We start from the raw sequence: 125,170 nt of genomic DNA on the forward strand, positions 1-125,170 counted from the left end.
GCCTTGTATATGTTGTCATTTTAATGGTAGTCCTTTACAAAAGGGGCTGGCCCAGACAGAATGAGAATCAAGAATTGTACTATAAAAGTCCAAACCTATCATATCCACTCAGCTGTAGAGCGATATAATTACATCAACACATACACACACACACACCGAGTGTCACAGAGTGTAACACATGCACACATATCAACACAGCAGGCGCATTGATACACCAGCACGGAAAGCTGTGCGTTCTATCATTTGACTCGCAACGCCGCACTTTTATTCGCTTGCATCCCATCAGGCACTGCGCAGTGTTAACTTTCGAGTCTGAGGTCATGCTTCCTGTGTCTTATCCCTGCGCAATGTAATATGTCATGAGCAGTTTTTTTTTCCTAAACTGCTTGTACAGCAGCGGTTCTCAACCTTTTAAGCTCGGCGACCCCTTTTTACAATCCATCACTCTGCCGCGACCCCCACCCACCCTCACACATACAACAATAGAAGAGTAGACAATAACTTTCCACCATTTTGATGGTCTTAGGCGACCCTTGGCAAATCGTCAATCGATCCCCAAGGGGGTCGCGACCCACAAGTTGAGAATCCCTGTTGTACAGTGTGTTGTAGATCAGTGCTTCTAAGCATTTTCCCCCCTAATTCCTCTTCAGCAATACAGACACCCATATGACTAGTGAGATGGCACTTCAGACTACACTTTGAGAAACCCCGATGATCTAGGCCTACTTTCAGATTTTGTGTGACCTTTCTGTACTTAATTTGTCACTCATAACGTCTCATCTTTACGCCGTTTCATAAGAGGATGTCATTCAAAATGTCATTGTATGTGTCATGAAAAAAAACATTTATCTCCTATTACTGGGCTAAATTTATAATTTCAAATCAACAATAAAAAAAAGTGTGTGTGTGTGTGTGCGTAGGGGTGTGTGTTCTTGATTTTATTTCAAGCTCACCTCTAGAGGCACCCGTTTGGGCTATCGATCACTCCCGTGGTATTAGTTGGGGTTGGCCCAGCTGGGGGCCCTTATGGAATTCGAAGTCTTAGTTATCAGAGTAATGCCTTCTAAAAGTCCAGCATTTGACTCTGCTAAGAATGGTTTCTAATGTCTATCCTGTAGCAGCGCCTGTAAACTACAAGAAAACCTGATTTCATAATTGGATTATTCAGCATCTTAGATCCCTCAGTAGCATTTGTCAGCCTACGAAATAGTGAGATGAATAACAGTTGATCCAATTATAGGTCTATAGCTCTGAATCATCAAATCGTACTTTTGACAGCTAATAGCGGCAAGTTTGCGAATGGGCCGGCCAATGTTTAATATAAACTGCTAGTTTTCAGTAATCTACTTTGAGCTTTGGCTATGTGTTGGACAGAAGCTTTAAAATATCAGAACTGTTTATTGAAAACTGCAAAGATACACAATGAAATGTTAAGGCCCCATAGTAACAGTAGCAAGGCAGTCTGAATCACGTGATCTGCATTCTAAGCTTTAAGTTAGCTCCCCCCCCCCTTTTTTTTTCACCTCAAGTTTTCTTGATGTTTTTATTTTGTTTTGTGGGAAAAAAAAGGGGGGGGGGCGCCAAGATATAATTAAGTCTAATGCTAGTAAAAATATATCGACAAGGTTAAATCCAAGTTTCCAGACATTCAGCCCACACCAGTCAAACACATCCACGGATTAAGCCAAACGCATCCACTGATCAAGTCAAACGCATCCACTGATTAAGCCAAACGCATCCACTGATTAAGTCAAACACATCGACTGATAAAGTCAAACGCATCCACTGATAAAGTCAAACGCATCCACTGATTAAGTCAAACACATCCACTGATATGATAAAGTTAAACACATCCACTGATATGATAAAGTCAAACACATCCACTGATTAAGTCAAACACATCCACTGATTAAGTCAAACGCATCCACTGATTAAGTCAAACGCATCCACTGATCAAGTCAAACACATCCACGGATTAAGTCAAACACATCCACTGATTAAGTCAAACACATCCACGGATTAAGTCAAACACATCCACTGATCAAGTCAAACACATCCACGGATTAAGTCAAACGCATCCACTGATTAAGTCAAACGCATCCACTGATCAAGTCAAACACATCCACTGATTAAGTCAAACGCATCCACTGATCAAGTCAAACACATCCACTGATTAAGTCAAACGCATCCACTGATCAAGTCAAACACATCCACTGATCAAGTCAAACACATCCACGGATTAAGTCAAACGCATCCACTGATTAAGTCCATCCACTGATTAAGTCAAACACATCCACTGATTAAGTCAAACACATCCATTATCTACTCTTACAAAACATCTTTTATTTAGTCATGACATATTGATCAGACAAAAAAACTAAAACATTGACGCTGTCAAAGACACGCTATGGGGGCGTGTTGTTTTACATGACAGCCATAAACTGAACACTGTAATGTGTACATACAGATAGAATAACAATAATATCAATCACACTTGCAGTACTAAATTATTGTAATGATTGGTGCTTTCGGTAAGGAAAAAAATAAAATATATCGACCTCGATGTTTGGCAGATCTAAGGGACTCATTCTTTATACAAGCAAATGACGTCATTACGACGTGTACTCTCTGACACCTGAAAAAAATAGAAATGAACCCTGACACTGCATATTTTACATGTCTATAAATAGAATGAATATTAGTTCTTGGTCAGAATCTTACTCTCCAAAACAGTTTGTCCAACAAACGAACACCTTATAACAAACGAACGTTTTAAGATAAAAGAACATGACCACAATGCTAAGTGTTTTGTTTGGTTTTCCCAAGACATGCATGGGGTACGATGGGCAAGGAAATAATGGCTCCTAGTTTGTAGTACGTGATAGGCACCTCGGATAAAGTCCGTGAAAGGGTTGGTGCCAACGCCAAGCCTTGTGAAATCCTAAAGTGGTCTCCCAGTGGTCAGGACTGAGGCCAAGAGTAATCGAGACTTAACACACTAAACAAAACAGAACAAAAAAAAAATACGCCGGTTTTGCTAGAGTAGCGAAAACAACATGGCGATACATATGAATGAACAAACTCTGTTACGTCATAGTTGGTTTAGAAAAAAAAAAAGAGAGAATGAATCAAGAACGGTCACTCCTGCTCTGTGCTCAAAAAAAAACACAATTCATTGTAATAGCTGTGTACATGGAACAAACACCGAGTTTTTCAGATTTCATATTAGCCAACAAAACATTTAAACTTAGGTTTAGACATCAGTTAGGGACATCGATCAATAATACATATGTGTCTAGGAATACAACAAGACAAAAAAAAAGTGAACATTCATTTCATTCAATGAAAGTCTACAAAATGCAAGTAACTTATCACAAGTGGCAGCTCTAGGGACTATTCCCTTAGTCTCGTGAAACATCTGAGCCTCTGAAGTAATGCCTCGTTTTCAGCTAGAGCAGCGGTTCTCAACCTTTTAAGCTCAGCGACCCCTTTTACAATCCCCCACTCTGCCGCGACCCCCCCCCCCCCCCGGACACACAAATACAGCAACAGAAGAGTAGACAATAGCAATCCATATTTTCGATGGTCTTAAGCGACCCCTGGCAAATAGTTAATCGACCCCCCCCAAGGGGGTCGCGACCCACAAGTTGAGAACCCCTGATCTAGAGGTTTATGATTTATGTGACATACAAACCAATGTGTATTGAAACTATAAGATACCCACACACACATAAAACATCATAAGATCTTGAAAAAAAAACGTTTCATTTAAACCTAATCCTGAATGAAAAGGCAGACATTTGGAATCATATGAGAACTCAGTCCAAGTAAAGAATCAGACAGATATTACTTCTATGCATGTGATAACACAAAGTAAAAATTCATACATTAGGCCCTTTTATCAATGTGATAATACAGTCCAAGTAAAGAAACAGACCCATGTGATAACTCAAAGTAAAGAAACAGACATTACTTCTACCCATGCGATAATTCAAAGTAAAGAAACAGACATTACTTCTACCCATGCGATAATTCAAAGTAAAGAAACAGACATTACTTCTACCCATGTGATAACTCAAAGTAAAGAATCAGACTTAGCTTCTACCCATGTGATAACAATTCAGGAAGATGTTAGTTTTTGCAATGGACTTTTGGGTATAAACATCATTAGAAATAGAAAGTCTAGCGCTAAATCAATTTTGCATGTATGTCAATCCTAACAGTATAAACGAAACAAGAAATTATTGTCAATATAAGGAAACACATCGTATAGAACCAACAGAATCAATACAAGTAAGAACACCACACAGGCAAAGAACTAGCTAAAAGGTAAATCATTTTTTAACATACAGAATTTTGGGGGGCTAAACCTGCAACTTTTACTATCACGTGACTAAACCAGTCTTCTGGTCAAATGACATAGATGGCCCTCCTATACTATTGGGCGACACAGCATACGGACATTGCCAGATGTCTCAGTTTGTAGCCCACCGATAAACTTATTAGCATAACGCCTACAATTTATTCATTTTTTGGTAGAGGTGTGTGAAGGTTACAATGCCCCCACGTATGATCACACCCTGAACCCTATGTCAGCTTCGACATTGTTAAAATCATAATGAAATGTAGCCAGTCTGAAAATCAGAAGCTTCTTGGAGAAATAGACAGCCTAGTTATTGGAGAAATGTCTGACGGCTGTGGAAATATAAAACAATGCCCCAGTCAGTGTGCGAGTCAAATCTCCAAAGTAATTTAAAACGAGTTTTTTTTAGAAAACACTGGATAAACAGATTTCTGAGTTCAGGAGCTGCCTTAGGGGCACCACCCCAGTCCGCGCACCTTGAAGAGATGCGCGATAAAGAGAATCTTTTGTCTCAATCAGCGCATCCTACAAATTTATCCGTGGCACTGCTAAGGTTGCCCTACCGAGTTATGGACTCTATCACAGGGTCTGAGCAAAGTCCTATTTACTGTACAGCCCTCGACATAGTCATTCAAATAAATTTGACGAAATGAAATAACAATCACATTAAATTTAAAGAAAAACTCAAACAAACAACAGAAAACAAAACAAACAAAAAACATCAACAGCAAAGAAATACAAACTTAAATTGGGCTTCATTCCTATAAACCTTCATACCATCTACCCTAAGGAAGATTTTGAAGAAAACAAAATTTGGTCACATTTGCAACAAAATAATTTTGACTGTTTTATAAAGAAGAAGATATAACACCTAAGGTCATGAAATAAAGTCAATAAAATGGTTCAATCTACATGATGCACATTAAAGGTCACAAAGTCAGAAGATTCATTGATTTCGTTCAAAGTTGGCATACAATATTTTAAGTTTATGACACTCATGGATGAAAATTAAGTATGCCACTTTTAACTGAGTCTCATGTTGTATCGACATATTTACAGTATCCCAACAACAAGATTTGCCCCAGAAGAAATGGGTTCTAAGAATTAACATAGAAACAATAGAACCGGGTGCCCCCCCCCCCCCTTCCTTCCAAAAAAACAACAACAAACAATAATAGGTAGGTTGTTTGAAACAAAAATCAAGCCATACTTTATACTGTAGCCTTTTTTTTTTCTTTCAATGGCACATTAGGCCTGTTGAGTTTATGTGTAAGTTTTGTGCTATTAATTGTACCGCCTTCTTCCATTAGGACACCTCAAATCAACCAATAGAATTACACGAGCAGAGTTTCATTCAGTGACATCAACCAATAGAATTACAGGAGCAGAGTTTCATTCGGTGACAGTTTGATAACACAAATGTGATGACAATAGAATTGATTTGCATTGTTTAGAACACAATGTCTTCACAATCTTAGACACAATCTTAGACACAATCCCAATCCTTGTGCAGCCTTACAACTTGTACAAATCACAACATTTGCAAATGTGGGGGGCCAGCTCTGGCCCAATGCAAGGTTCATTATGGCCTGATATACATTTTATAACGATAATTAAAAACATAACTATGTGATAATTCAAATTTTGAATGCAAATTAATCTTTTCTGTCATATGAACAAATGAAATGCTTAGATAACAAGGTAAACCTCATTTATGGATGACATCTGGGGTCAAAAAGTTTTTAAAAAACTTGATTTCTTAGCCAGTTTAGCTCAAAAAGATTTGTTTCATTTCATGGGATTAAATTCTAAGTTTTTGTTCAAGAAAGCAAGAAAAATGTTTCCCTATCTTTGGCCAATGGTTAACGAGCAGGGTGTCATGTGGCCAGCAAAATGACCAACCGCCTTTAGAGTTGGTGGGCTCTGAAAATCCCAAAATTCAAAATCCAAGTCTTCACCGAGATTCGAACCCAGGTTCGGAAGCCAAGCGCTTAACCACTCGGCCGCCATGCCCACCTCAAGAAAGCAACCTTAGAAATTATAAAAATAATTTCAGGAAACAGTATGACATGTTTAAAACAAGTTTTCAAAAAGCTTTAGAAGATTTGAACAAACAAAGATTTAGATATTTTCAGTAGGACATTTTAATGTGAACTCTGAAGTACTGAAAGTACACCAGTGGATTGAACTGCATTCTAATAATCTCTACAAAAAAAATTATTTCCAAGGGTTTTCCTCATGCTCATGCTTTACGCAAAGTTTTCATCTTCATAGATTTGTAAGCAGTGTTGCAAAAAATTTAACATTAAAAAAAAAAACAAAGAAAATAAAAGCTGTATCAGAAATCGACTGACGTATCAGTACATTTTTAATAATAACTATGTCCCAATTAGGACCAAATTTATAATAAACTATTACAAAAAAAAAAATCACTTGCCGTCAAAAAGATAAAAAAGAAAACTTAATAGACCTACAGCAGACAACAGCTTTGCCAAAATAAGCAGTGGGTCGCAACTTGGTTTCTGTAATCACTGTTCTCATCCTTAATCTCCGGAAATGAAAATATTGCCATTATTATTATCAAAACATTTATACCTTCAAAAAAATTTTTTTTTTTTTTTAATTTAAATATTTTAAAAATATCATTCTCACTGTATATTTAAACAAAAATCTCTGGCCTATCAAAATAGTTCCTTTTAGTTTTCTGCCTGCGTTAAAAATGTTTTGTCTATCATTGCCTTGACATAATAGACACATACAAAAACATGGCGAGGACATTGAAATTATGAATATGAAAAATATGAATAAATTTGTGAATGCAAGTTAAGACAGTTGTTTAGGCAGATACTTTTAAATTCGCTAAAAGCACAGAATTTAAATATATGTTAAATTTTAATTTACAATTTAAATCTTTTAATTCCCCTTAGCAGCATTGGTATACCTATCAGTGTTAAAAACAAAATACCTACAGGCCTAGCACCAACAATGATCTAAACATAATAACCTTAAAAAAAAAAAATACTTAACATTTCTTTTTACAGTTGTACTTGTTAATGCATTAAGGAAAAAAAAATTACATACATGGGTTTCAGTTTATAAATTATAAGACAAATAATTATTAAATAAATACTATGCATGTCATTATTACATAAAAGTGCTCCGTTTGAAAACATCTTGAGGTCAGTAACTATAATTTAACAACTCTATAGTCTCGACATGAAGTGAACATTACAGCAAACTATGTACTTGAAAATAAATTATTATAAATAGTTTTATGATGGAGGGGCATCCAAGTTTGACTCGACTCTGGACTTCTTAGATGCTGTCTCTGCATAGTTTTCTGATTCTAGCATCTTATGTTTGGGTGGTGAGTTAGACTGGAATTGGCTATCTCCTTGTTCACAGTCCATTGTCACACTATGACTAGGGCTGCCATGTGTAGTCTCCAATCTAACTCCAGACTCTGTCAAAGAGCCGCTGATGGTGGTATCACAGGTATCTATTGTATCAGGAACGTTTAGATCAGCAACAGGTTCCGAACCCAAACCTGTCTGCTGACCACTGACTGTACTTTCTGCAGCACCCTGAACTGATTCAGAAAGACATGGTAATGGTGTTTCTGGAGAGGTCACTGAGAGCTGCGTGCTTTCATTCTGAGCAAGCGCCTCAACCAGATTCGGCTGCTTAACATCACCCTCTGTTTTCGATGAACATCTTGACGATCTCCTGCGAGACGAATTTTTCTTGTTTACATCCTTCTCCGACAAATACTTAATATTCAAGACGGATGGATCCAGCTGAGGGTGAGCTACTAGGACATGCGTTTTGCAAGTCATACTGCTGTTAAATATCTTATTACAGAATTTACACGGTATTTCACGCAGGATCTTCTCATCCTCATAATAATCATCATCCTCATCGGAATCATCAGAATCATCTTGTTTTAGACACACCTCGATGATACAATCCACAACACTCTTCATCCCTTCTGAAGCCCCATCCCCAACAGTGGAGCTGTTATCTTTTTGGGAAGCCTTTTTGATGATATGGTCAGCAACCTCGTTCATAATTTTCTGCGATGGCATGTTGGGGTCCCTGAGAACTTTGGCTAGCTCGTGTATATCTATCGGCGGAAGTCCTGTAGGCATATTCTCAAAGCCAGGGGGCCGTTTTTCTTCTGTCAAACTTTCTTGCCCTTTTGTTAGCTCGACTGTTTCATTGTCAGTATTTTCAACGTCCCCTGAAGTGTCATGTTGCTGATTGTCTTCCATGTTGGTTTGTTTACAAAAAAAACAACAACAGCTAGTGATGCTTTTTAAATGCACTTTTTGTCCATGCCAGGTTTTAGAAACTATAAATGTCAAAGTGTACTTCTGTGAACAGGAAATCTAGAGAGAAAAACAAACAAAAAAAATTCATATTAGAAAAATATAAAAAAAGTATTCCAACTTATTTTCAATTTTCATATTTCTAACATTAAATACATTTTCATTGGAATGATTGTTTTACGTTCAAAATGGATTTTTTTTTTCTTTTATACCCACTTAGTTATAAGCCTCTAAATGTATTCTATTTAATACACATATCTTTTTTCATTCTCATTGGAAATTAAAAGTGTATTTTTACTTCCAGCGTGTTTTAAAATTATTGCAACACAGAATTCACACATTTAACATTTTGAATCCTTTTTTGGAGGGAAGGGGCTTACAAACCCACATGCACCCAGAATGCTGATTCTATTTTATATGTCATTAGTGTTTACAGCCAAAAGTCTTGCCAGGTAATATGATCCTCATTATGACCGTAACATTCTTCGTATTCAATCTTCAATCCCTCCTCCACTGATCTCATCTGTCCCTTGATTTTCATCGTAGGGGTGCTGTGACATTCAGCGCAACCAAATCATTCCATTTTTCCCGGTCAGCAGCTGTTCTTAGCAGGATATCAAGAGAAAGGCCAGTCCATTCTTTTATGTTATCCAACCAGCTTTTCTTTGGATGACCCTTCGTTTGTGCTCCCTAAACTGTACCTTGAAGAATGACTTTTGATAGTTACAATATGACCAAACCAGCTCAGCTTTTGTCTCTTCACAGGTAATGATTAAAACTTTTTTTCTTTTCACCTAATTGTTTTAGTAGCAAAATATAAGACTTGATTAGAACCTTGAATGTTACAGAAATACAAATATTATTTGATAAATCAAAGTTAAGTAAAGTAAAGTTCCCCTTTCAGCCCTTGTGATCTATAGGGCAGATGACGTAAAGGTAACCTGCTTCTGTGGCCTACAGTTAACGAGGGTGCTATGTGGCCAGCACAATGAACAATCACCTTGACTAATGCCAGGTACCCATTAGCGCTGGGTGGACTAAGAGGCGCCCAAAGACACGAAATTTAAAATACCAGTCTTCACCAGGTTTCGAACCCGCAATCCTGGTTTAAAAGCCCAGCTCTTTACTGATGAGCCACCGCATGGGGCTGCTATGGAATGCTTTCATTAATTCAAGCTAAAAATAATCATCTACAAAAACGTTTTCTGAAGAGTTAAAATGTACATAAAAATGTATTAATATGTAATACAAATTTTTGTTATCTTATAAATTACAGACGTTACTTGAAAAGAAGATAATTATGTCATACACATTTCATCTAGTCAATCTAGTCAAGCACGTTTATCAATGACATTAACTCTACTTAATCATTGGTTTTCCTGGCAACCGTTTCCATGTTCTTACAGCACTAAGGAAGAAGGAACACTTGTATGAATTAGTCCTAGCATATGGAATAAGAAATGTGTCTTTATCTTTGTGTCATTCTCAGCATTTTATTAGATTTTTCTTTTGTATTTGTAAAATGCAAATGTGTTAAATTCAATAAATTTTTTTATGAATAAAAACAAATATCCCTGATTGCAGGACATTGCAGGTTATCTTAAGTTTGCTTATAAACTGCAATAGGTAGACCATGTTTAACCACTAATAATTTAAACTACACTACTATATAAAAACAAGTACTATTTCAAACCTATAACAAGATCTATATAAACTGTCTGGCTCATTTACTACAATAATCATTTGGTTCACAATTTTTTATGCATAATATGTATTTTTTTTTAAAAATATTTCATTTCAAACTTACAAGTTGAGTCTATCTTTTAAAAGTAAGCTGGTACCTTAATATCTCTAAAGCCAAAGTGCCCAAAGTTATTGCAAAACAATGCAATATAAGGCAACTTTTTATTTTGTTTACTGTGAAGTAAAGATCTAGTGATTCATTATAATTAAATTATTAGCCTACTGGCATTGCTATAAGTACCTAAATGATAGATCTAGGAAGGTACATTGTAAATTTAGATTTGATCTGAATTTTCAAAAGACAAAATCATACTCATTCATTTCATCAGAATTGAAACATGATTATGAATATGATCTACGACTCATTGCGCCTTTAATAAATAAAAGTCTGGATTAAAAAAAAATGATGTAGATTCTTCTTTATAGATCTATTATAACTTTTAAATATCAAAGAATAAGATTAAAAAATAAATGAATAGTAATTTTAAATCTAGATCTAATGCCTCACTTTTTTTTTACAAATGTGATGGGGGAAAAAAAAAAGCCTAACCCAGGGAAATTCACGGCCTTGACCAAAGAAGGTTACGAAAATACGGTCATATCACAACGCGTAGCGGACTATTTGGTGATCCAAAATATTGTCGGATTGTCATTATTGTAGCTTTAAGTAAAACATATAATTATGCTTTATAGGACTAAGATTTTAGATATAATTAATAAAAAAGAAAATACTAACAACCAGTAACTGAAAATAAATTTTAAAGTTTTGTGAAAATTCGGTCACAGTTTTAGGTCAAAACTGTGCGACCGACTTTTTAAAATGTTAACTTTTTTTTTCCCCTTTTTGTCAAAAACATCTTCTCAATGCGTTAGTCGTTGTGAAATGAAAACCAAATTAAAAATAATATAATTTTAATGTCAATGGTACTAGATTCTAATAGTATTAAATTTAGATCTAGATCTAGTTTAGTTATTGAGATCAACTCATCAACATGTTGACGACGTTCACCTCCGTGTCAAATGGCGTCACTATTATGTTTACCATTGATTTTAGAAGTTTAGAACTACAGATCGACATAAAGAACTCGATCTAAGTTGCACATAAATGTAGAGAGCTAGAAATTTAAGATTAGAACTTAACACTGTATATCTGATCTCGGTCTATCAATAACTTACCAATTTTCCACTACTGCCGATTAGTGCACAGCATCAACAAGAGTAAGTCTTGACTTCACTTTGTTTATACAATGTAGGCCTACCGGCCGTTAGACGAAGCCAGCCAATGAGACAGTCTGACCGAGAAACCCAGTTCGCTCTTATTGGTCATCTTTGATGGTTGGGCGGATCTAACCTTTGAACCCTTTTTTTTTTAGGAACTTATTATAGTTTACAAAAACTTATCGGATCTAGTATATATATAATATCTATATAAATCTAGATATATATTATAGTTTTTATTTTGAGTTCATTTAAGAAATGTCAAAAAAATCATTAAAGTCTATATAAACAACAAATTTGATTCAAAAACGTAGATCTAGAATCTATAGTCCCTTTTAAAAAAAATCTCTTATTTTGAAGATCGTCTAATCGTCTGTTATAGTAAGCATATGCGAAAAGGCCTGAAACCGACTATATCAACATCCTGTCCATTCATTCAGTTTGTAAATCATAAAACGCTACAGTGTACAGCAAAAATTATGTCATGTAAGTAGGCTAAACTACTTTTGCAGCCTGCGAACTTATAATTGACTATTTATTTTATCTTATCTTATATAATATAGACGTTACTTCAAAAAAGAAGATGATTACGTCCTATGCGTCATGCATCAAGCCCTGCATGTTAACCAATGACTTAAATTCTGCCAAGTCACTGGTTTTCCTGTTAGGCTTAGACAACCCATTCCATGCTCTAATAGCACTTGGGAAGAAAGAGCATTTGCACAAATTTGTCTTAGCATATGGGATGAGGAATCTTTGTGTCTTTTTAAATGTATTGATTTTTACTGAAGGTGTTCTCTAGTCAAATGTGAATATTCCTTTGTTATGAATCTCACTGCTCTGTTTTGTGTCTGTTCCAGTTTCTTAATGTTTTCTTGAGTTGAGGGGTCCCAAACAGAGGATGCATATTCTATTATTGGCCTAACCAATGTTAAATAACATTTTAGTTTTATATATTCCTAATTGATCTTTAGAAATTTCTTTTAATAAACCACAGTAATGCTTTGTTTGATTTTTCGATAGTTTCATCAATATACATAAACACTCGATTCCACTGCCATAAACATTTTTTTTTTTACACAGGAAACACGTGCTGGGGTAGTCTAGATCAACACGAGAACCAGTATGACGTAGATATTTACCCGTGAGCTGGGGGTTTAACTCTTTCTCTCCGTAATTATTTAACCCACATTCTGATGGAATCAACGTTGGTATCGTCAGTTAGGAGAGAATTAAGAATGTGATAGAATAAAGAAATCGAGTCTTCGTGTAGCCTTATACTTATTAGTGCATTCAGAAATAGACATTTCATTTTTTTAAAGAAGGCCTACTGCTATCACCTTTGACAGGTAGGCTACTATAATGTCATTAGACTCGTTCCACTAAATTCAGTACCAACTTAATTTGTTAAAGTCATAGTGACCTATTGCGGCACTCAACACGCGTGTTTGTTTTCCTAAAAGTGACCAACAATTCTCTTAACTCTTTCTCTCCGTAATTATTTACCAGATTCTGGTGGAATCAGTGCTGGTATCGTCAGTTAGGAGAGAAAGAGTTAAAATGGCTTCTATGTGGCCCTTTTTACTCTTGGGCCCGGGAGCATTGAACTACTTCACACGCCATGTTGCACGGTACGCCAATGCACAGAACATGACATCTAGGGTTACCTGACACCTACACGCCAAGAGGAAGGCAAAAAGGAGGACAAACTTTAAAAAAAAAAAAAAAAAGCTGGGGAAAAATAAAGACAAAGTGAACTTTAAAAATTAGGATTACACTTTATTTGATGAAACGTGTGAGTTAAATCATAGACCCTAAAACCAATTAATTAACTAATATTTCTCATAGAAAGCGACTTTTCACATTATTTTTCTTTGTGGCATACAATGAAAAAGTATGGAGCGGTATGAGTACTTTCTTCACATTTTAGGCCCCTGCTTTGTCAAAGTCGAGTCTCACTTTTGTACAACGAAGGTAGATTAGCGAAAACGCATTTTCAACGTTAAGATTTCACCCATATGACAGCAACATAAAAAATAATCAAATCTTCAGCAGCTCTTTGTAACAGACCTGATACAGATGTCCTGAAGGTCCGAGAACGTCCAGCTCCCCATTAAAGGACCTCTTGACCAAGGAAAGGCCTTTATCCATGGCCAGGATGAGGCATCGGCTCTTCACCAATACCTCTGTCCGAAATCCCGCCTTATCCGAAACGATCATATATTCACGTCCGGTATGTCGCTGGACACGACCCCCTTGAGCCCCGCACGAGTTTCCCCCTCTCGTACGAGGCCGAAGGCCGAGCCGCGTGGGGGCCTTTCGTATGCCCATAATGTCCCACCGAACCCGTGCGAGGGTCCATCACAGCGCGTATGGCCCCCGTTAGGGAACGAATCGATGGTGGGGTTGGAAGGGTTAGCGAGCCTTTGTTACATCCCTACCACGTGCAGTGTACAGTCTCTCGACCGTACTGAGAGCCATGTGTGCTACCGTACTTGGCCTATCCGTTTCCCCTGGCGGACGTTTCCACGGAGGCGCCACGCCGAGGCGACGGTAGCTGGAATTTCCTCCGTTGTAACAGACCAGAACATACGAACAATTCTTTTTGACGGAAAATGCAAAAAAAAAACAAAAACCAAAGCTAATATTGATTGAAATTGTATAAATTTTGGAATCCATCGTGTAGTTAATTTCACATAGCACTTAGGCTAACAATACATTTAGAAGTATTTTTATTACTGTTTTTGTTAAGGGCATGCTTTTAGCTTGCTCAGTGAGCTATGGTTCAATCACCTTAGCGGACCCTTTTTTTTTTTTGGGGGGGGGGGGGGGCGGAAAAAAAAGGGGGGGGGGGTTCCGTGCTGCTTTTTCAAAAGGCAATTGAAAAAAAAAGTTCTCGAGCATGAATTTGAATCGGCGGTCTCGAGATTCCGTGATGAAAAGTCAATTAGCTACTGAGCTCTAGTCGTTTTTAGATATAAAAAAATAGGCTTTAGGCCTAAAGTTATCTTTTGTTAGTTTCGAATTTGTAGCCAATGACCTAATTGTCTACACAAAGTTTCTCTCTCCTTAGCTAGTACTGTCTCTATACAAAAACAAAATTAATTTATTACAACTAATTGATAAAATAATTGGCTAATTTTTCGATGGATTCATCTTTTGTCATCGACAATGAATAATTGTGCAAAGTTACAACTTGATCCGAGAATGGGAATTGGGAGAAATCACGTATTCAACTTTCCATCCAGACATACACAGTGAGTTGATAGAAGTTTCGTAAAAAATAAAACCAACAACTAATATGCCACTTCTATGTATCAGTCATGTGCTTCAACCAGAAGTTATGGAGGACATTTTCATAATGTAGGCCAATGCAGGAGGACACGACAGCAAAATGGAGAATATGTCCTCCTTAATCCATATCTCTATTAGTAAAGTAAATTAGTTCCCCTTTCAGACCTTGCGATCACTAGGGCAGATAATGTTAAGGTCAACTGTTTCTTTGGTCAGCGGTTAATAAGCAGAGTGTCATGTGGCCAGCACAACGACCAACCGCCTTTACTTTCCCCAACTAATGTCAGGTTAGAGTTGGGTTTCAGAGTTGTTTTTTCTTCTAAAAAAAACAACAACAAAAAAAAACATGATAGTTCTATGCTATGCAGCTATGCCCCCACCAATCGGAGGCCCTAGGTGGCTGCTTAGTTTACCTATGCCTAAAAGCCTAAGGCCGGCCCTGACGAGACCAGCTCTATGAGTAATTTGTCTATCAACAAACGAAAAAGTGTGGAATGACGCAGTCACTGTTAAGAAGCAAAGCACTTAAAAGAGAACCGGAAGTTTCAAATGCTGGCACTTCCCAGAAATAGCTACTGATGTCACAGAAACAGAGGGGGGAAAAAACTTAGAAATAGCAGAAGTGAGCGTGAAACTGAAAGTAAAGGTACATATTCGAAACAAGATGGATGCCCCGCTGGACCCCACTAAACACTGCGTTGTGTGCTTGATTGTCTGTATTATTATTCAGGTGGCTGTGAATGATTGTGTAGAAAAACAAGCCTGGTATGTCCGAATACCGCTTCATTTCTTGGCCTTCCTATTTTCATACGCTGGCACTTTCTGTTTCATGGAGGTATTTAGTTTGAAATACATCTAAGAGACTGAGACTCTATAGATCTATTCTAGATATCATTTAGATCTAAACTCAATGGCATGATGATAAATTCTGTAAACTTAAATTACTCAGCATTATTAATTAAATGTAAAAAAAAATAAATTGTCAATTTGTTTGGATGTAACAAGCTAATAAGGGAAAGTTCGGATATTACGTAACTGCTTAAGGGGGGTATACAAATGTGTTACAAGGGGGGGGGGGTCTGAAGATTTGTTACTATAAAAAAGTATTCAAATGAAACTTTTAAAAATGTAGATCATTTTGTCCTTTAAAATGGCTGGCTGCCTGGTCGTGCGGTTTGCACGCTGGATTGTCTTTCAGATTTATCGATGGTCCCGGGTTCAAACCCTGCCCGCTCCCATGCCCCGTCGTCCTGCGGGAGGTTTGGACTAGGAAGTAATTATCTTCAACTCTGAAGGAACATCCGAAACATGTCAAACATTTTACAAAATCTCGTGTTTATGTTGGTTAGCCTAATATGTTTGTTAACGCGCTTTACAAATTTTAATGATTATTATTAGCAGAGACAGTGGTCACTTGACTTTAGCGGGTCCGACTTTCACTTACCACGGTGCTGGGATAGAATTTCGGTGTGTGTGTTTATGTTTATCGTGTAACCTGAGAGTCAGCCGTTACGCCCCTGTTCTGTACCCGTCCAGGGGTGGACTTGGCCTAGAAGGGGTAACGTCAGGAATGCAGAGCCGCGTAGTTGAACGCCTAGGGCGCTGTGTCGGTGTGTCGGTAGTGAGATAGAAACTTAGCAGTGAACAAAGTGCCGCAGATTGATATTAACTCTTTCTCTCCTAACTGACGATACCAGCGTCGATTCCACCAGAATGTGGTCAATAATTACGGAGAGAAAGAGTTAAATAGAGTCAGACGAGTTTAATTAGGACCTACTTTGATTAGATTTTTTTTTTTTTTATATCAATTAGAAAGCCGTCACACACACGGGCGTTCAAAAAATATTAATGGCAAAAATACATCCGGGTTCTCATTCAAACCAAAAGTTTTCCGACGGATTATAAGGCGCCCGCCCTATGTATAGGCCTATGCCTATGTACAGTATGAGGGGGGTGGGGGACCGGGGCGCCGATAGAAGTCGACATTTTCCCCATTATTTCTTTAGATACCAGGATGAACAATTGAAACGGGAAAAGTGATAATAAAAGAAACAAGTCTTTGTAAAATTCAATTTTTTTTTTACGATTACTCTACCGGGGGGTGGGGAGTTTTGTTATGATCTGTTCTAAAAAAAAGGGGGGTATTTACAAAAAAAAAAACACGTGATTTCCGGTGTTACGTAATATCTGAACGTTCTCGCAGAAATACTGGTACAGACTGACGGACAAAAATATTCTTTGCAGATCACCGGTATCATGGGCAAATAATCCTTAGCCCTAAGGAGACCTTTAATTAGGATGTAACCACGCTAAAGGAAGGCAGACACGCAAGCGGTGCTATCTACACAAGAGATGCAATGTTTAAATTCTAAATGATATTTTTTTGTACACTGAATCTCAATGTTAAATACATCCTCTAGATTCCATCATTTGTCTAAAAAAAAGTTTGTTTTAAAAAAAAGGGAGAGAAGCTAATTGCATATGTTGTGTATATCTCTTGATTGTGTATTTACGTATAGTGGATGTAACATTTTGTTTTTAAAAGGGTTGATAACATGAATTAAGTGATTTCTTGGTTATCCCCCATGATAGTATTCTCTGGTCAAAAAGCATAGTACCTATAAATATATACATGCACTATGTCAATTAGAGGAGAAAAAAATGTATAGGCCCTACCTCTAATCATTTTTGCCTTGCATTTCAACAATAGCTTCTATTACTTCTCTATTTTACTTTGAAATGTGAAATCTGTATAGCTTCTATTACTTCTTTATTTTACTTCGAAATATCTGTCACACATGAATGTTGTACATCTGTTTTCTAGGCAAATAAAATTTGTTGGGATTGAAACAAAAAAAGAGTACTAGGTTTTCATTCTTTAATACAAATGTTGTTATTGGGTGATGTGTTGAATGTTGTACATCTGTTTTCTAGGCAAATAAAATTTGTTGGGATTGAAACAAAAAAAGAGTACTAGGTTTTCATTCTTTAATACAAATGATGTTATTGGGTGATGTGTTGAATGTTGTACATCTGTTTTCTACCCAAAATAAAATTTGCTGGGATTGAAACACACAAAAAGAGAACTAGGTTCTATAATACAAATGTTGTTACTGGGTGATGTGTTGAATGTTGTACATCTGTTTTCTACCCAAAATAAAATTTGCTGGGATTGAAATACACAAAAAGAGTACTAGGTTCTATAATACAAATGTTGTTATTGGGTGATGTGTTGAATGTTATGCTCAAGTGTTTCTTCTCTTTGACTTTCTATTTCTGCAGGTGGATGTGTTCTGGAAATAGCAAAACAAATCATCTGCTACTTTATTATAGAACTAAGACATTAAAATTTAAGTATTTCAAACAAGCTTGCATAAATAAGAGCATTTATTACTCTTTTTATTTTTATTGAATTTTTTGTATGAATGACATCACAAAGCTGTGGCAATGAAGTAATATTCATAATTTGTTAGAAGGAACCAGAATTACTCATCTTTCCTAAGTATACAATATACAGGTTGTTTTTCTGTGCCATTATCCAATGTAATTGCAGTTTTATTTGTTCTTTGAAAAAGCCAAAGAAATATTGTAAATTTCTTTGAGACACTAGTTGAGAGGACCAGTGGGGTTGATACCATACTGGAAACAAAACAACTCAAGACAGTTGGTGTATTTAAGAAACAGTTGTATTTCACCAAATCAAACATTATATTGACATGATCACACACACACACATCCCAGTCTTCTCTCTCTCGTAACACACCATCTCTGAACACAAAAACACTTTGGGTTGTGATCATGTACACAATCACACAGCTCAGCCTTCCCTGATGTACAAAGTACACATCTAATCATTAGAGTCACAAGGAATGACACTGTTCACAATATTTTGTTGATAAAAGAATTTCTTGTATTCGATTGTTGCTTTCTATTGTTATAAAAAAAAACTGCTTTAAAATACTAGATCAGTTACCTGTTGAAAGATTAATCAATTTGCAGTAAATAGATATTAAGGGAAGCTTAAAAACAGAAAGTTTGAAAATGTAATTCTGCTGGATAAAAAAAACAAAAAAAAACCTCAAATTGTAGTCTGCAAGTTCCACATGATAAGTAATATAAAAAAAAAAAAAAAAATATTTATCACTATAATAAAAAATTGTGGCCAAAATTAATTTTAAATAAAAAAAAAAAATTGCCAAAATTAATTTTTAAATTAAAGAATAAAGTGAATTCATGTCCTCAAACCAAAATAGTTCCTCCATGTTCGAGAGTCTGGTACAAATCATGCAAATGTCATAACAGTGCCAACACATTATAAACACTAGCCAGAACAATGAGGGAAGCTTCCACAAGTATTACCAGGGAGTACATAGGAAACTCTGGTGCCAGTCATACAGAGCTGGTGAATTAAAGCTGACCTACTTCTGTCACAACTTCTGTCAAAAGCATCACTATTTAACTCTAACTTTATTCAGACAATAATTTATTATAATTAACGTTGTAACCTAAGCTTACAGATTTTATTTTTTGACCAAATAATCTGCTACTTTATCAAAGAGCTAAACAGTAAATTAAATAATGCAAACAAGTTTGCATAAATAAGAGCATTCTTTACTCTTGAAATTTTTTTTATTATTTTTGTGTTTCATAAATTTTTTGTTTTTATTTTTAGATGAAAGCCATCTCCTTGAAACTGTGTATAACTATTTTGGACATAAAGTAACATTCATTGTCTGATACTACTGGTGTCTAAATTTCTTAGGAGAAAACAGAATTACACTTCTTTCATAAGTATACAATATAAGGGTTGTTTTTCTGTGGCATTATCCATTTTGTCCTAAGTTTAAGCAATCTTCAATATAAGTTCAGTGGCACTATCATGGGAATACAATTTTCTTTTGAAAGCATACACCCAATACAGTGATGTCCGACCTTGTTTGGCCAGGGGGGTCATTGTCAGTACATCTTCTTCCCCTTTTCTATTTCCCACACAGTGGGCATAAGTGGCCTGATAACACTGCATCACAATGGCAGATAAGGCCAGCATACCATAAGCTGAGCTTCATAGAACACAATCTAAGAGAAAGTATCTAAGGCTGAATTGACCAAAAAGAAAAAGCGGAAACTATTCTGAAAGACATCCAGTTCCTGCCAGGAATTCTCGAGAGTTCAAACAGAAGTCACAAAGTAAGATGTGAATACCATCAAACAAATACTACTGTCTCAATAAGCCATCGATTAGAAGAATGAAGTATACATAGTGATGCTGTCACTCATGCCAAATATTCATTTGTAAAGCAAATCATCAATAACTGTATTTCACTATCCAAGAAACTCTAATTGAAAGCATTGAGTTGACTAGTGTTAGCACAGAACTGAAATCTTGAGCCAGTGATACAATAGTGTCATGATGTCTTTTAAAAAAAATGCAATGATTTTAAGCAATAAAACAAAATTCCAAGTACTTTACACGAAACAATCTTAATAAAAAAGTTTCAAGTGAAACAAGTTGAATGAAACTGAAGCCGTAACCAAGGTAACTAGGCTAAGTGAGTTTCTAGCGACACACACACACCATCAAATAAATTAAAATGTCAATGTAGAATAGTCAAAAGACATCGACCTTGTGTTGACTGGCGGAATTAAACACAATCAATGTGATCATTTGTCTGTTCATTTGATTCAGACTTGAATATATCAGTAAAATTTAAGGAGCATTCTTTTCATACAGGAACGCCAACTTCTCAGAGGATCGTACAGAAAACATACTTGAACATAAAACTGTGGCCTAAGAGCTTTGTGGTAGTAGCATAAGTTCTCACGCCCACTACATTTTCAGTTGATAACGATGTGAGAAGTTGGAAAGCCTGCATGAACGCTAAGCTCAATTATGTTTGATGACTAATAATGCATTTTCAAAGAGAAAAAAAATAAAAAATTACTTGACTTGTTAACATCTTGGTTTCCAAAGAATGCATAAAATAAATAATGTATTCACATATCAAGGCAACGAAGAAAGAACATCCCAACAAGACCAATAGTTATAGTAGGCCTCAACAATGATCATGTCGCAACCTGTGGGTAGTGTAAACCAATGGCTCGTTGCCACATCATAGGTCTGTACATCAGACCTGTGACATGGCAAAAAGCTACTGGTCTCCTCTGACCATAGGTTACCACATTACGGGTTCCTGTTCAAGTCTACTATGACGGTAGGTCTTGATTCCAATCACCATCTACATTCATTCAATGAAGAGTAAAGAAATATTTACACCAAACATGGCTTAAGTAACAATGAACAATTGAGTCGTGTGCAGGACGTCAAATCAAGACTTGAATGCCTCCAGAGAGACATTCAGTAGCACAGTCATCATTTGATGGAGCCAGGACACAGTTCAACAACATACTGAGAGGTCACACCCCATTCATTATCACAATCACACAAAAACTTGTATATATTGCCACAAGACTATTTTCTGGGAACAGTCTATTCTTCAACAATTCATTTGGCTAATGTGTTGGCTGAATAAAATACCTAGAAAAACCAAGATGACCTAGACTAAAGAAACATTAAACCTGGCTCTGTTGCTGTCTTGGTGCGGGCCCTCGAGGTGAGGGTCTGTCTGGTGGAAATGGAGGATTTCGAGCATATGGTGGGGGATATCTGCCATCTGTTAAGAAACAAAAACTTAATTTATCAAGATGTTACTGCCTACAAGGCTACTATAAAGTTATTCTCAATGCTTCTATAATGTAATGAAAACACAAACTAATGCTTCTATAATTTATGCACATCAGACGTTTTAAGTTTTTCAAATTCAAAGCTTCTTAGTTTGTGAAATGTATTTATTTCTCTGCTTGAGCTGGCAATGTCCAGAATCTCTTGATTATTTTGTCAAAAGTTATTAAAGCCAAGGAACATTTTCAAACTAAACTGTCTGAGATGAATTATAAAAAAAACAAACAGTATGTTTCAATGACCTACTGAATGACATTAATTTATGTCAATGAAGGTGTGTTAAGTTATATTTTCTTGAATAGGTGTCAATTCCTTAAATAATGTTGAAAACTAATGAGATATATAATTATGCAATTTTATGGTAAAGTCTCGCCAGTATTTCTGAGAAATATAGGAACAGAGACAAAACCTGGTTACAGACCTAACTGGCAAGAAAAAACACTTTAATAAACAGTTTTCCAATACAGGAGGCTCACTGGTGAGCGGTAAAGTGCTCAGCTTCTCAATTGGGGGTCCCTGGTTCGAATCCTGGTAAAGACTGGGATTTTTAATTTTGGGATCTTTGGACGCCTTCAAGTGTACCTGACATTAGCTGGGTAAAAGCAAAGGTTGCTGTGCTGACCACATTAACCGTGGAAACAGAAAGAGATGACCTTTACATCATCTGCCCTATAAATCACAAGGTCTGAAAGGGGAACTTGACTTTACTATTTTTCCAATATGACATCAAAGTTAATCTACATTAGAATTAATGGAAAAACAAAAAGCCAAACAAATTAAATCCTTTGAACACTATTTCCACTTAGAAATGAAAACATTACTATTGTCTGTAGCCTTTAGTGGGCCAGCATCACAGATAAAATAAAGTATAGGTCTAAAAAAACGAACAAAAACTGTCTCTCTTGGGAAATAATTAAATCACTTTGCAAGACCAAAAGTGCTGTATAATAAATGTATCAATTGACGTCAATATTGTTTAAGTTATTTTTGGTTATAACAGATCACTTGTGGTGCCCAACGGCCTAACAAACTAAGGGATAGGTGAAAGTTCAGACTTAATATCTATCTTCCAACCTGTTCTGTCTGAATGCGGTGAATCACAATGTTTTAATATGATGTATTTCTGATACTGGTCCACTAAAGGCTAAGGATATTATTAATGCTGTTTTATACATGGTGGAAGCAGATCTGCAACAGCTTGCAATGAAGATGTGGGCGTGGAGACGAAAGGCCCAGGAGAGATCTGAATGGAAGGATGTGTTGAAGCAGGCCAGAGCCCTCCATGGGCTGTAGTGCCACTGGGATGGATGGGTGCTGTTTTATACATGGGGTATTAGAACAACTTACCTGCTCTGTCTAAATGTGGTGAATCAGCTCCTGAAGAGGGGGAGCCGCCACGAGGGAAATGGGGAGGAGGGAGGGGCCCGCCTCTCATCGGATGGGGAAGCATGTCTGGGGGCGGCATACGAAAGGGTGGACTACGCCTGTCCAACATGTGTGGAGGCGGTGGTCGACGATCGTATGGCGGTGGTGACCGTCCGTCCAACATGCCAGGAGGGGGCATTCGAGGCGGAGGGGAACGAGCATCCTTGAATGGAGGCAGGGGAGGTGATCTGGCTTCAGGATGAGGAGGCCTTATGCCAGGTGGAGGACCTCGCCGTAGAAACTCTTCATCTCTAAAAGGATAAAACAATGAAAGCAAAACATTTAAAACAAAGACGCCATTCAAAAAAATGAGGAGTTGTAATTTTAAAAAAATTAATTTGTACTTTTAGCCCATTTCACAGAGTCTTTTCAGTCAGAATGGCCACTCCCGTTTTCAAGGCTCTGAATTTCTAATTTGTTTTGTTTTCTTTCTCTCCTAAACATTTTTAGTTGCTTAAAACTTATTCTTGAATAGTCTCCCTTTGTTGAGCATTTTTCTTTCAACATGTTACTACAGCGTTCGATGTGTTTAAAGTAGACTGCTAAAATTTTCTTCATTTTTTTAAGTTTTTCTCAAGTTGGTGATGTGGGATAATAAGCTCTAGAAATCCATTTTTACATTTTTTACATAAATTATTTATTTAGGTTTTGAATACTAATGGATAAATATCATACAAGATATTAGTATCTAATTTGGATCATAAAATATTTCCTAACAGGCGTGTACCTAGGAATTTTGCATCTTTGGCGGCCCCTGCATTTTGTGTATTTAATATTTTAATGTAAAAAACACTCATTAGGGGCCCCTTTCAAGTGAGGGCCAGGGGGGGGGATTTTCAAATTCTCCTCCCTCCTCCCCCCAGCCTAGCTATGCCACTGGTTTCTAGATCTAAAAATCTCATATTCCATACATTTTTAGTGTTTACCTTTTATAATACTGTATTAAATTTAATTCGTTGCTGAAAATAATCCCAGAGAGAAAGGGTTAAGAAGCATGATAATAACATTGATTGTAAGAATATTTGTCAATGAATGATACAGTTTAATGTAGTTTGAAAAAATCCTATTAGCAGCTTTGCTCTGATCCTTAAAGTTTTCACTCTAGCTACAGAGATCACAACACAGTGCAAGTGACTGAGTCACCAAATGTCTCTCTTCACTGAAATATATATATTTCATATGTCAAATTAGATGACCACCAGAGGGGGCTGGGGGCTTTGTGCTGCATATTAGTGACACCCCATGCAGCTGGTGAGGCCTGAGCCAGAAATGAGCATCAATACTGGGCACGCCTAGTGAAGCGCAAATAAAATTTCTAAAACATAAAATCAAACTGACCTTAAATGAGGTGGCAGCGGTGGTAAAGAACTTCTGGACGGTGACCTGTCCATTCCAGGAGGTGGGGGAGGACCATTCAGCATTCCTAAAAAGTAGTCAACAATGCACAAATCAGCACTAAAACTATATCTAGTCATTTTTAACTAGCATAAGCTCAATTTTTAAAACTGAACATTGACAGTGTACCTGGTGGTGGCAGTCCCCTAGTTGGCAATGGTCGTATTAATCCACCGGGTCCCATAACCTGCCGTCTTTCAAGATCCGTTAGTCTGAAAATAAGTTTTAACAAGTTTTTTTGATATCCTGAGAATCTACTTCCTGTCATTAAGCAGCAGACGCAAGTAATGAAGATGTGGTAAGTAATGAAGATGTGGCGAGTAATGAAGATGTGGTAAGTAATGGAGATGTGGTAAGTAATGAAGACGTGGCAAGTAATGAAGACGTGGTAAGTAATGGAGATGTGGCAAGTAATGAAGATGTGGCAAGTAATGAAGATGTGGTAAGTATGAAGATGTGGCAAGAAATGAAGATGTGACCTCTAATTGAGTGTTAATGGAGACAAATATTCAAATATTATTCTTTTTTACACATGACATCACCATCAGAAGAGTCTACTAGGAAAAAAATGTGCTTCAACAGACTAAATATGAAACCCTTAAATATGTTATTGTTATGAAGCTACTTATGCTTTGGAATTGCTTGCTTTAGTATAAGTTTAGAATTTGCTTTAGTTTTTTTTAACTTAGTTCTTGCAACAAATACACTCTAAGTGTATTGATTCACTGAACATGAAGAGAATTGTGTGCTTATTTACATCATACAGTCTGTACGAATAGATTGAAGATTGAGTTGATTCACTGCCTTCATTCAATGGTTTTAGTTTGAACCTCCATTGCCATGTCTTTGACATTTTCTTTTTATTAGAACTAGGTTTATTTTTAAAATTTCTTCTTAGATCTATCTATAAAACTTTGTAATACTAGAGGGCAGTTTTACTAGGATTCTATACTATAAAAAGAAATGAATTAAAAAAAAAAAAAATCTAATTAACTATTTATGTAATGTATTTTTAGACACAATTGTAGCCTTTCATTGATATTTATGAATCTAGTGTATAACATATGAGAAAGCACAGCTTTTTATGTTCATAAAAAATGTTTTTTAAAAAAAAAAAAAACAACATTCATCTACGTTTGTACAGGATAATCAATTTTTTATATAGCTGAAAAACCTAAATGTTTATATGTCTGAAGATGGATGGAGCTGCAAAACTTATTTAAAAAGAAGGTACACTAGTGCTTCACTAATTGATATTAAATAATAATAATAATAATAATTTCATTTCTAAAGTGGTGTAAACAAACATACTATAGGCTCAAGGCGCTCTAATAACATAACAGACCTAAACACAAGAGTTAAAATGACCCAAACTATCTAAAAATGTTTTAAACAGATAGGTCTTAATGTTCTTCTTGAATGTAGTGAAGCATGCTGTCTGTCTGAGATCAGTGGAGAGTGAGTTCCAAACCTTTGGACCATGCACAGAAAAAGCCCGCAAGCCATAACTTTTGAGGGAGAAATGTGGCACAACCAGAAGAGGTGAGTCCATGTAGAGTGGGACTCTGAGGGACGTATGCAGTGATCAGCTCACTAAGGTACAAAGGTATTTCTTTGTTGTAGATGCACTGATGACAAATTGTGGCTACTTGTTGATTCTAGCATTCACAGGATGCAAGAGAGAAGTAGCAGAATCATGTTTTTCATAGAACTCTTCATGCAGCATTGTTCTGAGTTCTTTGCAGCTAAGCTATTTTGTCAATGGGTATACCTGCTAGAATGGCATCAGTTAAAAGACTTACTTCTGTCTCATCACCCCAGCTTCATGTCTGGATTCTTTCAGTTCTCTTTCAGCTGCCCTGGCTGCCAACTGGATAAAACAAAGAAATCAGTCACCCTAACAGTCAACACAGCTACTGATACATTGGTTGTTTTTTTTTAAACTTTAGGAGTTATTAATAAGTTATTAATATTAAGTTATTAGTTCTCAAATTCTAAAATTGATGGGCACCAGTTAGAAAGACGTTGAAGTTGCTTTTGACAAATCTCTATGAAGAAAGCCTGCCACCCAAGGCGCTAAATGGCGGAGGACCTAAGTCTAAGTTGTCTAGAAAAGTTATATCAATATGGGGAGAAAAAAAAAGTGGGGTTTTAAAGGATAAAAACTTAATTTATTTTTGGATAGTTTCTGGGATATTTTTTTATCTAGTTTCCTATCAGTCTGAGGATTGTATGATGGGACTGTCAATGTTCACTTACCCAGTTTTCATGAGCTTTTTTCTCATTGGCTGCAATCTGAAGTTAAAACAAATAATTAACATTTGAATCGATAAGTGAAATTAATAGAAACCTAATGAAAGGCTTTATCCAAACTAGAAAGACATATGAACTGACGAAAGATATTATGTCATGTTACAAACACATTCTCACGACATTCCAAAAACATAAAAAGCATCCACCATTTCATCACAACAAATTGAATAATTTATAGTTAATCAACAGGTGGCGCTACTATAATTGTAATTTCAAGACAAGATCATTGATCTACCTGTGAGCGGAAGTCTCTCTCCGATGAAGCCAGTTCTCTCTTCAAGCTCTCCACTTGGGTTCTGACAAATGAAAGAATTGAGCCAATCAACATGGCGTCATACCAAAATAGGGCATTTACATTGAGAGCTTGTAACATACATGTTTTCATAAATACACAATACAATTGTTTATTTTAATAATATTAAATTTTATTGCGACTTAATTATGGGAAGGGGAGGCACGGTGGCTGAGTATTAAAGTGCTTGGCTTCCAAACAGGGGTCCTGGGTTCCATTCCTGATGAAGAATTAGCATTTTAATTTTGGGATCATTAAAGCATCTCTGAGTCCACCCAACTCTAATGGATACCTGACATTAGTTGGATAAAAGCAAAGGTGGTTGGTCATTGTGCTGGCTACATGACACCCTCGTTAACTGTGATACACACAAACAGGTCTACCATACAGATTGCAAGGTCTGAAAGGTAAACTCTGGGAAGAACAGTGACTTCATTGATGCTACTAATATCAGACTTCCAATAAGAAGAAAGAGATATTTCCTTAGAAGGATATTTCCTAGCGAATAGAACATTCAATAGAATTGAACAGGAAAACAATTTTGTTTACATTATGTATATTAATGTATTATATATATTAATGTATTATATATATATATTAATGTATTATATATATATATATATTAATGTATTATATATATTAATGTATTATATATATTAATGTATTATATATATATATTAATGTATTATCTATATATATATATATATAAATGTATTATATATATTAATGTATTATGTATATTAATGTATTATATATATTAATGTATTATATATGTATATAAATGTATTATGTATATTAAAGTATTATGTATATTAAAGTATTATATATGTATATTAATGTATTATGTATATTAATATATATTATCATTGGAGAAAATTCCTTTAGTGATAGAGCTAGCATGTGAATGTTTTGCTTCATTTATTCACTATTGCAGCTTACAGTTTTGTTATTGTTGTAGTTTTATTCTATATTACAACTAACAGTTCTATAAGTAAACTAATTCAATCCACTGTTAATTCACTGTTAATTCACTTTTTGACTGCACTTCACTTTGTGATTGCACTCATCAAATAAAGTCACACTTGCACTTATTTCGTCTTCACTGATCTATACAAAGTTTCATCATGCAATGCCATTTCAAAACTTGCCTCAAGATTTCTACTTCCTGTTGCATGGAGCGTGTGGTCTCGTCAGCAGAAACTAATTTGTTCAAGTTTTGTTTTTTTAAAGCTTCGTGTTCCCCCAGCTCTCTGTTATAGAAAAAACATAAGCAACATTTAAAATTGATATTAAGTATATGGGAGATAATGGAAGTGTTGAAAAAAAAATAATTTCATGTTGACGTTGTGATGTTCAAAGATTGAAAAATATAAAGACTTACTGCAGGGGTAAACAATCGTGTAGAAAATACAATAATCATACATGTAGGAAACTCTTCAAGTAAAAACAAAAGATATTTGGACCAGGAGAAAAAAATGAAAAAGACTAATCTGTCCTATGTTGTTCTATTTCTATTTTCCGCTTTGATAGACAACAACAGGGGAGGATAAGCTGGATTTCGGGTTGTCTTGTTCTATTGTTTGTGACCGATGAAAGCATCATTGCCCATACGTCCTTTGTTTTTAGTCCAGCTGGGTTTCTTATATATATGTTTATTGTACTTTAAATTTTGAGATGAAAAAAAAATATTTAAATTTCTAATCACTAAAAGAGACTAAAATATTTCCAAAAGTGAACTTTGACCTTTGCAGCTGCATCTCTTTCTCCTTGAAGTACGATGACAAGACATTCAGTTTCGTTTGGGCTTCTTGGCACTGCCTCTCAGCTTTCATTTTATCTGCCATGCTGGATTCAACACTACGCCGGGAGTTCTCTAACTGCTCTAAAGTTAGTACAGGACAAAGTGACAAAAAAAAAGACTTTATTGTATTCCAGTTTAAAAGACAAGAATAAACAAATACATTTAGTTCTTAAGGAGACTGCACATAGCACTCTACCAGCTGCCTGGCCATGTGATATGTGCTCCAGAATGGTGGCAAGATTGTCTCTAGTTCTTTTTTAAACCAATGGTTTATCCCATGTATTTTTATACTGCCTTCCTACAAGAGGGACATAATAATCTTCATCTTCAAGGAATGTTTCAAAGGCTTAAAAGAAATATTACAGCTTCAACTTCATAATTGGATTAAGTTTTTCAATGCAGATTTGCCAGCACATAGAGATTCACCAGCACATAGAGATTCACCCTGACATTTTAGCACTTTTTTTCACACTGAAGCACTCAGACAGCGTTACTCATAAATTTATATCGCCAGACTTGACTTATTCCTGTGAACCCCCTCTCCACTGAAATCAGTTCACAGCAGCTGTCTTCATCTGCTCCCATGACATTCCAGTATCCTCAGCTTCACTGATGACTGACCTCTTCCAGGTTTGCTTGGACCTGCCCACTTTCCTCTTGCAGATTCCAATGAAATGCAACACTGGTACTTGGTTTTCACAGGGTGTGTTATATCCAGCTCCACATTCACTTTTACAATCTTGGGCTATTTTTTTCTTGGTTCCATCCCACAAGTTGACATTAGATATTTTTTGGGTCCAGAATATAATCAATTTCATCAATATTTCTTGTCTCTCATGATAATCAAGGGTCTCAAGGACTAGTTGAAGAAATCTTCCTTGATAATCAAGGGTCTCAAGGACTAGTTGAAGAAATCTTCCTTGATAATCAAGGGTCTCAAGGACTAGTTGAAGAAATCTTTCTTGATAATCAAGGGTCTCAAGGACTAGTTGAAGAAATCTTTCTTGATAATCAAGGGTCTCAAGGACTAGTTGAAGAAATCTTTCTTGATAATCAAGGGTCTCAAGGACAAGTTGAAGAAATCTTTCTTGATAATCAAGGGTCTCAAGGACTAGTTGAAGAAATCTTTCTTGATAATCAAGGGTCTCAAGGACTAGTTGAAGAAATCTTTCTTGATAATCAAGGGTCTCAAGGACTAGTTGAAGAAATCTTTCTTGATAATCAAGGGTATCAAAAGACTAGTTGAAGAAATCTTTCTTGATAATCAAGGGTCTCAAGGACTAGCTGAAGAAATCTTTCTTGATAATCAAGGGTCTCAAGGACTAGTTGAAGAAATCTTTCTTGATAATCAAGGGTCTCAAAAGACTAGTTGAAGAAATCTTTCTTGATAATCAAGGGCCTCAAGGACTTTCCCAATCATAAATAATCATGTTTTCTGACTTTAGGACAGTCTTGTAATGTCTAAGTTACAGATGTGTGACTGACAGATGTGTGAGTGACAGATGTGTGAGTGACAGTACCTTCCAATTCTTTCCTAGCTTCACTTTCAATCTGCAGTCTGTTGGCCAACATGTTTCTCTCCTCATCTATGGCTCTCAAGGAGGCATTGACTTTGGATACATCCATCATGGCACTCAGCTTCTCTTGGACTCGTTCACTTGAAACATCTATGGATTTGGGACAGAGGTCAATCATTAAAAAATTCACAAAACCTAATCTAAAACAATTAGAAAATTTACCCCCCCAAAAAAATGTTTTTTAAAATAGAAACTGTAAGTCAGAAACATAAAATCTTTCTACCTCCATCTTCAGAGTCAATGTCCCCTTCTTCAAAAGACTTGAGTTGTAAGAAGCAATCCTTTAAAACCTGGAAAAACATAAAGTCAAAAGCAATCTTTTAAAACCTAGAAAAACGTAAAGTAAAGAGTAATCCTTTAAAACCTAGAAAAACATAAAGTCAAACAAGTTACGGTAAATCAAGTTATTGAGAATTTTTTTTTTTTACAATGATTACTGGCTTGTGCTTCAACAGAATTCTAGATAACAAAATAGGATCCAGTTATTGAGAATTTTTTTTTTTTACAATGATTACTGGCTTGTGCTTCAACAGAATTCTATATAACAAAAAAGGATCCAATTTCCATACCTGTAAAACTATTAGTAGTACATTTATTTTCTAAGGACTCCATTTTGAATGTAAGACACTGATGCTGTCATAATAAAGTCAAATATAAATAGTACATTTGTTTTCTCCTTTTTAATATTAATTTTTGTTGCTATTCAAGTCCATACTTCATTGTGTCAAGTCCATACTTCATTGTGTCAAGTCCATACTTCATTGTGTCAAGTCCATACTTCATTGTGTCAAGTCCATACTTCATTCTGTTATGTTGTTTAGTTGATCAGTAAGAGCTTTCTATCCATTCCAGATACTTTACTGGGTAATAATAAAGTAGTTCTAGGTTCATGCACGGACGCATGCATACACATACACACCCATCCACATACATAAATAAGCTACTCAAATCACAAGAACATTAAAGGTAATTAATTACGCATGGTGATTTAGAGTTGTAAAATATTCAGATCCACATGAGATTTCTAGCATCTACCACATGTCGGACAAAGCTTAGTACTTAATATTTCAAATTTAATAGAGTTGTGTCATAAACAATGTTTAAATTTCATAGCAAAGTATAATGAAAAATGTCTGGTTTAAAATGCAAACTAAAATGCTAATAACTTATGATTGTAAAATTCTTTCCTTGACGATAATTTGGACAGAAAGCAAGACTTTTTGAGCAGACAGAATTTTCCCATTAAACATAATTGCAAGGGGAAGTGGGTTAGGAAAAAAAGCTGAAATGAATCCAAAGCCAATCTTGTTCTTACCTCTAGTTCATTATCTTTAAACATGATGTTTTCTTGCATCTGCTTGAACTCTTCCTCCCTCTGTTCTAGTCTTTCCTTCAAGTCTGTGACTCTAATAACAAAATCAAACGACAAATACTTGTAGGCTAATTAGAGGACAAGTATAACTGCTATGGAGTATTTTGAGAAACATTTATAGGCAAGTGTGGGTGCTTGGTTTGAATGAAAGTAACTCCTGAGATTTTAGGCAGCATACAGTGGATGTGTATGAGGTAAGTCTAGTTTGAATATTCTGTTTGACTTAGTCTAAAGAGAGAAAGTTGTTGGCAACTAGCTCTAGAGAAATAATAAACACTGTGACATAATTCAATAGACTTACAAATAATTGTAGTCATTTGTCTGGTGCTACACTTATGAATTAATGGAAACTCAAAATTAGTTTGTTTTTTTTCTTAATGAATAATTATCTCTAGATAAATATGTATAGAATATCAGTTATAATAGCAAAAATAGTTAAGACTGGAAAATTTATCAAGAAAAAACAAGCCTTTTTTTCATTTAAATATCAGCAAAAAAGCATTAAGAATTATTATCAACGGAAAAAAACAGCAATTAAAATAACAATTATAAACACAGAAATTACAAACTTTTCTTTCCAATCTTCTGCTTCTGACAAGAGCTGAAAACAAAGAAATAGGATCTGATTAGAATGAAGTAAGGTCAAGGATTCTTTCAATTTATTCACCAACAGAGATTGATAAAAAAAACTCTGTCGGTCTAAACCAATGTACTAGGATGGTAATAAGAAACTATATGCTCTGCCAATAAAAAAAAAGCCTAAATTAGTCGATGACTTGGATCAGTTGGACCATAAAGAAAAGAAAGTACCTGATCTTTGCTGGTTTGGAGATGCCCAATCTGGTCAGCCAAACTGCTGACTTTTGATTGAAGCGATGCTGTTTCATCTTCCTTGTGACGTAGTTCTGTCATCAGCTGTGAGGTAAACAGGTCTTGATGTTATTTAAAATTGTACGAAATATAAAAAGTATTTTGTAAAATGTGATTATTGATTTCTTTTGACTGTTGGAATGGCCAGATTTTTTCACATCTTACCTTTTGTTTCTCTTGATCCAAATTTCTTTCTCTTTCTTCTAACTTCTTGATTAGTTTTTCCATTTCTTTAGTCTGAGAAATTTAGAGAAGTATGCATGTTATAACAACAGCCAACAGTGGAAGATGTAACAAGTACTGGGCAGAAGAACATCAAGTACAGGGCAGAAGATGTATCAAGTGCTGAGCAGTAGATGTATCAAGTACTTGGCAGTAAAAGATATATCAAGTACTGGGCAGTAGTGGTCATCTTTAAATTATCACCTTAACAAAATAAATCCCACACACCTACCCCTTAGTAGACATCCTTATGAAACCGTCAACAACATCCTCTTTGAATGCCCCTTCCTAATCCACCTTAGGCAGACCCTACTACCACTCCAGCCCAACATAACCAACACCCTGTACAGCAGTGCTGAACAACTGAAGAAAACAGCACACTATTTTTCCTTGGCACAATCTGCAAAAGAGCTTTCAGCTCCGCAGCAAAAAAAGCTGGCTAGAAGAAGAAGAAGAAGAAGAAAAGCAGAAGAAAAGAAGAAGTGACTCTACCTTCTTATTAGTCTGTTTCACTTCCCCTTGTTTGGTGCTGGCAGTCTGCCGTAGTTCTTCCATCTCTGCCTCTAGTGCATGGACTTGTTTCTTTAAGGTTTCATTATGGAGCTGAACGATATATAGCATTACACTCTTGACTAGTATGAAATGTGTGTTTACTTTCTATAGTGTCATAACTATACATAGTCAAATCTTATAATTAACAAAAATTATTTCAAAAAAAAGATTACAATATCTTATGCATATCCAAATAGTAATAAAAGCTATTAATGTTAATTGGTAATGAACATTGAATTAAGTCTTCGGTCTGTGAGTTAGTAACAGACAATTCACTCATTCTATACTGAAGAAAAGCTTTTAAATAACATTTTGTAGTATATGAACAAATGTATGATTTTCCTTGTGTTCTTTTAAAATCTTTATTGAACATTCAACAGCTTTACAAAAAGTGAATAAATAAAAATAATCTAACAGTTGAGATTTTCAAAAGCTATTCTATTTAAACACTGTTTGACATGGCTACAAAAGAGGCAACAAAAGACAGAAAAAAAAATCCTACCTAATATTAAAAATGCTTTTAAAAAGAGCATCCCAAAACAGAGGAGACAGTCTAAGGGAGAGAAAGAGCTCACATATTTCTATGTTTAGAGATAAATACAAACTTTATTTCCTCTCCCTTCAGACCTAGCAATCTATATGGGCAGATGATGTTAAGGCCATCTGTTTCTTTACCGAGCAGGGTGTCATGTGGCCAACACAGCAACCAGCTGCCTCTACTTTCCGCAACTAAAGTCAGGTACCCATCAGAGTTGGGTGGACTCGGGTGAAGCTTTATTTGTTACCATTTTAACCTTCAGGTCAAGAATCTTCCTCTCCACCAAGACCAACAGCTAACATCAGAATATCAGTGGAATATCATAATGAAGATAACTGAAACAATAAGTGATGAAAAATTGCAAAGTCCCACACGCTAGTTTATTTACCTGCACTGTGTGTATTTCTGTTTGATTTTTTCCTGAGTCTCGTTTCTGTTTTGTCATTTCCTCTTTCAATTTGATGTTCTATACAAGAGACAAAAAAATAGTCACATAACTAACGAGACAAAAAAATAGTCACATAACTAACTAGACAAAAATATAGTCACATAACTAACTAGACAAAAATATAGTCACATAACTAACTAGACAAAAATACACCTTCTCAACACAATCGTCATCCCAACAGCAACATATGCATGTGAGACGTGGAAGTCATCTGTCAAAATTGAGAAAAGACTAAATGTGGCTCAACAGAGATGGCTGAGACGGACTTTGGGAGTCAGTTACAAAGATCGGGTCTCAAACAAGGAAATCATATGCCGAACTGGGAGTCGAACACTTAGTGAGGTTGTGACAGAGCATCGCATGAGGTTTGCGGGACATGTTCTACGACAAAATGAATTACGCACACCAAGAGTTGTGATAACATGGAAGCCAATACGAGGAAAGCACAAACAGGGACGTCCTCGTATTACTTGGCGACACACCTTCATGGAGGACCTCAGACAATACCAAGTCACTAAAGAATAATTAATTAACAAATCACAACATAAAACATATTGAACATATGAATGGTTTTAATATCAGGACAAACAGAAGGAATCATTTCTTTTAACTTGTGCTTGATGTTTTAGGAATAAAAATGCCATATTGGTGAAAAGTAACTTCTGCTACACAACTGCAAAACTTTTGAGCATACCTCTGTCTTGAAATCCTTGATGGAATCTTCAATGTTCTCTTTCTCTTTGACGGCCAACTGAAGTTTGGCTTCTAATTCATTGATCACATCTAAGACATGAAAGTGGTGAAAAGCAGCATGTTTAAAAATGAGTCATAGAGCCACATATGTATTTTAAAAACAAGTAACTAACAGCATATGAAAGATGAACAAGTATTTACCGAGAGTGGCTCGAATGTTGCTTTTTTTTCCTCCCTGCAACACATCAAGATAAACACAGTGTTAAATTAAGATATATACTCTACAATGGTCTAGACGTCTCCTAAATGAAAAATATATATATATATAAAAATGGTTTCACTTACTGAAGAGCAAAGAGAGGATAAGCAAGCAGTGAGTAAAACACTGATGCTAAACAGCGCCACCATGACAGTGAGTGTCGGAGAGAGGCCCAGGGGCTCCTGTTCTAAAAGAGACTGCACCGAGGGAGGAAGCTGCAAGTAGAAGACCAATGTTCAATGCTTTTGAGTTACAACCAGGCCTCCATCTGCTAGGCCGACTCTGGCTATCCAACTAATATCTGTCTAATTTATGATAATGAAGTCATTTTTTATCTTCAATTAATGGTTTTAACCAATGTAATTTTATACTGAGATTAAGCAGAAAAAAAAATTGCTTAAATTTTACTCTTAGTCAAATATAAGATTTTAAAATAAGTCAAATATTATACAAAAAAACATCCCAAAACGGAAAACAAAGTTTAAAGGGAAGAAGGAGCGCAAATACTTCTACGTTTAGAGATAAATATAAGCTTCATTTCCTCGCCTTTCTGACCTTGCAATCTATAGGCTAGAGGGCAGATGATGTTAAGGTTACCTGTTTCTTTGGTCAAGGGTTAACGAGTAGGTATTAAGATTTTAAAATAAGTTAAATATTATAAGATTTTAAAATAAGTCAAATATTATAAGATTTTAAAATAAGTCAAACATTATCAAACATTATAAGATTTTAAAATAAGTCAAATATTATAAGATTTTAAAATAAGTCAAATATTATAAGATTTTAAAATAAGTCAAACGTTATAAAATTTTAAAATAAGTCAAATATTATAAGATTTTAAAATAAGTCAAATATAAGATTACCCTTTCTATCACAAATTTGGCAGGAAGTTCGAGGAATAAAAACATAGTTTTGAGAAATCCTTCGGAGGGTTGCGGCTTTGGCTCTTCTTCAGGCAGCTCATCAATACTCATCTTTCTGCTGTGGTAAGTACTTCCAGAGTCAAAGTCTTGAGGCATTGAGTCCTCTCCACTGTCAGACGTTGGAGGTTGAGGTATCTCATATTCTTGTGACGGCTGGGTGGAGGACTCAACCTGGATAGTAAGACAGAATCAGGGTAAGACTATTAGTAGGACTATATATTTCTCATCTTTAGTCGCATGAAAGGTTCAAAAGTTACGTAAAATGCCACAGACAAACTAGAATGTATTAAAATCAAATAGTTCCTACATACCTTGTTCTGCAAACTTTCATCAACATTGATTTCTTTACTGCTAACAAGATTCTGAGACTCAGTGCCACTACCAGCCTCTTCTTTCAATGGCTCTTCCTTGACAGCAGAACTTTCAGCATTTGCAATTTGGGTTTTGGTCAGCTCAGGGGTTAACGTTGGTTCAACCACAGGAGAAGTTTCTGCAGCTTCTTGCTTTAGGGGATGATCGTGATGGCTATGATCATGGATGTCATGGTCATGGTCATGATGGCCGTGGTCATGATTGTGATCGTGAGGGCCATGATCATGGTCTGTGTGGTCATGGTCCTTGTGTTCATGAGGGTGTTCTGTGTAGTGCTGCGGTGGCTGGTGGTTTACCGACAGCACTTTTCTGCTGCTGAAATCGCTGCTTCTATAGATATGGCTAGTGTCTGTATCCAGTAGATGGTGATCAGTGTTTACCACAACAGTGCTGTTGACCTCTGTGTACACTGAACTATGTAGCAGAACATCATCTCGAGTCTCTGCCGCAGCCTTGGCATCTGACATGCTGGAAGACTCTGTGGTTTCCACAACAGCTGTGGGTGTGACAGCAGGTTTATTTACGGAGGATGAGACCTCAACAACTGAGCTGACAGTGTCAGCCGGCAGAATGGCAGTTACCATGTTCCCATCAGCGTCTAAAATGAGAGTGGAGCCGGCCTCGATGATGGTTTCAAAAATGTTTGCTGCTGGAACATCTGGCTTAATTTCCTGGGCAGTTTCCAGTTTGTCTTCCAATGTTTTTGTTGATTTGATTTCTTCTACTGGAGGCGTAGCAAGGCTTTCCACAACAACAGAGTCTAGTCCAGGTGTGGAGCTGGGTTCATCTAAGGAATGAGTTTCACTGATACTGGGTTGAAGGAATCCCTCAAAACCTCCTGGCAACACATTGGCTTCGTCTCTCTGAAAAAGCTCAAGGTCAACTGGGTTGAGCTTCTGGTCTGTCTCATCCGTCTCCTTTTTGTCATTTTTTTTTAGTGCAGTTGGCTCTAACGTCCCGTGGTTGGATTCTTTTGAGCCGTTGGTCGATAAAGGGTCATCAACTTGACCTTGCTCAGGTGTCACTCCTGATGGTGTGTCTGGCCTTACTTCGGAGGATGTTTCGCTTTCCATTTCGTTGGGTGTTGTCCCCAAAATATTTTCGCTGCTGCTCTGGTCGTTTTTAAATTCAGTTTCGACTTTGGGCATAGCTAAATTCTCATTGGTTGATATCTTATCACTCTTATCGGACGCCTGCTTCTCTTCAGCTTCAAGAGCAGCGTTAGATCCCAGAACTTGTTTAGCATCAGCAGTTATATCTTCATCATCACTGTGATTCTTACTGACATCTTCAGCTGCAATTGTTGGTGTCAACCGTTCCACCTCTCCAGCTATAATGTTCTTTTCTTCCGATTCTGTTGCAGGGTCTTCTTCTTCTTTCACTGTTGTAGGGTCTTCTTCTTCTTCCACTGTTGTAGGGTCTTCTTCTTCTTCCACTGCTGTAGGGTCGTCTTCTTCTTCCACTGCTGTAGGGTCTTCTTCTTCTTTCACTTGCTGGTCAAGTTGTGCATCAGCATCCTTATCTTCCGAGTCCTCACTTTGGTCAGTGTATTCGGCAGTGGGTACCTCTACGGTCTGAGGCTCATTTCGGGTCGTTTTCTGTTCTTTTTGACCAGCGTCTTTAGAAACGGATGAAGCGCTGTACACTGGAATGTCAGTACCTATGTCCCCATCTTCTTCCTCCTCATCGATAGGAAATATATTGTCATCTCTACGATCAACAAATTTGCCCTTTTCATCCGTGGATGTTGCTTTCCCACTCTCCCCTACCTTACTTCCGTGCTCATTTCTCTTCATGACGTGGTCAACTTCAACATCTTGTGTGCTGATTTCCTCAACTTGATCTTCTTCTTGATCTTCATTTGTCTGTGTTTGGGCATTACTGTCCACGTGTTCATCTGTATTCACTTCATTGACATTAGGAGGAAGATCACTGATAGAGTCGCCATCAACCAAGTCACTAGACGCTTTGGGCAAAATAATGGAACCTTTGTTCAATGGTGTGGTACTTGATTTATCACTCTCTTCTTTCAAGCTAGTTTTAGAATTATCTGGCAAATCAACAGATTTATCTGGTAAGTCAACAGAGGGGTTGTCACTAGACCTTTCGACAGTTTTCTCTTTTGATAAATCCATAGCTGGTTCTTTTATTGCTGATTCTGATTCAGACGCATTGGAAGGATTATTTATTTCATTAGTAGCTTCTATAGAAAGGTCTTTATTGGGCAATTCAACAGAGGGTTTTTCTGGAGTCGATTCAATAGAAGGTTGTTCATTTGTTGCCTCCCCAAGAGGTTGTTCATTTGCTTGTTTAACTTTGACATCAGGATCCACTTGAGTTTTTTTAGATGCAGTATCTTCAACAGCGTCTGCAGGGCTTGGAAGGAACGCTGCATCAGCATCATCTTTGTTACCTTAAGATTTAGAGAAATTCAAAGTACATTACATTTTGACAAAAACATGACATCTTGACATATTACACCTTGGTATAAAAATTTCATCTTGACATAAACCTTACATCTTGACAAAATCATTTCATCTTGACATAATCATTACTCCTTGACATAAACATTTCAACTTGACATTCTTCTTCTTCTTCTTCTAGCCAGCTTTATTGCTGCTGAGCTGAGAGCTCTTTTGCAGACTGTGCCAAGGAAATTCAACTTGACATAAACATTTCATCTTGACTTAAACGTTACATCTTGACAAAAACTAACATTACACCTTCACATTAACAGTTCATCTTGTCAAAAGCATACAGACACTCTCTCGATACACATCGATGTATTAAAAGAATATTCTGTGTGTGTGTAAAGTGTAAGCACAAATTACCTTCTGGAGCCTTCTCACTTTCAACTGACAACTTCTGTTTCACAAACTGGTTCAGTGCTATAGAAGACAATGGTAAGTAATACATATATATATGACATTCTTTTTTCTATGCTTTATTTTAATAATTGTTTGACAATATTTTGTCCCATACTTTTATTGTTTTATTTAATAAAAATGTTGGAAAACATAACACTAGAGATTTAGAATTTTGTTAGAGAGTAATTGAAACATTTCATTCCTTTTCATTACCAACGTCTATGATAGACTCCATTCCACATAGTAGATGTAGAATGGTTAGCTGTTGCAATAACTGCTGCCCCACCCTTTTCATAATTCCCCTACTGTTATATGGCATTGCTTTTTCCAAACACAGATACGTGTGACATTTGCAATGAGAGTGGGGTGTGGCCAGCATAACTACCTTAGGCACAACTAGGTATTTTTAAAAAATATGGTACTACAGTCTGGAAGACTAGAATGTAGATGTTTACAGACATAAGATAGCCAGCCACGTCACCCAAGGGAGATAAACATATATTAAATAAAGCAAAAAAACAAACTGTGCCAAGCTACTGGCAAGACTAGAATTTGATATCAATAAAACATAAGTCGTCGTAAGTACATTATCAGTATGAGCTAGGAAAAAGGTTATAAACAATTTGGACAGAGGGCATGCACAAGCAGTCAGCAGATGATCAAATGCAAAGCCAGGGCTTATCCAGAGTCAGCAAAACAAAACTCGTAACAGCACATTGGTTTTACATTGGTTTTAAAGTGGTGAATGGGACTTTTAGATCAACATGCCTGTTAACACTTAGACACATTGGTTTTACAATTGTTTTATAGGGACATGCCTATTGACACTTAGACACATTGCAGACAGCAATAATCATGCATTTAGTTTAAGAGTGAAACAAAAGAACGTCAAACAGCATCAATCAAATATCTTGAGAAACATGGCGCAAAGCTTGGGGCATGTCAACATTCATTCACAAGAGAGAAGATTCGGCTTTATTGTTAACATTTATCATCTGATGAAATAGAAAGTTATACTAAACTTCAATAACCTTCTAAAACTATAACAGTTTAATACTGACATAAAAAAAAAAAATTTCCTAAACCACAGAGACACCTGCAATCAAATCACAAGCAGGGAAAATTTCATCTTTAACTGTATGAGAATGATAAAATAAAGGTCACCTCGCAGGAAGATAAATCTAAAATTTGCCTAGCACCGTGAATTTTGCTATATAAATATAATTATAATATATGATTGTTTGCAGCTCATTTCAATACTTCAATTAGAATTATAAAGACTAAAATGTGGACACTATATAGGTCAGGGGCAGAATGGCTATATGGGTATTCGGGCAAAAGCCATGGTGGGTCGTAAGGCCAGGCCCCATAGATACCACTACAGCACTTATTAAATTGTTAGGGGTTTAGAATATTCTCTTACAAAAGAGGCCATCTTTTACAGCCTCTAACACATTTTCCAAAATAATCTCATAGCCTAAAACCATAGACAGTGCTACGAGTAGGCTTCATCCTTTTAGGGCGAAGTCACACTTAGCAATTAAAAAGCAAAATAATTTTAAGGCCTATATTTTTTTCAAAATACAGAGTTCATGATACGTTATAAACCTTTAAGCGGTTAACCTAATGACTTTGAGCACAGGCAGACCTATACATGGATGTCCATCAAATGATATACAAGTTATGGGCCAGATCGTATAAAATTGCCTGGGCTGATTTTGACACCCAGTTTGCCCCTGGCATAAGTAGAAAGTCGTGAACATTACTACTTTAAGTCCAGGCACTGTTCTACACATAAAGTCAGAATGAAAACAATAGAGTTATTAACTCTTTCACTCCTAACTGATGATACCAACGTTGATTTGAACCCATAAAATTAAATATTTTTGGTTTTATAAACTTTAATTTGTGTTATATAAAAAGAGCATGCATTCTCCAATAATTATATACCTAATATAACATTTCCTAATTACATACAAAAAATATATATAAGCTTAATCATAACAGGGTAGTGAAACACAAATAAGCAAAATGAATGATTCTATCAGAACGTGGACAATAATTACGGAGAGAAAGAGTTAAGAATGAGAGCTTAATGTGGTGCACACCAATCAACAAGAAGACATTCCAAGCAGTGCAAAGTTGAAGATGCAGTCAGAAGGAACAGGAGTGAGAGTAAGCTCAGACTTGTTTCAACCAAATGTATTTTCAATGACTGAATCTCATGAACACATTAACTCTTATTGAGAAAGAATGTAGTGTTTGTGACCAGCACCAATTGCGGTACAATGCAAGAGGAAGGTAGCAGTTTTTTAAACATCTATAAAAAAGAGTTCATCAAAACACTAAGCTATATATCTTTTATTTTTACTTTTTAAAAAATAAACGTGTAGAGCTCTTTTCTTTAATTCTAAACAGTTTTTGAAATTGATTTATTGATTTCACTGGGTAAAAGACTAAGAGTTTTATGTGTTGTTTTTGTATTATAATAACCTTTTGAATAATTTCTTTTTTTTTTAGAATAATCTTTTTATTTTAAAAGAGTTAAACAACATTTTTAAAACAGAAATAGGAGTGAATGGGTTAATTCAAACAATTTTAATATTATCTCTCCCCTCCAATTCTCTTAAGAAGAATGAATATTTTCCATTTTAAAAGTAAGTCAATGAATCAGAGAATGCGCCTGGTTGCATTTGAAAAAGTTTGAAATGGCTAAAAAAGAATATACCCACCTCTAAAGGAGTCTATTATTCTAGTCACAAAACCTTTTCAGAAATAAAGCAAGGAAAGCAATATACTTTTTTGAAAAACAGTTTACACTGAAACATTTCCTTTGATCTGTGTGACATGCATGGGGAGCCCATTTCACTTGTAAACATGTTTAGAGATAGTAAGGGAAAGGTAATTGATTACTAGAATATTCAAACAGGCAATAGTCTAGTGTCATGTGAGCTGAAATATTTGCCTATGTCATGCAATGCAAGTCTTGGGCTAGTATTAATCTCAGATTAATGGTGGTTTTGTATAGTCAGGCAGTTTTAGTTCATATATATCTATATCTGTAAGATCAGTTTCAAGTATCAGTCTTGATTGTGATATTTTGACGTTGTGATGCGTGATGACAGCCCATAGAAAAACTCTGAAGTAGGGAATGATTCTGTTTAGTAGTGATTTTCATTAAAATTTTTATTTATCCATTTCAGTTATTTTTAAATGGTAAAAAAAAAAAATATAGAACCAAATATTTAGTAAAGGTTTACACCATCTACAAAAGCTTTGACCTTAATCTGTTTACTTTATAATCAGTTTATTTTAGACTATTTTGCCGACGGCTGTAGGCCATCATCCCTGATGATATACACATGACAATTTTTAAATTTTAAAACAAATTTAACAGAAGATTTTAAAAAAAGAAACTTCATTTGTTAGCAGTTGAAAGTTAAACACAATCATAACTGATACAATTTTTAGCATTGCCAATCAAGATCACAAAATTTCAAAAGTTTTAGGCAACCTGATGTGTCAAAGCGATCTCTATCAACTTCAAAGTAATCATTATCTAAAGTGTCCCAGGGCTCATCATCAGATTGATTCTCTTCTTCTGTTTGTTCAGAAATAATTAAACAGAATAAGAAAAACATATATGCACTTGTAAAGCAACACAGACTCTTACATCATATAAAAACACAAAAGGATTTCTGTATAACATTTTTTCACTACTTGACAACAAGCTAAACTTTTAAATATAAATAAAGGTTGACAATGACATACAAAAACCTGGCAGTTATTTCCTTTTGCAAGTTATAAGCTTTTAAAACGTATTCAAAACTGAATCAACATTCCCTGACTGTAAGGAACTAAAAAAAAAAAAACTCACACCTTCCCATCTATTAGTAAAACTAATTTTAGCTTTCGATACCTTTTTTTTCCAAATTTTCCTCTTGATTGATTTCTGTGTTTGATTCAGAATCTTTGGGGTCCTTCTGTTCTTCCGCTGGATCGTCTCGACTATCTGTAGCTGCTTCAAGCTCATCGGAAATCTGGTGATCAAGTCCATTGGAAAGAGATGAAAAGGACGTGAGTTCAAAAACTGAAACATTCAACTTAATGGAACTATTTGCTAATTAAAAAATTGTTTCTTTTGATTAAAAATTCAAAGTAAAAAAAACAAAAAAAAAAAAAAACTGATCAATTTAATTAGTAATTCAATTTAATGCAGTCAATTACTTACTTGTAGACCCAAATTTATCAATTTTTTTTGTAGACTTAACCTATATTTCTTATGAAATAAAATACAAATCTTAAAAGATGTGTTACAGGATTATAAGAAGTAATTTTAAAATGGAAAGATACAGAAGTCGACTAACTAACCTTAGATTCCTCTTTAACATCTTCTGAAATGAAAAAAAGATACAGTGGTTAAAAATTTAAAAGAATAAGCTTGAACAGATTTGGAGAAAGATCTGTATTTCTTAAGATAAGATAAGACAATCAATGACTAGGTGACACAGGTTGAGAATAGCTGGAGACTGAAGTTTGAATTACAATCAATGACTAGGTGACACAGGTTGAGAATAGCTGGAGACTTCAATCATTGAGATCAATTCAGTTGTAGATTGAGGACGTGTTAAACCAGAAATCATATTAACAAAATTTAATTGTGTGAAATGAAATCAAAGCTATTTCATTTAAGTCTCATTTAAGAATGTCTACACTGGCATAAATAGAAAATATTTCTAGAAACCTACTAAGGATTTTTTCGTCCTTTACAAAATGGTCTCTTCTGTTGGCCTTCTCTGATGGGGGCGGAAGTTTTCTTCTTTCACCAAACTGTTTGACCTGCAATAAAATCCATTCATTACAGAGAGAAATGAACAGTAATATAACTTCTAGAAGTCTTTCTATTCTAATTGTAATTTTCTAGTAATTAATTTTAGAATTATGAGATATTTATGAAAGAAACACATGAAGTCTTTGCTTTTTAATATCCAATAAGAATCAATCACCTGATTAGACCTAAGAGTTAAAAGGTAAATAATGATTTTATTTTTTCAACACACCTTTCCCTAGGTTCTAACTACCTAACATAAACAAATGAAATCCTAGAGATTGCTTAGTTCATGAACTGCACCACTTTTTACAACATGAGTGGCACCCTAGCATAGTTTTAAAAGTGTTTATTACGGTACATGTTCTATCCTTAAGTATTATGAAACTTTAGCAATCCATGAAGGAATTCCATTTTTTTAAATTTACTTTCGATAGCCCCCATGCTAAAAGCTCATACTCTGAGCCCTATCTCTTTTGTGGACAGGTGGTGGAAGAGGTATCTGTGGGAAGGTTTCCACTCTGCCACACACCCTGACTATCAAATCATTAAGGACTTAGTTATCCTTAAGTATTATGAAACTTTAGCAATTCATGAAGGAATTCCTTTTTTTTTTTAAATTACTTTTGATAGCCCCCCATGCTAAAAGCTCATACTCTGGCCCTATCTCTATTGTGGACAGGTGGCAAAAGAGGTATCTGGGGGAAGGTTTCCACTCTGCCACACATCCTGACTATCAAATCATTAAGGACTTAGTTATTAAGGATCAAGATATGTTACAATCAAGGTACTTATTATTTGTCTAAGCCTAAATTTCTATACATGCTATCAAGTTATAGAGGATAAAATTATGTTACAATAAGATGACATTTTTGTATTGGTCTAAGCATAAAGATCTATGTAACACTAAGTATTGCATTGTTACCTCAGTATTGACCAGAAACTGTGGATTATGCACAAACACTTGTAATTCTCGTACAAAATTTCTGTCAAAGTAACCATGCTGTCCATTACACTTGGTTTCAAGAAATAAAATCAAAAAGACAAATTAAAATTCATCAAAACAGGTTTTAACAAAATATTTTTTTTAAATACCAGATCTAGTTTATTCAACCCAGCATTTCTCAGATTGAGATTTAAGGAAACGTTATATAAAAATAAAAGAAAAATGAAAGTAAAAGTTTCCTTTTTAAAGAGTCCATAGAACTGATGATATAGGTTGCCCCTTAGAGCGAGCAGTGAAAAACAGTCCAGACATGAACATTGAACTATGAATCGATCGAAAGATCAGTTAATTCAACAACTCGCTCGTATCCATGAAAGTGGAGTGAGGCTATAATACAAAAAAAAACAGAAATGGAAAAGTGATTTGAGTGCTGGGACAACTCCCAAAAAGCCTGTGGAGTCTGGGAGCACATGAGGCGCCCTGACCGCACTTCCCTGTGGTGGAGGCTGTCCAGGCCTGAGCAAGCTATTATAGCACAGTGCAGGACAGGCCACTGTCCTGTTGGCTCATATTTCTCGCGGCTATGGCCAAATTTTGATTCACTGTGCCCCCGCTGCGGGGAAGAAGAGGAAACCGTGCCTCATATTCTGTTTGACTGCCCCAGACTTGCTGATCTCCGTCTAGACAGATCTGAGAAACCCAAAATTCTCGACCTGTATGGCGACATTTATGCACTACCCAAGACAGCATTGTTTCTGTCAAGGGCTTTAGCAAGAGAGGATTTGAGCCTCTCAAGCCCTCACTCTAATGGAGTTTGATGAATATGATGATATTAGGCTCAACAGTTCTATGGCTGGCACTTAGTGAAGGTATTGTGTAGCCATCACAATGTCCGCCTTAACTTGCCTTAACTAATCTAAGATAACAGGTACCCATAAGAGTTGGGTGGAAGAAGAGGCATTGTGAAAATCCCAAAGTTCAAAATCTCAGTCTTTTCAGGACTTCCAATTCTGGACTCTTCAATTCAGAGGCCAAGATATTAACCACTCTGCTACCACACTCCCTATCTGTATAGAAGTCTTAACAAAAAGGGCAGAGAAATGTACTTCCCGGAAATAAATGAAAAGTTTTTTAATTCCTTGAGCAAAGTGCTTCGCAAAATTGAGAAGCCTTAAGCCAAAATTGGTGGAATAAACATAATACAATACTAAAAATAATCAATAAGGTCTGGTTTTAATATTTATTAAATTATATATATATATATATATATATGTTATATAAAGTATAAAGTATGCACAAAGCTGGCAAAACAGTATTTTGGTGAAAAAACCTATATATACAAAAAAAAAATTCTGTCAAAATTAGAATGATTCATAGACATGGCTCCTCTTTTACCTTAGCCATCAGGTAAATAGTTTTAAAAGACACTGTCAAATTCATCATCAGTGTAAAAGGGCATAGAGTGATAAAGAATGATGGCTGCCTGGTCGTGCGGTTTGCGCGCTGGACTGTCGTACAGATTTATCATTGGTCGAGGGTTCAAACCCTGCTCGCTCCCATCCCCCGTCGTCCTGCGGGAGGTTTGGACTAGGAAGTAAACTATCTTCAACTCTGAAGGAACATTCGAAACATGTAAAACTAACAAAACATTTTACAAACAATGATAAGGCTCTCCAACTAAAATGATCTAAAAGTACAGCATTTCCAGAGTTGTAATACCATGATATTTAAATGTACCTTAAATTGTTAAAAGTCTTTTTATATTTCTGAACTTCTGACCAACGTTTTAGTGTAAAATTTATGCCACTCTATTTTCACCATTCAGACTTCAAAGAAAATTTCATTATACATTTAAAGCATTCAGTAGAGTAAAATGCGATCACTTACCACTCCTCCCCACAGCCTGGGATTGTCCCCTGCAGATTTGCTCTTAATTTCAATGATATCATCCTTTCTAAATTGTAACAGTGATGGATGATTATGCAAATGTGAAGCTAGGGCTTTGCCCTTAGAAATAATTACTGGAGAAAAAAAAATACAATTTTACATTAGCAAATTTTAGTTCAATTAAACAATAAATAAAATGTTTGACCATCTAAGGATGAAAATCATAATAATATCAACAATACACATGTACCAATTTCTTTAGCCATGACCATTGATAAGAGATCTTTAATGTAGCATAATGGAGAAATCAGTCAAAAAATGTATTTTTACTATTATAACTATCTGAAAAGCAAGAAAATTATTTATTTTTTTTTTTTTGGGGGGGGGGGGGGGGGATTCTTTTTAAAATGGTTACTAGTTTGTAAATTTTCATTTTCAGCTCCTTTTGTGAGCCAGCAATGCTGAAAAAAGGTTTTAGAATATTAAACTGGCATCATAAATTTACTAATTAAAATTGTTAAATAAATTGTTTTTTGCCAGATCTTACTTGTCTATTACCTACAAGTCCAAACTGTAAATAATAATGGTAGGTTGGGGGTTCACTTGACCTCAGTTATTGAGAGGTTGACCATGGCTTTCACTAGGACAGGGGTTCTCAAACTTTTTTGACCCCGGGACGCCTTTATATCTAGTCAAAACTTACCCACAGAACCCTAACTGAAAAAGGAGTGTTTATTGATATTTCTTTCAAATGAAATTTTTTTTTTTTAAATTCCTTGGATGAGGAGAGATTTTATGAGTGTATTTATGCCCGGCTCAAAGAGCACAAATTTCGAGTCGGTTACTTTTAATTTTCGATGAGGTTCATTTCGGCAATGAATCCATGTTGTACCAAACAAGAAGATGGGAACTTCTTTACAATGAGACCCATAATGCAGAATTTGTGGTATCCTTGATTAAACATTGGTTTAAGTTCCTCGCCTGTCGATATTTCAAGTGAGTATGTTCACGCGCAAAAGGGTTTAACACCCAGTCAGATACATTCAAGAGGCGCGGTGGCTGAGCGGTAAAGTGCTTGGCTTCCGAACTGGGGACCGGTGTTCGAATCCTAGTGAAGACTGGGATTTTTAATTTCGGGATCTTCGGGCGCCTCTGAGTCCACCCAGCTACCTGACATTAGTTAGGGAAAAGTAAAGGTGGTTGGTCGTTGTGCTGGCCACATGACACCCTTGTTAACCGTAGGCCACAGAAACAGATGACCTTTACATCATCTGCCCTATAGACCCCAAGATCTGAAAGGGGAACTTACTTTACTTACAGATAGTTTCAAGCGAAGAATGTCTTCAGATCTTCAACTTATAGGTCATCATAGTTTAGTACGTAATGGACATATTAAACAGTAGTGATGGCCAAGTTGATTATTATTCAAGCTATCCGATCGGTTTAACTGTCTTTTAATTTTAGTTGTGCATACAATTTTCCACCCCAGTTTGTCAAAAGACTGCACTAGGGGGTGAGGTCCTGATCAGCCAGTGCATGTGAATGGTAGTATTGGGAGATGAGGTGTGCAAAAGTGTTTGAGTTAGTCGGAGTTAAAGAAAGGATTTAGAGTAAGCTGGAGGAGGAAGAGCATGAATTTATTTAGATAGAAGGTCAGGGGTCAACTTGTTGTGTTAGAGAGGAGTTTTTCCTGAGATGGGAAGCATGACCTTTGCGGTCAAGGAATATCTAATTAGCATACTCGAATTTAATGTACGTTATGGTCAGGAGTTTAATACACTGAATAACTATCTGACTGGTATGGTACGATTATATAGATCTAGTCTGGTAGATCTACATTCAAGTCCATTTTTAGTCAATATATACTCATTACCGACTATGCTACAGTTAAAGTGTCTACAGTTGAGTATAGTCACATAGACATAGTAGACTCATAGTAACAGTCATGGTACTGATACAAATACAAGTGTCACTGTGTACCTACTATTACCTAGTACTGTCTGTTTAGTTTATATGTCAACTATTTGATCATGTCATAATATTCAACATTAACATCAAGATCATCTAAATACTAAAGATAATATTTTATTACTATTACTATAGACAGTATAGTAGTACAATATATAATAAATGCAATCTAGTACAGACCTAGTCATCTAGCTAGATCTAGGTCTAAATAAATCTAGCATTTTATAGAAGTTTGGAGTAGACTCTAGTACTCTAGTCTAAAGTATAGATCTAACTAGAATTTTTAGTTGTAGATCGAAAACAAAGATCTCTAGATTCTACATCTAGATCTAGAACATATAGTCTATGATATGTAGTCTAATATTTTCAAAGTTGACTAGGTTTAGACGATCTAAATCTAGAATAAATCTAGATCTTTATTCTTTATTCTATATATAGTCATTTCTGACTAACGAACACCCTATGTTTTCTGATATTAGCAAAACCCCACAATCTTTGTTAAAATGAGCCTTTATTTCGATAGTTATGACGAAAGTAGTCTATTAGATTGTTTTTGTTTATACTCCATTTCTTTACAGTTCAGACACATTTAGTTTTGTTTACTATGAAAAACAAGGGTTTGACACATATTTTAGATCAGGTACAAAATTAGGGCAGGCCATAGTCAATGAGCACAGTGAGCGGGCTAGACAAGCGGCGTCGCACAGTTTTCTTTTTATTTGGGTCAACCAGACCTATGTATGCTACAGTACACAGTATAGGTAAAACTTGTGTCCAATGGCCTTGTTGTGGTGTCCGTTATAATCAAAGAAGGAAGCAAGTGAGAGTGGAAAAAGTAACACTGACCTGTCAGTCTTTAGTTTTAATGTAAAAAGAAATTGATATTTAATAAAAATAAGATAATTAAAGATAATAAAACAATTTGTAAATACAATAACTATGAGGTGTTCGTTAGCACACAGAGATTGGTCTCTTAAGTTACAAAGTGGAGAATGGTGTTCATTAATGTTAGCTCTGGGACGCATTGACCTGATCCTCTTTGACATTAATATTTTATTGTAACTATGGGTAGCGTGAAAAAACAACATATTAACATATCTATTTTTATATTATAGACCAATGGATGACGAGTTTATTGATTTTTTGCAGTTTTTTTCTTCGACTAACCTTTACAGAGCTATAAAAATTCAAACGTAAAAATTGCAGCGGCAGGGCTTAACACATTTATTAGACGGAAATGACTATCAGAATAGAATTTATATATAAAGTATAGATACTAGACTACATCTAGACCTAGATTCTAGATCGATATTAATAATATTAATATTATATATATGTAATATATATACTTAGTCTTAGATCTATATTGACTATATATAGATTTAATTTTAAATAGATCTAGATTATAATAATTATATAAATATATATTATAAAAATATTAGTTAGGAACTTAGCCCTACTTAGAGACTTAGGACTTATAAAAAAATAATATATATTTGGAATATAGATCTAGAATCTAGTTACACTAGACTTAAACTTAAGACTAGTATATAGTATCATCTAGTGACAATCTAGTCTTACTTAGTGAAATTAGTCTAGTATAAAAGTATACTAGACCTATTAACTATTAGATCTAGATAAAAAAAAAAGTAGATTTAGATTATTTTTAGATCTATAAATATTAATTGGTCAACTGTAGTCAACAGTGACAACAGCAACAGTCATTGACTCATTGAGTCAACAGGACTACAGTTACAGGAATAGGAGTCAGACTTGAGACTAGTCACTAGTCTAGTCACTAACTACTAACTTGACTAAGAAGACGACTAAGACTAAGTCAGAGTGACACTCAGGTCTCAGTGACAGAGACTCATTAGTCATTAGATCAGACTAGAACTAAGATTACTAAGAATAAGAACTTTTAAGAAGTAGATACTGTAGATGTAGAAGTTCTCAGTCTCTAGTCTAGGACTAGACATAATCCATGACCATAACTAGATATATTCTGATATATAATCTAAAATTAAAAGAAAAAAATAAGCACCATTGCATTCTTTATCCGCACATAGTCTTTTGTTTGAGATCGGTTCAATTTTTGCCACACACTTAACGTATGATAATAAAAATAATAACAAAACCATAAAGTTGGAGAAAACATTGTAAGCTGCCATGTTTTGACTCCGCAGCAATTACACGTCACTCTATTTGAAATCAATAAACACTCCCCAATAAAAAAAAAAATAAAACATCCATATGAAAAGAGTGTACAGCCAAAAGTGTTTAAATTTCTTATTTATTGGCAAGAGTCTAGATCTACAATGATCAAGATCTATTTAAATCTATTCTAGTATTATTATTTTTCATCAGATTTTACCATATATAAACTTTATAAAGAGATTTTGCTTTGAACTGTCGATCGAAAAAAAAAAAAAAAGATAGGACCGAATTCAGATCTAGTCCATCAAAATCTGATACTGAAGCTCGCTATTTGATGTTAAAAAATACAATTCAAAATCTTGGGTTAGCTGCGACGCCAGTGGTATAGTTACATAATCATTTGTTAATTTGAATATTGGACTGTGAATGTTTGCCCATATTCCATTCTTCCTGTCCTTCTCGTGATATAATTCAAATGCGCCTCAAACAGCAGTTAACAACAGTGGTGATTTCTGTTGTCTTTGCAAACTATTTGGTAATACACAAACTCGGATGATAGGCCAACGGGCTGGGTGCTCTACTTCATCCCGGGACATTTCATTTCTGCTCTCTTCATCCCGGGCCATTTCATTTCTGCTCTCTTCATCCCGGGTCATTTCATTTCTGCATCTCTTCATCCACGCACATTTCGACCCCATTCATTTTTTTTCTCAGCCATTGTGTAATTGCGCTTTTACGACATCTAATATATAAATATGTTTATTTATAAATTCATTATGATTATCTGTCTTTTGACTTTCGTCATAGGGGTGCTGTGACAGTTTGCGTAACCAAATTCCTCCATTTTCCAGATCATCTGTTGTTCTTCTCCGGATATCAAGAGAGAGAGATGGGGGGGGGGGGGGGGGAGGGCCGATCCTACAGATTGCGGGGCCCTATGCAAAACTGATTGCGCGGGGCCTAATTTTGGTTGTGATAAGGATAATAAGTGAAAATTAAGACTTTGTATTAGAAAATAAATTCGTCTTTGCATTTTATTTATACTTTACTAAGTACAAAATCACTGTCAAATTAACTTTACGAGCCATATACAGTAGATAGTAGTTTTCCAACAAAAAGCAGATAAACATTCAGATCTGCCTTTTAGATTCACTATCGACTAGCAAAATATCGCTTTTGATGGGTTTTTTTTAAGAGGTCGAGATAGATTTAGATCTATATTTGTATGCCAGTGACTATTAAAGTAAATTAAGTATTTGAAATTCTTGTTTTGGATAAAATTCGGCTTACTATTACATTTTTATTAAATGAAAGCTTACAATGCCGTTTTTTTTTAATCGCGAGTAGGATTGGCGACACCCCGAAATGACAATTTTGTCTGTTTTAAGTAGATTTGCATCAGTTTTCAGAAGATTTTAATAATTTCAGGAGATTTTCATGACTTTTTCTTATATTTTATAATTTCAGGATAATTCCAGGAACCCTTTAATAATAAGTTAAAATGGTTTAATTTAATAATTTACACTTAGAATTCGCATCGCGCGGGGCCTATGAAAGTGCGGGGCCCACTGCGGCCGCATAGGTTGCTGTGGCCTAAGACCGGCCCTGGGGGGGGTCCAATTTTTAATAATAAAACCTATTATTATAGTACTTGTCAGAGGCTATTTGAGACGCATGCCACTGGAAGCATTTTATGGGTAGGCTAATGGTCATAGTCTATGCCAGCGGTTCTCAACCTTTTTTGCTCGGCGATCCCTTTTTACAATTCCTCACATAAATGAGCTTACATCTTACTATTTCTAATTCATATTATTCACATTACATAAACATGTGACGTTTTTCTGTATTTAGACATGATAATGAACAGGCTGTTATGCAAATAATGTATTATTGCAAATTGAAGAAGAAGGTGCAACACAGACAAATTGGGACATGACTGTAAACACTTGATCCAGATGTCTGTAATAGAGAAATTTTTCGCTGCATCTTTATTAATGAGTTCAATAAACTATTTCTGTTTCCTAAACATTTTCACTTTTGAATTTCATTGGATTTCTGGCAGGTGCAAACGGGATGTTAAGTAATTTGGGAAGTTTGATGAAATCTTGTCCGCAAAGCATTAGCAAATGGCATCACTGATAATTCGACATAAATAACTTCGCTACTATTGACATACAAACTGATGGGGCAGGCAGAGGAAACATTGGTGAATGTCTTACGAGAGTGTCCAAATGCTGCGAGGAGACAACTGAAGGGTCACTTGAACTCCATGGAGGCTATGAGACACTACGTTCAACAACAGAGTTTCTTACCAGAGCACGAGAGGCCCACAACAGAGTTTCTTACCAGAGCACTACGAGAGGCCCACAACAGAGTTTCTTACCAGAGCACTACCAGAGGCCCACAACAGAGTTTCTTACCAGCACTATGGGAGACCCACAACAGAGTTTCTTACCAGAGCACTACGAGAGGCCCAAGCTTTTCTGCCCTACTACCATTAGAAGTTCATCCAAGGTTCATGTTGTCCAATACGTTATGCATTTCTATACAAAGTTTACGTATTACAATTCAAATTTATGGATGCGCTGTTCAACCTTTTTCAAAACGTACACATTTTGGTTCACATATTACAGATTTAACACCTTAGTATTTTAAATATAACGATCTATATGAACTTTATAAGTGGCGAACCTTAAACTTCACTTATATCTTATTATTATTGACGATTAATAATGACTCATGACCTTACGTACGACATACCAGAGCTTTACAACACGACCAGGCTTATGTATTAATCGCATTTACTTAAACTGTTGAAATTTGTTCTGCTGCGACAATTAAAATGTTTGAAATGAATTCTGATTCTGCTGTCTTCTACATCTATCTTCGAATAACAATAAAAATAGTAATTTCCGTTGTTAAAAAAAACAGTTTTACATTTTAGATTAGGCCATATTTTCGATGGTCTTAAACGACCCCTGACAAATTGTCAATCGACCCCCAAGGGGGTCGCGACCAACAGGTTGAGAACCCCTGGTCTATGCTAATGGTGGGCTTAGAACCATTACCACTTCCGGCGTTAACAACCTTGTGGAACCGAAGGATCTTGAAAATAACATGGAAAGAAAAAGTGGGCAATACTGAGATCCTCGCGAGAACGGGCCTTCCCAGCATCTTTACAGCCCTCATGCAACGCCGCCTGCTCTGGCTTGGGCATGTTCGCCGGATGGAGGACAATCTCATCCCGAAAATCATTCTGTACGGGCAACTCGCGTCAGGCTCAAGAAAAACTGGTCGACCCCACCTCCGTTACGTGGATGTGATAAAAAGGGATTTAAAATCAGTGACCATTGATACTGACCATTGGGAAGACATAGCCTTAGACCGCACTAGTTGGAGAGAGACGGTGACCAAGAAAGCTATGGACAGCGAGAAAACGTGGACCTAAGCTCTTGAAGAAAAGCGAGCCACACGGAAAATTGCCGGCTCCTCTATCCCCAAAGCGAAAGCCATCTTGACCTGCAATATATGTGGACGGGAATGTCTCTCCAAAATAGGGCTCCACAGCCACATGGAAAAGTGTTCGAGATGACCCATAGTCATTCTACGACTGAACGAGGCCAATAGATATAGTACTTATGGTGCTACGCCTCATTCTTGTGGAGAAATCTAATAACATACTGTTATAACTCTACCCTGCGCACCGCCATCTAAGCTAGAAGGTGCGCACTGTGATAAACTAGACTGAAAAGGATGTCAACATTAGGAAGAGAGGAAAACGACTTCCGCCCAAGTAGAGAGCCAATATGAAGAGACTGTGCTAAGAGAAGATGTTGTTTTGTGTACCTGTGACGTCGTGTAAATAAATATATATGTGCCTCGTTGAGTTGCCTTCCTTAAGTTATTACAATATGTAAATCAGTAGTAAAATGCTAGATAGGCCTATAATGTAAAACTGGACATCTTTTAAGTTATATTTCTTCTATTTTATTTAGCGGATGTCAATATTATCATGCACTTACCGCATAATATTATCATCAAAGGCCAAGATATGGTGGAAGTTGTGGATATCTTTTGATTAGTGTTTTTTTACATTAAAAATTAAATATTACGCAAAATGCAGGGGCTCCCAAAGAGGTCAAGCCCCCCGGGCCCCCAGTCGATGTAAAATTCCTAGCTAGGCCCCTGAGAGAACCGAATAAACCGTGGATATGCAATAAACCGAGAAAACGAAAGGCTAATTCGCGAATCTTAAATTGTGGCTTTTATATAGCGCTACTTTCATGCTTGTATCATGCTCAGAGCGCTTTGGTCCAATCTCATCTGTGGACCAGTGGGGGCGTGAGGGGGAAGGGGGTATCTGGGAAAAGGTTTCCGTGCTGCCTTTAGGTGCTCAGTAACCACAACTCTGCCCGAGTCGGTGTCAAACTTTCAGCCCCCTTCATATGTAGCCAAGCCAGGCCACAAACGCACGTAGCCTCTTGACCACGCTTCCCAGTAATACAATAGTAAGTTTTTATCTCATGACGAGAGCAAAAAAAAAAAAAGAAAACTAAACAAATACTCAGAAAGACATAAAGATTCTTCGTTCCATATGCCAGGTCAAATTTGTACAAAAGCTCCTTCTTCTCTAGTGCTATTAGAGCATGGAATGGGTTGCCTGAGCTAGCCAGGAAAACCAGTGACTTGGCATGACTAGATGCATGAAGCGTAGTACGTAATCATCTTTTTTTTTTTTTTTTGAAGTAACGTCTGTATTTTAAAAGCTAAGATAATTCGCCCAAATAGTTAATAGTCTTTCGACTTTTGGTAGCGTTACCTCTAAGTAGGCCTACAGCTACCGCTGAAAGGAACTTATGAAAACTGAGACAACAAAAAAAAAAGTATTTGAGAAATATAATAATATAATAATATATACCTACATTGAGCTAGAAAACATTTTCAGCTTTGGTAGTTTTATCTAATCAAGAACATTGACTTAAATGGACCTTGTACAGAAAGGCCGTGGGTAGTTTCTCACGTCGCCTACGCGTTGCGCCGCCACTGCACCTGCGAAATATTTCTTCAAGTCACAGATTTCTAGGATTTAATTCAAAATGTGTATATGTGATATGCTCACAAAATGTCAGTATGGACGCTTCTACTATTTAATAGGGCGAGGTTAATTAAAAAAAAACAAAAAACTCCAACTGCCTTGTTCGTAAGCTGCCTGCATCTATGTTTCTCTCTTCTATGTAAGTTCAAGCAAGATGGCGCCTAAGCTGGGATTTGAACGTATTCGGGAGTCACCTTTGCTACGCCTATCAACTTTCAGCTTGCCAAAGTAATTACTCTTGCACAAGGTCGTTCCTAATGCAATATATATGCTCTGCCTAGCGTAACTGTCGAGCTCTACGCATCTTTCTACGCTGCTGACTAGGAAAGAATGCATTTTAGCTACACTTCTATAGATATATCTTCTATATGTCTATTTTTTAAAAGGTTAAACTTAGATGAAGCTAATCGTTGGCAAGTGTAAATAATTCCTTTTCTCATTAATCAAAAATGTTACAATACATATGGAGAGGACAAATTTAACTACGAATCGCCTTTCAACTGTTTTTTTTTTTAATATACCTTTTATAGATTTAGTGTTTGTTTTGTAATCCAATATTTTTTTCCCTGTCCAAGTGAACTAAATACTGAAAAATAGTGTACATTCGATCTTTACATTACCTGAGAGCAAAAGAAACGAAGCGGCCTTAGTCAAGAGAAAGAAAAAGAAAGCTGTCTTATCAGATAGCCCTAAAACAAATGCATACACATGCACGAACTGTGGCAATATTTGCCGCTCCCGAATTGGCTTAGCCCACCAGACTCTACCCCGTCTCAAGATGTAACCAAAACCAGCGCTTCTGGGCGCATCCATTGTCTTCCGAGACAGAAGGAGCCATATATATAAATAACTAGCAGAGCAGACGACAATTTTTACTATAGAAATTCTTCCTTCGTGAGCCTACTTATTAGAGTTGAGATGACCAATATAATCACCGAAAGAACTCACTGTCTTCGTGAGATTCCATCCCAAAGTCCACAGAAGAAAAAAGTTAAGAAAAAAAAAAGCAAATCAGCTGTTACACAATCCAAGACTATATATGTTAGTGAACAAAATTATTCCAATTTTGATGGTTTGCGCATGTACGGAAGTAAAAAAGTGAATGAAAGCAGAAACAGAAAAGTGAGAACTAGAAATCTAAATATCAGCAATGGTTTGACTAAACAAAATCATTTGTTAAATAAATTATTCCGTCCTTTGTGACGATCTGTACAGCAATTAAAAAATGTCTGCAGACATTTTGCGAAGAAATCCACAGGATGATTTTGAACTGATTCAGCGTGTGGGGAGTGGCACTTATGGCGATGTATACAAGGTTCGTAACAAAAAATTTTTGATAAAATTTATGAATGTCTGAGTCTCAGTTGTCTGTTATTGCTTGCTACAACTTGACATTTTGTTCATAATAAGAAAGATCTAATTAGATCTAGAACTCTAGATTAGATCTGTATATTAGTACTAGATCTATTAGTAGTATAGTATAGTTATAGTATAATAATAATTAAGTATATTAAAATATATTTTGTCCAAACGACACAACTTCACAAGCAACTGACAACAATCTTACCTTAAAAATGCTTAAAATAAAAAGAAGTTTAAAGCCTTTCTTCAAAAAAGAAGATCATCAAGCACTTTGCATTTCATCATATGTCTATCTAGTGATGCATGTTAATCAATGACTTTAACTCTGCTAAGTCGTGGGTTTTCCTGGCTGATTCAGGCTACCCATTCCATTCTCTGATGGCGCTATGAAGACGGAGCACTTCTTGTATATGAATTTGTTCTCCAGTTCTACTGTATAATTAGCATATTATATGGAATAAGAAAAATGTTCATTTATCTTCTTTACTTTCAGTATTTCATTAGCTTTTGTTTTTCTTTCTCTGTAAATTATGGTTCAGTGTTTTTTTATATAAATATATTAAATATTATAGATCTAGCTACTTTACTTTTATTCTTCAGGATCTATTTGCCTAACCAAAGTTATAGCATTTCAGTTTTATGTTCTTGTTTGATTTTTGTAAAAATTTCTTTTAATAATCCCTAATGTTTTGCTTGATTTTTAAATAATATTATCAATAATGGGAATTCCATGATAACTTTTCATTTATTATTACACCTAGATATTTTGAGTTTTTAGTCTGTATTATAGGTTGACATCTAGTCTAGATCTATTTTGAATATTTGTATTTAGACTTAGACTTCCAGAGACTCTAGTTTAGATTTAAATGTCATAAATATGTATAAATATTATAGATCTAGATGTAGAATCTTTATAAATCTAGATATCATAGATTTTGATTCTAGATAGAATCTGCAATGATCTTATCTTATAAAATACAGACATTACTTTAAAAAAAAACTTTATTAAATGCTAAATTATGTCTTAGTTAAGACTTACTAAGAACCTAACTTTTCAGACTTATTAAGACTAATAAATTAATATTGAATATTATTTATAAAAATACAAGTAGATCTTTATTGAAGATAACTTATAATCTAGATAATTTTATATAGAATATTTTAGTCTGTATACGATCTCTACTTTATGTCTTTAGTTAGATATAAAAATTATATAGAATCGGATAGAATTTCAGATAAGGACAGGCCTGTCCATTCTGTTATCTTGTCTTCCCATTGTCTGCCTCGTCTTCTTTTTCCTGGTACTGTTCCCTGAAGGAAGGCCTTTGCAAGCCCTGAGCACATTATGATGTGGCCATCTCTCTATCCCAGTATCTAGAGCTAGATCTAGTTTTCCAAATTATGTTATTTGGATTTTAGACTTTAAGACCTAAAAATTTCTGAGGGTGATGATCCAGATCTTGTGTTCGGGTCTGCTTTTCATGGGTATTTAGTGATTGTCTATCCATATGTTGATATGGTTACAACTAGTACTCTAATAACTAGGTAGTAGTTCTGTCAGCAGTATAGAGATCTTTATGAAATAAATTATTGGAATATGGATTCAGGATTTCCTGATTGGGAGAGAACAAACTGTATTAACAAATGGCTTTAAATTAACACAGACAACAGTAAATTCAGGTGTACTTCAAGGAACAGTCTTGAGCTTCTTACTCTTTCTGATAAACATTAAATGACTTGTATTGACTTAAATGTATAACAAGATATGTTGAGGAACAAAAACTAGATTATCTGCAGATATAAAACAATAAAAACAACACAAGATACTGAAATGTTACAAAGGGAAGAAGAATTACAGAAATGGAAATCATATTGGAGCATTTCTTTCCACCCAAAAAAAAAAAGCCAATTATTAAAAGTAACATAAAAAAAAAAACAGCTAAAGCAAATAAAAACTTCTTTATATTATTCATGGTAAACCAGTTGCCCAGACTAAAAACTTTAAATATCTCGAGATGTTTTAATCAAAGAAAATTTATCATTGATAAAATTATTATAAATGAAATAAAGCATTAAGTTTTATTTTTAAAAATGTTTACAAATCATACATGAAGATATAGCTAAATTGCTATTTAACCTTGGTTATGCTAATATTAAAATATGCCTCCACTTTTTGGGACCCCTCAACTCAAGAAAACATAAAGAATATAATAGAACAGATGCAAAATAGAGCGAGCCATAAGATAAAAAAGAATATTCACATTTGATTAGAGATACAACGTTGGTAAAATCACTCAATTTAGAGATATTTCAGGACAGGAGACTAAAATGTAAAGTAACAACAATACATAAAACACTAAATCATAATTTACAAATACAAAAGCAAAACCTAATAAAATACTTGGAAAGACTCAAAGATAGAGACATATTTCTTATTCTATGCTGGGACAAATTTGTACAATTGCTCCTAGTGTTGTTAGAGCATGGAATGGGTTGCCTGAATCAGCCAGAAGAACTTGCCAGAATTTAAATCTCTGGTCTCCGACTAACATGCTGCTTATTATACCGTTTACAACTTATTTAAAATTCAGGTCAACTTTTGTTTGGGCCAATAACATTGAGTGAACTGTAGGTCTCATATATCTTCTTGTATGTTATAAAGTACAGGTGTTACTTTCAAAAAGTAGATGGTTACACACATAAACTCTTTGATTACCTTTCAAGGAGTCCAAATACCACTTTGATTACCTTTCAAGGAGTCCAAATACCACTTTGATTACTTTTCAAGGAGTCCAAATACCACTTTGATTACCTTTCAAGGAGTCCAAATACCACTTTGATTACCTTTCAAGGAGTCCAAATACCACTTTGATTACCTTTCAAGGAGTCCAAATACCACTTTGATTACCTTTCAAGGAGTCCAAATACCACTTTGATTACCTTTCAAGGAGTCCAAATACCACTTTGATTACCTTTCAAGGAGTCCAAATACCACTTTGATTACCTTTCAAGGAGTCCAAATACCACTTTGATTACCTTTCAAGGAGTCCAAATACCACTTTGATTACCTTTCAAGAGTCCAAATACCACTTTGATTACCTTTCAAGGAGTCCAAATACCACTTTGATTACCTTTCAAGGAGTCCAAATACCACTTTGATTACCTTTCAAGGAGTCCAAATACCACTTTGATTACCTTTCAAGGAGTCCAAATACCACTTTGATTTGAATTGTTTGTTGATTGCCTAGAGGCAGCATTAAATGCTCCACATGTCAACAAAAGAGTTAGACCAGAGCGTACTGATCATTCCATAACATCAATAATACATGTGCAATACAAAAGCAATTAACAAATAAAATATATATAATTTTAAATTTCTTTCTGCATTTAAGTTATTGATTGTTAAGACTGAATGGAATGGTGATTCTCTAAATGTACATTTCTTCTTTCACACTCCTATCACTTTTATCAGTAATTTTTTACTTAAACTTACTTTAGCATAATTTCAAAAAAAAATTAAGTTTTTTTTTAAAAAGTGAACCTTTCTAATTCCGGATACTTAGCCAAAGCATGAATAATAATTATGATAACAAATATTATTGATTTTTATCAACTTGTAAATTTTGTTGTTTAAATTGGTGTTTTCGTTTAAATTGCAGGCAAGAGATTTGAATAATGGGGAGCTGGCTGCCATCAAAGTTATAAAGCTAGAACCAGGTAATCCAATGATTTTCATTTTTTTTTTTTTTGTGTTTTCAAAAGCTTTGCTTGAAGGATAGATGTACATAAATGGAGTACATCCCTCGATATTTGATTCGTCAAAATAAACGTCATCAACTTTCAACATGCAGGTTTCTTTGAAAGATTGTACCAAACATTTGTAAATGTAAATTACAGTAAAAACGTGTGTTCACAGGAGATGATTTTGCTGTTATCCAACAAGAAATCATTATGATGAAAGACTGCAAGCATCCAAATATAGTTGCCTACTTTGGTAGTTATTTGCGGTACGTAGCTAGCTTCAGTAGTTTCTTTCCAAAATAATCAAAATATTATATATTTCACTCACTACTTTTTTTTTTTTTTTTTTTTAAGGCGTGAAAAACTTTGGATTGCCATGGAGTATTGCGGTGGTGGATCTATGCAAGACATTTATCATGGTACGATTTAATTGTAGATTACAAAAAATAGTCAAGCCAGTTGAGTTTATTCTAAAAAAAAATATTAATAAAACAATTATTATCATAATTAAAATTGTTTCAGTTTTAACATTTGGTTTAGTAATTACTTAGGTATTTTGCTTAACGAGTATTTTGCTCTACTTCTCAACAGAAGATCTTACGTATGAATTCTGACAAAATGTCATAATTTTAATTCTGGATTTATTCCAAGTTTTATTGGGCTCATGAACTTTCTTAGATTATTGATATAACTTCTTTAGACGCCCTTGTTAATTTTCAATCACCTTTTTTTCTCATAGTATGCATACTTTTGTTTTTGATATTAAAAAGATGTATAATTTCAACTTAACATACACTGAGCTGCATTTTAAAAAGCAACTATTTAATAATTAATGTTTTTTCATCATTTCATATTAAATCCTATTAAATAAATGATTGCATTGAGTATATAATGTAAAATGAGTTCAATAAAATATGTTTAAAAGCAAACATGGCAAAGCCCATAATTGCACCATGATACAATAGCCTTTCTAAAGAGATGATCTTGGATTAAAGATGTTCTTTAAATTTGCCTTTATAATTAACCGAATGTGACCGATCCCTTAAATCTATTTGTATTGTTGATGTGTCTATGATGATTAGACCAGGGCTATGCTGTCAGAAAACTTGCAACACATGGCTTACGGCTTGAAATGAAGTGTTAAACCCCTAATTTTAAAAAAATATGTAACTATATAACTCTCATGAGACCATGTCAGTCAGGAAATTGGTATAAACCAACAAAAGATATCATTTACATCTCATTAAAGTTTTCTACTGAAATATTATCTGTTATCAGTTGCTATTGTAAGTTCAGTGTCCGTGACAATTTTGTTGCAAGCCCAGTGGCCATGGCTGTTTTTTTTTTCACTACTATTTTCACTCTGCTTTGTGCAATCTCTATAGAATATTGCTTAGCAGACAAATTGTGTTATCTGGCTTTGACAGCCTGGTAAATAAGAGGTGCATTCTAGTCATTGAGAGTTTTATGTGTTCAACATTGATGCTTTTAACAACTTATAATAAATCTACTTGTGCACTCTACACAGTTACTGGACCACTGAGTGAACCGACTATAGCCTTCGTTTGTAAGGAGACATTAAAAGGATTAAGTTACTTGCACAGACGAGGAAAGATGCACCGAGACATTAAGGTACATATAAGAAATTTCACTCTAATATCTTTAAAAGTAAAAAAAGTAAAGTTCCCCTTTCAGATCTTGCGATCTACATATCTAATATCTTTAGGACGTATAATTTCAGTTCACAGAACAGAAACAAGTTGCAGATTGAATCAGAAAAATGTATTTAGTTCTATGTATTATAATTAAGTTATCTCTAAGAATATGTATGTTATTTAACATATAAAAGTTATAAACTTCAAAATATCGTGATATTGGCTATTTATAGCAGTATGAATGTCAGCAAAGCTGTTTTCTACCAGTATAGACATGAAATGTTTTGTCTTTTTATTGACTTATCAGTTAGAACGTTTTAACTTATATCTATGACATTTTCTTACTGTTGTCTTTTGGTAGAAGTTCCATGTTTTGATGTCGACAGTTAATGGAGAACCCTAGCCAGATAGTTCTAATTATGAAACAGAAACACAAAATAATTTAAATTATGGATAGTACCATCAAATGCTCCTTCTTCCCTAGTGCTATTAGAGCATGGAATGGGCTGCCTGAGCAAGCAATAAAACCAATGACTTGTCAGAATTCTAAGTCATTGGTTAACATGCACGACTAGATTGACCTAGGAACACACATAGGATCTTATCTTATATAATACAGACATTACTTCAAAAAAGAAGATGATTACGTCCTTCGCGTCATGCATTTAGTCATGCAAATTAACCAACGACTTAAATTCTGCCAAGTCACTGGTTTTCCTGGCTAGCTCAGGCAACCCATTCCATGCTCTAATAGCACTAGGGAAGAAGGAGTATTTGTACAAATTTGTCCTAGCATATGGGACGAGGAATGTGCCTTTATCTTTGTGTCTTTCAGAGTATTTTATTAAATTTTCTTTCTGTATTTGAAGATTATGGTTCAGTGTTTTATGTATAATTGCTACTTTACTTTTGAGTCTTCTGTCCTGAAGGCTTTCTAAATTTAGTGATTTTACTAAGGGTATTACTCTAGTCAAATGTGTTTATTCATTTGTTATGAATCTCACTGCTCAATTTTGTGTATGTTCCAGTTTCTTAATGTTTTCTTGAGTTGAAGGGTCCACAAATGTAATCATTTTCTTTTTTTTTTTTTTGGAGTAATGTCTGTATTTGATTAAGATGAACTTTTATTTGTTCTCGTACAGGGTGCTAACATTTTGGTTACTGATGAGGGAGACATTAAACTTGGTATGTAAAGCTTTGAAAAGATCATTTACTTAGCATTCAATTAGCATTTACTTAGCATTCAATTACCATTTACTTAGCATTCAATTATTAGCATTCAATTATCATTTTCTTAGCATTCAATTAGCATTTACTTAGCATTCAATTAGCATTTACTTAGCATTCAATTAGCATTTACTTAGCATTCAATTAGCATTTACTTAGCATTTACTTAGCATTCAATTAGCATTTTCTTAGCATTCAATTAGCATTTACTTAGCATTCAATTAGCATTTACTTAGCATTCAATTAGCATTTTCTTAGCATTCAATTAGCATTTACTTAGCATTCAATTAGCATTTTCTTAGCATTCAATTAGCATTTTCTTAGCATTCAATTAGCATTTACTTAGCATTCAATTAGCATTTACTTAGCATTCAATTAGCATTTACTTAGCATTCAATTAGCATTTACTTAGCATTCAATTAGCATTTACTTAGCATTCAATTAGAATTTACTTAGCATTCAATTAGCATTTACTTAGCATTCAATTAGCATTTACTTAGCATTCAATTAGCATTTTCTTAGCATTCAATTAGCATTTACTTAGCATTCAATTAGCATTTACTTAGCATTCAATTAGCATTTTCTTAGCATTCAATTATCATTTTCTTAGCATTCAATTAGCATTTACTTAGCATTCAATTAGCATTTACTTAGCATTCAATTAGCATTTACTTAGCATTCAATTAGCATTTACTTAGCATTTACTTAGCATTCAATTAGCATTTTCTTAGCATTCAATTAGCATTTACTTAGCATTCAATTAGCATTCAATTAGCATTTTCTTAGCATTCAATTAGCATTTTCTTAGCATTCAATTAGCATTTACTTAGCATTCAATTAGCATTTACTTAGCATTCAATTAGCATTTACTTAGCATTCAATTAGCATTTACTTAGCATTCAATTAGAATTTACTTAGCATTCAATTAGCATTTACTTAGCATTCAATTAGCATTTACTTAGCATTCAATTAGCATTTTCTTAGCATTCAATTAGCATTTACTTAGCATTCAATTAGCATTTACTTAGCATTCAATTAGCATTTACTTAGCATTTTCTTAGCATTTAGCTATATCATTTATATCTTCAGTACTTGATAACAAAAGCTTAATTTATTAAATTGTTGTCATGCATGTCTTTAGTAAAAGATTAAAGATGTATTATTATACTTTTTTTTTTCAAAAGTATCAAAGTAATATAATGCACGTCTTTCAAAACTGGTCACTTTCTGAGAAAAGATGTTTACAGATTTAATCAAATACTTTTTTTTAAAATATATATTTCTAGCAGTTTAATTTATCTTATTCTTCAGCTGACTTTGGAGTATCTGCTCAAATCACCGCCACAATGTGCAAACGCAAGTCTTTCATTGGCACTCCTTACTGGTAATGTCTGAGATTGAATCCTTTGTGTAGTCAAAATCAAACAATGTTTTAAAGCACCTCCTCAGTCTTTGCATTGAGAAATATACTATATATAGTCTGATTTAGAAAAGACATTAGTTCATATGAATTATCTTCTCATTTCTTTCTAAGGGATGAGATATAGACTGCATCAGTGCACCCTGGGCACTGGTTGACGTGTGTGTGTGTGGGAGTTCCACCCCATTCAGAATACCATAAAATGCTTTGATTAAAGTTGTTCACTTTTTTTTTGTTTTTAGAAAATGTTATTATTTGGTATAGAATTGAAGGAAAATGCATGTCCTTTTTAAATTAAATTTTATAAGACAACAAAATTATTTTTATATTAATGTATGCAAATTAAAATCGAAAAATCACAGACTGCGAAAAAGTCTCCAGGATTTAGATCAGACCAGATCTAGGAAAAAGTTTGTATGATCGGAATTGAAAACAAAAATTATTATTTTATCCATATTGTCACAAAACTTTATATATATATATAACACTTTAAAACACAAGGAATGAACATTTTGAGCTAATTATCCATGTCACTACCATTACAAAAATGAAAACTGACCAACTGACAAAATGAACGAAATATATTTTACATTACAGAGTTTTAATTTTAAGAAATTTTAAAAAAAGTGTGTTTTCATTGAATAAGTTGACACGTTAAATATCAACACCATTCAACAATGTTCAGTCACTTTGTTCAATCAAATTAGTACTTTTATTGTATCAAAACATTAAGACCAAAGTGTAGCATACTGACTTGTTGTTTGATCATTTCTTTGTTGAACAGGATGGCACCCGAAGTTGCGGCTGTCGAGAGGAAGGGAGGCTACAATCAACAATGTGATATATGGGCTGTTGGTATAACTGCTATAGAGTTTGCTGAGCTGCAGCCACCAATGTTTGATTTACACCCCATGAGGTTTGAACACGAGCTACTTCATAGCAATTAGATTACAAAACCCACTAGGCATCTCCGCCACATCCTTTACTCTATATAATTATTCAAACAAGTTTCATAAAAGTAATTATACTATGTTCTTTACAATTACGTTGGATATGTCAACACAATTGTATTTACTAAAATTTCTAAATGTATAAGTGTCGAGAATGGGCTGTGTTGTGATGTAGGACCAGACAGCTAGTCCAATGTCACAGCTTTCCTATTCTATTTATAATTATAACTCGATAGAATCTACCTTAGGTCTCGATATGTCTAGGTGTCCCTGGTTCAGTTCTAGTTAACGAAATAAAACAATGAAACCACTAGATCGAACACATAAACTTTAATCAGCTTTACTGCATATCACACACGCTGGTCTCTGTCTGACAACAAAACACACTACCGGTCATTCGCTCAGATTGTAAAAATAGATTATACATACATACACACATTCATCCGTGACATCCAACTTACCCTTTCATGGGTAGAAATTAGCCCGATTCAGAAACTTGAATATAATCTTTCTTTTTTTCTATACAATACACTTGATTATTATCTCTGTGTGAAGCATACAAAAATCACCTATAACTCACATGATGTTAAAGGATTAAAAAAAAAATGTATCTCAACTCACTGAAAATCTACTGTTCTTGCTTAACAATATTTCCAGGTATAACTATCTGCTGCTCTCCACTAGTATACACTCACATGCCTTCAGCCTATATACACATGCCCATGCACACAGACACAATTACTCCATCCATAGCTACAAACTTTTGTTCATCCTCAAACTTGGAACTTTCATTTTTGAGTGTTGATCTTTTTCTTTATGTATTTAAATATTTTTTTAATCTCTCTATCTGCTGCTGTTTTTTTTTTTCTTTGTTATTTCAAATTTGGCTTGCTACTTCTATGTCTTCGTGTTTCACATGAATCCTTTTGTTCTCCCCAGGGCGCTGTTCTTAATGTCAAAAAGTGGATTCAAGCCTCCTCAGTTAAAAGATAGAAATAAGTGGTTTGTACTCTTTGTTGGCGGCTAGAGTAGTTAACATCTTCTCAGGAATTTTGTTTTTCTAGCCAAATTGGTCAATACACAAAGAGATCTTTCTGGGGGATTGTGATCTTACTATTCTTCCAGTAGCTTGTGTGTTGAAACTTAATCAATTTTATTTATAAAGCGGCTGTTAACAAACAAAATGTAGGCTCAAGGTGCTGTGATAACATTACAAACACGACAGCTAAAATGACAGTTAATCTAAAAAGGTTTTAAACAGATAGGTCTTAATGTTCTTCTTTAAAGTGGTGTAGCATGTTGTCTGTCTGAGATCAATGGGGAGTGAGTTCCAAACCTTTGGTCCGTGCACTGAAAAAAGCCCGCAGACCGTAGCTTTTGAGGGAGAACTTGAAATGTGTTTTAAAATATGTTCTTTGAAGTTAAAAAAAACAAACTTGTCTTCTTACTCATGCAGAACTGAACTGACTGTTTGAACCATTTATCTAATTTCCATCCTTCCTCATAGCTTTTCATCTTTTTCTGTATACGTTTTGTTTAAGGCTAGTAAAATGAAGTACCTCTTTCAGACCTTGCCCTTCATAGGGCATATAAGGCCGACGGTTAAAGAGGGTGTCATGTGGTCAGCACAACTGTCTTTACTTTCCCCAACTAATGTCAGGTACCAATTAGAGTTGGCTGGACTTGGGAGTGTCCTAAAATTCCAGAAAGTCAATACCCAGTCTCACCGAAATTCAAAACTGAAACCACTTGGTTTGGAAGCCAAATGCTTTACCACTCAGCCACCATACTCCCTACAGACGCAAAGACATCTTTCTGATTGATTGATTTTCCAGTAGCTTGAAACATTAGATTATTTTAAACTTTAGGGTTTATATATTTATATATTTTATTTTTATATGTTTATATATACGTATATTATACATATATATATACATTTATATATACAAATATATATTATATTTGACAAAATAGTCGATCACGCAAGTGTTACACATTCTGGTGCCAAAATACAAATTTTGACCATCAGTGTTACACTTTTGGACTTTTTTAGGTTGGCAGGTCTGCCCTTGTAAAAATAAACTGCTTTGACCTCTTGAAAACAATGGCTACCCTGCCACCTAGCTTCTTTTTTTTTTGTTCTCACTTGTTTGTTGTAGCACTGCCTTCTTTCAAATGTTTGTCACCTTGTCATCTCCTTTCCAACAGGTCCAGTGTATTTCAACATTTCATTAAAGTGGCCTTAACCAAAAATCCTAAAAAACGACCATCGGCTGATAAATTGATAGAGGTAAAGTCAAAAGTCGTTAAAAATCAATTTATTTAATCTATAGAACCTATTATTTATATATATTTTTTAAGGTTAATGCTAAGAATAAAAGCAATCATAAATTTGCATGTTTTGTTGAAGTTTATATTTAGAATCAAGTCAAAAAGAGTATTTTTTTAGCATATAGATGCTAAGAATAAAAATAATTATAAATGTTTATGTTGGTTAAAGTTTGTATATAAAGTCAAGTCAAAGCAATAAGAACTTTAGTACAGTGATACCCAACCTACAGTCTACAAGGCATATTATGCCCATGAATTGGTGCTATATAATTTTTTTTTTTTTTGTGGGGATGTGGTAAGTGAAAGGGGTGTGAAAATTTGATATAGGTCGTGTAGCACTGAGATGAACCAATGAGTTCTAGTGCCTGAGTATTGATTCATTTTGTTGCTTGGTGGAACTATTGGAGAAGACACTTTAAAATATCTTACTCTTCCCTACAGCATCCATTTTTACAAGGAGATTTGAGTCGAAAACTAACCAAAGAACTATTAGAGAAGTCGAGAAACCCAACGCACACATTTGATTTGACAGAGGATGAAGATGGGGTAGGTACAGTAGACTTAATGAGCAGCAGACTCAGTAACAGTAGGCTCAAATGAACAGTAGACTCAAATAACAGTATTGTAAAGAGACTAATGTAAATTTTGTTTGCATTTTATTTTAATAACGTGCCTTCATTTTTATCACAGCTTCTGTCCAATGTGCCTAAGAGAATACCATCCAATAAAACATCCCGCCAACTTGCCGCCACAAATAGTATTGAGCTCAAAGGTAGGTGGTCCTCGGGTCTTTGACCACTGCCAACATTTTGTCTTTAACATATGCATACATATAACAGTGGCCAGTGACCACACCTTGACATATGATATGCATACAGATAATAGTGGTCAGTGACTACACCTTGACATATGCATACATAGAACAGTAGCCAGTGACCACACCTTGACATGCATACATAGAACAGTGACCACACCTTGACATGCAAACATAGAACAGTGGCCAGTGACCACACCTTGACATATGCATAAATAGAAGTGGCCAGTGACCACACCTTGACATATACATAAATAGAACAGTGACCACACCTTGATATATGCAAACATAGAATAGTGACCACACCTAAGGCTTGCATACATAAAATAGTGACCACACCTAAGCCATGCATACATGGTATAGTGATCACACCTAAGCCATGCATACATGGTATAGTGACCACACCTAAGACTTGCATACATGGTATAGTGACCACACCTAAGCCATGCATACATAAAATAGTGACCACAAATACATTCCTAACACATGCATACATAGGATAGTGACCACGCCTAGCACATGTATAGAATAGTGTAGTAGCCATTGATAAGTGGTACATTGAAGCCCTAATAATCTGTTTATTTCTCTTTCACAGTCAACATCAACATGGATCAAAGTGAGGTAAAACTATTTCAAACACTTTCATGAGACAATTAGAAGGACAACTCCTTTCACAAAAACATTATTATAGCTTTTATACAGCGCTACTTTCAGGCTTATAGCATGCTCAGAGCGCTTTTGGTCCAATCTCATTTGTGGACCGGAGGGGGTATCTAGGAGTTGGTTTTCCGTGCTGCCTTTAGGCGCTCAGTAAACACAACTCTGCCCAAGTCGGGTGTCGAACCTCGAGCCCCCTTCTAGGTAGCCAAGCCAAGTTCAAGCGCACTTGGCCTCTCGACCACGCTTCCCACAGTGAACATAAGAATTTGTCAGCTGTATTGTTTTAGCCTTGTCAGTTTTTCATTGTAAAGTTTCATTTATTCTCTTGGAAGATAGACTGCACACATTTATTTTTTCATTTGACTTGATTCCGTTGGAAATGATATAGTAGGAAGTGTAAAGATTATTTCCTCATTATAAGATTTTTTTCCTAAAATTAAATCTTAAATCTGCTTGTGCTTAGAAGACATTCTCTTTAAAAGTGTTACATTTGACTTGGATTACAGGATGAGAAATTCAACACAGCCAAACCCTGGTTAGAGGATGAACAGTCCCACAAGTAAGTGTTTAACATTTATGTCTTTAAAACAAATTTGCTGCTTCATCAGCCGTTAGGATGACACGCTTATATCAGCACAGCCTTATTTAATGTTATCTGGGAGTACACTGAATCGGCAACACAAATTTTGACACTATGCTTTACCTGTGATTTTTAACTTTTAATGCAGACTTAGTCAACACACCATAATTGTTTTGGTTTTTGGAAAATTGATACTAAATAGTTGTAGCATTATATACACTCAATATTGTACAGAACTTTTACAGGTTTTATCATTTGTAAATATTAGTTTAGAAGGTTTCTTTTGCTAATTTGATAGGATCATAAACCAATTTTCTTTATTGCTACTTTGAATCATAAGCTTTATTTCATCTTTATTTTTTAATCTAATGATTTAGATTTGCCAGCATAGTTTCTTTTTTCCTCTAAAATTGTAGAACTGATTAGTAATACTAACATGTCACTAATAATCTAGTTAAACAAGTTATATATATTTTAAAACTATTTTATAGGTAATGAATTCTAGAATCACTCTTTTTTTCTGATTTTATAAGGGAAAGGCGCAAACATATTTTATATTAATATAATTTCAGGCAGAATTCACTCCCCCCCCCCCTTTTTTTTTTCTTCTCCAATTCTTGATTTTTAAAGCAATTTTGCGCTAGGAATACAAAACTTCAGAAACATAATTTTTTCTGTTTGTATTTTTGTGTCCTCTCTCGTCTCTCACTCAGGAGCTTGCTTGAGTGCGTTGAGGAGGAGCTGTCTCAAAGGTAAACAGCTGACCTTGTTCAGATAAGAGTTCAAGTTTCGCATTCTTGACCATGTGTTGACCATTGACATTTCAGCACACTGTTCAGCCATCATACATGGGCCGCACACACCTCATTGTTCACACACTAGTCAGAAGCATGTCATGTGTATCCAGGCTGCAAAGCACATGTGTGTTGTAAACTTCAACCTAGTCATTCATGCATTGAATTCATCCTAAATATCAGTGCAGACTGTCATTGAATCTCTGCATTCAGCACTGCTCACAAAAGTCAGGGGCTAGTCAGAAAGTTGGAATACAAACCAATAAAAACACTTGGATTTAATATAACAAAAGTCACAGTGAACAGATCAATTCACATTTACAGCTGAATATAATGTTTCTTCATTGTGGAATGTTTAATAACATCACAATCATTTGGTGTAGGATAGCCTATAAATTCTATTGTATAATTGTCTTCCTTTACAGAATATGTTTCTTCATTGTAGAATGTTTTTTAAGATTACAATCATGTGGTGTAGGCTAGCCCATAAGTTCTACTGTATAATTCAGTCTGGTTGAGGAACTTTTGGGTGGTTTGTGGTTTGCTGTCACTCATTTCACCAGTGAAATGTATGTTTAAATGTTTAGACTTGAGATGTTCTGCATACCAAATAAACTTTTGACAGTTATCGCTTATGCTAATGGGCACCAGTTTATTTCAATTCTGATTAGGCTGTATAAATAGATTGATGCTCTCTTCATGTGTAAGATGTGATGTATACATGTGATTACCTCCATCTTCCCATCAGCAACGTGCTGCCAACGAAATCTTTCTTCATTGTTGTCGGTTGTGAGGTACTCTTCTGCTACATTTACTCTTCTGACATAGTAATATGAGACCAAGAGTTTCTCTATTCTAGTCACCAACCTGCTGGACTTGCCTTCATTCCAACAGTTTCTATATTCTAGTCACCAATCTGCTGGACTTGCCTTCATTCCAACAGTTTCTTTATTCTAGTCACCAATCTGCTGGACTTGCCTTCATTCCAATAGTTTCTTTAGTCTAGTCACCAACCTGCTGGACTGGCCTTCATTCCAACAGTTTCTATATTCTAGTCACCAATCTGCTGGACTTGCCTTCATTCCAATAGTTTCTATATTCTAGTCACCAACCTGCTGGACTGGCCTTCATTCCAACAGTTTCTATATTCTAGTCACCAATCTGCTGGACTTGCCTTCATTCTAATAGTTTCTCTATTCTAGTCACCAACCTGCTGGACTGGCCTTCATTCCAACAGTTTCTATATTCTAGTCACCAATCTGCTGGACTTGCCTTCATTCCAATAGTTTCTTTATTCTAGTCACCAACCTGCTGGACTGGCCTTCATTCCAATAGTTTCTCTATTCTAGTCACCAACCTGCTGAACTTGCCTTCATTCCAATAGTTTCTCTATTCTAGTCACCAACCTGCTGGATTTGCCTTCATTCCAATAGTTTCTCTATTCTAGTCACCAACCTGCTGGATTTGCCTTCATTCCAATAGTTTCTCTATTCTAGTCACCAACCTGCTGGATTTGCCTTCATTCCAATAGTTTCTCTATTCTAGTCACCAACCTGCTGGACTAGCCTTCATTCCAATAGTTTCTCTATTCTAGTCACCAACCTGCTGAACTTGCCTTCATTCCAATAGTTTCTCTATTCTAGTCACCAACCTGCTGGACTAGCCTTCTTTCCAATAGTTTCTCTATTCTAGTAACCAACCTGCTGGATTTGCCTTCATTCCAATAGTTTCTCTATTCTAGTCACCAACCTGCTGGATTTGCCTTCATTCCAATAGTTTCTCTATTCTAGTCACCAACCTGCTGGATTTGCCTTCATTCCAATAGTTTCTCTATTCTAGTCACCAACCTGCTGGATTGGCCTTCATTCCAATAGTTTCTCTATTCTAGTCACCAACCTGCTGGATTTGCCTTCATTCCAATAGTTTCTCTATTCTAGTCACCAACCTGCTGGATTTGCCTTCATTCCAATAGTTTCTCTATTCTAGTCACCAACCTGCTGAACTTGCCTTCATTCCAATAGTTTCTCTATTCTAGTCACCAACCTGCTGGATTTGCCTTCATTCCAATAGTTTCTCTATTCTAGTCACCAACCTGCTGGATTTGCCTTCATTCCAATAGTTTCTCTATTCTAGTCACCAACCTGCTGGACTTCATTCCTTATATGTGAGAGTTCAGTAGCATCAAAATCAAGCTTGTTTATGAAGCAAGCCTGTGAATAATTTGTAAGCACATCTCTAGTGTCTCATCACTCATGTAGTTATAATCTAGTGCTGGGAGAGGCTTAACTCTTTCTCTGCTAAATTAACGATACCATTGTTGATTTGATCACATCCTTTCAGTCAAATCAATATTACAGTCGCTGCTTCTGTAGTGACATGGGTTAATGAGCTCAAGACAATCATTTTATAAGTTTTAGATATGCTATGTATAAAGTTTTGTCAAAATATGGATAAATATCATTACATTTTTTTCTATTAATTTTGGATTATATTTCCTAGAGCTAGTTGACTTGTCTACAGTCAGTTTTCATTTTTCTGATAGTAGTGATATAGATGATTAGGTCAAAGTTTCTGTTTTATGTTTTAAATGTTTTCTATAAAGTTTTGTGACAATATGAATAACTCATAAAAAAAATACTTTTATTTCAATTTGAATCACACAATTTTTTTCAACTAGATTTAGTCTAGAACTAGGTCTAACGAGACTTATCCACAGTCCGTAAGTTTTCATTTTTAAATTTCATAATCAAAAATTAAATTAATTTTTGTTTTATACACATTAATTTTTATTTTTTTTTATCTAAAAAAGAACATCTATTCCCTTTCATTCTATTCCAAATAAAAACAAAAAATAAAAAGTTCTTAAAGTTTAATCATAATAGGTAGTGAACACTAAATAAGCAAAATGAATAATTCCATTTTTTTCAGAGAAATAGTTGAAGCTGTTTTCTGGGTCTTTGCGATGTAGCCATTTCTGTAACTGATCAGAACCTTTTTGCCAATGGCTATTGACTGAGCAGAAAATGTCAATTCTTGTGGCATATATCTTATATCATATCTTATATTCGTCTATTGTGCTGATTCACTCTTCATCTTAAAATTGAAGGACCTAATCATCTTCTTTTTTGAAGTAATGTCTGTATCATATAAGATAAGAAAATAGATATTATTACTCTAAAATTACTTACATTGAAGTGGTCTTTATTGAAACACAACGGATACTTAGATTAGAATTGAACAACTCTGGTAGCCTTCAACTTTAAGTGGGCAGTGCATTCATCTTAGAACTTAAACAGAATACTTTTCGTTCCAACTAACTTATCATCCCTAGCGGTGAATGAATTTAAATGTGAGCTCTACCTTATTTCAGAGGTCATCGAAGTAGTTTATGTTTAGAGGATGACATTCCCTCGGTTCATGAAAAGTAAGATTACAAGCCCATAGATGCATGATGAAATAGTCTATCTACCAGCTACTCCTGTCATGTTGTCTATTTATTTTTTTTATTTTAATCATGATTTGATAATACCATACATGTCAGATATATTTCATTCCGTTTCATTTTCTGCTATCCTGTTACTATTTCGCAAAGCTTTTTTTTTGTGGCTATTTAGATAATATGCTTTGGAGTCTGCTGCTATTTGTTGCTATGACAACTTGAGTAAACGTACAATAAATATGTGTACATTGAAAACAATACTATATATAAAATACATTCATTCACTTAATGTGCCTGTCTCATTGCTGTACAGTAACAAGGCCTATTTCAACAATACTATATATAAAATACATTCATTCACTTAATGTGCCTGTCTCATTGCTGTACAGTAACAAGGCCTATTTCAACAATACTATATATAAAATACATTCATTCACTTAATGTGCCTGTCTCATTGCTGTACAGTAACAAGGCCTATTTCAACAATACTATATATAAAATACATTCATTCACTTAATGTGCCTGTCTCATTGCTGTACAGTAACAAGGCCTATTTCAACAATACTATATATAAAATACATTCATTCACTTAATGTGCCTGTCTCATTGCTGTACAGTAACAAGGCCTATTTCAACAATACTATATATAAAATACATTCATTCACTTAATGTGCCTGTCTCATTGCTGTACAGTAACAAGGCCTATTTCAACAATACTATATATAAAATACATTCATTCACTTAATGTGCCTGTCTCATTGCTGTACAGTAACAAGGCCTATTTCAACAATACTATATATAAAATACATTCATTCACTTAATGTGCCTGTCTCATTGCTGTACAGTAACAAGGCCTATTTCAACAATACTATATATAAAATACATTCATTCACTTAATGTGCTTGTCTCATTGCTGTACAGTAACAAGGCCTATTTCAACAATACTATATATAAAATACATTCATTCACTTAAAGGGAAACTCCGATGGTTTTGACAATTTTTGATATAATATGTGTTTTGATTTACAGATAATGAATATATTCTTTTTTTTTTTTTATTTGCAATAATAACTTAGTAATTGATGTTTTTCCGACATAATTTTCCTGCGCATCCAAAACAGTCAGACTTTCACCAGGTTTTTATGTGACGTCACAAAGGTGTTTTAATCTACAGACTTATTGTATAACAGGAGACCATACAGCAAAGTTTACATTCTCGTAAAAGAAATATATCTTTGTCTATGCAGTTAGATCTAGGATCTTGTAAGCAAAGAAAAAATGCGTATTAAAAGTAGATTTACATGCTTGACTAATCACGGCAGTGTGTATTTTCTCGCCAGACCACTCAACACACAACAAACACTATCGCTTGGTTGTCTTGTCATGACCGACTACACGTAGTCTCGAATCATTCAGACACACGATCTATTTACTTCTTGGGATAGGGAGAGGCTTAGATGAAAATGTTACTTTTTTTTCTCGAGTTGGTTGCTTTTGGATCTATCTATACATGTTTATATATATAACTGTATCATAGCTCTGGACTAGGCCGTCACTAAGCCTAACAGCTACTGTAGGAATGAAGCGATACCATTGGTTAAATCAAGTTTCTCTTTCAGTATTGTTTAGGGAAGTGACGCATGAAATAACTTAAAACAAAATCTCGCAGAACCCCGTTTTTTTGGGGGCGTGAAGAATTTTCTAATTTATTAAATATAAAATTTTCTGAGCATTTGAATAAAAAATAATATAATGTTTACTATTACAACTTTTTACGCAGAATTTAAATAAGTCAATAACTAAAATTTGAAAAACTATAGGAGTTTCCCTTTAATATGCCTGTCTCATTGCTGTACAGTAACAAGGCCTATTTCAGACCTGCAGATATTAATGTGTATAACCTTCTAAGCTACTCAGTTCTATATGTAGACACATCCTACATTGTGTACTAGTTCACTACTGATGTCACTTTTGGTCACTATGTTTAACTCTTTCTCTCCTAACTGACGATAACCACGTTGATTCCACCAGAATGTGGTAAATAATTTACGGAGAGAAAGAGTTAAAGCATTTTAATCATTCAGTTCATATACTCAATTATTTTGTGTTGAATTAATAATTTATTAAACTAATACATTGTTTGATAGAGTAATTCATTATTACTGACATTATTTCAAATTATTTCAATGACCCAAAGACTGTTCTTCACCATTTTATTTTTTTACCACGTCTTAGCTAATACAGTTCATTTCATCCCTCATTTTTTAAAAAACTTTGTTCCTTGGTTTATTTGCTTCACAATCTCAGTTTTTTTCCCCCATTAAAGCTGTCTCCCATTATCCCCCTTTCTCTAGCTTTGAAGTCAGGCTAAATGTAGCAATGTCTCAGTGCCAAGTTTTGCTTGAGAACACTTTGTTCTAAAGAACATTTATTTGCAGTTGTTTGCCTGGAGATTTGGGGGGCATCCCAGTAATACCATGACTAGGAAATAATGTCTTGCTTTGAAAGCATTAGATTCTATGTCTTCACCTTCATCTGGCTGTTGAAGAGTAGAATTATTACCTGGACACATGTTGTTGTTTTTTGTGTTGAATCCTTGCATTAGTTTAGTTGAATTGTGTAATGACATCTAATTAATTAATGTAAAAGAGAATTTTATTTTTAATAAAAAATGTAATGTTTGATTAAAAGGAAAATGAGCAAGCTCTTAAATTTTTCAATTACAGTCTTACAATAATTGTTTAATCTTAAAAATGAATCACTATTTTTACCAGAAAATTATTGAAATAAACAATAATACAAAAATAATTTTACGGTGGAGTTATTCACTTTTATGTAATACAAAAAAAAAAGTTGATCAGTTTACTTCCATATTTCAATTTTGTTTCACATCTGTGTGTTTCAGGCCAACATTGCAACTAACACCATCTTCAGCTCAACCTGCTAAGGTCAGTATTTGAAAACTGATTCCTGTATATTAATAAAGAATTAATTTTATATTACTCAGAAGTTTCTAATTTTTTTAGTTTTCAACCTGTTCTGTTAACTAAACTTTGACAATCATTTTTTATTTACCTCAAAAACAAAACAAAAACAAAACATGTAGCCGGCCAGAATATTAGATCAGCCGTTGCCACATAAAGGCAGGAGAGAGAGACACGGAGGCAAGTTTGCTGATGCAGCAGCCAGTGACGATTCAGAGCTGCTGGAGGATGAAGGACCTGACATGGAGTCTTTGATTGACAGAATGTTAACTTTAACACCACAGGCTTCTCACCCCTCTTCTCTCCCTGGACTTGAGGTTACATGTAAGCAGGCTTTTTAGAATTGTAGATAATTGGATGGAAAGAACGATTAAAAAAAAAGATTTTTAGATTTTACTTGATTGAAAGAAAAAAAAATCTATAAAAGTTTAAGACACATCTGCAAGGGAAAATCCAGCATTTCTTTCTGTTATCGTTACAGTAGTTATACTCAGGTGGTCAGTTGTAGTCAAACTAAATTTACATTTGTTTGGACAAATAAAAAATATCAAAAAAAATTTCATGGCAACCATATTAAACAATTAAACAAGCAATATGTTACATACTTTTTTATTGTCTATTATGTTTTATAAACATGTGTTGTTTTTGTTCAGGTATTTGGAACCATACTCAATTCTGCTATTTTCTTAAATCTTCATGTCGCGAAAACAAAGTCGTATTATTATTTTTGTATCTTTTGTTGCACAAGTAAACTAAACCAAATGCTTACTTTCAGCTCGGAAGAAACGGGACGAAAGCATTGAGGATCCAGAGAGTCCTCCAATCTTGCCTCCCAAGAAGTCCCCTCCCTCACCTTACTCTAATGGAGACGTGTTACACCCCCACAATGGAGACTCGCCTGGTGGAGAGGAGAGCGATCAACCTCCAGCCATACCTCCAAGACGGAAATTAAAAAAAGAAGATAATGTAAGCAGTTCACTTTTAGGGTTTAGTGTAGCTACTAAGACATGTAAGCAGTTCACTTTTATGGTTTAATGTAGCTACTAAGACATGTAAGCAGTTCACTTTATAATGTAGCTACTAAGACATGTAAGCAGTTCACTTTTAGGGTTTAGTGTAGCTACTAAGACATGTAAGCAGTTCACTTTTAGGGTTTAGTGTAGCTACTAAGACATGTAAGCAGTTCACTTTTAGGGTTTAATGTAGCTACTAAGACATGTAAGCAATTCACTTTTATGGTTTAGTGTAGCTACTAAGACAATAACACTATGATATACTATGTTGTCCTTCTGTCATGAAACAACTATGGATAAAGTCATAGAAATGAGATGAAAGCCTGGGCGTTAGCTATGTCTCCCATACAGCACTTTCCCCTTCTCCACGCAGCCCATGGATGCTGATTCAGCTTGGGATCAGCAGCATCTCTGGTTCTGCCAGGGTGTATCACTTTGTACTGCTAGCTGCCTAAGGATTGCCAGCTACTAATTTTTCCGCACTATGATATAGGTGATACTTGAAATTAGTCAAGACAGATTTTCCCTTAAATGTTTACATCTTATAAAAATAATGGTTGACAATGTCAAAAGCCATTTTTGGAAACAATAAAAATGATACAAAAGAAACTCCACATGGTACAGAGAAGGGAATCACATCTTAAACAAACATTTCTCGTGCTTGGCACATGACTGCTAAAGAGCTTACAAAAAAAAAAAAAATCTGGCTAGTTGGAGAAGAAGAAAAAGACATTGATTGCACTATGAGTAAAGAAGAACCTTGTGTTAATATGTATCAACTGTTATATTTCAGGTACAAACTAGTCAGCAACGTCCTCTCAGCAATGGTCTTCCACCTACCCCTCAAGTACATGTAAGTTTCTCTACTCTTCTTCCTAACAGCATTAAATTATTAGATGTTGGTTTGAACGCTCTCTTCAAATTGCATTTTATTTTTCTATTAACTTTAGATGGGTGCTTGTTTTTCTAAAGTCTTCAATGGCTGTCCATTACATATAAACTGCACGGCCAGTTGGGTTCACCCAGAGACTCGAGGTAACTAGTCGACATGCTTTATCACTCTTATCATAGTTAGTTTAGTTGACTTATTAAACTCAGTTCACAGCAGCGCTGGCAAAACTCAAAACGATATGGAAAGACAAAGACATAGCCGTCGACACCAAATTCAGACTGATGCGCTCCCTGGTCATGGTCCTCGTCTTATATACTTGCAATTCTTGGATGCTGACTGCAGAGCTAGAGAGGAGGATTCTAGCAGTGTAATTGAGATGCTACAGAAGGATACTAGGTATCACATTCAAAGACCGCATCACAAACCAAGAGATTAGAGACAGGGTTACTAGAGCGATTGGACCCCACGATGACCTGCTAGCTATTGTAAAAAAAATACAGAAATTAAAACTATGGCTTTATTACAAGGTCTGTGGGCCTTGCAAAGACTTTCCTTCAGGGGAACAGTACCAGGAAAAGAAAAAGAGGCAGACAGAGAAAGCGATGGGAAGACAACATAAAAGAATGGACGGACCTGCCATTGAAAGAGGTTCTATCTGTCTGGTGAGACAAAAAACAGAGGAATGGAGAAAGACGGTTGACAAATCTTGTGTGGTGCCCCAATGGTCCAACAGACTAAGGGATAGGTAAAGGTGAAGGTATTAAACTCATCATTTAGATCTGTTAAGAAAGACTACCTACACATTCCTGCAACAATACATGTTTGTGTGTGTGTTGTTTATTTATGTTTATGCTTCTCAAAACAATTTCGGGTTCAGAATCTAAGATATAAAACAAGGTGTCTAGTTGTCACTTAGTAATATCATTTGTTAGCGCCATGTTTTATGTAGTATAATGCTAATTCTATTAAATGCCATCTTAACTTAATTCTATTTTTAGACCAGTATGTCTTTATTGTTAACTTTGTTTTGTTCTTAGACCAGTATATCTTAGTGTTCTTTTTTTAACCCGTTGTATCTTTATTGTAAACTATAATCTATTTTTAGACCAGTATATCTTTATTCTTCTATTTTTAGACCAGTATATCTTTATTCTTCTATTTTTAGACCAGTACATCTTTATTGGCGCCAATGAAGGTCTCTACACACTCAATTTAAATGAAATACACGAGGCTTCCATGGAACTTGTAAGTCACTTTACACTTAGCTTGGGAACGTTTTTGTTGACCAAGAGGGATGAAGAGTTTCAATTTGGAAAATGTTAAAAAGAAAATGCTAGAATTAGTTACATTTTCTTGAGATTGTATATAAATGAACAAGTCAGTTACTGAGACCAAAAACTAGATTCAGTGCTTTTAAAAAATATCCTTTATATCATTTCATTACTAAAGCTTAATACATATAAGTATTTATATTGTTACAAATGACAGTGATAGGTAGAGGTCAACGTATGACCCCGGCGAGATAACACAGCAGTTGGTGTTTTCTGGAATGTACATGTATCAACAAAGACAGAATGTGACGTGTACTTATGTGTTATTCCAGAAGGTACTAGCAATGCCCAGTGACAGATAGAGGTCACAACTTGTGACCCCGGCAAGATGACACTGCAGCCGATGTTTTCTGGAAAACACGTTTCCTCACGTGTTATTCCAGAGGATACTAGCCGTGTTTGTGCAACTTTGGACAAGCGATTAGGGACTCTATATAAGCCAGAGAGTTAATGTGAAAGTCAGTCGTGAGTGAGTCGTCGGTACTGTTGTCTACTGTGCGAGACAGTAGAAGAGAGATGTGTTCGACTCGATGCAAGTTAACTAGGGTAGAGTTAACTGGAGTGGACTACTGTCGTTAAAGTCTATACAGCGAACTACAGTGGACTTGAGCCGTTACAGTCGATACAGTCGATGTAAGGCGTGTGCGGCTCTGATTCGGTAGACTTGAGTACGACTTGGTTCAGCTTTAGGAGACCTGGAGCGACACTGGGAAGTGTGTCGTTGGTCTGTTCTGCGGAATACGGCTCAGTGCAAGTTGAGAAGAGATGAATTGCAACGAAGTATAGCTAACTGTAAACTGACAGATATTGTACAGTCTTCTACGCTACATGTTACAGTAACGAATTGTTAGAGTTAATAGTCATTAAAGTTATATGAAACTGAAAGTTTAGTCGTCAAGTTCTTTGCTGTGTTTTTATTTGTGTGCCAACTAATACATCTAGCCAGAAGATTCAGAAATACGTAACAATATTATGGTATTGCCCTAATTAAAAATAATGATAATATTGCCCTAATTATTTATATCATTATTTTGCCCTAATTATTAAATTATTATATTGCCCTAATTATTTATATTATTATGTTCTAATAAATTATATTATATTGCCCTAATTATTGATATTATTATATTGCCCTAATTAGTTATATTATTATATTGCCCTAATTAGTTATATTATTCTCTTGCCAAGCTACTCGTGCTTTAGATTTAATCATAATTTGACTAATTCTATTTCATCTATCCATCCAATTTTTTTGGATAGGTTCACCCAAGGCGATGTATTTGGCTTTATGCTATCAAAGATATACTCATGTCTTTATCAGGTAATGAAACTTCATTGGCTTGTAGAGCCATACTACTGACTGAGTTTAGTAATCTGATAGTGTTACTTCTTGCCTTCTATCCTGTTGATAGAGTCAAAAGTAGTTGGTACTTGCAGTTTTGTAAAATTACTTGATTATTACTTGGATCTCTGTGTGTGACTGTTGAACCTGTTGGTTGAGTCAAGTTACTGGACTGTTTTAAATCTTGTTTTCAGGTAAAACCCCGACTTTGTACAGACATGATTTGATGATGCTTCACACCAGACAGACGAGTCGCTTCTCTCTACCCATGAATAAAATTCCAGAAAAACTAGTTCCAAGGTAATGATACCAGCTTCATTTTTGTTTGTCTTATTATAAGCTTTAGTAAAAGTAACGTTTCTCTTTCGAGACCTTGTGGCCTTTAGGGCAGATGATGTAGAGGTCATTTGTTTCTGCGGCCTACGGTTAACGAGGGTGTCATGTGGCCAGCACAACGACCAACCGCCATTACTTTCCCCAATTACTGTCAGGTGCCCATTAGAGCTGGGTGGACTCAGAGGCGCCCAAAGATCCCAAAGCCAAGCACCTCCATAAGCTTTAGAATTATTTACCAAATGAAGAAAATTGCATCCTAGACTAAACCTCATGTGGGGCGTGGTAGCTGAGTGGTTAAGGGCTTGGCTTCTGAACCTGGGGTCCTGGGTTCAAATCTTGGTGAAGACTGGGATTTTGAATTTCAGTATTATTAGGACACCCCTTAATCCACCCAACTCTAATGGGTACCTGACTTTAGTTGGGGAAAGTAAAGGTGCTAAGTAATTGTGCTGTCCACATGGCACCCTGCTCATTAACCATTGGCCAAAGAAACAAATGACCTTAACATCATCTTCCCTATAGATTGCAAGGTCTGAAAGGGGAACTTTTTTACTTTACAATCTCGTGCAGTTCAAGGGGAATAAAAAAAAAACACTTTAGAGCTGGACCAAGTAGATTTGTATTTTACTTTTATCTCCCTTTTTGTTATCACTCTCATCTTGAGAAAAGTTCACTACAAATTTTTAGGTGTTGACCTCGTGTAATATTGAATGTTATTTGATTGAAGGCGCCTGCAGCCCACAGTGAAAGTGCCAGATACCAGAGGCTGTTTACGCTGTTGTGTTGGGCGTAATCCGTATAATGGCTACCGTTACCTTTGTGGTGCATTGATTAATGGTGTGATACTCATGCAGTGGTACGAGCCTCTGAACAAGTTCATGTTGCTTAAGGTCAGAATACCAGCAAATATTTTAAATCCGATCTGTGTTTCATTGTAGAGATAATTTTTTTTTTTTTAAATTGTGCGGCTAGTGTAGTGATGACAATTCTTAAAGTTAGTATATTTTAGAGAGAAGTATTTTAAATCTTGTCTGGTGGTAGATGGATATTGGTAGTCAAAAGATGTTGCTCTAAGCTTGTGCTCTATGTCTGTACCTCTTCAGACCTTTGAGACAGAACAAATGCCATCCCAGCTCCAAGTTTTTGAAATGTTCATTAGTCCAGAGCTGGAGTACCCCATGGTTTGCTTTGGAGTCAGGAAAGGGTAAGTCTTTTGTTCAAGCCAGGATTAACAGTTTTAAATTGAAGACGTCAAGTCTTTGTTCACTGTCAATTTTCAAGAAACTAGCGATAATGAATGTTTTCATGTTCTAATTATTATCAAGTTAAGTGATGTGAAATATTTGCACTATGCAAAACAGCAGGGTTTCTGTCCAGGGCTTTTGCAAGAGAGGATTTGAACCTCTCAAGCCCTCACTCAAATGTAGTGTGATGATAAGGATGATGTTAAATATCATCATCTTGTATTTATTCTCCACAGGGTGGATAGAAATCATGTGAAATTTGATGTGATCAACTTGAATAGTATGTCTAGCTGGTTCACTGACATAGACTCAGGTAGGTTCTGGACACATTGAGGGCCATTCTGCATAGGAACACATTCGGTTTCAATAAAAACTCAGGAAAAACTTCTAGTTGACCATTGTATCAGGCTAATTATAATACGCTCTGTAATGAGACTTATCTTTAGTGATGATACATTTGAGGACCTAACACCAGTCTTCTTCTCTTCCAGCTGTGGATTTACTGCCTGTTGTCAATGTCACACAGTTAGAAAAAGATACAGTCTTGATATGCTACGACAGTAAGTAGAAATGACACGATAAAATTCTATAAGACCTGACCTGTGAAAAAACAAAAGTCAACTTTTTATTAAAGACATTCCCTATCATAATAGAAAAATAGTACATACATATATTAAGACACTAATTGACCACATTTTTTATTACAGAAAATGGTAATAATTTTTTTTCTCAATTTTTGTAGAATATGTGAAAGTTGTAAGTTTGAGCGGGAAACTAAAGTCGAGCAGACGTCAGCAGGCAGAACTTCACTTTGACTGTACAGTAGATTCCTTAGGTATACCAACTTACAATACTTCCAATAGTGTATATAAGTAAATAATTGTAAACCACAAAAGCTTGTTAAATAATGACTAAACGCAAAAGCTTGTGAAATAATGACTAAACTGCAAAAGCTTGGTAAATAATGATTGTAAACTGCAATAACTTGGTAAATAATGATTGTAAGCTGAAATGGCTTGGTAAATGATTCTAGAACTGCTAGAGCTAATGATAATGTAATCAATATGTGAACTCACTTGAACTGAATAAAACACTGAAAGATGTATTTTGCTGTTTTCCCAGTGACTCTCCAAGACAGTGTGCTGGCTTTTCACAGGCATGGCATGCAAGGGAGGAGTTTCAAAGGCAATGAGGTTTGTACAGCCTAACTATGGTGTCCGTGTCGTGTGTTTTCAAGTCACATCAAGTGCTCAGGAAATAAACTTTTAATCTTTGTTGTTTTTTTTTGGTGTGTGTCCAGGTAACTCAGGAAATCATTGACAAGTCCAGGATATTCAGGTTGCTGGGCTCAGACAGGTCAGTCTTGTGCACACTTTATCTTTATTGTGAGGTGGAAAATGATTTATTCACCAAGTCTTCCACTCTTAACCTTCTTAGTATTTCATTTACTCTTGTATCAAAGGTTCAAATGTACAACCTATAATTATCTCCCATAGTGAAAAGTAACCCAACCTTAACTTTGTAATATTTAAACAAGAGTATTTGAAGTCATTGAATAAAACTATTAAGCAGTTAACTCCCAAAAGAAAACTGGCCAACCCTTGAAATGAGCAAATCTTTCCTAAGAAATCCAAGTCAGAACTCTGGAGCTCACCCATCCCCTGCCACTTCAGCATGTTTCCATGTGTTGCGCAAGTATTAAACGAAAAAATGCCTTACAAACTATCCTTAGATGCCGGAAAGTGGTCTCCCCTTTTTTTAATTTCATTTTTAATAAGACAATCATAAAAAGTTAAAAAAAAAAACATATTTATGAAATTTAAAAAATCCCCATCCCTAAGCTTACTTCCCAATTAAAAATTCATTAGTTCTTTGTTTTTGCACTCCAGAAATAGACAACCATCACCTGTTTAGGGTTTAGAAAGAGAAATGTCCTTGTCTTGAGTGGCCTCCATTCATGTATTGGCAAAGTGTTCTGTTGTATATATCAAACTTCTTTAGCCCAGCCCCCCCCCCCCCCCCCCCCGACCTAATCCCATTTTTAAAAAAAAAAAGATATTTTATAAATGGTAAAGTTTTTTTTTCTCTGTTTTAGTGAGGCAGTAAAATATTTTACTTGCAAATCAAACGTTCAAAAGAAAATGTATTGACATAGCATACATTGTTTTGATATAATTTTGTTGTTATTGATATTGAAACTGAATCTTCATTTTAAAAAACTACCTTGTGAAAGACTTATAATTAACAGCAAATCATCAATAAAAAGCATTATTATCTTCAAGGAATGTCAGTTTTATATGACATATGAAATTTAGAGAGACTTATGGACACAAGACTAAAAAGTAAAATAGCAAAAAGACATAAAATACTAACAGAACTTGCTCTCAAACACAAAAGCATTACCTGATTACTTACCTACTTAGACTTAGATCCTCCCGTGGTGTTCGACTTTACGCATAAAGCGGCAATCTGTCTTCGCAAAGATCTGATAAAAGACTCGTAAAGACACAAAGATAAAGGCACAGTTCTTATTCCGTATGCTAGGACAAATTTGTACAAGTGCTCCTTCTTCCTAATCGCATTAAAGCTTGGAACAGATTGCCTAAATCATCCAGGAAAACCAATGACTAAGCAGAGCTTCCCTGTAATGAACTTGCATGACTAGATGCCTGGTCGTGCGGTTTGCGCGCTGGACCGTCATTCAGATTTATCGATGGTCCAGGGTTCAAACCCTGCCCACTCCCATCCCCCGTCATCCTGCGGGAGGTTTGGACTAGGAAGTAATTATCTTCAACTCTGAAGGAACATCCGAAACATGTAAAACATTTTACAAAAACATTTTTTTACCTATATGTGTAGGACACAGTTATCCTCAAGTTTTGTTGTATAAAAACTGAAAGGGAACTTTACTAAACAAGGTGTTTATGAGTTTATTAATATCGAGGATATCTGAATGCAGTTTGGGTTTGAAGGGACATGACAACATTGCTAGTTAGTTATAACTGTTGGTCTCTACTCTTTGGAAACCTGTCTGAATGTTCTCATAGAAAACTCGCATTCTCACTTGTTTGCTTTCTTAATCATGCTAGTCTTATTCAGAAAGTGGGCAAATGTGGCAGCACCCTCCCACACACACATACACATACACGCTGTTCTGCTGTTGCCTTTCATTTTAAAAAAATCACTGCTTTTTTTTTTTTTTAAACAAAGCTTATATCAGCTCTGTCTGTCTGGGAAAAAGTTTGCGCACCTTATTTCTCTGACATCCAATCTCAGGTCAAGCTGAAATTATTTCTTTTACCTGACAACACAAAAATCAGTATAAAAAAAAATTTACCAACCAATTAGTTAATGAACTACTGGTAGTTAATTATTTTGTTTGAACAAGTGGAAAAAAAAATGTATTAGACTGAAGTGGTGATACCAAAAAGCTGAATTAGTCCCCCTTTATAGGTCGCCACCTTAAAGTAAGTTTGAAACAAACAATACAATCTTCTTTAGTCATATGCGCCTCACTAGCAGAGTGGTTAGTATATCGGCCCGAAGAGGCATAAGCCTTGAGTTCGAATTCAGGTCATCCCCCCCCCCCTTTTTTTTTTTTTTTTTTTTTTTTAAATGCTTATAAAAACCAATTACATAAAATCCAACCAGATATCCCCTCCCACACCAATTTTTCTTAACTGGTTCAGATAAGTGAGAGGATCATAGTGGATTGAGAAAGCTAAAAGGTTTCAATAGTGCAATAGCCCTAAACAAAAACAAGTGTTAAATATATTATTAATCACTCAGATTTATTGTTGTTGGTCTAGGTCTATTACCTATTTAATTGCACCACTGATCCAAACTACTTGATATAATTACACCTCATATAATTTAATAATAATAATTTAATTAATATAATTTTTAATTGCCCCATCTCAGTAAATGTTTTCACATTTGACCTTGATTTCATCATTTGTGTACATGTTTCTGTATGATTTGAATAGCTGTGTATATGTATTTCTATATGATTTGAATAGCTGTGTATATGTGTTTCTTTATGATTTGAGTAGCTGTGTATATGTGTTTCTTTATGATTTGAATAGCTGTGTATATGTGTTACTTTATGATTTGAATAGCTGTGTATATGTGTTTCTTTATGATTTGAATAGCTGTGTATATGTGTTTCTTTATGATTTGAATAGCTGTGTATATGTGTTTCTTTATGATTTGAATAGCTGTGTATATGTGTTTCTTTATGATTTGTATAGCTGTGTATATGTGTTTCTTTATGATTTGTATAGCTGTGTGTATGTGTTTCTTTATGATTTGTATAGCTGTGTGTATGTGTTTCTTTATGATTTGTATAGCTGTGTGTATGTGTTTTTTAATGATTTGAATAGCTGTGTATATGTGTTTCTTTATGATTTGAATAGCTGTGTATATGTGTTACTTTATGATTTGAATAGCTGTGTATATGTGTTTCTGTATGATTTGAATAGCTGTTTATATGTGTTTCTGTATGATTTGAATAGCTGTGTATATGTGTTTCTTTATGATTTGTATAGCTGTGTATATGTGTTTCTTTATGATTTGAGTAGCTGTGTATATGTGTTTCTGTATGATTTGAGTAGCTGTGTATATGTGTTTCTGTATGATTTGAATAGCTGTGTATATGTGTTTCTGTATGATTTGAATAGCTGTGTATATGTGTTTCTGTATGATTTGAGTAGCTGTGTATATGTGTTTCTTTATGATTTGAATAGCTGTGTATATGTGTTTCTGTATGATTTGAATAGCTGTGTATATGTGTTTCTTTATGATTTGAATAGCTGTGTATATGTGTTACTTTATGATTTGAATAGCTGTGTATATGTGTTTCTGTATGATTTGAATAGCTGTTTATATGTGTTTCTGTATGATTTGAATAGCTGTGTATATGTGTTTTTTAATGATTTGAATAGCTGTGTATATGTGTTTCTTTATGATTTGTATAGCTGTGTATATGTGTTTCTTTATGATTTGTATAGCTGTGTGTATGTGTTTCTGTATGATTTGTATAGCTGTGTATATGTGTTTCTGTATGATTTGAGTAGCTGTGTATATGTGTTTCTGTATGATTTGAATAGCTGTGTATATGTGTTTCTTTATGATTTGAATAGCTGTGTATATGTGTTTCTTTATGATTTGTATAGCTGTGTATATGTGTTTCTTTATGATTTGTATAGCTGTGTGTATGTGTTTCTTTATGATTTGAATAGCTGTGTATAGCTGTGTATATGTGTTACTTTATGATTTGAATAGCTGTGTATAGCTGTGTATATGTGTTACTTTATGATTTGAATAGCTGTGTGTATGTGTTTTTTAATGATTTGAATAGCTGTGTATATGTGTTTCTTTATGATTTGAGTAGCTGTGTATATGTGTTTCTGTATGATTTGAATAGCTGTGTATATGTGTTTCTGTATGATTTGAATAGCTGTGTATATGTGTTTCTGTATGATTTGAGTAGCTGTGTATATGTGTTTCTTTATGATTTGAATAGCTGTGTATATGTGTTTCTGTATGATTTGAATAGCTGTGTATATGTGTTTCTTTATGATTTGAATAGCTGTGTATATGTGTTACTTTATGATTTGAATAGCTGTGTATATGTGTTTCTGTATGATTTGAATAGCTGTTTATATGTGTTTCTGTATGATTTGTATAGCTGTGTATATGTGTTTCTTTATGATTTGAGTAGCTGTGTATATGTGTTTCTGTATGATTTGAATAGCTGTGTATATGTGTTTCTTTATGATTTGTATAGCTGTGTATATGTGTTTCTTTATGATTTGAGTAGCTGTGTATATGTGTTTCTGTATGATTTGAGTAGCTGTGTATATGTGTTTCTGTATGATTTGAATAGCTGTGTATATGTGTTTCTGTATGATTTGAATAGCTGTGTATATGTGTTTCTGTATGATTTGAGTAGCTGTGTATATGTGTTTCTTTATGATTTGAATAGCTGTGTATATGTGTTTCTGTATGATTTGAATAGCTGTGTATATGTGTTTCTTTATGATTTGAATAGCTGTGTATATGTGTTACTTTATGATTTGAATAGCTGTGTATATGTGTTTCTGTATGATTTGAATAGCTGTTTATATGTGTTTCTGTATGATTTGAATAGCTGTGTATATGTGTTTCTTTATGATTTGTATAGCTGTGTGTATGTGTTTTTTAATGATTTGAATAGCTGTGTATATGTGTTTCTTTATGATTTGTATAGCTGTGTATATGTGTTTCTTTATGATTTGTATAGCTGTGTGTATGTGTTTCTGTATGATTTGTATAGCTGTGTATATGTGTTTCTGTATGATTTGAGTAGCTGTGTATATGTGTTTCTGTATGATTTGAATAGCTGTGTATATGTGTTTCTTTATGATTTGAATAGCTGTGTATATGTGTTTCTTTATGATTTGTATAGCTGTGTATATGTGTTTCTTTATGATTTGTATAGCTGTGTGTATGTGTTTCTTTATGATTTGAATAGCTGTGTATAGCTGTGTATATGTGTTACTTTATGATTTGAATAGCTGTGTATAGCTGTGTATATGTGTTACTTTATGATTTGAATAGCTGTGTGTATGTGTTTTTTAATGATTTGAATAGCTGTGTATATGTGTTTCTTTATGATTTGAGTAGCTGTGTATATGTGTTTCTGTATGATTTGAATAGCTGTGTATATGTGTTTCTGTATGATTTGAATAGCTGTGTATATGTGTTTCTGTATGATTTGAGTAGCTGTGTATATGTGTTTCTTTATGATTTGAATAGCTGTGTATATGTGTTTCTGTATGATTTGAATAGCTGTGTATATGTGTTTCTTTATGATTTGAATAGCTGTGTATATGTGTTACTTTATGATTTGAATAGCTGTGTATATGTGTTTCTGTATGATTTGAATAGCTGTTTATATGTGTTTCTGTATGATTTGAATAGCTGTGTATATGTGTTTCTTTATGATTTGTATAGCTGTGTGTATGTGTTTTTTAATGATTTGAATAGCTGTGTATATGTGTTTCTTTATGATTTGTATAGCTGTGTATATGTGTTTCTTTATGATTTGTATAGCTGTGTGTATGTGTTTCTGTATGATTTGTATAGCTGTGTATATGTGTTTCTGTATGATTTGAGTAGCTGTGTATATGTGTTTCTGTATGATTTGAATAGCTGTGTATATGTGTTTCTTTATGATTTGAATAGCTGTGTGTATGTGTTTCTTTATGATTTGAATAGCTGTGTATAGCTGTGTATATGTGTTACTTTATGATTTGAATAGCTGTGTATAGCTGTGTATATGTGTTACTTTATGATTTGAATAGCTGTGTGTATGTGTTTTTTAATGATTTGAATAGCTGTGTATATGTGTTTCTGTATGATTTGAATAGCTGTGTATATGTGTTTCTTTATGATTTGAATAGCTGTGTATATGTGTTTCTTTATGATTTGAATAGCTGTGTATATGTGTTTCTTTATGATTTGAGTAGCTGTGTATATGTGTTTCTTTATGATTTGAATAGCTGTGTATATGTGTTACTTTATGATTTGAATAGCTGTGTATATGTGTTTCTTTATGATTTGTATAGCTGTGTGTATGTGTTTTTTAATGATTTGAATAGCTGTGTGTATGTGTTTTTTAATGATTTGTATAGCTGTGTGTATGTGTTTTTTAATGATTTGAATAGCTGTGTGTATGTGTTTTTTAATGATTTGAATAGCTGTGTATATGTGTTTCTTTATGATTTGTATAGCTGTGTATATGTGTTTCTTTATGATTTGAGTAGCTGTGTATATGTGTTTCTGTATGATTTGAGTAGCTGTGTATATGTGTTTCTTTATGATTTGAGTAGCTGTGTATATGTGTTTCTGTATGATTTGAATAGCTGTGTATATGTGTTTCTGTATGATTTGAATAGCTGTGTATATGTGTTTCTTTATGATTTGAATAGCTGTGTATATGTGTTTCTGTATGATTTGAATAGCTGTGTATATGTGTTTCTTTATGATTTGAATAGCTGTGTATATGTGTTTCTTTATGATTTGAATAGCTGTGTATATGTGTTTCTGTATGATTTGAATAGCTGTGTATATGTGTTTCTGTATGATTTGAGTAGCTGTGTATATGTGTTTCTGTATGATTTGAATAGCTGTGTATATGTGTTTCTTTATGATTTGAATAGCTGTGTATATGTGTTTCTTTATGATTTGAATAGCTGTGTATATGTGTTTCTTTATGATTTGTATAGCTGTGTGTATGTGTTTTTTAATGATTTGAATAGCTGTGTATATGTGTTTCTGTATGATTTGAGTAGCTGTGTATATGTGTTTCTTTATGATTTGAGTAGCTGTGTATATGTGTTTCTGTATGATTTGAATAGCTGTGTATATGTGTTTCTGTATGATTTGAATAGCTGTGTATATGTGTTTCTTTATGATTTGAATAGCTGTGTATATGTGTTTCTTTATGATTTGAGTAGCTGTGTATATGTGTTTCTTTATGATTTGTATAGCTGTGTGTATGTGTTTTTTAATGATTTGAATAGCTGTGTATATGTGTTTCTTTATGATTTGAATAGCTGTGTATAGCTGTGTATATGTGTTACTTTATGATTTGAATAGCTGTGTATAGCTGTGTATATGTGTTACTTTATGATTTGAATAGCTGTGTGTATGTGTTTTTTTAATGATTTGAATAGCTGTGTATATGTGTTTCTGTATGATTTGAATAGCTGTGTATATGTGTTTCTTTATGATTTGAATAGCTGTGTATATGTGTTTCTTTATGATTTGAATAGCTGTGTATACGTGTTTCTTTATGATTTGAGTAGCTGTGTATATGTGTTTCTTTATGATTTGAATAGCTGTGTATATGTGTTACTTTATGATTTGAATAGCTGTGTATATGTGTTTCTTTATGATTTGTATAGCTGTGTGTATGTGTTTTTTAATGATTTGAATAGCTGTGTGTATGTGTTTTTTAATGATTTGAATAGCTGTGTATATGTGTTTCTTTATGATTTGTATAGCTGTGTATATGTGTTTCTTTATGATTTGAGTAGCTGTGTATATGTGTTTCTGTATGATTTGAGTAGCTGCGTATATGTGTTTCTTTATGATTTGAGTAGCTGTGTATATGTGTTTCTGTATGATTTGAATAGCTGTGTATATGTGTTTCTGTATGATTTGAATAGCTGTGTATATGTGTTTCTGTATGATTTGAGTAGCTGTGTATATGTGTTTCTTTATGATTTGAATAGCTGTGTATATGTGTTTCTGTATGATTTGAATAGCTGTGTATATGTGTTTCTTTATGATTTGAATAGCTGTGTATATGTGTTTCTGTATGATTTGAATAGCTGTGTATATGTGTTTCTGTATGATTTGAGTAGCTGTGTATATGTGTTTCTGTATGATTTGAATAGCTGTGTATATGTGTTTCTTTATGATTTGAATAGCTGTGTATATGTGTTTCTTTATGATTTGAATAGCTGTGTATATGTGTTTCTTTATGATTTGTATAGCTGTGTATATGTGTTTCTTTATGATTTGTATAGCTGTGTGTATGTGTTTCTTTATGATTTGTATAGCTGTGTGTATGTGTTTTTTAATGATTTGAATAGCTGTGTATATGTGTTTCTTTATGATTTGAATAGCTGTGTATATGTGTTACTTTATGATTTGAATAGCTGTGTATATGTGTTTCTGTATGATTTGAATAGCTGTTTATATGTGTTTCTGTATGATTTGAATAGCTGTGTATATGTGTTTCTTTATGATTTGTATGTGTGTATGTGTTTTTTAATGATTTGAATAGCTGTGTATATGTGTTTCTGTATGATTTGAGTAGCTGTGTATATGTGTTTCTTTATGATTTGAGTAGCTGTGTATATGTGTTTCTGTATGATTTGAATAGCTCTGTATATGTGTTTCTGTATGATTTGAATAGCTGTGTATATGTGTTTCTTTATGATTTGAATAGCTGTGTATATGTGTTTCTTTATGATTTGAGTAGCTGTGTATATGTGTTTCTTTATGATTTGTATAGCTGTGTGTATGTGTTTTTTAATGATTTGAATAGCTGTGTATATGTGTTTCTTTATGATTTGAATAGCTGTGTATAGCTGTGTATATGTGTTACTTTATGATTTGAATAGCTGTGTATAGCTGTGTATATGTGTTACTTTATGATTTGAATAGCTGTGTGTATGTGTTTTTTAATGATTTGAATAGCTGTGTATATGTGTTTCTTTATGATTTGAATAGCTGTGTATATGTGTTTCTTTATGATTTGAGTAGCTGTGTATATGTGTTTCTTTATGATTTGAATAGCTGTGTATATGTGTTACTTTATGATTTGAATAGCTGTGTATATGTGTTTCTTTATGATTTGTATAGCTGTGTGTATGTGTTTATTAATGATTTGAACAGCTGTGTGTATGTGTTTTTTTATGATTTGTATAGCTGTGTGTATGTGTTTTTTAATGATTTGAATAGCTGTGTGTATGTGTTTTTTAATGATTTGAATAGCTGTGTATATGTGTTTCTTTATGATTTGAATAGCTGTGTATAGCTGTGTATATGTGTTTCTTTATGATTTGAATAGCTGTGTATATGTGTTACTTTATGATATGAATAGCTGTGTATATGTGTTACTTTATGATTTGAATAGCTGTGTATATGTTTTTCTGTATGATTTGAATAGCTGTGTATATGTGTTTCTTTATGATTTGAATAGCTGTGTATATGTGTTTCTGTATGATTTGAATAGCTGTGTATATGTGTTTCTTTATGATTTGAATAGCTGTGTATATGTTTCTTTATGATTTGAGTAGCTTTGTATATGTGTTTCTGTATGATTTGAATAGCTGTGTATAGCTGTGTATATGTGTTACTTTATGATTTGAATAGCTGTGTATATGTGTTTCTGTATGATTTGAATAGCTGTGTATATGTGTTTCTTTATGATTTGAATAGCTGTGTATATGTGTTACTTTATGATATGAATAGCTGTGTATATGTGTTTCTTTATGATTTGAATAGCTGTGTATATGTGTTTCTGTATGATTTGAGTAGCTGTGTATATGTGTTTCTTTATGATTTGAATAGCTGTGTATATGTGTTTCTGTATGATTTGAATAGCTGTGTATATGTGTTTCTTTATGATTTGAATAGCTGTGTATATGTGTTTCTTTATGATTTGAGTAGCTGTGTATATGTGTTTCTTTATGATTTGAGTAGCTGTGTATATGTGTTTCTTTATGATTTGTATAGCTGTGTGTATGTGTTTCTTTATGATTTGAATAGCTGTGTATATGTGTTTCTTTATGATTTGAATAGCTGTGTGTATGTGTTTCTTTATGATTTGAATAGCTGTGTGTATATGTTTCTTTTTGATTTGAGTAGCTGTGTATATGTGTTTCTTTATGATTTGAATAGCTGTGTATATGTGTTTCTGTATGATTTGAATAGCTGTGTATATGTGTTTCTTTATGATTTGAGTAGCTGTGTATATGTGTTTCTTTATGATTTGAGTAGCTGTGTATATGTGTTTCTTTATGATTTGTATAGCTGTGTGTATGTGTTTTTTAATGATTTGAATAGCTGTGTATATGTGTTTCTTTATGATTTGAATAGCTGTGTGACCATTTTTACAAAGCCTGTAACAACCCACTCTCTATGTCTGTCTGTAGTGTAAAAAGTTTGCAACTATTTCTCCCACAACCAAATTCGGATTAAGCTGAAATTTTGCACACTTATTTCTTTTACCTGACAACACAAGAATCAATAATATAAATCAAACAAACCAAAAAAACAATTAGTTAATTAACTATTGGTAATTAATTATTTTGTTTGGCATCTTGAACAAGGGAAAGAAATCGTACTTGACAGATGTGGTGGTATAAGTTGAATAAGTCCCCTTGAGGACCATTGAGCCATGGGTGAACTTTTTTTTTTTTAATGCATTTAAACAAAACGATCAAAAATTGACCAAGATACCCCCCCCCCCTTCTTCCCCCCTTCACAGCTGGTGTAAACAAGGGATAGGGTCAATGTTCATTCAGAAAGCTAAGCAAAAAACAATTGGTCAAAATATTTATGTCTAGGTTAATCATACATATAATGACATGGGCTGATCCAAACTGATTCATACAATTACAATTAATATAAGCTTTGCGGGTGTTGTTTTTTTAAAGTATTTTTTAATGTTTTTTCTTGTTGGTCTCTTGATTGCTATTGATTAGAAACTTAATAAAAAATGAATTCAATGAAATCAGAAGTAGGGCCCAGATGAAAGTGTTGTCCAGTTTAAAAGTACATTTCATTGTTGGCTGGTCATCTGATCAAAAACAAAAAATGGAAGTTTTCTCATTGTTGCGAGGAGCTCCTTATAGCAGTGTTGACATTTCTTAGTTACACGCTTGGATTACAGGCTGCTCCTGTTGCTATGGCGACGTGTTTAGCGTCTTGTTTACGTTGCCCCCGTCGCTGTGGAAACCATTTAAAAATACACATGACATCCGCCGTTTGGTTCGTTGCCGTGGCAACTGATCACTGCTAGCTTCATTTGTCCAACTCAAAAAAAAGTAGGGCAAGTTAATTAACAGGACAACTAAACCATCAACTAAATATTGGTGTAGGCCTCTCTCGACTTGTCCATCTTCTCTGTCTTTCTCTCTTCTCTCGCTCCATTCCGTTTTTCTCTTTTCTTAATCCCCCCCCTCTCTCTCTCTCTTTTTTCTCCCCCTCTTTTCTCTTTTCTCTCTTGTAGATATTTACTAAACAATTTTCCTTATTCTAATTGTTGACATTCAATTGAAAGCTTGGGGGGGGGGGGGGGTTAGAGGGCGGGGAAGAAGGGGACGCTACCCACCAGTAGTCAGCTAAAGAAATGCAGTCGCAGTAGTCACTTTGGATGATGTTGACTGTACATAGTGACTATGGTCAATAGTGACACTCCCGTTCAAAGACCGTTGGCTACTTATCGATGATAACTCTGGATGATATTGATATTTTGGGCCAGTGGTATTGATAGCCTCCCCCCCCCCCTTACCCGGGACAATGGCTCCAGTTTGAAGCAAAGTCTTTTTATTGACTCTGTGTCAACATTCAGACGAGAAGAGCGCGCGGACAATACAATTCCAACTTGTTGGTACTTGCTTCATTGAAACTTCGGTTCAAAGGAACGCTTGTGAGAAACAGCCGACCATTAGCACATGTTGGAGGAGAACGCATGAAAGAAATTATTTCTATTAGAGATAAACTCTAGCTTTAAAAAAAAAAATATTTAGATTTACGATTCATGGTTAGGTCCCCACTTAACACAAAACATTTTTTTTTTAATTAAATGAAGATTTTTGTTCCGCCCACGGCCATTTTATATATGCAGCTAACATTTCACCGTTTCCGCCTCGTTGTCCCCGCGGGGGGGGGGGGGGGGGGTAGAGAGCTGTAGATATCGCCATGGAAACGGCAAGGCCGATAACCAGTGCCTGACATTTTATTTGAATCCCAAACGTGCGAGATCTCCCGCCACAATTTTTTTTTTGCTTCGTTTCCCCCTAGCGCCAATACTTCGATCACGCTCCCGTTCTGCTGGACAATAGGAGAAATCAGATGCAAATTGTTTTGGGGCCACCACATCCTCCCGACACCTGCCCCCCCCCTTCCTCCTTTTTTTTTTTATAGCCTAGGTTTGAAACAGGTTGTATAAAACCTGAAGGTTTATGCCGCAGTATTGGCCGTCGTGCACAGGATTATATCTTGGAAATAAAAGTGAACAAGGCAGTACTAACACACGCGCGCACACACAAAACCATTACAAACAAACAAACGCAGGGCAATACAAACAAACAAACGGACGGGAAAAAGATGTTCTGTCCTTCTTGCTAGTTTGACACCTAGAGCTGACTGGGTTGAATGTGGGACACGGGTTGAAAGAATGAAGGCTATGGTCACTCTGACCTATTAGACACTGCCGAGCTTATTTGTAATTGATTAATTATTCGTGGATGAATTATTTGTAGTTGCTTGGTAACAGTTGAATACTATTATTATTGGTAATTTAGTATCTTTTCAAAGTCTAATGATGGGAAAGAATCTTCTAAACCTATTAATAACTTCACAAAACAAAGATCTTGGAGCGGTAAAAACAAATCTTATGTTTGTGCTGTCTGTACGTTCAGAGTTTGGTACAATATTGAAAGTCACAATTGTAAACCAAGGTTTCTAGACTTCAATCTAGACAAATGAACTGTTTTTTTCACGTGTGTATACTTCAAGTGTTAATGGACCTCATTCAAAAATCGTAAACAAACAACATTTAGCCACGTGATTCTCTATATCGTCTATACAAATTATGTAATCCATAGTGGCTGTCACGTTATACGTATTTTTCATTGTTTTATCAATATTATCACATGGCTAAACGTTGTTTGTTTACTATTGGTGAATGACGTCCATTGAACAATACAAAAGGGTTACTCTTTCATAGAACTTCTTGCACGAACTCGGTTGGACGTAAGTTCCAGTACAAAACTTTCCAACACTTAGATTTTACTCATTCTGTCTCAGCGTTTGAGATCTAGACGTGACATACGGACAGACAGCACAGACACTCCCTCCTTTTTGCTTACGTTGGTCGCTGAACTATTTGATGTCAACTCTACACTTTCTGTATCAAAAGTGAGTGAAACAAGTTGGCAAGTGTTATTCAAACATTACTCGGGAACATTGGTTCAAGTTTCCAATGTCTTCTAAGTATTACTCTCCAAGTGACACCGTGATAGCCTGAACATGGAACACTTTGACCAGATCAGTTGAAAGATGGTTTGGCCGTGCAATAGAAAACTACACTCATTGCTAGTGGTGCAAAGCTTGTTAAAATGTGCACAAGACAAAAGCATTGATGAGATGGTCCAGATGACATGCACAACATTGTGTGTCGACTTGGTCCAGATGACATGCACAACATTGTCTGTCGACTTGGTCCAGATGACATGCACAACATTGTCTGTCGACTTGGTCCAGATGACATGCACAACATTGTCTGTCGACTTGGTCCAGATGACATGCACAACATTGTGTGTCGACTTGGTCAAGATGACATGCACAACATTGTGTGTCGACTTGGTCCAGATGACATGCACATTGTGTGTCGATTTGGTCCAGATGACATGCACAACACTGTGTATCGACTTGGTCAAGATGACATGCACAACATTGTGTGTCGACTTGGTCCAGATGACATGCACAACACTGTGTATCGACTTGGTCCAGATGACATGCACATTGTGTGTCGATTTGGTCCAGATGACATGCACATTGTGTGTCGACTTGGTCAAGATGACATGCACAACATTGTGCATCGACTTGGTACAGATGACATGCACATTGTGTATCGACTTGGTCCAGATGACATGCACAACACTGTGTATCGACTTGGTCAAGATGACATGCACAACATTGTGTGTCGACTTGGTCCAGATGACATGCACAACATTGTGTGTCGATTTGGTCCAGATGACATGCACAACATTGTGTGTCGACTTGGTCCAGATGACATGCACAACATTGTGTGTCGACTTGGTCCAGATGACATGCACATTGTGTGTCGATTTGGTCCAGATGACATGCACAACACTGTGTATCGACTTGGTCAAGATGACATGCACAACATTGTGTGTCGACTTGGTCCAGATGACATGCACAACACTGTGTATCGACTTGGTCCAGATGACATGCACATTGTGTGTCGATTTGGTCCAGATGACATGCACATTGTGTGTCGACTTGGTCAAGATGACATGCACAACATTGTGCATCGACTTGGTACAGATGACATGCACATTGTGTATCGACTTGGTCCAGATGACATGCACAACACTGTGTATCGACTTGGTCAAGATGACATGCACAACATTGTGTGTCGACTTGGTCCAGATGACATGCACAACATTGTGTGTCGATTTGGTCCAGATGACATGCACAACATTGTGTGTCGACTTGGTCCAGATGACATGCACAACATTGTGTGTCGACTTGGTCCAGATGACATGCACAACATTGTGTGTCGACTTGGTCCAGATGACATGCACATTGTGTGTCGATTTGGTCCAGATGACATGCACATTGTGTGTCGACTTGGTCAAGATGACATGCACAACATTGTGCATCGACTTGGTACAGATGACATGCACATTGTGTATCGACTTGGTCCAGATGACATGCACAACACTGTGTATCGACTTGGTCCAGATGACATGCACAACACTGTGTGTCGACTTGGTCCAGATGACATGCACAACACTGTGTGTCGACTTGGTCCAGATGACATGGACAACATTGTGCGTCGACTTGGTCTCTCACCTCCACAATACATGACGAGATACCCAGTTTAACGATCGGAATCGAATACTCGCTGAAAATATCTGAATTGAAATTTAGTTCAAACTTTTGTTGGTTAAAACAGATCGATAGCATCGCGATACTCATTAGTTTTGGAACCGCGTTTCGCCGATACGCAGTATTAGCGATGCATGTTATGCCTGACTAGTTGTGTAATATCTGATGAGCTATGTGATGCCCATATGATGTCTGGTGAGCTATGTGATGCCCATATGATGTCTGGTGAGCTATGTGATGCCCATGTGATGTCTGGTGAGCTATATGATGCCCATATGATGTCTGGTGAGCTATATGATGCCCATATGATGTCTGGTGAGCTATGTGATGCCCATATGATGTCTGTTGAACTATATGATGCCCATATGATGTCTGGTGAGCTATATATGCCCATATGATGTCTGTTGAGCTATGTGATGCCCATATGATGTCTGGTGAGCTATGTGATGCCCATATGATGTCTGGTGAGCTATGTGATGCCCATATGATGTCTGGTGAGCTATACGATGCCCATATGATGTCTGGTGAGCTATGTGATGCCCATATGTCTGGTGAGCTATATGATGCCCATATGATGTCTGTTGAGCTATGTGATGCCCATATGATGTCTGGTGAGCTATGTGATGCCCATATGATGTCTGGTGAGCTATATGATGCCCATATGATGTCTGTTGAGCTATGTGATGCCCATATGTCTGGTGAGCTATATGATGCCCATATGATGTCTGGTGAGCTATGTGATGCCCATATGATGTCTGTTGAACTATATGATGCCCATATGATGTCTGGTGAGCTATATATGCCCATATGATGTCTGTTGAGCTATGTGATGCCCATATGATGTCTGGTGAGCTATGTGATGCCCATATGATGTCTGGTGAGCTATGTGATGCCCATATGATGTCTGGTGAGCTATACGATGCCCATATGATGTCTGTTGAGCTATGTGATGCCCATATGATGTCTGATGAGCTATGTGATGTCCATATGATGTCTGGTGAGCTATGTGATGCCCATATGATGTCTGGTGAGCTATGTGATGCCCCATATGATGTCTGGTGAGCTATGTGATGCCCATGTGATGTCTGGTGAGCTATGTGATGCCCATGTGATGTCTGGTGAGCTATGTGATGCCCATGTGATGTCTGGTGAGATTTGTAATGTGCATATTATGTCTGATCTAAGACTTTAAATGTTTCTGTATGTGATTTATTGTGATATGCTTTGCCTGATGAAGTGAGTGATGTTTCTGTAATGACTGTGTGATGTGCTTATGTTATGTCTGATGAAATGTGTGGTGTAATATGTGATGGCTGATGAATTGAATGATGCTTCTGTGATTACTCTGTGATGTCTGATGAATTGAATGATGCTTCTGTGATGACTCTGATGTCTGATGAACTATGTGATGTCGAAGTGAATGATGTTTCTGTAATGTCTGATAAGCAAAGTGATGACTTTGTGATGTGCTGATTTACTATGTGATGTCGAAGTGAATGATGTTTCTGTAATGTCTGATAAGCAAAGTGATGACTTTGTGATGTGCTGATTTACTATGTGATGTCGAAGTGTTGGATGTTTCTGTAATGTCTGATAATCAAAGTGATGACTCTGTGATGTCTGATGAACTATGTGATGTCGAAGTGAATGATGTTTCTGTAATGTCTGATAAGCAAAGTGATGACTCTGTGATGTGCTGGTGTGTTGACTGTGAGATTTACGTCAATCTTTCTACTTCTCATGTTTAGACCACGAGTTATAAACGTACAAAGTGGTCTCCCTTCTCCTGGGATACAACAATGAAGAGACCATTTGATCAGGAAACTTCAGAGAGAGAAATGAACGTTTTCAATCATTGACAACAAGTTGTTTGAGTGAGATGGTAGCTAGATAAGGTGTGGCCTCCTTGTGGCCTCCAGAACTGTCTGAAGGAATCAATAAGAAGATGTTATCACCAGCCGTGCTTTTATCAATGAATATTTGATGGAGTCCTATGTGAAGCTATGACATGAAACAATGTCAAGTTAGTTTGAGACAAATGTCCCTGTTTGTTTCGATTTGCACCCGTCTTTAGGAATGGCCTACAACAGTGAATCCCAAACTACGGCCCGCGGGCCATATCCGGCCCGCGACGTGGTTCCATCCGGCCCGCCTAAACATTGGCACAAAGTAAAGAAAATTTTTTAAAAGGTTGAAAAATGTATTTTCCCTACGTTGGGACTCACACTTTTCTTCTTTGATGAATTTCATTCCAATCCATGTTATTCTAATTTTCATTTTTTTAATGAACACGATGTCTATTTGTTTCGGTGACAAGTGTTGAGAGTTGCTTTAGGTTCTTGGATAATTCCGCTGCTGTCTTGAGCTAGTCGTGTTCTAAACATCTTGTGTGTAACCATAGACATAAATAAATATAGACTGGAAGTAGGAAGTTATTTTTATTTGGGGGAAGTCAAATATGTTTTATGTACTCTATCTATGTGAAAAAAAAATGGCGGCAATCGAGCTATAAATTCTAGGACTAACATTTCAGCCAATATATAATTATGATCTTTAGTTTTGAAAAGTACAAAACTGCCATATTCCCAGTATTTTGCCTTTGTTTCATAATCATAGACATAGGCATATATATATATAGGTTTGTGATGTGGATCTATGTTTGTTGACATGGCTTCTTTATTAATGTGTGGCGGTCGTCTTATCGATTCAAATTGTTAGAATTAGTTTTTAGTCAAAAAAGTCAAAGAAAATGAGCAGAACGTGCTCTAATGTTCGTAGTACGATAGGCCAAGGATAAATTCTAAAGGTTGAAAAAAAAAAAAAGAATATTATACACATTAACTTTCAGTTTCAGTAAGTCAGAATAATTCAGTATCACTGACACCGTGACTGTCACTAGTTTAATATTGATAGATCTAAATCTAATAAATATGACTAATATTTGTAATAACTAGGTCAAATACTTTTCATACTTTTTACTACTAACTATTAAACTAGTCAGTCTAACATCTATGCATGCAGACTATAGACTAGATCTAGTATAAGTATAGATTATAGATCTAGTCCAATCTAGTGACTATCTCGAATCTAGTCCTAGACTATTTATATACTAACTATAGACTAGACTATACAGATTACAATTATAGTTTATAGTATAGTATAGTAGTATAGTACTAGATCTAGTAGTAAGTAGTATTTTTTTACTATAGTATTTATATAGACTAGATCTAAATCTAGCATTTAAAACTATTTATAATTAGGCACGATTAGAGATATAATAATACAGAAGGGGTTCTATCAATTATATAGGTTATGGCTGAAAAACAAACAAACTATAAATACTTTTAATTTTACACTGCTCATAACTGCTGTATAACTCATACAAACTTATCTTTTCCCAAATGTTTCCCATAATAATTTTTACTTTATCGTCCAGTCTATATATATATGTCTATGTGTGTAACACAGGGCATCAATTCTGCATCATTTTTGGTAACATTGTTTTTATAGCAAAGAGAATGGTGCGTACCATTGAATATTTGTTGAGTAATGAAATGTTAGAGCCGTAGAGACGAAAACTAGATTCTGAAAGTAGAAACTTCCAGGAAAGGTGGACACACATCTTTGCTTTTGTGGAACACGATAATAAGCCAACATGATTTGTACCTAAAATGTGGCTGTTTTTTTTTTTAATATAGCTAAGTCATTTTTAAAGCAAAAATATGGAAGCATTGTTGGTTTTGAGTCGCAAAGAAAAGTTACGCCTAGTGGAATGAGTTGAGCAACTGACGAGAAAAAAAGAGACAAGAAAATAAGTTCATCGTAAGGGCAAGCTACAGAGTTGCTCAAATTATGAGAAATTCGCTTTCTAGCAGTGATGAAAGAATTCGTCCTTTGGGTACACATTTCCATTCAAAACTAAATGACAGCAGATTTTGAAATGTTTTCTATTGCCACAGAGGATTGCTCCGACAGATCTGTAACTGCAACTAATTGACTTACAAAGCCAGACATCTCTGCTTGAGAAATTTAAAGCGATGCAGACAATTGATTTCTTCGCCGTGTTGTATGAAGAAACTTTCGAATTTCTGAAATGAAGTGTTAAGGCTGATCACAATGTTTACAAGCACTTCATTGAGCAGACCTATCTACTTACTTGTGTAAGCAGGCCAAGTAGTGCTACAGGTTTCTAATAAAACTATTTAAAATGGTTTATTCTCTATTTCATTTTTGATATATTAGATGATGTGGCCCGCGACACGAGTGTCGGAAATTAAAATGGCCCGCCGGCCGAAGAAGGTTGGGCATCACTGGCCTACAACGTTTTGTACTCTTCAAAGTTCGTTCTATCTGTATCTATAACTGCTTGAAACGTTTGACTGAAGTCCTACATCCTGATAGACAAATGTTTACTCGTCCTGACTTCCGGTCCAGTGATATGTGATCATTGTTCACGCAATTTATTTATTTCACGCTTGTATATTCTGACCACTTGCTGTTGACGGCCGTTGACCTGTAGCCCCAAACTGCCGGGTAGACAACTAAACCGCTGTAGGCGTAAAAGATCCTAATTAATAAAACTTGAAAAACTTTACTTCTTTGTAAACATATATTAAATATAGGTTATGATGTTATGTCGTCACGTCGGTACTCTATGTGGCTTCCCCCTTTTACCCCCCCCCCCCTCCTTTTTTCACTTCGATGTCTTGAGTCTGTGATCACGTGACTATGGCGACTTGTGGGCGTGGTTCGACTTGGCGACTTACCTCCCATCCCCTCTCTGTTTTGTTGGAGTTGTCGTCACCTGAACATCTTTTTTTTCCCCCCTAAAGTCTGCCTTGTCTTTGAGCGCGTGCTCCGAGCTGAGCCTGGTGTGTTTGCTAATCACTTTTTTGTCATCTCCTTGTCGTCACGTGATGTGGGCTCGAGTCAGCACACACGTAAGATATCTCCAAATATTGTGGACTGGTATCTAAGCAGTTGTGATCACATGGCCAGCTGTTCTCTTTCCCTCCTGTATATCGGATCTCAACGTGGCTAAGAAGTCGATATCAATCTTTTGTTTACTCCGATACCGGAAGTCAGTACCTAAATATTCTATCTCCGACTCATGAGAGGATCAAAAACAGTCCCGACCTTTTTTTTTTCTAGTTGGCATAAACTCTGCTTGAAACTTATAGATTTGATTTGACAGGTTACCTATAGGACCAACTTTTTTTTTTTTTTAAATCGCATAATGGACCTCATTCACCAATCGTAAACAAACAACATTTAGCCACGTAGTGCTTTATCTCTTCTATATAATTTACGATCTCATGTTTAATTCATGATGGTTGTCACGTGACGGTTTTTTTTTCCATTGTTTTATCAATAAGATCACGTGACTAAATGTCTGTTCACGATTGGTGAATGAGGTCCATTGTGTTCAAATAGCAGACTGTATAACTTGCTAAGTGTTATCAACAAAACAAGAGCAGAACTTAATTAGTAGTATGGTGTATACAGGCTGAAAAAACAAACGAAAAGATCAAATCAACTGAGCAACTAGTATTTGGCTTCAAAACTACCAAACCTTCCACTAGTTGTGTTGCTAGGGATAGTACTTATGTTAGTACAATGGCTTGACTTGTTAGCTCAACAGTGACACGGAGCTAGTCCACTGTCCACCCCTAACGCCCTAACTGTATCAGCTCTGAGGGAAGCTGTTGTCTAGAACACAGACATTTTACAACCCATTCACTACATTAGCGATCTCAAGCCAGAGGATATTCATCTAGTCTAGAGAAATGAGACAAAGACCCTTTAGACACTTGACCACAGGAAAGGACTTTCTTATAGAGAGGGCCGCCTCTGAGTTTGTGTGAAACATAAACTTTATTTGTGATCCTTTTTTTTTTTAAACTGAGTATAAACAAACAGAATAATCATATGTACAAACTAGTTGTTTTATTTGGTTTTGTTTGACATGTTTTGGATGTTCCTTCAAAGTTGAAGATAATCTACTTCTTTGTACAAACCTCCCTCTACTTCTTTGTACAAACCTCCCGCGGGACGACGGGGGATGGAAGCGGGTAGGGTATGAACCCGGGACCATCGAGAAGTCCGAACGACAGTCCAGCGAGTATACCGCATGACCAGGCGGCCACGTTGTATAAACGTGCGTGTGTGGATTGTCAAATCTAAATCTAGAAGTGTGTGTGGATTGTCAAATCTGAATCTAGAACTGAGGAAGCACAGAAGTGTGTGTGTGTATGTGTGTGGGTTGTCAAATCTGAATCTAGAACTGATGAAGCACAGAAGTGTGTGTGTGTATGTGTGTGGGTTGTCAAATCTGAATCTAGAACTGATGAAGCACAGAAGTGTGTGTGTGTATGTGTGTGGATTGTCAAATCTGAATCTAGAACTGATGAAGCACAGAAGTGTGTTTGCGTGTGTGTATGAGTTGAACTGTGAGCTCTTGTAGAAGTTTTTTGACGCATTGAATTCATTTGCCGAAATGTGTCAATTCATTTAAGGAGAATGGAAAAAAACTAGGACTGTCTTGTCAAAATAAACAACATATCATATACTTTTATAAAGCTATCATATATATACTTTTCAATTTGTTTAAAATAAAATCCCTATACCAGCTTTTTTTCATTTGGCGAAACACTCGTTGTTAGCTAGTAAGCAGTCTATATCTCTTTTTGAATCTCGTTACCTAGAGTTAAGACATAGGTACATTTTGCGACATTTCCAAAGACTTGGAAACCATTAGGGCTAATTCGATGGCACTTGCTTAGTTTTGTCGCCCAATGTAATGGTCCAAATGATTGAACTATTTGTCAAGCCATGGCGAGATCCTCTGTTCCCCTCTCCCCGCTTGTTTTGTTCCGTGACCTCTTGTGTATAAACCTTTGGAATGGTTTGTACCAACTGTTGAGCCAAACACACGGAGATGTTGTTTTTCTTCATTCAGGAGTGACATGGGGGACAACTCTCGCCTTTTGGTTTTCGTGACTAGAAAGGTTGAGTTAGTCAGGAAGTTCGGGTAATCTTCTCTTCGCCCTGAAGCTAGCCACTTTACTTAAGACTTGAGTTTGTTGTTTTTTTGTTGATTTTTTTTTTTAATGGGAAGATTAAACTCTGCGCTATTATAATGATAGTTTAATATTTCACTGATCACGGCGTATCTACTCAATAGTTGATCAGCAGAACCAGTAGAGATAAGTGACGTTCCTAAATGTGGGCCTTCTGTCTTCTGAATCCTTTTCAAGGCCTCTACTAGATCTTAATGTTTCTATGTCCACTAGTCCAGTGGCTATGATGACCACTCATAATAGTGTGGAGGACAGCAAGTGAACTGTGTCCACACATTTGAGTCTTATCTTTCTATGTCCACTAGTTCAGTGACTATGATGACCACTCAGAATAGTGTGCAGGACAGCAAGTGAACTGTGTCCACACATTTGAGTCTTATCTTTCTATGTCCACTAGTTCAGTGACTATGATGACCACTCAAAATAGTGTGCAGGACAGCAAGTGAACTGTGTCCACACTTTTAAGTCTTATCTTTCTATGTCCACTAGTTCAGTGACTATGATGACCACTCAGAATAGTGTGCAGGACAGCAAGTGAACTGTGTCCACACATTTGAGTCTTATCTTTCTATGTCCACTAGTTCAGTGACTATGATGACCACTCAAAATAGTGTGCAGGACAGCAAGTGAACTGTGTCCACACATTTAAGTCTTATCTTTCTATGTCCACTAGTTCAGTGACTATGATGACCACTCAAAATAGTGTGCAGGACAGCAAGTGAACTGTGTCCACACATTTGAGTCTTATCTTTCTATGTCCACTAGTTCAGTGACTATGATGACCACTCAAAATAGTGTGCAGGACAACAAGTGAACTGTGTCCACACATTTGAGTCTTATCTTTCTATGTCCACTAGCTCAGTGACTATGATGACCACTCAAAATAGGGTGCAGGACAGCAAGTGAACTGTGTCCACACATTTGAGTCTTATCTTTCTTATGTCCACTAGTTCAGTGACTATGATGACCACTCAGAATAGTGTGCAGGACAGCAAGTGAACTGTGTCCACACATTTGAGTCTTATCTTTGACCTAACACATCCGGCTCCTGGTATCTGGTGTCCAAGTTTGATTGGTTTATCAGACGTCTCTCTTTTTCACACATTCCCCCCCTCCCTCTTGTGTTTGTGTGTGTGCGTGTGCGTGTTTGGTTGAACAACCAATTTTGTTACTTTGTTTTTGTCTTCATTCTTTCCACACTTTGTTGATAGCGCCAAACATTTAAACCCGTGTAGGCGTGTTCAAACCTGAACTTAAAACTTTTTGACTAGACAGAGTGAGTTGATATAAGCTTTGTAAAAAAAACAAAAAAACAACTTAATTGTTAATGCTATAAAGATAAGTATTTATCCAATGGACCATTCCTCCTCGTCCGCCTCTACACACACGCGACTTACTAGTTCACAGTTGGAAAGTATCGAATGTGTTTGATGAACGTTCTCCTGATTAAGTGGTTGATTGTCTGATTAATCATGTCTGCCGTAGTGACGACCCCACTTCGTTGATTGATTGTCTGATTAATGATCTCTGCCGTAGTGACGACCCCACTTCGTTGATTGATTGTCTGATTAATAATCTCTACCGTAGTGATGACTCCACTTCGTGGATTGATTATTTGATTAATCATCTCTGCCGTAGTGACGACCCACTTCGTTGATTGATTGTCTGATTAATCATCTTTGCCGTAGTGACGACCCCACTTCGTTGATTGTCTGATTAATAATCTCTATCGTAGTGACTACTCCACTTCGTGGATTGATTGTCTGATTATCATCTCTGCCGTAGTGACGACCCCACTTCGTTGATTGATTGTCTGATTAATCATCACTGCCGTAGTGACGACCCCACTTCGTTGATTGATTGTCTGGTTAATCATCTCTGCCGTAGTGACGACCCCACCTCGTTGATTGATTGTCTGATTAATCATCTCTGCTGTAGTGATGACCCCAGCTCGTTGATTGTCTGATTAATCATCTTTGCCGTAGTGACGACCCCACTTCGTTGATTGTCTGATTAATAATCTCTATCGTAGTGACTACTCCACTTCGTTGATTGATTGTCTGATTATCATCTCTGCCGTAGTGACGACCCCACTTCGTTGATTGATTGTCTGATTAATCATCTCTGCCGTAGTGACGACCCCACTTCGTTGATTGATTGTCTGGTTAATCATCTCTGCCGTAGTGACGACCCCACCTCGTTGATTGATTGTCTGATTAATCATCTCTGCTGTAGTGACGACCCCACCTCGTTGATTGTCTGATTAATCATCTCTGCCATAGTGATGACCCCACTTCATTGATTGATTGTCTGATTAATCATCTCTGTCGTAGTGATGATCTCACTTCATTGATTGATTGTCTGATTAATCATCTCTGCCGTAGTGACGACCCCACTTCGTTGATTGATTGTCTGATTAATAATCTCTGCCGTAGTAACGACCCCACATCGTTGAACAGCTGGAGAATTTTTCCCAAATCCAGTGTCACAAAATGTCGTTTGGTTGAGGCGCAGTGTCAACATGATGCCGCAGTATTCCATCCCATCCTTCAAGAGATTTGAGTATTTAGACCGATGGATCCACTCAGAACTCTCTAGCAGTGCTCAGTAGCCCCTTCAAGTGACAGTAAGTTCACAGTCCTTTGATTAATGCTCTCGGTGATGTGAAACCTATGTACAGCGAGCCATGGGACCACGTGACCTGATCAATGACTAGAGTCTCTCCCCCTTTTCTCCCGAGGCTACAAGCGTTTGACTGCACAGATCACGAAATTAGTAGTCCCATTACATTTATGGGTGAACTAATGTATTACATTTATGGGTGAACTAATGTATTACATTTATGGGTGAACTAATGAATTACATTTATGGGTGAACTAATGAATTACTTTTATTGGTGTGCTAATGTATTACATTTATTGGTGAACTAATGTATTGCATTTATTGGTGAACTAATGCATTACAGTTATGGGTGAACTAGTGTATTACATTTATGAGTGAACTAATGTATTGCATTAGTTCGCCAATATAATCTAGAGGGGGGGGGGGGGGAGACGACTGCTGTGTGGGTGAGATACATCGTGCCGACCATAAACAACGCCCAGGCTTTCATCTCGCTTCTACGAGACGAGCCATAGTCGTTCTACGACTGAAGGAGGCCAGCTCTAAATAATCTCGATTAGATTCAATCTCCATTTCAGAACGCGATGTGGCATGCTGGATGTCACCGACGTGTGTGCACAGTAAGAGAAGATGTAGAACTAGACTACACCATACATCTGGGCTGTCGACTACTTCGTACTGAACTGGATCAAAAACTAGATCTAGTCAGTGGCGTAGCTATGGTGGGGGAGGAGGGGGGAGAATTTGACAATCCCCTCGGGCCCCCACTTGAGTGGGGGGCCCAAATGTGTGTTTTTTACATTAAATATTAGATATTACGCAAAATGCAGGGGCCCCCAAATGATAGAAAATTCCTAGCTACGCCCCTGCTAGTCATAGAGGAAACTTCGCGGCCTGTACTCTGTATGTGTGGGTGTGTCAAAGCGCAGCTGTCACTTGACGGTATACCGCTGAGATAGATACGTCTCCAATAGATTTCAATCATTCCGTTGCCATGGTAGCATAATAAACAAGACTTTCTCCCCCCCCCCTTGTATAGTACTTCATATTAAAAGTGATTAAGAACCGGAGAAGCTAGTTTGTTGTTGCCGGTTGCTATGGAATCAAGTTGGGTAACCCTAACAGAGTGTAATGAAAATTTGAAGACATGATAAATGCTGTTGTTTTTTTTTTCCTCTCCTGCTGTGCCACGTGATTCGTCATGTTATCTTGTCATCTTCATGTTAGCGCAAGTGGCTTTGATGACATTGACATTTAGTAGCCTCCCCTACCACAGGTCAAGCCACCTCTCCTTCTAGCAACCTGAGAAATACTCTAATTACATAGTCAGTCTGGATACTCTTTACATAGTCAGTCTAGATACTCTTTACATAGTCAGTCTAGATGCTCTCTACATAGTCAGTCTAGATACTCTCTACATAGTAAGCCTAGATACTCTCTACATAGTCAGTCTAGATACTCTTTACATAGTCAGTCTAGATACTCTTTACATAGTCAGTCTAGATACTCTCTACATAGTCAGTCTAGATGCTCTCTACATAGTCAGTCTAGATACTCTCTACATAGTAAGCCTAGATACTCTCTACATAGTCAGTCTAGATACTCTTTACATAGTCAGTCTAGATACTCTCTACATAGTAAGCCTAGATACTCTCTACATAGTCAGTCTAGATACTCTTTACATAGTCAGTCTAGATACTCTTTACATAGTCAGTCTAGATACTCTATACATAGTCAGTCTAGATACTCTTTACATAGTCAGTCTAGATGCTCTCTACATAGTCTAGATACTCTCTACATAGTAAGCCTAGATACTCTCTACATAGTCAGTCTAGATACTCTCTACATAGTCAGTCGTGATACTCAATACATATTGTAGATTGTAGATAAGTAGATATTCCATAGATAGTGAATCTAGATACTCTTAGATAGTTTCCCTTTCAGACTTTGCGAGCGATCTATATGGCAAATGATGTAAAGGTCATTACTTTCTGTGGCATACGGTTTACGAGGGTGTCATGTGGCCAGTACAACGACCAACCGCCTTTACTTTTCCCCAATTAATGTCAGGGTACACATTAGAGCTGGGTGGACTCAGAGGCGCCCAAAGATCCCGGAGCCAAGCGCTTTACCGCTCAGCCACCTAAGCTTTAGAATTATTTAACAAATGAAGAAAATTGCATCCTAGACTAGATCCCAAAATTAAAAATCCCGGTCTTCACCAGGATTCGAACGTGGGGCCGAAGCCAAGCGCTTTATCGCTCAACCACCGCGCCTCCAGATGCTCCGAGATAGTGAGTGTAAATTACTACACTGCTTTTTTTTTTCTTCATTTGAAACCTTGACCCTGACCCTGACCTGATTATGTTGAATGTTTCTCAGACTGCAATAAGTCAAGGTCGTGGATAGTAGTTCAAGTCGATTATATCGTTTGTTTGTTTTTTTTTTTTGTTTCTTGGCTGCTGCCTCCCCCCCCCCAACCACGTACACTCACGTGCTGTGAGGTAAAGAGAAGGAGAGGGAATTGGGTTGGAGCTGAGGGGGGGTGGTGGTGTCATATTTCATTGGGAAAACAAATTTAATGAAATTTTGATGTTTCTACCTGACCAATGCCATTGATTGCTGGCTAACACGACCAGCGGTTGTTGTGGCGCTGCAGGGGGGCGCTAGAATAATGGAGCTGGGTGTGGGGCGGATGAGGGGGACGTGCGTTTAGTTTTGTGTCATTTCCATTACATAACCAGATATATAATGTAATCCACAGAGCCCTCTCTCCGCCCTCTCTCTCTCACACACACACAGGCAAACACTAGAGCTAGCCAACACAGAACAACACTTGTGTGCAGTGTCCCCCTTCCCCCTTACCGCCCCTTCACTTGTGTTGCTTGATAGACCATCTGACACCTGATAATTTATGACGCTATTTCCTTTGTGAATTGAGTGTCGGCTTTATTAGAAACAGTGCCACCGCCCCTAGAGAGTCGAACCAGTGTCCAATTTTTTTAGGGAGAAACATTATAGGCGTTATAATCTTTAATGTTAACCATGCGAATAAAACTGACTTTATTAGAATCTCTTAAGAATTAGTATTGGAGACTTTAGTTTTTCAGCAAAACTTATAGTCCAAACCTTCTGAGACATAGACAGAGATGAGACATAGAGTGTAGACATAGACAGAGATGAGATATAGAGCTTAGACATAGACAGAGCTGAGACATAGAGCTTAGACATGGACAAAGCTGAGATATAGACAGAGATGAGATATAGAGCTTAGACATAGAGCTTAGACATAGACAGATGAGATATAATAGAGCTTAGACATTGACATAGATCTGAGATATAGACAGAGATGAGACATAGAGCTTAGGAACAGAGCTTTGACAATATGAGGTCTATATGACATTTTTTGCCTGTTATTAGATTGTTAGTTTGAATCTAACGCTGTCTCATATCTGTTTCAGAGTTATCTGCTTGGAGAGTAGACCAACACATGACCCAAATGCCAACTCTAATCTCTATGTGCTGGCTGGCCATGAAAACACTTACTAAGTGGACAGAAGTAGCCCGCACTTTCTCAAGGATTCCTAAGCCAAGTGATTCTTGGATATCTGCAAAGAAGAAACATGCCTCCCTTTTGGGAGGGATTTCGAAGAGTGGATTGTCCCCCCCCCCCTTGCCAGCCATCTTGACAGCTGCTGAGTTGTTCATTGTGTACATGTGGTCTCATTGTTTGTTTGATGGAGACTTGTCTTCCCAACAAAAGAAATGTAATCAAGTCAGCAGGCACAACAGGCTAACAGTTGCATGTGATAAATGTAATCAAGTCAGCAGGCACAAGAGACTGTTGCATGTGATGCCATGGGCAATTCGACAAACATAATTTTTTTTTAGTAGCTCAATCTACATAGAGCCAGTCAGGTGTTCATATTTATTGTAACGAGACGTACCATTAAGAAAGAAAAAAAGATTAATTAATTATACGTATTATAAAACATTTGGTTGTGTACTTTCTTTTTGATTTTCTTGAAACAATGAACCAGATATTTACACCCAACAAAAAAATTTATATATATATATATCTATACAGCACATATTGACTTCAAAGCCTAGTTTGGCCCTGCATATGAAACAACAGTAGACTCCATTTTTTTTTTTTTCTGTGTGAGTTGTCTATTTAGGCAAGAATCTTGTTGCCTTCAAGTCTAGTGCTTCACTCTCTCCTGATAGTTCATCTGTAGGTGTTTGCTTTCGTGAAGAATACTTTGAAATAACTTGTACAGCTACCGCCTGTAATTTTGCGTTTGAAAGATTTGTCCAAAGACTACACAGGAGGACAATACTGAGGTACATGCTGGTCCATGGTCACTCGTTTCATTGGTTGAATGTTGTCGGTAGTTCACTTTCAAAACTATAATCCTCCACCGTCTCTACTGACATATATTTGTATTATTGCATAATAAGCCCACTGTGGCTTGCTGTGGATGTGTTCTGAAGCTATGCATCACAAGTTTGAATGCACAAATACTAATGTACAAAACTGGACAGTATGTCATGCATGATTCTCAACTCATTCATTGTATGACATTTTTTGTTTTTTTTTTTGCTTGAATTAATTATTGACCTTTTTTTTTTTTTTAAGCTCCTTATTTATTTATTTTTTTGTTTAAAGAAACCCCACCCTCCCACCCCCTGCCAGTTTCTATTGTTCCAGAGACCCTTTCAGTTCTGTTTCTTCCTCCCCCCCCCCCCCCTTTCAAGATCATCTAGCTTTTGTTTCTCTCTATGAGTGCAAGATTTTGAGTAGGTATTTGAAACTCCTGCTGTGTGATAGGAGTTGTTCACTTGTTATGTATATACAAATCTTGGGATGTATATAAAAAATAGTGCCTCAATCTTTGTTCTAGTTCTAGCCGAGAGTTTTTTGTTTTGTTTCATCTAGGAAGGAGGAATCACTTGCCTATGTCAAGGAAGATTGTCAACTCTTTTTTTTTTTTTATTTAATTCAATGCCTACATGCCATTTTGTATCTTGCGGTATCAATATTATTTGTTTTTTTGTGCTGTTGTTATGTTTTGTTGTCTTTCAGTTCCCAAAGAAATGTTTTATCTCAGACAGATCTGAGCCAATACAAAAATCTTTAGGCTTAAGGTTGTGTGTGTGTTGACATGGAGTCAAGTCATTCATGCAGAGACCACTCTAATTACACTCAGCGCTAGGGACAACTTTCTGTTGTACTTAACACGCCCATGGTTTTGGTTTTCATAATCAGAACAGCTTATCTCTATGATCAGGGTGATACTTTAATTGAATATGTTCACGGGGAAAATTATATTATCATATTAATAAATTATATTATATTTTGTCTTGAAAGTTGAACTCGGATTGCTTCCTGTTCTCATCATGGTACACCTTCATGGGTTTAACCAACCGAGACATTAATACCAAAATATATACGTTTTTTTTCAGAACTCAATAATATGCTATTTAAAAAAATCTATAAAGTTTATTCAGAAACCTTAGATGTGTTATTATAAAGTCTATTCAGAACCCTATGCTATTATAAATTTCATTCTTTTGTTAATTTCTTTGAAAAGAAAAAAACTGTCATGAAACTTGATCTCTTTTTATATTGCCAGCAAGAGTGAAGTTCTTCTCTAGAGTGCTGTCTTTTCTCACCTCTTCTCCTGAAGTGGTCCTGGTCATAATGTCAGGCCCCCCTTTGGAATTACAGCTTTTGAATACACTAAAAGATGGATTGAACTCTTCACCAGAACAAACAAGCCCAGACAACTTGATGCTAGCAGGGAATTAAGTCCCCTTGTATCTTCTGACAGGTCTGTGTTGTATCCAGGGCTGTAGAGAGATAAGCTGTGTTCCTGCTGTAGTGCTCTATTGTGCTGGTAGTCTTTCAACTGGGTGGGGGGGGGGGGTCCAAGACATTCTTGTAACTTATTGACTTTGTCAGGGGCCTGAGATTTGTAGAAGAGTTACTATCTCCCTTCCATTCTTTGTTTTGTACATTCACAGACTTAGATGAGAGTGATGGATTACAGAGTCCATTTATGATATGGAACAGTTAGTTGAGATAACCTGTCACCTGAACAGATCTTGGAAGCTCTCTAAAATGAAAACAAAAAAAAATCAACTTATCTTATTGAATGTGGTCATGTTTTCAGCTATTTTTTTTTTTTTTTTTACTTTGCTTTCTGACTTGACATTAACAAGCTTGACAAAATAGGTGGATCTCAAACTATGAAATGTTGACCAACTCTTTTGTCTTGAAAGTTGCTTCCTGTTCTCATCATGGTACACCTTCATGGGTTTAACCAACCTGATATAACAAAATATATTCCATCATTTTATATTAGTATGTATTGAACGAGTTAATAACACATATGATTATATTTATTTGCGTCTAATCAGAATTTTTCACAAGCTTCTAGTGTAGCCACTTCTTGTAGTTAGTTGGTTTTTTTTTGTCATTATGAACTGTGCCAGGTTGTTGGTACCATTGAGGATTCCCATCCCCCTGAATTCTACTAGCTTCCTATCTTCAACATGTTTAATGGCTTAGCTTATTGGGATCACCCAGCTGTCTGTGTGTGTGTGTATGTTTTTAAAAACTAATTTAGCAATGGCCAATCAATGTTTGTGTGTCATGTGTGTGTGTGTGTGTTTTTTTTTTTAAATAATTTAGCAATGGCCAATCAATGTATGTGTGTTTGTGTGTGTGTGTTTTTAAAAACTAATTTAGCAATGGCCAATCAATGTTTGTGTGTCATGTGTGTGTGTTTTTTTTTTAATAATTTAGCGATGGCCATCAATGTTTGTGTGTGTGTGTTTATAAAAACTAATTTAGCAATGGCCAATCAGTGTTTGTGTGTTATGTTCTCATGAAATGTATTTCTCATATGTTTTGCTCAACATGATGATTGTGTTAAATAGACCTAGTTGTATGATTGTTTTAATTAGACCTAGAGATTGTCAGTATGATTGTGTTAAATAGACCTAGACATGTTAAATAGACCCAGACATAAAATGTATGATTGTTTTAATAGACCTAGGCATAGAGTGTATAATTCTTTTAAATAGACCTAGACATTGTATGATTGTGTTAAATTGACCTAAACATAGCTGTATGATTGTGTTGAATAGACCTAGACATTGTATGATTGTGTTAAATAGACCTAAAAAAAAGTCTGTTGTATTGGCTGACATTCCAAGTTTGTTTCTAAGCTGCAGCCCTTCCTTCAAAATGAAGATATTACCAACAAGCCAAACACAGCCCTGCAGGAAGTCAATAAGATGTGTTTGAACTCAAGATCCAACACAAAGATTGAAGTACACACGACACTGCCACATTTACATGAGGCCATTTGTTTGACAGTTACCACCATGACTTCTGATAGTTCCTGTGATGAAAGCTGATTGATGAGTCATTGAAGTGTCTAGGTTGGCTTTATATTTGATATTGATATGGCCACAGTTTATGCTAGAATGTTTACTGTTTAGCCATCTAAATTGTTGTTGTTTTTTTTTTTTTGGTGAACATTTTTTTTTTTGGTTCTGGCTGCTCCTGCATGGTGATGACTTTGTTTTAGAATACCAAGTGATATTTGTTGATCTTTTCACACACCTTGTGTACGTACTCAACCTAGATATGTGGTGAAGAAAACAGCCCAGCTTTCAACCACAAACCCAGTTCATAAAATGTGTGTGTGACCTGCATGACTAAATGGGGTTATGACCCCAAGGGCTGGGGAACCACTGACACAGATTGTTGCTCAAAGTGACATTTTTTTGTCTGCAAGCAGTGGACCAACTCCAGTGCTTGCCCCTTTAGGTCATGGTGACCTCTGGCCAACATCTGAAATAGTGCCAAGTAAAAGAAAACCAAATTACTTTTATTGATTTAAAAAAAAAAAAATATGTCAAGTTTTGTATATTTCTGTGGAGTGTTTTGCTCATACTTTATTATTTATTTCACTCCTAGAATGTATGAGAAGAACTGAACCTAATTGTATGATATATTTACACTCAAAACATAGCATGCTGTATTATCTGTAGATCTTATGCATGGAGTTTCACTCTTCTTTCTTTGAAGTTACATTTCTTCTCTACTCATCAATGACCTTGAACTTGTACATAGCACAGAAGAATATTTTGATTGCAGATTTATTTTATTAATTATTATTTTTTTTTTAATTTACTTTTTTTTTTTTTTGTTTTGAACTCAGAACTACTATTGTTTCATAGTTATTGACTAAATCATGGGCGTGCCTGCTGGTTTGATTTGGTCTTGTGATATGCAGTCCCCCCCAAAGTTTTTTTTTTTTGTTTTGATCGTGTTACAGCTAGTCACATTGATTTCATATATGCATCAATATAGTATTGGCCGTCTCATTGATTTTATCTTCATCTTCTCTGAAGCATCTTACCGAGGGCTGTACATTGTTGGACAAAAAAAAAATCACATTGAGTATATGTGTATGTAGTTGATACTACTTGGTCTATATTATGTATAAATAATGCTTATTAATATTATTATTGATATTTGTTTTGTGTTTTTTTTTCTCTCTCTTATTGCGTTAATGCTGATAGATTTTTGAATGTTTTTCATTCTCGTGAGTGATCACCAACTAAATGTTGAGAACTTGTTTTGTAAGTGTGTTCAAAAAATAAAAACAAAATGATATGTACATATATATTCTTATGGCCAGTGTTACTTTGAAAAGATGGTGCTAAAAATGTAAGGAACTTACAGTTGACAGTGCCATTATTGGAGTTCTTGGCACTATAAAGTGGGAAGAGAGGCTAAGTAGGACTACGCTCGAACTTGGCTTGGCTACCCATGAAGGGGGTTCGATACCCGACTCGAGCAGAGCTGTGTTTACTGACAGGGCCGGTCCTACAGATTGTGGGGCCCTATGCGAAACGGATTCCAGTCTTCGTAGGGATAAGGATAATAAGTAAAATTAAGATTTTATTTTTGCATTTTATTCATACTTTACTAAGTGCAAAATCACAATCAAATTAACTGTGTATGAGCCATCTACAATAGAAGCTAGTTTTCCAACAAAAAGCAGATAAACATTCAGATCTGCCTTTTAGATTTACTATCAACTAGCAAAATATCGCTTTTGATTTTTTAAGAGTTCGAGATAGATTTAGATGTATATTTATATGCCAGTGACTATTCAAGTAAACTAAGTATTTGAACTTACCATTGTGGTTAAAATTCGCCATATTATTAGATTTTTATTAAATGAAAGCTGACAATAACCTTTTTTTTTTAATTGCGAGTAGAATTGGCATTTTCCATATTGAATGACACCCCAGAATGACACTTTTTATGAGTTTTCAAGATATTTTATGGATGGCTGCCTGGTCGTGTGGTTTGCGCGCTGGACTGTCGTTCGGATTCGTCGAGGGTTCAAACCCTGCCCGCTCCCCATCCCCCTTCATCCTGCGGGAGGTTTGGACTAGGAAGTAAACTATCTTCAACTCTGAAAGAACATCCAAAACATTAAAACATTTTAATAACTATAGAAGATTTTCATGACTTTTTTCGTGTACTTTGCAATTTCAGGAGAGTTCTAGGAGCTCCTGGAATATCTTGAGGCCGCGGGAACACTGTTATAAGTTAAAATGGTTTAATCTAATAATTTACAATTAGAGTAGCGCTGGGCCTATGAATGTGCAGTGCCCCAAGGCCGGACCTGTTTACTAAGCGCCTAAAGGCAGCACGGAAAACCTTCTCCCAGATACCCCCCTCCCCTCACTGGTCCACGAATTGGGCCCTAGCAATCTGAGCATGAAAGTAGCGCTATATAAAAGTTATAGTTATTATTAACGTTACCTAGGATATCTTGGCCCTATCTCGACTATGTCATTGCCCTTGTGTAGTCTTTAAGTAATTCCGAAGTGTTTCTAGTTATTTAAACATAATTTGATTACGATAGAGTTATCTTTCTTTTTCTCTTCATTTAGGTTGTCTCTTTTCACCCCTACCCCCACCCCCGTATCGTGTAACAAAAAATGCACGTAATTCTGTCGGTTATTTAGTGACATTGCTCACAGCGCACTCACGCACACACCTTTAGAGATCAGGCGTGTTCTTGGGCTGCACCGCCATTTGTAAACAAACAAGGATGATCAGATAACCAAGGTCAAGTCAGGCCTTCGTCGCCACGGTAACGTTTGTTTCTTTCACCATGGAGATAGCATTTCAGAAGTCATGGTCGCATGCCGGAAACTCTTGGACTAGCGGATGTCACGTGATATAGACCCAGAATTGTCTCTCAGAGAACGGCGAGACACTGAATATCAACACAGTTAACATGGCGACTTGGAATAAAGGGAAAACAAATCCATGCACAAAAATGATTTCCCCCTCTATTTTTCTTGTTGAGAGCAGTGATCGGTTCCTTTCTACCACCACCCCTCCCCGGTTCGTCAGCTGATTGTTTGAATTGTACATAAAGTGTACAGGGAATGGCTAGTGTATTCATTCAGATTATTTGTGTAGTTATTCGTTTTGACCAATCTTGTCATCTCAGTAAACATCATTGCTAACAAAACTCTGGGCTGATATACATACAATGAACTACAATGAACACTTGGGTTTTTTTGTTTGTTTTTTTCTTGTTTGTTTTTATTTTTGCCATTGAAACTAGGGAGAACGAGTTGGCAGTTAGAACTGATAGAACGTAGCGGAAACTAGAACTCTTCAATGTCTGGCCATTGGTGTCAATGAAAGCAAGGCCAAAACCAATACATGACACAGGCTTTGTGATGCACCTACCCTCGTTAGCCGTACTCAAGTAATGGACCTCATTCACCAATTGTAAACAAACAACATTTAGTCACGTGATCCTATTGATAAAACAATGGGGAGAAAAAACTGTCACGTGACAAGCATCATGAATTAAACATGAGATCGTAAATTGTATAGAAGAGATAGAGCGCCACGTGGCTAAATGTTGTTTGTTTACGATTGGCGAATGAGACGATATTTTATTAACTTTCGTCCTGTCCACATTTTACAGTCTCATAGTAGCCTATTCATTCGCATCCTTTTGGGCTCAAGGCAAAGTCTCTGCTAATACTTGATAAGACTACTAACTCTATGAATTAGACGTTGCTAAACTCAAATTCAAAATATATCACTGAAAAGAGAAACGCAGGATCTTCAATTTAATATAATCTTAGTACATTTTTTTTAGTTCACTTTGGATTGTTCAGAACTCGTGTTGCAGGTGTGAGCTATTTCTTACACGCAATACATGCACGACCTTGACCTCTCAGCCTTCAGAGAGTGGTAACGTAAGAATCAGAATGGAGGCGCGGTGGCTGAGCCATAACGCGCTTGGTTTTGGTCCCAAGTTCGAATCCTGGGATTTTTTAATTTTGGGATCTTTGGGCGCCTCTGAGTCCATGCAGCTCTAAAAGGGTACCTGACATTAGTTGGGGAAAAGTAAAGGCGGTTGATCGTTGTGCTGGCCACATGACACCCTCGTTAACCGTAGGCCTCTGAAACAAATGACCTTTACATCATCTGCCCTATAGACCACAAGGTCTGAAAGGGGAACTTAACTTAAGAAGCAGAATCGTCTAGAATAAGAATTTAAATAGTTACTATATCGCCCAATAACATTATTTTAGTAGGCCTACATTAACATCGCCTGTGTTTCTCAATTCATTATATATGAACTGTTGACTAGCGAGTGACGCTAAAACCAATTTTAACGTGTGCGCCATTATTCAAATATTTCCCACTTCATTATGTGAAAGCTTTGAGTTGAGGCTTAGCAAAGTGCCGTTAGAAACGCAATGACCTTTTTTTCTCCTACCAACAACGAAATATTGCTGTCAGTGAGCCATTTGAATAATGAATTGGCGCAGCAGAAGATAGAAATCAGCATGTACTTGACCTTGGTCACACATGTCTAAACCTTATCTTCTAGTTGGATCCTATTTACAACATCGATTAGTTACTGCTGTAAAGTCTGGGCAGCTGATAAAAATAATTTTCAGACGACTAAAAAACATTTTAAAATAATCGATTCAAGATATGACATGTTTTTTTTTTTTATTTCTTTTTAATTCTGATTCTAAAACTTAAAAAAAAAATTGTTCCTGGATGTTTCGGAAACAGAGTTCAGCAATAATTATTTTGAGATTTTTAAGATAGAAAATTGCGAGACTAATAATTTCATGCTTTAAAAACTACAGTATAATAGCCTACAAAATCATAAATATAGGCCTATAAACATAGACATAAATAAACATAGACTAGCCGATAAAAGAGTTTTAAGAAACGAAAATTTGTGACTTGCAATTTTGCGCACTTTATTATACAGCATTTATGAGCAGTGTAGTTTTGAAGACTGAAGATCATGCAACTTTTCAAAATTCGGAAATCCGACAACAATAGATATACATGTTTTCAAGTTACATGAAGTTATTTCCTTTTTCCAGTCTATATTTATGTACGTTTATGCCTATAAACCTCAAGAAATCATAAAATTATGATTTCGCTATTTTGTTATAAATGTGTATTGTGACCTGAAAATGGCCATAAAATAACACGTTATCAGAACAAGTTTTCTTTATGCAAATAACCCCAGAAAAATGAACAAAATAGGCTATACGAAAAGGAGTAGTGCCTAACATATAAACCAGTTTAAATCTCCTGTTAGTCTTCAAGAATAAAGATTACAAGGACAGCTAGTGTGGCGCTAAGCGTCCATACCACCACTGCAAACATTTCTACTAAATATACAGAAATCTCGTGTTTCCAGAGGTTTCTTGTTCGCCCCGTATTTCCCAATACAAATCACTTTCTTCAGTTTATCGATTGCTAAGTCCTTCGTCCACCGTCAGTTTGCCGTACGGGAATGTTGAAGGGAAGAATCTATCCGGACGACAAAGTCAAAATGTCACGAAGTTGTCAAACTGTTTGACAGAGGCTTTTGTCATCTTTCTAAGACCTCTGGTACAGTAGATAGAGCAACGCTGGGAGTTTAATCTACTAACACAAAGATTCTGTACAGCAACGCTGGGAGTTTAATCTACGAACACAAAGATTGTTTGTACCAACTCACCCCCCCCCTCTTTTTTTTTTTTACTCTTCTTCTTGTGTATGTATTTTTTTTTTCTTGTTACCGTAACAGAAAGCCATACAATTGAGAGGTGCTGTCTGTGGTAGGAGCCTAGAGCGGGAGTTCTCCACCTGAGAGTCGCGACCCCTTTTGGCGGGGGGGGGGGGGGGGGGAGGCGATTGGCGTTTTTCCAGAGGTCGCCTAAGACCATCGAAAATATGGATTGCATTTTGTCTTCTTCAATTGCTGTGTGTGTGTGTGTGGGGGGGGGGGGGTCGCGGCAGAGTGGAGGATTGTAAAAAGAGGTCGCCGAGTTTAAAAGGAAAAGGTTGAGAACCGCTGGCCTAGAGGTAAAATAAACTAGAGAATGGAATTTTAACATAATCAAATCTTTCTTCCGGATAAAGGAGAGAATAAACCTCGCCCGGGTTACAGACAACGTATGAGCATTCTCACCTGGCAAGAGTACGGTAGTGCTGAAGACAGGGCCGGATTTAGGTAAATGGAGGCCCCTAACATTTTTTTTAAGAAGCTTTACTGAAAACATCCACTTAGGCCTATTAACTCTTTCTCTCCTAACTGACGATACCAACGTTGATTCCAACAGAATGTGATAAATAATTACGGAGAGAAAGAGTTAATGATAATACTTGTTTCTAAAAGCATGCCATATTTTAGATGAAAAAAAAAAGTATTTGTAAATTTAATCTCATTTCCCTCCACTGAAATAAAAATATTTAATATTGTTATAACTCCGCCATGCGCACCGACATCTAAGCTAGAAGGTGCGCACTGTGATAAACTAGACTGAAAAGGATGTCAACATTAGGAAGAGAAGGGAAAACGATTTCCGCCCAAGTTGAGAGCCGAAGTGAAAAGACTGTGCCTAAGAAAGATGATGTTTTATGAACTTGTGATAAAGATTTATGTGCCTCGTTGAGTTGCCTCCCTTACGTTATTACAATATGTATATTTTGGTTTAAAAAAAAAAGAGTTTGTGAAGGGTTTGGCTCTGGGTTAACGCTCTGTCAGAAATCCGGAGCTGCTAGTAGATCTATATATTGTGAACTTCTTAACCACGAGTGTTGCCAACCGTGAGATTTAAAGTGTAATCGGTAGAAATGCGAAAAAAAAAAAAAAGTAAAAAAAAAGGCACATTTCTTATTCCATACGCTAGAACAAAGTCGTAGAAGTGATCCTTCTTCCCTAGTGCCAATAGAGAATGACATGAGCTGTCTGGATCAGCCAGGAAAATCAACAACTTAGCACCAGAGTTTAAGTCATTGATTAAAATGCAAGACTAGATTGACACATGAAATGCGTAGGACGTAATTATCCTCT

General features: G+C 35.7%; 3 protein-coding genes and 1 long non-coding RNA gene across 12 annotated transcripts; 2 read left to right on the forward strand and 2 right to left on the reverse strand.

Moving 5' to 3' along the window:
• Positions 1 to 2,318: 2,318 nt before the first annotated feature.
• LOC106058267 (uncharacterized) lies at positions 2,319 to 11,715 on the reverse strand. 2 transcript variants are annotated; one of them, XM_013215641.2, is made up of 2 exons: positions 11,611 to 11,715; positions 2,319 to 8,751 (listed from the first exon to the last, which is right to left on the reverse strand). In XM_013215641.2, the coding sequence occupies exon 2, from the start codon at positions 8,632 to 8,634 to the stop codon at positions 7,636 to 7,638; it is 999 nt and encodes a 332-aa protein (XP_013071095.2). In that variant the 5' UTR covers positions 8,635 to 8,751; positions 11,611 to 11,715; the 3' UTR covers positions 2,319 to 7,635. The 2 variants fall into 2 exon arrangements, with proteins under 2 accessions (XP_013071095.2, XP_055878825.1); XM_056022850.1 differs by lacking the exon at positions 11,611 to 11,715 and adding an exon at positions 11,174 to 11,195.
• A 3,839-nt stretch (positions 11,716 to 15,554) lies between these two features.
• Positions 15,555 to 19,087, forward strand: LOC129925008 (uncharacterized). Its single transcript, XR_008776867.1, has 2 exons — positions 15,555 to 15,781; positions 17,191 to 19,087. It is a non-coding gene; the product is annotated as an uncharacterized LOC129925008 (long non-coding RNA).
• Positions 18,615 to 51,440, reverse strand: LOC106058269 (transport and Golgi organization protein 1-like). Of its 5 annotated transcripts, none has more exons than XM_056022835.1 (31): positions 51,278 to 51,440; positions 47,266 to 47,399; positions 45,358 to 45,447; positions 44,353 to 44,443; positions 43,976 to 43,995; positions 43,524 to 43,644; positions 43,119 to 43,205; positions 42,337 to 42,369; positions 39,569 to 39,625; positions 36,677 to 39,150; positions 36,306 to 36,536; positions 35,529 to 35,657; positions 35,385 to 35,418; positions 35,185 to 35,273; positions 34,431 to 34,508; positions 33,445 to 33,555; positions 32,896 to 32,967; positions 32,671 to 32,775; positions 32,430 to 32,461; positions 31,804 to 31,894; positions 30,712 to 30,778; positions 30,432 to 30,578; positions 28,854 to 28,992; positions 28,259 to 28,360; positions 27,054 to 27,114; positions 26,765 to 26,800; positions 26,308 to 26,375; positions 24,635 to 24,717; positions 24,449 to 24,533; positions 23,033 to 23,361; positions 18,615 to 21,617 (listed from the first exon to the last, which is right to left on the reverse strand). In XM_056022835.1, exons 1-31 carry the CDS (start codon positions 51,402 to 51,404, stop codon positions 21,517 to 21,519), a joined length of 5,424 nt encoding a protein of 1,807 aa, XP_055878810.1. In that variant the 5' UTR covers positions 51,405 to 51,440; the 3' UTR covers positions 18,615 to 21,516. The 5 variants fall into 5 exon arrangements, with proteins under 5 accessions (XP_055878810.1, XP_055878809.1, XP_055878812.1 ...); XM_056022834.1 differs by having other exon boundaries at positions 43,976 to 43,998; XM_056022837.1 differs by lacking the exon at positions 43,119 to 43,205 and having other exon boundaries at positions 43,976 to 43,998; positions 51,278 to 51,439.
• Positions 51,441 to 57,577: 6,137 nt separating this feature from the next.
• Positions 57,578 to 119,429, forward strand: LOC106058270 (mitogen-activated protein kinase kinase kinase kinase 5-like). Of its 4 annotated transcripts, XM_056022844.1 has the most exons (32): positions 57,578 to 57,800; positions 61,507 to 61,564; positions 61,764 to 61,854; positions 61,943 to 62,007; positions 63,117 to 63,220; positions 64,386 to 64,428; positions 65,782 to 65,854; positions 66,675 to 66,806; positions 67,780 to 67,842; positions 69,049 to 69,130; positions 69,613 to 69,717; positions 69,862 to 69,943; positions 70,581 to 70,606; positions 71,152 to 71,204; positions 71,939 to 71,977; positions 75,390 to 75,443; positions 78,364 to 78,406; positions 78,565 to 78,766; positions 79,218 to 79,408; positions 80,249 to 80,308; positions 80,406 to 80,490; positions 81,513 to 81,592; positions 82,939 to 82,999; positions 83,215 to 83,320; positions 84,084 to 84,246; positions 84,460 to 84,560; positions 84,837 to 84,913; positions 85,092 to 85,160; positions 85,343 to 85,435; positions 85,723 to 85,793; positions 85,901 to 85,956; positions 114,188 to 119,429. In XM_056022844.1, the coding sequence occupies exons 1-32, from the start codon at positions 57,711 to 57,713 to the stop codon at positions 114,273 to 114,275; spliced, it is 2,706 nt and encodes a 901-aa protein (XP_055878819.1). In that variant the 5' UTR covers positions 57,578 to 57,710; the 3' UTR covers positions 114,276 to 119,429. The 4 variants fall into 4 exon arrangements, with proteins under 4 accessions (XP_055878819.1, XP_055878821.1, XP_055878820.1 ...); XM_056022846.1 differs by lacking the exon at positions 75,390 to 75,443; XM_056022845.1 differs by lacking the exon at positions 71,939 to 71,977.
• Positions 119,430 to 125,170: the final 5,741 nt, after the last annotated feature.

The sequence above is a fragment of the Biomphalaria glabrata genome, chromosome 3, assembly GCF_947242115.1.
Source record: "Biomphalaria glabrata chromosome 3, xgBioGlab47.1, whole genome shotgun sequence".
NCBI lineage: Eukaryota > Metazoa > Mollusca > Gastropoda > Planorbidae > Biomphalaria > Biomphalaria glabrata.

What these genes read in the sequence shown, in the direction of transcription:
- LOC106058267 (XM_013215641.2), bottom strand. Translation starts at nt 8,634, where the DNA reads ATGGAAGACAATCAGCAACATGACACTTCAGGGGACGTTGAAAATACT.
- LOC106058269 (XM_056022834.1), bottom strand. Translation starts at nt 51,404, where the DNA reads ATGGCAGCTTACAATGTTTTCTCCAACTTTATGGTTTTGTTATTATTT. An exon ending in GGAAAATTTGGAAAAAAAAG is followed by an intron (nt 43,206 to 43,523) that starts GTATCGAAAGCT and finishes CTGAACAAACAG; the next exon opens with AAGAAGAGAATCAATCTGAT. An exon ending in TAGGGGACTGCCACCACCAG is followed by an intron (nt 24,534 to 24,634) that starts GTACACTGTCAA and finishes ACTACTTTTTAG; the next exon opens with GAATGCTGAATGGTCCTCCC.
- LOC106058270 (XM_056022844.1), top strand. Translation starts at nt 57,711, where the DNA reads ATGTCTGCAGACATTTTGCGAAGAAATCCACAGGATGATTTTGAACTG. An exon ending in TTCATTGGCACTCCTTACTG is followed by an intron (nt 65,855 to 66,674) that starts GTAATGTCTGAG and finishes TTTGTTGAACAG; the next exon opens with GATGGCACCCGAAGTTGCGG. An exon ending in CTTCAGCTCAACCTGCTAAG is followed by an intron (nt 78,407 to 78,564) that starts GTCAGTATTTGA and finishes CAAAACATGTAG; the next exon opens with CCGGCCAGAATATTAGATCA.